This window comes from Monodon monoceros, unplaced genomic scaffold (assembly GCF_005190385.1).
Source record: "Monodon monoceros isolate NGI ecotype Baffin Bay Population unplaced genomic scaffold, NGI_Narwhal_1 Super_Scaffold_9, whole genome shotgun sequence".
NCBI lineage: Eukaryota > Metazoa > Chordata > Mammalia > Artiodactyla > Monodontidae > Monodon > Monodon monoceros.
The window spans coordinates 40,305,086-40,448,657 of record NW_021703786.1 but is presented as its reverse complement, the minus strand read 5'-3'; the positions used below and the strand labels follow the sequence as shown (position 1 = coordinate 40,448,657).

Here is a 143,572-nt window from a genome sequence, read left to right as displayed (position 1 = left end):
GCAGTGGTCGCCTGCCTCCGTGTGGTCACCTGGAAGGTCTGTTGAGACTCAGCTTGCCGGGTCCCACCCCAGAGTTTCTGATTCAGTAGATCTGGGGTGAGGCCCAAGAATTCACCTCTCCAACAAGCTCCTTTCAGCGGAAATAAGCCTATTTCTTTGGAAATAAGATGCTCTTTGGATGAACAGCAGAGAATTGCTGTCACCAGAAGCTGATGGGAATCAGCCCGTCTCCTCCACTCCAGTGACATGTCCATGTTTCTCTAAGGAATGTTCAACGTGTAAATTCCCACCTCACCTGAGACCCCAACTCTGGAAAATTCCCCACGATTCCAGGAGGACCCAGCACAGAGGAGTGTAATTGTGGGTGTCAGCTTGGGACCCATCTGAGAGCCAGGCTGGACTTCTCTGCTGCAGAGTCATCACGCCCCAGGTAGTCCCTCCCAAATGCCTCTCCCAGTATCCACTCTTCTCCATCCCCCCACGGCTCTGTCCCTGCCTGCAACCTGCCCAGCCAGGAATCCAGTGTCCTCTGGCCTCTCTGCACCCAAGCAAGCGCTTCATCTCCCTCACGATGGTCAGCAATGTCCCGTTGTCTCCAGGGTTCTCTGGCACGTACTGGGGAAAGCCCAGGACCAGGAGGCAGACGTGTCTCTCTGTGTCACAGCAGGACAGGAAAACACACACCCAAGTGTTCTGCGGCACAGACCCACGTTTCCTCCTGCCCACGAGCCAAAGCCTGGTTGCTGTCCTTCTCCAAAAGCCTTCCTCTATCCATCCTCTCTCCAGATCCTAGTTCTTCACGTCCCGTCCCTCTCCCTGGGCATCCTTCCCCCTGCTAGGACCCCGAGTCAGGGGGGCCTGCCTGTCACCTCTCCTTGGGCACCATGAAGGGCATTAATAAGAGATGGAGCCTGCAGGGCCTGGCTGTGCGGGCACACTGCAGGGTCTGCACGGGCAAGGAAGGAGATGAGCTCTGAGAAGCTCCACCCTCTCTCCCGGCGGGTCTACGGAGACGGTGGACACCTTCGTGTGCAAAGGCCGGGGGCAGCAGTAGGTTTGCAGTGCTGGGGGTAGCAGGTGACCACGGTTTCACAAGAACCTCCAAAGACACAACCCATAAAGCCTTCCACAGCTTGAAGTGGCTCTCTGAGCTCTTCACAGGCCTAGCGCTGCAGGTGACAGGGACCAGGGCCCAGCTGGGAGCCAGGTCCCTAGATCGACCAGTTAAAGAGCCTTCGGGGAGTGACATCAGCCCCGCCACCTGCCAGCTCACAGGGGAGGCCATGATGCTAACCACACCCGCGTCTATGTCGTTCATGGTGAGGCTCCAAATCTCACAAAGAAAATCCACGGCCCGAGTTATTTTCCTCCTACAGGCCTGCCGGGCCTTTGATTGTCAGCTTTGGAGAGGTGCATTTTTCCCTCCTCTGTGGGCAGCAAATTCCCCGAGAGTCAGCACGCTGTGGCTCTGGGCTCATCCCCCCACTGCTGTCACCTCAGAGAGACCAGCCAAGGCAGTGTGCTGGGCGAGCCCTGGGCCTCCCGGTGCCAACCAGCCCAGACGCCCCAGGGCTTCCAGGGTCCCTGGTGAACCCGACCGGCCTCAGCAGGTACTGAGCCCAGCCCTTCCCTTCACTGAGGGCACAATGAGTTAGGGCACCCGGGGGTCAGGAGCTGGCTTCGGGTCACCCGTGCACACCCCCCGTGCCAGGGACTGTCCTCAACTTCCCACACACTCACCGATCTGATGTTCAAAATCTCCACAGCCTAACAGGTAGGTTCCACTACTTTAACTTGACAAGTGAAGACACTGAGGCACAGAGACCGTGAGTGAGTTTTCCGTGGACACACGCTCTGTAAGTACGAGAACAGACTCCAGAACATACGCCACCGAGAAGGGGAAGCCCAGGCAACTACCTGCGTCAATTCATCGTGAGGTCCCACTCGAAATCCATGGGGGCACTGCCGGACCCCTAGCTCCCACCCCTCCTGCAGGCCCTCCTCTTTCCCTCCCCCTTCCCAAATCACTGGCTAAACAGACTCAGACACGCCTCTTTGGCACTCAGACTTTCTAAGAAAAATGAGAAGAAAATCAGTGCTTTGGGTCAGAAGTTGATCAAACCTCTCTCTGGGTCCTCAAGTTGCCTTCCAGGTGCTAAACACCAGCACACGTCACCCCTCCCTACGAGGGTCCCCCGTGGCCCTGCACCTCCACTTGAGTAAGTCAAAGATGAACAGACAATCCCAGCAGGTGGTCCACTGCCTGGCCTCTGACCTGTGGCCTGGCCTGGAACAAAGAGAGGACCTGGGCCAACCCAGTTGTCTCGGGAACGCCAAGAGGAGGGAAAGAGAGGCCTGGCACCGACAGCTGGAGCCCAGCTGGAAGGATGTCCTGAGGAGCACAAGGCCATGAGGGGTCATGGCAAACCCAAACAAGGCCTGGGGGCTGCAATTGGTCCATCCACCTCTTAAGTCTCTTTGATCGTACAGGTTTGTACAATAAAAACTTTGGTTCCTTGTGTGAAGAAGGAACTGGGCTTCCCACGGTCTGGACTGTGCTGATTGCATCCCCATGGTGTCCTTGAACTATGTGTTCCTCTCCCCCTATGAACTGGCTGTAAGATCGAGAGCCTTGACCAGGTCCAGTTTTGCTTTTCCAGAATCGCTGTTGTGTCAGCAGGCGTGTCGTCTACTCGGCCGTGTCTCCTTTTGTGATGTTAGCAGCTGTGGATGATCCATGACTAGAAAAGTTACTTCACGGGCAGTTTCAACGGGTAATATTCTAATTCTAGCATTCCTTCTTCATTTTTCATCCAGAGCTCTTCTATAAGGAGACATTTCTCGCCGACTCGTTGGCTACACTGAGACACAGTTCATGGGAAAAGCAGGACAAATCCTGGATTGTTTCCCCTTATCAGTTTTCTTTTCTTTTCTTTTTTGGCCATGCCACGAGGCTTGTGGGGCCTTAGTTCCCTGACCAGGGATCGAACCCGTGCCCCCTGCAATGAAAGCACCGAGTCCTAACCCACTGGGACTGCCAGGGAAGTCCCTATCAGTTTTCAAAATAATAACCTGGGTGCTTTGCATGACCCAAAAGTGACTAGGGTTATTGGGTTTTGTAATGAATTCATGGGCTTAAATATATTTGAATTGTTTCAATCCATTACAGCTCTTATTCTTAGGGATGTTCAAGTATCCCTCCTCTAGCCAGTCAGAACCTTTTCACGCTGGTTCCTGAGTCCTTTTGACATGACCCGCAAGGTCTTTGATAGCTTCCTTGCTATTTTTACAACAAGCTGCTCCGGGCTCATCTACAACATGAGATAAGCAATTTCCCTAAGGAGCCCTCTTCCTCTGGTGGGGGATTGGTTGTCAGAGGCTGCATGGAGACTCACTCCCACTGCTGTCTGTGGACCTGTCCACACCTCTCCAGATGTTCTATGCAGGACCTATGCAAAGCCCCGCCCAGGGACAGCCTGCAGACCCCATAACATAGTACCCCAAGGTAGATTTCCAGAGATCCAGTGCTGTGCTAAAAACCATGCTTATTTCACTTAAGCTCTTATGGGTCTGGAATTCAGGAAGGACTTGGCTGGTCAGTCCATCTCTGATCCACGTGGCATCAGCCAGGGCAGCAGGACTGGAGGATCCATTTCCAGGATGACTTCTTTATTACACGCTGGCATCTGATGCTCCTTGGTCTCTCTCTCTCCCCACCATGGTGCCCCATCCTCCAGGCCTCTCCATGTGGTCTGGGCCCCTCAGCAGCAGAGTGGCCTCGGGGTGGCCACATCTCTCACGTGGCGGAAGGAAGTGGAAACCTCAAGGCCAGTTAAGGGCTGCTACTGGAACCAGCAAGGCATCATTTCTTCCAGATTCTATTGGTCAAAGGGGTCACAGCACTTAGCCAGACTCAGCGGGGGGGTGGGGGGGGGCAAAACAAACCACATCTTCTGATGGAGTGACAAGAACAAGTTGCAGAAGAGCACGTGAGGTAGGGGTATTATTGTGACCGTCTTTAGAAAATAAAGTCTGCCAGAGTAACTACTTCACAACCCTAGGAATCACGCACACGTTCCCTTGACTCATTCACGCATCCATCCAACAAATAATCTCTGAGTGAGGCCAATAACTCTTGCTAAGGACTTTATACAGAATTTCTGAGAAAATGAAAAAGGTTTGGAAACCATTTCAATTTTTTAAATTGACTTTCCCCTTTAAGTCCCAGCTTTTTTCTCTTAAATCTCATAGAAAGAAAACCTTGCCTATCTTGGGCCAGCTCCATTGTCACCTCCTCTAGGAAGCCTTCCTTGATCTCCCTTCAGGCATACTGTTAGCCCTCAAGCACCCTGTTCACAAACCAGTGTGATGCTTATATCTGATCTGTATCTGAGTTCACATCCACCACAAATAAAGACTACATTTCCCAACCGCTTTTGCAAATAGATGGCCATAACACTACGTTCTGGCCCGAAAAATGTAAGTGGAAGTGGTATGTGCGACTTTCCAGAGAGGTCCCTAAAGAGAAGGACTGTACCTTTATCCTTTCTTTTCCTCCTTCCTGCTGCCTGGAATGCAGTCCTGATGGCTGGAGCTAGAGCAACCATTTTATACCATATGATGACTTTGGGAACAGAAGCCACATACAAAAGAACAAGATAAAGCGCTCAAGTTCTTGACACTGTGGAGGGCCACTCCCACGCTGGACTTCCTACACCCAGGTTTTTACATGAGACTGAAATGAACTACTATCTGGTTTAAGCCACTATTGGGATTTTCTGCCACTCACAGTTGAACCTGATCCTAGCTGATATGACACATCTCAAATGGGGGAAAAAGGCAAAAATGCCATGTGATGCCCTCTTCACTGAACTATGTGCTCCTTGAATTCAGGGTTTGTGTCCCTGTCGTGCTCACGTCTCCAGAGCCCATATGGGTGTACAGTAGGTGCTTGATAAACATTTTCTAAATTAAAGACAAGCACACAACATTTTAACACATCAAGACACATAGAAATGAATTATATGAGCTTCTAACAGACACAGACAGAACTTGCAGCTATTGGTGGGAAATACTAATTCTACTAACAGCCCAGGCAGGAGAACGAGTACCTCAAATAGTAACATAATGGCCTACAACAATGCATCTGGGGACATTGTTCATAATGTCAAGAGTCTGGAAACAACCTAAATGCTGATTGAGGGGGCGTGGATTAAAATATGGAACATCCCCATAATGGAAATTCTATGTCTCTATTTAAATGAATGAGGCAAATCTATATATACAATGATCACAGTAAGTATTTAAGTAAAAATGGGAAATACTACCACCCTAAGGGAAACCAAAGAAAGTAGGTTAAAAATGAAAAAGGTGGGCAAAAGTGGATAACTGCTGAAGCTGGGTGATGGGTATGTGAGGGGTCACTGTACTTGCCTCTCTAACTGAAGTGTACATTTGAGAAAATCCTGTAATAAAAGTGAAAACAGAAAAAAACCATATGGTTCTGAGCCTTGTTTTTGTTTTCACATTTGGTTAAAAATATTTTCAAAAGGCTGCCCTTGTGAAGAACTAAAGGGAAGAAGGGGGATGAATATACATTTAAGGGCTTAAGTATGCACAGAAGATTTGTCTCTGGCATGCCACAAAATTCCAGCTGCAACTGAAGGGGGGAAGATGGGAGACGGGAAACTTACTCTTCATTCTGTCGTTTGTTTCACCATTCGCCTGCGTAGCCCTGTCATCGTAGACAAACTCATTGTAAGAGGAAGCATGGGAAAGAGTGCCACTAATCACCGGTAGGGTTGTAGGCCTGGAGGCAAGGACATAAGAAATCCCCATCTCCCCACCGGTGCCCCTTTTGCTCCCTGTCTGGCTAATTCAGAAACAACCTTTAAGTTCCAGGTCAAAGGCCATCTCCCACGGTGGGGACCAGAACCTAGGGGCCTTGATGAACAGGCTGGAAACAGAAATGCCCCCCAAAAATGAGCTTAATTCACTAAGGAGTGATGGGGATGACGGCCTGCCTAAAGATGTTGAATTTGAAAATCGTTAAAACACAACAGCGGGGCTTCCCTGGGGGTGCAGTGGTTAAGAATTCGCCTGCCAATGCAGGGGACGTGGGTTTGAACCCTGGTCTGGGAAGATCCCACATGCTGCGGAGCAACTAAGCCCGTGAACCACAACTACTGAGCCTGTGCTCTAGAGCCCGCGAGCCACAACTACTGAGCCCGTGTGCCACAGCAAGAGAAGCCACCGCAATGAGAAGCCCGCACACCACAACAAAGAGTAGCCCCCGCTCGCTGTAACTAGAGAAAGCCCGTGCGCAGCAACGAAGACCCAATGCAGCCAAAAATAAATTAATTAATTAAAAAAAAAAACTCACAACAGCAACCCTAAAATATCTGTGTGTCGACCAGGTCTGGGCCTTGACTCCAGGCTGCCATCCTGCAAAATTGCCTCCCCTCCCCTTCTACCTGTCCCTTCCCCACCTAGAACTGACTGTTCCCTCCACTGGGCCCATGGCCCTTTGATCATACGTCTTTCGGGGAACTTACATTGTACTACAGGCGTTCACGTGCCTATCAGACTGTAGGTCTTTGAAAAATTAATGACAATTATTGTCAGCCTTTATTGAGGGCTTATCAGGGTCCAGGCAATGGGCCAAGAGCTTTACATCTATTTTCTCACTGGGTCCTCAAAGCCAGCCTAGAAAGTAGGCTTTTTCAGATGAGGAAACTTGAGTCTGAGAAAGGTTGAATAACCTGCGGTAGGTCACAGAATGACCATTTGGGTGGCGAGCAGAGCTAGGACTTGAACCCAGGCATTTTGGCTCCAGAATCAACTTGCTTAACCAACACTTTATTTTAGAAGAGAAGGCGTGTGTCTCAATCCTACTGGGAGATTGGGCGCCTAGCACCTTAGCTGAAATCCACCTAAATTAATACAATAACACTTTATGGGGCAACTACGACATGCAAAGTTTGCTCCCTACCCCGATAAAAGTCGTGACAGGGAATCATTTTCATCGTGTCTCACCTGACCCACAGGTTCTTCTCAAGAAAAAGAGCTGCTACGTGGATAAACCTTGAAAACGTTAGGCTAAGTGACAGTAGGCAGTCACAAAAGACACCATATGGTATTGAAACAGAGCAGGACGCTATGGTCCTTGTGCCCCCATGTCCTCAGCCTGCCTTTTGTCTGTGGAAAAGCTTTAGCCAAAGAATACGTTTAATCAGAGAAGTGAGAAAATGCAGAAACAAAGGAAAACAGTCAAAGGAGACCAAATAATAATAGTTTAGTCATTAAGCAAAGTCAAGGACATTTAGTTCCTTCTCAAGGGCTATAGGTAATATTCTGAGCCATGTCCTGGGAGCTGCCTTATAGACACTGAAACCCCATCAGGTGGAAGAAGTTAACCACATGATGACCAGGCTGTAGCCATGACATAAGCTGCCACAATTCTGAGAACTGGCCTCAAGGAAATGGAAACAAACTGACCCTGGAACTGAAGATTAACTGTACCTGCAACAATCAAGATGACGCTGGTCAGACCACCGATGACCAATTTCAAGGTGATTGTCAGAGCTGACTGCACTGTTTCTGCCTCTGTCTATAAAAGCTCTTGCCCCCTGATTGTCGGAGGGGGAGTCGGCCTTTGGACAGGCATCCGCCCTCCCCGCCGCCCCCCGGTTGCTGGCCTCCGAAATAAAGCAACCTTTCCTTACCTACCAACACTTGTCTCTCGAGAACTGGCTTCCGAGCATCGAGCAGCTGGACCTGGGTTCGGGAACAGATTTTGGCGCCCAAAGTGGGGCTGTGCTCTCACGGCATCTGGCTTCCCTGGGTCTCCCAGAGTAGAGCCACCAGCTACAGCAAACACGCCAGGGTAAGCCGCTACGAGCCAACTGCTTGTGGCTAGCCAGCCCCGAGAGGGGGATTTCAGGGGATGTGCACAGCAGCTGCCGAAAGCATTTGTTTCGGGGATCCTCCCTGTTTCTCCCCTGCTGGGCACTGGCTTCCGACTTTCGCTTTTGGTTGATGGAAATGAAACGTACGTTTGGGACGAGCTGATGAGCTCCAAGGCTGGGAAAGTCCACCCGCGTGCACCGGGGCAACCTTCCCATTTGTGAGCACTAAGTGCTATCTGGGCCCTTTTGCCAATTGGTTCTGATGTGTGTCTGATGTTGAGGACTGTTTGTGAGCACTGACTGCTCAGGGGTGGGGCAGTCAGCCTTTAGACAGGCGTTCGCCCTCCCCCCACTGGTGGCCGGCCTCTGAAATAAAGCAGACTTTCCTTTACACCGACGTGGCCTCTTAATTGGCTTTCGGGCGGCGAGCAGCCGGACTGGGGTTTGGTGACAGTATGATTCCATTTATATGAAACATCCAGAATAGATCAATCCATAGAGACAGAAAATAGGGCTTCCCTGGTCTGGGAAGATCCCACATGTCTCAGAGCAACTAAGCCCGTGCGCCACAACTGCTGAGCCTGCGCTCTAGGGCCCGCGAGCCACAACTACTGAGCCCGCGCGCCACAACTACTGAAGCCCGCACGCCTAGAGCCCGTGCTCCACACCAAGAGAAGCCACCACAATGAGAAGCCCACGCACCGCAACAAAGAGTACAGACCCCGCTCACTGCAACTAGAGAAAGCCTGCGTGCAGCAACGAAGACCCAACACAGCCAAAAATAAATAAATTTAAATCAACTGTACTTCAATAAAAATTAAAAAAGAGACAGCAAACAGCAGAGAGAGAGCCTTAGACACCTAGCTGTGTATACACAGCACATTCTGACCACTTCTGATGCCCCATGTCGTCTGGGTTGACCGTTACTCTGTGCATCACAACTCCCAGCTTGGAATGTGTTATCATGTCAGAGCACAAGACATATTCTACCCAGTCAGCCCTCACCTTTCAACTCAAGAAAGAATGCTGCGATACAGTGATCCAGACCCAGGCAAGCCCGCAGGAATTTCTTTTATCTCTGGAACACTTTATGTAATTTATTTCTCAAGACATCCAGATACCTAATTCCATCTTTCATTGGCGACTATCAATAGGAGTTCACGCTGCTCCCAGATGAAACTCTGGAGCTCCAGGGGGTGCTGGTGGAGGGGACGGGAGGAGACATGGGGAGAGAGCAGAGTCCGCATCAGGAGCCCTGCAGCCCTGAGAGGAAGGGACTCTGGCCAACCTGACCTCAGCTGTGGACCCTGACTGACCCATCAAATGCAGACACCTACCATCCAACAGCCCCCTGAACCAAGCAGGAGGAGAGATTCAAACGCCTCATAAGGGGTTGGGGGCATGAAACCAAAATCTTTTTTTTTTAATTTTTTTAATATATTTATTTATTTATTTGGCTGCATTGGGTCTTCACTGCTGTACGTGGGCTTTCTCTAGTAGCGGCGAGCAGGGGCTACTCTTCGTTGTGGTGCGCGGGCTTCTCATTGCGGTGGCTTCTCTTGTTGCGGAGCATGGGCTCTGGGCGCTCAGGCTTCAGTAGTTGTGGCACGTGGGCTTAGTAGTTGTGGCACACGGGCTTAGTTGCTCCGCGGCATGTGGGATCTTCCCGGACCAGGGCTCGAACCGGTGTCCCCTGCACTGGCAGGCGGATTCTTAACCACTGCACCACCAGGGAAGTCCCATGAAAGCAAGATCTTGCCCCGTAGGAACCAAACAGAACCTCTGGGGGACTTATTTCCCTCTGAGCCCAGTCAGTGGGGCCAGCGTGCAGCTCCGGAATGCTCCACATTCCCAGCTCCATCAGGCATGTTCACACTGTGCCCTCCACCTGGAAAGCCCTCTTTTTCTCAACTTTGCACAACTCTGTTCACGCTTCAAGGCTCACTTCACCTCTGTGAGGCCTCTGATCCCACCAGTCAAAGCCCCTCACTCCCACCTGGCGCTCCCCCAACACGCCACTCATACGTGTCTCACTGTAACAGCATCACTTCTTCACATGTGTGTTTACCCCAGTGGGTCAATGGCTTTTTTTGTTTTTGTTTTGGCCATTAGGTATTCATTGGTATATTTGGTCTTAGCAATTCCCTCCTAATAGTTTCAGAAGTGTGTAAATAAAAATAAATTACATAAAAACAAAAAAATCTAAAGGCATGAGAACAATATTGTAAATAGTGCCAAAGTGTTTACAACACGATAATATATATTATAGAGCTTAATTTTGTCTTTAGTTTTTTTTAATTAACTTTTATTGGAGTATAGCTGCTTTACAATGTTGCACAGGGAACTCTATTCAATGCTCTGTGGTGACCTAAATGGGAAGGAAATCCAAAAAAGAGGGGATATACGTATACATATAGCTGATTCACTTTGCTCTCCAGCAGAAACTATCAATGGCTTCTTAAGGGTAGCAATCGTGTTTCTAGTTACCATCCCATCTGAGGCATAAAGGGCTGGTGATGTGCCTGGCACACCTCCTGCCGTACATTACTGAGCTACTGTTTTTTAGAAATCCCATGATTAATTTAAGATACTACAACTGTACTGCACTGGGCTCTTAGTCTATTGAAAAGTATCATCTTTTTTAAGACTTTATTTTTTTAGAGCAGTTTCCAGTTTACACAGACCTGAGAGGGTGGTACAGATCGCCCATTTCCCCCTGCCTCCACACGTACACAGCTCCCCTATTATCAGTATCACTCCCCAGAGTGCTACATTTTCCGCTGAGGTGGAATCTACACTGGCACGGCATAAACCCCCAAAGTCCAGAGTTTACCTTAAGGCTCATTCTTGACGTTGTGCATTCCATGGGTTTGGACAAGTGTATAAATGACCTATGCCCATCATTATAGTACCATCCAGAGCATTTTCACTGCCCTAAAAATCCTCTGTGCTCTGCATACTCACCTCACTCTCCAAGCCCCTGGCAACCACTGATCTTTTTATTGTCGCCATAATTTTGCCTTTTCCAGAATGTCACGTAGTTGGAATCACACAGTGTGAAGCTTTCTCAGATTGGCTTCTTTCACTTAGTCATATGCTTTTAAAGTTCCTCCATGTATTTTCATGACTTGACAGCTCCTTTCTTTTTAGCACCGAATAGTATTCTATTGTCTGGATGGACCACAGTTTATCCGTTCATCTACTGAAGAACATCTTGGTAGCTTCCAAGTTTTAGCAATTATGGATAAAGGTGCTGTAAACACCTGTGTGCAGGTTTTTGTGTGGACTTAAGTTTCAGTTCATCTGGGTAAATACCAAGGAGCACAACTGCTGGATCATATAGTAAAAGTACGTTTCCTTCTGTAAGAAACTGCCCAAATGTCCTCCAAAGAGTCTGCACCGTTTTGCGTTCCCGCCAGCAGTGAAGGAGAGTTCCTGTTGCTCCACATCCTCTCCAGCATTTGATGTCATCTGTGTTCTGGACTTTGGCCATTCTAATAGGTGTGTCATGGTATCTCATTGTTGTTTTCATTTGCAATTCCCTGATGACATACGATGTGGAGCATAAAATTATTACTTTTTCAAATTAAGCATCAAAAATATCACAGTGAATTTAGAAACTTGTCTTCTCGTTTCTGCTTTTTACAGGTCCAGGAACTCTGAAGCGGCCTGTGGCTCTCTTGACCTCCAAGAGACCCTGTGCATACCTCAAAGTCCATACAGAAGGTATTCAGGAGATAACTGCTGATCAATTGCTACTTTATCGCAAACTTCCTTTGAGATGGACCAAAGCCGGAGACGGTAGTTTTTCCACAGGAAGACAAACGTGATACTTCTCGATTTGCTTTATGGAACTTGATTTGCTTCACGAAACTGAAACATTAAGCGTGTAAGGCTCTCAGCTGCAAGAGATGCACTCTGGGCTGAATTGCATCCCCCCAAAAAGATGTTGAAGTTCTAATCCCTAGGACCTGTATGTGTGACTTTATTTGCAAATAAGGTCTGTATAGAGGTAATCAAGTTAAAATTAGGTCATTAGGTTGGGCCCTAATCCAAAATGCCTGGATTTCTAAGCCATCCAGTTTGAGGTACTCTGTTATGACAGCTCTAGGAAACTTATAAAGATGGACACTAGCTGAAACAGAAAAAGCAATGTCATCAGAACTTGGTGTTTCTTGGTTTCTCTAAGCTCTGCTTTCCTCAGTCTGGGCTCCACTCCCAGGCAAGCTGTCACGACATGGTGGGCCCCAACAGCAACAGATATACAGTCTTCCGGCTTCAAGTCCTCTGCGGGGAGAGCTTCTTTGCTCAGGAAGTCCAACAGAAGACCTGGGATCCAGTCTTAGTGACTTGAATCTTGAGGGTGAGATTAGCCTCCTCCCACACCCCAAGGTCTGAGAGCGGGAGGAGGATTTTTCTTCATGGAAAACCAGGGTTCTCATCCCAAGAGTGGGGGAAATAGATGCTGAGTGTCAGGCAGGTAAAACATAGGAAGGTCTCTGGAACACAAAGGATTCATACATCCATATTCAGTCAGCAAGTCTTTCTTGAGTGCACGGCATTATTCTAGGTCACTGGTCCTGCGTCAGTGGGCAAAGTGGATAAAGATCCCAGCCCTCCTGGAGCTTACAGTCTCGTAGGAGAAAGAGTAAGTAGCTGAAGGCCGAGGAAAGCACTGTGGCAGATTCGGTGCCGGTCATCCTGTGGGCTCTGAGTGTTTACTGAACGAATAAATGAACAGCAGTGAGAACAAGTGGCTCTGCCGAGTGAATCCCCGCTGCGTCTGAAGCCCATAGAGACGGGTTATGGGATTCCCACACGCCACGTGGGATGGGACTTAGGTACAGAGAGAGACGGGTGGACCTCTGAACCCCAGGGAGGCGATAAGAAATAACTTCACCCAAACTGGAGAACCCAATGCCCGGTGATGTGACATTCTGTGACAGACACACGGGAAATGTGATCAAAGTGGACACACACACAGAAAAGCCTGTAACAATGGTCCTTTTATGGAGTGAAAACCGGATGTCACTGTAACACTGTTTTTCTGTTCTTTCAAGGAACGCTTGCTAGGCCGGCCCAGTGTGAAGAGAACTGTGCTTCTTCTAAGGGGAAAAAAGAAAAGCATGAAGCCGCTCCCTCCTGAATGAGCTCACGGACGGAGTGAGAATTTGCAGCTCAGTCGGTGAGCTTTCAGAAAAAGCAGAATTCTAAAATAACGGCCCCAACACATGCAGCTCCCTCTGAAATTCTGAATCATTCAAACAGGTTCTGCTCTCCGAGCGAAGGACATAGTCTCTTTGTTTGCTTTAAACCAAGGGCAAAGGTGGTGCCACTGGCAAAGGCTTTAGTGCAAATTCACCGCCTTCCAAATCATCAGTGGCATTTTACTCATTTATGTATTTGCCCATCAACAGATTTTTCTGAGCACTGTGTTCAAGCACGATCAGCAAAAACAGACTCAGTTCTACTCCGATGGAGCTTAGGGCCTATCCTAACATACAGTTTGTAAGAGCTTACAGACTTCCATCGATCCATCACAAGTAAACATACAATTTCAAGTTGCATGAGAGCATAAATGTGGAGATTTGACCCAATCAAAGGGGTCAGAGAAGACTTCTCTGAGGAACTGATAACTCAACTGAAATTTAAAGGATGGAGCAGAAGGTACATGATGACAAGAAAGGAGAAGCAATCATTCCAGGAAAAGGAACAAAATGTACAAAGGTTAGTAGTGAAAATGAGGGACCCTCAATCTGCCTGAGATACACACAGGGATGCAGTGGGAAATGAGCCTGGAAAAGCTGGGGGGAGCAGGTGTTGAAGAGAAGCCACACGAAGAAGCTTTGTCTTCATCCTAAGAGTGACGGGAAGGCATCCAGGAGCGAGTGATACGCTCAGATTTGTGATTTGAAGCTGTGGTGGACACAACATGGGAGAGAATGGAAGGGTCAGGGTGGAAGCAGGTAGAGCTTGCAGAGGATCCTGGAGTCACCCACGTGAGGTTGATGAACTGGGATGGCGGTGAAGGAGAGGAAGGGAAGAGGACGAATTCAGAATTGTTTATGAGCTCAAAGCAGCAGATCTTGCTGATTAGACTGGATGCAGAATTGAGTGTGAGAAGGTGTCAAGGTCAACTCCTGGATTTCTGGCTCACATAACTGGATGGTTGGTGGAGCCATTTACTGAGATAGGGCTGGAAGAGGAGCGGGGTTGAAGAAGTTAGTTGCCGAGTTTGTTGTTGTTATTGTTGTTGTTTTAATTAATAGACTTTACTTTTTACAGTAGTTTTAGTTTTACAGAAAAATTGAGAAGTACAGAGTTCCCATACAGTCCCTCACCCACTTTCCCATTACCAACACCCTGCACTAGTATCATGCATTTGTTACAACTGATGAATCAGTATTGAAACGTGATTATGAACTAAGGTCTGTAGTTTACATTCGGGTTCACTCTTTGCGTTGTATAGTTCTGTGGGTTTTGACAAACGTGTGATGTCATGCATCCACCACGGCAATACCACACAGAATAGCTTCGCTGCCCTAAAATTCCCCTGTGCTTCATCTGTTCATCCATCCCTCTCTCCTCGCACCCAAACTCCTGGCAACCAGTGATTTTTTTTTACTGTCTCCATAGTTTTGTCTTTGCTAGAATATTGTACAATTGGAATCATACAGAATATAACCTTTTCAGATTATCAATATGCATTTAAACTTCCTACTTGTCTTTTCCTGGCTTGATAGCTTATTTCCTTTTCACACTGAATAATATTCCACTGTGTGGATGTACCAGAGTTTATTTATCCATTCACCTACTGAAGGGTATGTTGGTTGCTTCCAAGTTTTGGCAATTATGAATGGAGCTGCTATGAACATTCTGATGTAGGATTTTGTGTGACATAAGTTTTAAACTCATTTGGGTAAATATCAGGAAACCCAATTCCTGATTCATATGGTAAGAGTATGATTAGTTGTGTAAGAAACTGCCAAACCGTCCTCCAAAGTGGCTGCACCATTTTGCATTCCCACCAGCACTGAATGAGAGTTCCTGTTGCTCCATATCCTTGTCAGCACTTGGTGTTGTCAGTGTTTTGGATTTTAGCCATCCTAATGGGAGCGTAGTGGTGACTCCTTGTTTTCACTTCCCCTTCCCTGATGACATACGATGTTGAGCATCCCTCCACGTGCATATTTGCCACCTGGATATTGTCTTCGGTGAAGTGTCTGTTCAGATCTTTTGCCCACTTTTTAACTGGCTTGTTTGTTTTCTTATTGTTGAGTTTTAAGAGGTCTTTGTATATTTTGGATACAAATGCTTTATCAGACATGACTTGTCGGTGGTTTGTCTTTTCTTTATCTTAACAGAGTCTCTTGCAGAACAGAGGTTGGTGAGTCGACTTTGAACTTGATAACCCTGAAGAGCCTTTGTGGGGTCAAGGTGGAAATGCCAAGTAAGCAGGGCAAAAGCCCTGGGACAGGAGAGAGCGTGGGAAGTTCCAGGAACCCAAAGAAGGGAGTGTGCTGAGCAGGGCGAACAAGCCCTGTGGGTTTGGGAAGAGGAGTTTGGTCTTCATCCCATTGAAGGGTTAATCCCGGAAATGCTGACGAGTCACCTCTGAAGCCAAGCCTTTCATGTTATTCTGATAGAGTTAACATCATAGCCAAATTCCCTTCTCAAAGGCAGTGGGAAATCACACCTCAGGGTTTAATGCAGTGCCTTGGGTTGCATATGTGTTTAATCAATATTTGTTGAGTAAATGAATTAAATGTCTGATTATGTTGTATGGTGGCGTTTATATAAATATCCACATGATAAATTATTTCATTCATTCAAAATATATTTCATGAGTGACTAACACATGCCAGGCATTACACTAGTTACTGTGAACCAAACAGGCTAAGATCACTGCAGCCCTGGAGCTTACATCCCAGCAGGAGGAAATGGTGAATAAAATACAAACATAGCAAGTAAATGAAACCGGACACGAAAGGGATTACCAAGCTCTGGGAGAAAAGCAAATGTAAAGCAAGATAGTGGAAGTGCCCAGTTTGTGACGTCCAGTGGAAGGCCATGGCATGCTTCACTGACACGTGACCTTTAAACAAAGGTTTGAGGGGGAGGGAACAGCTGTGTGGACACCACAGGGGGTGGGGTAAGAGCCGAGGTCCCAGGTGGCAGGAGGCAGGCCCCGTAAGGTCCTGTGTGTGAACCCAGGCTTTCTTTGCGTGAAACGAGGAACTGTTGTGGGGTTTTGCATGGAGGAGTGACGTGATCTGGGCTGCATTTATACAGTGTCCCCCTGTCTGTGGAGGAGGGTGGGAGGCCAACCAGCTCATGACTGCAGTGATTGGAGCAGGAGGCTGAGAGCGGCTTCACTCTAGATCAAAGCTGAGGACAGGTTTTCCCGACAGACTGGACATGGGATGACGAGAGAGTGGAAACCAGGATGACGTCAAGGGCTTTGACCTGAGCAACTGGAAGGATGGACCTGCCAGCAACTGAAATATGAAGCGGGAGCATACCTGGGGCAGGTGATCAGGAGCTCGATCTGGAGGCAAGGGCGGCAGGTGCCTGGAGGAGGGCTAAGGAGTACAGGTGTCAGGTGGGCAGCTGCAGGGAGTCTGCGCTGGATACGGGAGTTGGAGGGCGCGTAGAAGACACTTAACACCGTGACACCAAGTGAGGTCACACAGCGAGGAGAGACAGAGAGGACAGCCCACACGGAGCCTGGGTTCTCCAGCGCACCTCTCCTCACCACCTCCTCACTACCCCCTGGTCCACAACCCAGCATCACCTGCATCTCACAGCCTCCATTCGGCCCCCCTGGTTCCACACCTGCCCACCTTCAGCCCACGCTCTACGCCGTGGCCAGGGTGGGCCCGTTAACGCTCAGACCCTGCAGTGTTAGACAACCAGGATGTCTGTCAGCGGATGAACAGATAAAACAAACGTGGTGCATCCAGACGACGGAATAGAGTCAGAAACGTGAAGACTGAAGTGTGGATACACGCTACAATGTGGACGAAACTAGAAAACCTTATGCTTAGTGAAGAAAGCCAGTCACAAAGATCCCATATTACACGGCCCATCTACATGATACGGCCAGAACAGACAAAGCCATAGAGACAGAAAGTAGACTGATGGTGCCCACGGGTTGGAGGGAGGGAGGGAAGGGGAGTGACTGCCGACAGGGAAGGGGGCTCAAAACTTACATAGTGTTGATGGTGCATAACTCGGAATGCACTAAAAACCATTGAATGGCACAGTTTATTTTGTTAACTTATTTTTTATTGAAGTATAGTTGAATTACAATGTGTTAATTACCACCGTACAGCAAAGTGACTCAGTTATACATATATATACACTCCTTTTTAATATTCTTTTCCATTATGGTTTACCACAGGATACTGACTATAGTTCTCTGTGCTCTACAGTAGGACCTTGTCGTGTATCCATTCTATATATGACAGTTTGCATCTGCTAGTCCCAAACTCCCACTCCATCCCTCCCCCCCACCCCTTCCCCTTGGCAACCACAAGTCTGTTCTCTATGTCCATGATTCTGTTTCTGTTTCACAGATAGGTTCATTTTTGTCACATTTTAGATTCCACAGGTAAGTGACATCATATGGTATTTGTCTTTCTCTGTCAGACTCACTTCACTTAGTATGATAATCTCTAGGTCCATCCATGTTGCTGCAAATGGCATTATTCCATTCCTTTTTATGGCTGAGTAGTATTCCATTGTATATATGTACCACATCTTCTTTACCCAGCACGGTACAATTTAAATTGGTGAATTGCATGGTATGTAAATTACATCCCCGCACAGCTACTGAAAATGCCTGCAGGGCCCCCATGGACTGCAGACAGGAGCCTAGTCACTCAGGCCCCCACCAGCTCACACTGCTTGTCTGTCTGGACATGGGATGTGATCTCTACTCCTCTCCCCTCCCCCATCCTCCTGCCCAGGCTTGCTGTCCCGCAAACATGCACACTTGCTTTTCCTTCCTAGTGCACCACCTCGGGTCCTCATTCCAATGTCACCTTGTCACCTTGGCATCCCACACGTGCCTGTGGTGGCTGCGACTCCCCTTACCATTTTCTCACTTCATCCTCTTCTCACCACCTAGCCCACTGTGGACTCACCCATGGGCTTTACTGCCTGTGTCCCAGCTGGAAGGGATGCTCCCGGGAGGCGGGGAGTTGGCAAGGGTTGTGTCCACTGTTGAACCCACAGGACTTAGAACAGAGCTTGGCACCCAGAGGCAGTGAATAAATAAACAGGTCTTCACGAATAAATGGTTATCTCTGTGGGCTACCTTGTACGTACCTTCAGATTTCTTTTCTGACATAGTTGGTTTTTTTCCTGTAAGTTTTCTAGAATGAATATGCATTACTTATACAGTCAGAGGGAAAATGTCATATAAGGAAAAAAAAAAAATCCTGACACTGCTCCCCACTGCCCACAGGATGAAATCCTAAACTCCTTAGCATATCCCGGCTTAACTAGAAGACAAGCTCCCCAAAATGGTACAGATGAACCAGCCTGCAAGGCAGAAACAGAGACACAGATGTAGAGAACAAACGTGTGGACACCAAAGGGAGGGGGCGTGGTGGGATAAATTGGGAGATTAGGATTGACATGTACACACTGATATGTATACAACTAGTATGTATGCAACTAGTAAGAACCTGCTGTATAGCACAGGGAGCTCTACTTCACTTCGCTGTACAGCAGAAACTAACACAACATTGTAAAACAACTATACTCCAATAAAAAATAAATAAAAAGCAAAAGACAAGTTCCCCATCCCCTCCCTGCCCAAGGATGGGATGCATCCTACGTGGTTCTGGTTCCTCAAGTTAAAAGTAAATGTTTTCTGAAACAGAAAGGGGGGCTCCTTTGCTTACAAACAGTTAAACAGGTTGTGTCTCGTTTTGTTTGTTTTGCTAAGGACCTTCCATACAGGCAATGCTGCCTGACTTACTCGACCCGGGAGCCCCTTCGGGGCAGGTGGCTGGTGTCCAAGGAGGAGAGTTCCACGGAACAAGCCGAGGAGCACCACCCCCGGCAAGCAGGGCTCCCGGCAATCCTTCTAGAAGCACTTCATGGTCTCTCAAGAGACGTGGCTGGAATCCTCAACCCTTTTCCCCGCAGAGACGCTCCTCTTGCTTCAGAACCCAGTCCAACAAAGTCCCACCTGGGAGGACTTCCCCCACCTCCTAATCCAAGCTAATGCCTCACTCCCTTGCACTCCTATAGGACTCTGTTCATATGATTTGAGCTTGTGTCATAATCATTGCTTGAGCGCTAAGCGATTGTTTGAATGTGTCTCCAGCACCAGACCGTGAGCCCCCAGAGGGCAGCAGTGGTGCCTCTGCTCTTGGGTACCAGGGACCCAGCGAGGGGTGTTTGTGCTCCTGGACCAACTCCCTGGGGGCAGGTGGGTCCCCCAACCCATGTGGCCGGCAGCCGGAAGCAGGCTGGAGAGAATCCCATGTTCGCATTCTTTCCACTTGCCCTTCTCCAGGTCTCTGGCACCTTAGGGGTGAGCGAGCGTCCAGATATCTTTTTCTTAGCTGTTCTCTTTCTGCATCTTTGGAATTTCTCTGAAAGGCTGGGGGATATTCTCCAGTTTTACTGTGATATAACTGACAATATAACATTCTCCTCACTTCAGGTGTGCAACATAATGATTTGCTGTATGTCCACATTAAATCTAGTGATCACCACAGTAAGTCTAGTTAACACCCATCACCTTGCACAGTTATAATGTTTTTCTCTTGATGAGAATTAAGATCTACTGTCTTAGCAACTTTAAAATATATAAGTGTATGCAGTATTGTTAACGATCATCACCACGCCGTACATCACGTCCCCAGGACTTATTTATCATAGAACTGGAAGTGTGTACATTTTGTCCACCTTTACTCATTTCCCTCACCCTCTGTCCCCCGTCTCTGGCAACCACCAAACTGCTTTCTGTATTTATGAGTTCAGGTTTTCTAGATTCCATGTATAAGTGACATCATACAGTATCTGTCTCTGCCTGACTTACTTCACTTAGCATAATGTCCTGAATGTCCAGCCATGTTGTCACAAATGGCAGGATTTCCTTCTATTTTACGGCTGAATAATATTCCATTGTACACATATACCACGATTTCTTTATTCATTCATCCATCTATGGGCACCTAGGTTGTTTCCATAGCTTGGCTATTGTGAATAATGCTACAGTGAACATGGGGTGCATATATCTTTTCCTGTTACTGTTTTCGTTTTCTTCAGATAAACACCCAAGGGAGCAATTGCTGGTTCATATGGTATAGTTCTACTTTTAATTTTTTGAGCAGCCTCCAAGTTATTTTCCATGGTGGCTGCACCAATTTCCATTCCCACCCACAGTGGACAAGGGTTCCCTGTTCTCTATATCCTCGTCATCACATACCTCTTGTTTTTTTGATGACAGCCATCCTAACAGGCGTGAGCTGATCTCTCCTTGTGATTTTGCACTGCATTTCCCTGATGGTTAGTGACGTTGAACACTTTTTCATGTACCTGTTGGCCACTGGTATAAAAGGGCTGTTTTTAAATCAGAGGATCTGGGTTCTGTCATACTGAGCCTGTCATGCTGAGGCTGACATCTTCTACCAACTTATTAGTTGGCAAAGGAGCTGTTTAGAAAATAAAAACTGCCCACCCTGTGGAAGGAGGGCGGATCTGCTGGAAACTGCACTGGACTGTGAGTCAGGAAACTTACATCTGAGTCTGAGCAGTATCACTAATATCGTAGGGATCTGGGTCAATCACTTAGCTCTTCTGAGACTCTTATTTCCTCAGTTCGAAAATGAAAGGAGCTCAGAGATCCTTAACTCTTAACTTAGCTCCAAGACTAAAGCTCAGCTGAAAAGCAATAGCCCTCAGGGAACACATTTGCTGAGAACTTGCCCTTGAGACAGTCTGATGACCGTACAGAACCCTCTTGTGCAGGAAAGCTCCATGGTCTCCACCACCATCAACCAGAAAATTCAGATGGGATTTTTGCCCCCCTTGCTAGCCCCTTCCTAGACGGTCTTTGAGGAGGTGTGTGGTCATCTTCTATCTGGCAGAACATGGGTGGTCAGGTCAGAGAGAGCTTGGATGTGCCTGGCACTCACCCTACACCACCTCCCTCTGGGCAAACCATGTCCAGAGAACCCATCACGAGGCCGGTTTACAACACGTGCTCCTCACGCACCATCAGCACCCTCTCTCCATCCAGGCCTCTTGTCCTGATCTAGACTGGAAGCAAATGGTTGCTAGAGCGATGGCTCTGGCCCTCCTACAGGCGAGAAGCTCATGGGAGAATGAGTCAGCTCCTCCTGGACTTCCAGCAGCCTCGGGGCAGAGGCAGGAGGGCAGGGAAGCAGAAACAAACAGAAATCCTGGAGAGACAGTCACCAAGCCTTGCCGTTCCTGGGACCCTCCCTGCACAGTGGGGAAGGGCCATTGATCTGGCTGGGGGACGCGGTGATACCGTGCGGGCGGCGTCTCTGGCGAGGAAGGCACAGATGTCCGTGCTGGCTGAGATAAGAGGCTGCTCGGGAAGCCTGAGTCACCGTGGGCCAACTGTCTTTGGAAGCAGGGAGACCTCCAAGCAGTGCAGCCCAGAGGCAAGGCCGGGCTTCCTCCCAGCCTGCAGGCCCTGGGAGGCAGCATTTCCTGTTGGTGTCCTCTGACCTGGGTGGCCCCCACCCCTGGGAAGTTTCCGGCCACCCTCACCCAGGCCCTGTGAGCTTGCTGCTCCAAGGTCATTGTCTCTCTGCTCATCTTGCGTTTGTTTCCTCTGGAATGTTCCAGGCCCCCTGTAGTGCCCTGTGCCGTGAATCCGAACATTCCAGAGCGGGAGAGGCTTCACGGCACTCATTCCTCCTGGGGTTTCCCGATGAGGATCCAGAGAGCTGAACTCTGGTCCAGGTCTACAGAGTACTGGCGGTCACAGTCAAGGCCCCCTCTAAGCCTTAATTTCCTCATTTACCTAATTGAGGGTGAGAGGCAGGATGGAACAATTTGGGGAAAACAGACTTTCGGAAGTAGGGTGATACTAGCACCCTATGCCTCCTGCAAATGATTTGCTACCTGCTGGCCGACACCTGCCATTCCATCATTGGATGGAAAGGAAGTACTTCAAGCTGTCCTCACTCATGATTTCTCATGGAAGCAGAAATAACGGTAAATTCCACAAAGGCACTGGTTCCCTTCGGGGGTGCAGGAAGCCCTGGTGAAGATTGGGGAAGGAAGGAAGCACAGGTAGAAGATTCCACTTCACGCATTTCTTAGGTTGTGGCCCAAGTGAAGGGACTTTCAGAAATTAGGATGTAAGGGAATACGTGTGAGAGCAAATAAGTTATTGAAGGTCAACTAACCCACCCTAGATTTTCCAAGTAGGGAGACCATTACGTCAGTCTTATGAAAGTTCCCAAAGCCAGGAAGGGTGCCTGGAACCTCCGCTCAGCAAACTCACCACTCTGGGCAAACACACAATCTGTCGGGTCTCAGTTTCCTCAACTGTCAAATGGGGATGACAGCAGGATTATGAGGAACAAGTGAGACGCTACCCATCACGTCTGGCCAGTGGTCGCAGGCGGTAAATGTTAGAAGGGTAATAATAGCAAGAACAGTAATAATAGTAGATAAGCCGTCCAGCTCTCCAACAAGTTCTCCCCCAACAACCACAGCTAACCATCCTCCTAACCAGCACTCTTGACCTTTCGGTGAGACTTTTTTTAAATGGAGGCAACACAAAGTTGTTCTTAAATGAACCTAGCTTCAGTTTTTCACATCCCCATTTCCCCAGACCTCCCTGTGCTAAAGAGGCAAAACCAGCCATCACCATCTTGCCCCCGTGGGGGTCACTCTGGGGTCATTCAAAGGAATGGCGCTGCTGGAGGCCCCCCATCCCCCACCCACACCAGTGACCCCAAACTCCCAGAGAGAAATGGGCGTGGAGGTGCGATCACACAGCTACCAGGCTGAGGGAACCGGAGGTGAGCTTGTGTTCTCGGAGACCTTGCAAGTGAGGGAGCGGGCTCCCCAACCCAAGCCTCGTCCTGGCGCAAAGGCTGAAGGCTGTTGGAGAGGAAGACAGCCCGGTGCCTCCCGGGCCCGGGGAGCAGGACACAGGGACCAGAGCCCACCCTGGGTGGCAGCCAGAGCCGCTGCTGGGGCCGGCGTCCACTGCTGAGCTGTCCTGCGCCCCAGAGCGCCAGTCTTTGTCAAAAGAAGGGATTTGTGCGGTGCAAACCCCCAGGGCCCAGCTTTGTGGAGCTGTCCGTCTGCGTTTCAGCTCCGGGCTTCACCCTCTGGTGAAACTGATCCCTCAGTCACAGCGCATCCAGGGCAGAAACATCAGCCTCACCCTTTTCTGCTGAGAGCTTTGTGTGATCCGGGGCAGCGGAGGGACTCCTGGAACCGGACACCTGCCCCTGCCCACAGGGTCCTGCTGTCCTGCTGGGAGAAGGACCCCTGGGCGTCTGGAGTCACAGGAACAAAGTGCTGTCTTTCTCGGCTCTGGTGTCCTCGTCTGAAGGAACACTGCTGACTCAAGCTCCATCTTTCCTAAAAGGGGCTGAACACCACCTGTCCTCCTGGAGGCCTGACAGGAACCTGAAGGAGGCAATGCCGATGGTGCTATTCTGGGCAAACTGTGATGAAAGCGTCCTTCGCTGCATGTCACGCTTGTCAGGAGAGCCGGGTGGCATTATCACTGGCCGCCACCCATGGCGGGCTCTGGCTCCCGTGCCCTGCTCCCGGGGCCCCGGGAGGCACTGTGCTCTAGGGCCCACGAGCCACAACTACTGAAGCCCGTGCACAAAGAGCCCGTGCTCCGCAACAAGAGAAGCCACCGCAATGAGAAGCCCGCGCACCGCAACGAAGAGTAGCCCCCGCTCGCCACTAGAGAAAGCCTGTGCGCAGCAACGGAGACCCAACACAGCCAAAAATTAATGAATTTTTTTTTAAATCACTTCCAGGTAAATCAATTAATTTTTTGTAGAAAAAAATGCAAAATCATGTTTCCCAAGGAAAATAAACTTATTTTGTCACTGACGGTAGAGACCAAAACACAGAGACATTATTCTGAGTGAAACTAGAGTAGCAAAAACAGCTCACACTATTTCAAAGATGCTGGGGGTAAAAAGACTAAAAGATATGACAAATGTTGGGCTTAGAATAAAAGAATGCTTTTCTTTTAATTTATCAATAAATTCCTTTATCACATGATCCTACTGGATCCATCTGATATGACATCACTGACCATAATGTCAGTGATTATGTGTAAGAACGATTACTGCTGAATGTGACCGCAGACACTTTCATCTGTAATTTGTCTAAACTGGTGGTTCTCAACTGGGGGTCAGTTATGCATGCCTCCCCCTCCCCAAGGGACATGTGGCAATATCTAGAAATATTTTTGGTTGTTATAGCTGGAGCGGGGGGAGGGGGAGTGCTACTGGTGTCTGCGTGTAGAAACCAGGGATGCTGCTGAAACCCTACAATGCAAAGACTGTCCCCACAACAAAGAATTATCTGCCCAAAGGCCAGCAGTGCCGAAGTTGAGAAGCTATGGCCTAACCCACTAATGTGCAGACGCGTCAGCTATGTGGGCAGACGGAGAGACAGAAGGAGAGAGGAGACGATGGGGGGGTAGAAAGAGCACACAGATTCTTGCTTCTGCCTTTCCTTGGAAATCCACGCTCTAGGAGAAGAGGACGGGTTAAGGTGGCGATTCTGTTCTGAGCCTCTCTGCTTGATGAGCCGGCCCTCCCAGCCAGGACTCAGCGGTGAGGTAAATCATGACAACTGTGAATGTGGTCAACTTGTGGTCACCTTTTCAGCTCATCTTGTGAGGAAATGAGCCCAAGTTCAAGGTCCTCCTTTTCCACCCTGCAGGACGCAGGGACTCAGGGAGGAAGCACATTCTTGAGGTTTTGAAAAGAGTACTTGAGTTAAAACTTCCTGGATGAAAGTTATATCCGGAAAGGCCATTTTCAGGATTCCAGGTAGCTCACGGGGGAGGTGTACCTCACTGCTGTGTTGAGGATGAATTTTCAAGGCAAAAACGGCCTTTGCACAGGAGGGAACGGAGCGAGCTGCCCTCATGACTCTCTTGCGGGGTTTCCAAACCCGCCTGGGGCTCTCCCATCGTCCCCACCCCCGCTCTGGAGATAACTTGGGGGGGGCGGGGGGAGGGACCTTCTAAGGGAACTTAAGTCTGTCCTTCTCCTTCACCTGTCTCTCCTCCAGACCAAAGGGAGTGTCTAAGTTGCTCTCAGGCGAGAGTGTTTCCATTCCCCAGGGGAAGGTGGCCCCGGGAGAGTGGGACAGAGACCCCTACAGGGGGTCAGTCCAGACGGCTAAGCTCCTCAGAGAGTCCTGCACACCCTGGGGTCAGGGGAGCGGCCACTGCTTGAAGGGGAGCAGACAGGGACCTGAGAGCTAGCGCACCTGATGTCCGAGGGCCAGGACACACATGCGGTAGGGACCAAGCGACTTGAAACCCGGTAAGGATAAGGACACATCAGTGGGTATAGTGCTGATACAGCATCCCTGGGACTGAGGCCTCTCCACTGCCCCCGCCTGTGTTAGATGATGGGTGACAGGACTCAGACACCTTTCTGGAAAAACAAAGGCAATGTGAGAACCCTAGATCTGAATTTTAGCGGAAAACACAGAAAGTTCCTGACTTGACTCTGAATCAGCCAAGTTGTGTTTCCTACTCTCAGGTGGAACTGAACCTCAGAATCGAGAATCTAAGGATGCTAATAATGTTAATATCATGATTATAAGAAACAGAACTCCCTTTCTTGCAGAGCCGAGTGCGAAGTTTGAAAACGTGAGCCCCTGGCACTCGTGAACTTATTGGAAATGGAGAAGCTTGAGGCAGATGTGGCTTTCTATCCTATGGAGGGGGCAAGGCTCAAGAGAGGGAATACTAGCCCTTGAGGCTCCAACGTCAGAAGTTAAAAACCCAAACCTGGGGACAGCTGTTCCTGCCTTGGCTTCGATCCCAAGCACCACCCAAGCACATGCTCGATGCCTGCGCTGGGAGTGCTCTAGGCCCAGAGACATTTGAAGAACACTGAGAAGAAACATCCGTCATTTGCACTGCTTCCTTCGAACAGATTATTTGGGTGTTGGAGTCTTCCGAAACCTAGAATTTCCTTTACAGAAAGCAGGCTGAAGGCCGGGAACTGGGGAGAGGAGCTGGTGACGAGAAGGAGTCCAAGGAATGCGTGGATTCTGCTCAATAGAAGAACGCGGGCAGCTTCGTCCTGTAACTTCCAAACAGCTGCCAATCCCCCGGGAGCACAGGTTCCACCCTGTCCAGTGGCAACCACGGCCAAAGCCAGTCCTTCTCTCCCGGCCAGTGGCAGGGGGCGAAAGTGTACGATAACAATCGCTTCCAAAGCCATGCTTCGAAGCTCGCTCCAAAATCAAGCACACGCCCACATAAAACAGACCACAAAGCTCATCGAATGTTAGAGCCGAGAAGTGCTTCCAAAATTATCCAGTCTGGCGACCTCATTCTGCAGATGGGGACTCAGAGACAACATGCCCTAATCTTGTCACCAAGTTCGGGACCGGGAATAAAGCTGGGGGTAAAACTGGTTCTCCGGTTTCCAGAGCAGGCTGCTTTTATCCACGGCTAACACTTTTTGAAAACAAACAAAACAAATGTTGGGGTTTTTAATATATTTTTTTCAGTACTGACCTCCTCCAGGATGACAGCAGGACACAGCAAGGAAGTAAAACATGACAGTGTGACCCGGATGCTTCGCTCCCCGAGCTGGTTCCAGCTCCCCCTCCAAAGCGATCAGGGTCCGGTTGTGGCCCTGCCAGGGGGCGCGTCTGAGTGTCGCTTCGGCCACGACTGTGGGACATCAGGCAAACCTCTTCTCGGCTCTGTGCCTCAGTTTCCCTACAGTAAAACCAACTTAGAAACATGATGACTCGAAGCCCCAAGGAAATTCCTGAGCAGCTCTGTGTCTCTGCGCCTCCAAACCGGCGAGTCCCCTTCCAGAGAGGACGGATGGACCTTCCTCTGGGGACGTGTCAGGTGGTAATTAGCACAGAGAGACTCAGGCCTTCCCGGGGTCACAGAGCTTCCCTGCTGCAGTGGCCCTAACTCTCCCCCGGAAGGCTCTGCCGGTCAGAGCCCCCGTCTTGTTCCGGGACTATGGCCCCGGCTGCAGTAAAGGAGATTTATGTGGTTTCTCTGCCTCTGTTTTGATTTTTTTTTAATCGTCCTGCGTATCAACCCAGCAGGCTACAATTTGTTTTATCTAATTTGTATTGGATGGAATCCATTGGGAGACCTGACCATCCAGGCCATACAACGTATGACAATTATTATGCTGGATTCTTGATTACTTGACCTCTTTGAACTTGCAAAATTGTTTTTCATTCTGTGATTTATTCAATCATTCAATAAGAATTTGTTGAAAATTCATCGTGTGTGAAAATACCTTGTAAACTCTTAAGGATACATGCAATTATTAAATTTTAAGACGTGTGGGAGATACGACAGATGTAGAAGATACAATTTCTGACCTTAAGGAGCTTATAACTTGTTTAGCCTATCATGTGTATTTCCCCTAAACTTCTTAGACCAAGACTTGAGTGTCTCCTAATAACAGAGAGAAGGTGCCAGGTGCAGCTGGAGCCTTTCCATCGGAGTTTTCCCAGGGTCCCTCCCTAGTCATCTCTGTCCCATCCCAATGACCCATGTCAACTTGGGATTCACTATGATCACTAGATCCTTTTCTTTTGTCCTCTATTCCATTTGGAGTTCATTCTGACCACTTGGAGATTATTTAATTCCATAGACACAAAGCCTACCTCCCCAATCTCGAGCTGACTTTGGCGACCTATTAAAAATAGTTTCTATTTCATTCAATGTGTCACTGGGGAAAGAGGGGGACATCACATTTGTGGGACCGGCTGCAGCAGGCCCCCAATCCGAAGCCTTGTGACCTGCTACTAATGACATTTCCTCGGGGAGCCCCTGGGGAAGGGGGCCAGAGAAGAGCCTCACAAAAAGCCAGCCTGGCCCGGCCTGGAGCTCTGCTCACAGCTCTGAACACTCTTCCACACGCTTCGCCAAAACACAGCCTTCAGGAGCAGTGAGAGAACGATGAGTCTGTCCCCAGAGAGGCAGCCAGCCGCAGTGGTTGAAAACAACGTGGTTTAGGTGGGAAGGGTGAAACAACCAGATTCAGGGGGTGCCACCTGCCTGAAAGCAGGGGTAAACAACCCCTCAGCGGGCAGGGCTACAGGCAGAGCTCCCGTCCACCTTAGCCACGAAGGCATCTCTGGCCGCAAGAAGGGGAGGGAGAACTGGACCTCACTCCCTACCTGGAGAGGGTGCCTGGCTGGCCCTCTGCCCCCATGTCTGTCCCCCTCTGCCCCCTGTCCCCACCCAGAAAGATGCCTGGACCTCACTGGACAATGGATCACATAGCCTTTTAGGCACTAACCACTTTCCACCATCAAGGCCCAGAAAAATAATAAAAGGGGAAATCCAATGGGGGGAGGGGTGATTGAGTGACATAGCAAGTTTCTGGAATCGGACCCCTTCAGCCGTACCCATCAGTCACCCTCAGAAGCAAGGGTATGCATGCAGAGGAGGAAGGTGGATGGCCTCCGCCCTTCCCTCCTGGTCCCCGCCTAGGAGGGACCGCCATGACAGTATGAGGGGGGCTGGCAGGCCCTGCGCCCTGGGGACCCTGTCATGTCACCCTTTGTTTGGAACCTCTGGCTCACCGCTTCCTTCCTCCAGGCCGTGCGCCCCGTCCACCGGAGCGGACGTGCCAGGGGTGGGGCTGGAGGCGAGCGAGGGGCGGAGGCACAGCCTCCCCTCCAAGACGCCGGGCTGCTCTGCATCTGCTCGGCCCTTTTCCCCTCTCTTCCCCTCCCCGGTGTTTCAGGCTGTTTCTCTCTCTCCCCACGTCTCTTCCAAGGAGACGAAAGTCAGACCTGCGGGCGTCGCTAATGCGTTCCAGGCGCCTGAAGAAAGCCTGGCGCGGCCTGCCCCGCACCCCACCCCTGGCCCAAGCAGGCAGGTGGCGCCACCCGATGGCCGCGGCCTGAAGCTCAGCGGGAAGGAGGAGGCTTTTAGGGTGGGGCTGGAGGTTTCCGGCGACCAGCTCAATTCAGAAGCTCTGGGTGGAAGAATTCCATCAAAGGTCCTTGCGGCAAAAGTTCCATAAATGAGAACGCTTCAGTCCTTAGAAAGGAACGGTGACGAGCACTAAAGATTTGTGGGGCGTTCGGACAGCCCTCTTTGTCTCATTTTGCTACCTCCGTACTTCTATCAACCTTTTTTTTGCTGTTAATTGCAGTCTGGAGCCCAGCTGGGTTGTTTCCAACGTCCAGTCCTTTGAAGAGTGGAGATTTGTGCTTCCAACCTCGTGTTAAACAAAACAAACCAAGAGAAGACGCTGTGCAGATTCAATTACCTAGTCAGTGTGTGGCCTGGTGAAATCTAGAGGAGAAGGGGAACTTGCAGTAAACGAAGCAAGTGGAAATAAATGATGGTCCTGTCTTGTTAAAAAGCCTCTGGAAGGAATGGAGAGACACCACAGGCCACTGATGTCCACTCGGACCCCAGACACGTGGGCCAGGGGGGCTGTGTCCTGCTCAGGCCCTGCAGTTGCCCACGTGTCCTGCTCCAACCTGGCCAGGAGCTTCCTCAGACACCAGTCTCCAGCGTCCAGACTTCCAGCTGCTCTTCATGTTACCGAGTCCAAGCTTGCTCTGCTCGCTACATGACAGACCAATGAATGGGAGACGAGGTGTTGAGGCAAGGAAGACGGCTTTATTCGGAAAGCCGGCAGACCGAGAAGATGGCAGACTAGTGCCTCCGATAAACCGTCTTATCGGGGTCTGGATGCCAGTTTCTTTTATAGAATCAGAGAGGGCAGTGAGGAAGTAAAGTAAAAGGGCCATCAGTCTTGCAAAACATCGCCTGGAATGACCAGCCTAGGTGAGGGGATGTGTTAGTTTCTTTTTTCTTGCAGCCATTCACAGGTGGGCACGGTTCCCTGAGGCAGGTCATTATGTACAATTATAATGACAAAAGCAACGAAAAGCAAAGGTTAAAGTCAAAGAAGCAGATCCAACGTGGAGACCGATTTAGCTCTTCCCTGTTACTTTTCCACGGGGCTCACAGGCCCCCGGACCCCTCTGTTGCCAGTCCCCATGTCCTACCAACCTCCCAGAATCCTTCTCGCTGGAATCCATCTTGGCTGAGTGATGCGTGCGCCACCAGGAAGGACCCTGAGTCAGAATGATTGGCCAGAGACAACCCAGAAACTAACCCCATCACCATAAAACCCGAGACTGCGAGCCACGTGGCAGAGCAGTTCTCCTGGGTTCCCTGACCCTGCTGCTCTCCACCCGGGCGCCCCTTCCCAATAAAGTCTCTTGCTTCATCAGCAGGTGTGTCTCCTCGGATAATCCATTTCCGAGTGTTAGACAAGAGCCCACTCTCGGGCCCTGGAAGAGGTCCCCCTTCCTGCAACATCTCCCCGTGCCCCTCCCCATGGCGTCCCTATTGTTTCTCTCTGTGCACCCAAAGCTATAGGTTATAAGACACACCGTGCTTTCAGAGCTGTTGGAATGTGTTTTAAGTGCTACTTAGAATTAATGAAACACAGGCCCTGGTTTATAGCTGCCTCACCCCGTGTCTAGGACAGTGTTTTGCATGCAGTACATGTTCAGTAAATATTTCTGTGCTTTGCCAGAGGTTCTGGCATCAAATCCCAGGGGAGGGAGTGATGGAGCAGAGCACGGGTTTGAGGAAGATAAAAGCAGAAACGGACGAAGCAAGACAAGATGAAATCCGGGGAGCCCTCCTCATGGGTCGGGTATGTCCGCTCCCCGTGGTCCAGGGAAAGGGTTCGGGGCTGAGGGCCCAGTCACCCCAGAGTTCCAGCTCTCTGATGGCCTGGCTGTCACCAGAAAGCCACTTCATCCCTGTCATGCCCCACATTGAACAATGACAAGTTAGTAACAGCTAACCTTTACCAAGTCCTAACCACACACCTGAGATTTTACACGTATTAATGTACTTTCCTTAAAAATGGAGAACCAGAGTCACTGGCCCTTTTCATTTTAAGAAGGATAATGGGAGGGGCAGCTACCCACAGGTCATGTGACCTTGGACAAGCCACCACCCACGCTTCACAGCTAAGGAAACGGGATCACAAGAGTTAATCACAGATACCCTGTCTCCACTAGAGGTATTTTATAAGGACAAAATACAAGACTGAACATCAAAGAGCTTTGAAAACCTCAGAGCCAGACAACTGTGAGAGGTTATTATGGGCAAACAATGACATTACAGATTGGGAAGTGCTCACTGCCATCAAGGACAAGGGTCCTATTTCGCTCCAATGCATCACCATAAGAGAGACAGTCCCTGATCTCAAGGCATAAATTTGCCCCAATGAGGCCTTCAGAGACTGTCCAATCGTTAAGTCATTACTAGTATCAGAAAACAGAATATAGGGCAAAAAAAGCATTAAGATGATCTTATTGCAATTTCTAAAGACGTTATAATAGATGTGGACATTTATGTATTAAATAAAAGTGTGTTGTGTGTATACTTTTTTAAAGGTGAATTAATGGACAGTTCTGGGATTTTGTAACCAACTCAATTTATAAATATTAAATTTTATATGGGCTTCCCTGGCGGCGCAGTGGTTGGGAGTCCGCCTGCCGATGCAGGGGACACGGGTTCATGCCCCGGACCAGGAAGATCCCGCGTGCCACGGAGCGGCTGGGCCTGTAAGCCATGGCCGCTGAGCCTGCGTGTCCGGAGCCTGTGCTCCGCAACGGGAGAGGCCACAACAGTGAGAAGTCCGCGTACCGCAAAAAAAAAAAAAAAATTAAATTTTATACTTATATTTTATATGTTTTTCCTTTTCATCTTTCCAAGATTGAATCTTCTAATAAATAGTTCATTAATAAATCATAGCAGGAAAAAAAAAAGCATCCTAGATGTTTCTACAGATTCCAGGAACCCAAAGGAATTGATTTTAGGTCCTGAAGAATTAGAATCATATAAAGTACCAATAGAGATAATGGTAGTCCTACAAAGATGGAGGATAGAGGGGTTTTTAATTAGTCCCATTTTCCCTTGTCTCTTTGTTCTAATCAGAAAATCATTTCAGTCTCTATCTTCCTCCAGATCAGTATGGCCTTGAGTTTACAGGATGGGCTTCCCTTGCCTCCACCTGACGGCTCAGGAGCCACTGTAACACCGCTCATTTCCCCTCTTCAGTAGTGTCTGTGACTCTGTAAAAATAACTTACAACAGCTGATATGTAAAAGTTCGGCAATCTGATACCTTTAAATAAGGTCAACATCAGACTTAATTTATAGAAGGGCAAGGGAGACTCAAGGAGCTGGAAAGTACGGCTTCATCAGCAGTCATGCAGAGCAGTGATTCTCAGTGAGCATCAGGACCCCGGGACCACTTGCTAAACACAGATCCCAGGCCCCATCCTCAGAGGGCTGGGGTGGGATTCCAGAACCTGCATGTCTCATAACCTCCCAGGTTACAGTGGTGCTGCTGGTCTTGGGATCCCACTTTGAGAACTACTGACACAAACAATGGTTACTGGAAGAGCCAGCAAAGACAAACCACGGAAGCCTTCTCTTCCGTTCTCCTTGGGAGGTGGGTTGCTACGGGCAAAGGGGCTGGGATTAGGGAAAGACTAGGGAAGACACATTGGGCAGGGGGACGGGTCTCGTGTATAAAACCTTTTCCACAGTGCCTCTGAGTTGGGCTGTATATGCGCCCTGGCATTCTCCATCAGAGGGCTAGACATCATGGAGATCTAAGGTTTTTCTTTTGGGACCAGATCCTGTCTGCCTCCCTGGGATTCCAAAGGGGCTTTCCCTGAGGTGACTCAAAGAGGCCAAGGCTCCAGGGGGAATTCTCCAGCACCAGTAACCATGACAGAGCCCACACAACCCCTGCAATGCTCAGGGGCTCATAAAGAAGGGGAGTACATGGTCCCATCCGGTGGTACAATGGGAGCTTCCCATCTGGAAATGATCTGTGTTGCTACAATCCGAAACTACTGGGAGCATTCTGTCTCTGCTGTGCATATTGATTATTAGATAAACACTATAGATAGATAGATAGATAAACAGGAGAGAGAAGGGGGAGAAAGAGAGATAGAGAAATTTTAAGTAGCCCATAGATCACTGAGATATTTTGCATAATGCAACATTGTTCAGATTTGGAAATACTGGGTCACACTCCCTGTTTACCACCTCCTGAGGCATCCATGTGTGTCAAGCAAACCAATGCTACCACCATGACCAGACCTAACTGCACCAAAGGAAGGTGCCCGGATTAGGAGTTCCACTGAACCAAGAGGGAGCCGGCCCCCCACTCCCCCGCTCGGGTAGCTGAAGGAAGGGAAGCAAACGGGCACCATGAGGCCTCCGCAAGTGCCTGGCCCTCCCTGGGCTTTCATTTCTTCCTCAGCAACGTGAGGATGCTGGCTTCCACCAGCTCGGGGGCCCTTGCGGCTCTGACCGACATGAACACAGTAACCTTCTGTTCTTTCACACGCCACCACAGGTCCCCTCTTCTCTATGCTATGCCCGGAACTTGCTCTATCATCAGATTTGAGTTGGGGGGTGTTGGATGCTCAGAAAGGCTGAGAACAGCCCATAGGAAACCAGGGCCGACTTCGCACTGTACAGTCAGACTCAAATGGCAAGGACCTTAGACAATGTTACATTGTGGGGTTTAAAAACACTCATTTCTAAGAGCCTGGGCTTACTGAGTCAGCGATCTGGAACATTCTCAAGACACTAAAAATATCCTGAGAGTGGACTGAATTTTAAACTGTGCTTTAAGAAACTTTCTGTGCGAAAACAATTGGGCATTTCTTCTTTAAAACAGTTATGCATTTTCTTTATTTAGATTTTTCACTACTGGAAAGAATAAGAAATACAGAGGGTGTTCGAGCCTCAGAGGGGAACTGAACGTCAGGGCCCATAAGGCCATCCAGTCCTAAGATTCTATCCAAAGAGCCAAGATTCTACCCAGAGGACCACGATTTATAACCTTAAATCTCTCAATGTACATTTTCAAAGCAAAAAAGATAAAATGCTTTCTTTCCCTTCTGACTGACAGTTTGAGGGTTCCCGTTCCCGGCATCAACTTGCAGGACAAAGGGTTCTTTTCAGCCAGGAGTTGGCATCTGCTGAATGCTTAGTTCTTGGAATTGCCTGCCTGCTCCTAGCAAGACGTGAGCAAGATATCCGTAAACGGTCTGAAACAGGTAAAATGGACACCTGGGTCTCACCACCCTCCAGGCAACCTTTTCCTAATTCACACTAAAATACATTTGGGGACATAGGGAAGGCAAAAGTTCATGATACTGAAAACTGAACGTGGTAAACCACTGCCTGGATCCCAGCACAAAACAGAAGGAGCTGAAAGGAGAAAGTGGCTTCTCTGATGTTCTCAGATGGGCTCTGAATCCAGGGGCCGACAGTGAGAGAGGCAGAGAGACCCAGCGGCCGTCACTCGCCAGAAACCGCGGCATGGAGAAGCTGCCCAGAAGACGTTCCTTCCCATTCGGGGGGCTCGCCCAGGGCCTTCCCTTGGGCCTATGGATTCAGACTCCAAAGGTGAACGTGGACCATCGATCTGGCAGCAAACACACCCTTTAAAACTAAAATAATCTCCCCTCAGGTTGGAGCAGGCTCTTCATCCATCTGGTCTTAGCTCGGGCTGCCGGAACAAAACCCCATAGATGAGGCGGCTCAATCAACAGAAATGTATTTTCTCACAGTTCTAGAGACTGGAAGTCCAAGATGATGGTGCCAGTATGGTCAGTTTCCAGTGAGGGCCCTCTTCCTGGCTTGCAGGTGGTCACCTACTTGCTGTGTCCTCACAGAGAGCGAGCGAGCGAGCGAGCTCTGGTGCCTCTTCTTTATAAGGGCACAAATCCCATGGTGGGGGCCCTACCCTCATAACCTCATATAAAACCTAATCATCTCCGCAAAGCCCCGTCTCCAAATACTTTCCCACTGGGGGTCAGGGCTTTCACACATGAATCTCAGGAGAGACACAATTCAGTCCACAGCACGTCCACCTACTGACCACCTGTTATGTGTCAGACGTGCTGGTTGCAAGGGATGCAGACGTCAAAACACAGACCCTGGCCTTACGGAACTCCCAGTTGGGAGCTTTGCCCACAGCCCCAGGGACCCCTTCACTGTGCGGGGGCATCCTTTCCCTGGCTTCGGGAGGCTTTTTCCTTCCAACAGCCCACAGATGCAAGTCTTTTTTGGACAGCTGCCCTTGGGCTACTGGAGCGGCTCTTCCAGAACCAGCCAGAAATGGCGGGGAGCCTCCAACCCCCGCTGGGTGTGGCCCGTGGCCAGCGATTGATGGGTAGGAGCCCAGAGAGCCCGGCTCCCTTGCTCTTTGCTCCCAGAGACGCACTCAAAACTTTCAAAGGCCTAGCTGACACTCCAGGGTTCCCCTTCAGAAACAGGCTGAAGCTACCCCTCCGGGACTCAGCCTAAAACCACACCCTCTCCAGCCTGCTCCTCCCACTGCTGTGCGGACACCAGGAGCACAAGGCTTGCAGGAGAATCGTCATCTCGGTATCCCTCCTGGGGGCGCCTGACCCAGAACCAGCACCTGGGTGAATGGGGCACAGTGCCAGGCTCCGTGGAGGACTTGCCACCCAGAGCAGCAGCGTTTCTCCACTCGGGAGGCCTCCCTGGGGGGCTGGGCCTGAGCAGCGAGACACCGGCTACTACGCTGGATGTGACTTTTATGACGAAATGTTACCAGAGTCACTTGGGTTCAGAGGAGAGAAATCATGGAGTATTTTTTTAATCCTTTTTGCTTGTGGAGAACCAGAATCCAGAAAGGCCAGGTAATAGAAGACAGGCCTCTGAACAGCACACCAAGGGGTTGAGACTGTAATTATCCTAAATCCCATCTTTCATCAGTATCTCCCTTGCTCTGGAGTCTCTCGTCTCCAGGGCAGATTGCAGGTTCCAGACACAGTGAGGCTTGGGGCCGCCACAGCAGGGCGCCAGAGCGGAGGCGACAGCAGGAACAGAGAAGAAAGCCTGGCGGTGCTTGTGGAGGGAACCCCAGGGGTCTGGAAGCTGGTGTGAGAGGTGAGATGGAAAATGGTTAGTGTCGGAGTGGGCTCAGGCCCCTGTAACAAAGCACCACAGGCCGGGCAGCTCAGACAAGACACTGACTTCCTCACAGTCTGGAGGACTCTGAGATCAAGATGCCAGCAGGGCTGGTTTCTCCCGAGGCCTCACTCCTGGGCGCTTAGATGCCGCCTTCTGCCTGTGTCCTCACCTGGTCGTCCCTCTGCGTGTGTCTGCGTCCTAATCTCCTCTTCTTGTAAGGACACGAGTCTGGGCATAAAGCTTGGACTAGACGAGCCTGCGTGCCTGCCCACCTCGGGCCGCCTGGTGAGGTTGGCGCGCAGCATCTCACCCTAGGGGTGCAGGTTCAGAAACGCGGCAGGGTCCGATCGCCAAGTGCTGACCAAGCCCCGGTGAGTCAGTTCACACCCGGCAAACTCAGAACAGGCGGCTCCGTAAACTAGAGTGCCTATCTAATAATCTACCGGCAGAGATTTCTGGAAGATTACTGAGTGCCGGTCATTTCCATGGGACCCTCCTTTCCTGCCCTATCCCATCACCCCACACTGATTACAAGCTTTCCGTGGCCCCCAAACTGTGTCCTACTCGATTTCATGTCCCCGTTCACTCATTTCCAAATGTATCTTATTAATATTTGTCCACCCAGTACCGAACACAGCATCTCGCATGGAGCTGGTGGCCAACATATGCGTGTTGGTGGCCACGCTGGCGACACAGGGAGTGTCAGCTAAGGGCACAGGCTCTGGGTCAGAACGCTGTTTCTACCAAGTACCAGCTGTGTGACCCTGGGTAGAACCAACTGCTCTGAGCCTCAGTTCCCTCATCTTATCAAGTTAGGGTGATACTTAACAGAACCTCGCAGCGTTATTCTGAGCACTGACTGAATTAATCTATGCGCTCATTATACCCCACAGAGCAGCAAATGGCACACAGTGAACAGTATGTTTGTGCTGGTCATTTTTTTTTTTTTTAACATCCACTGTGTGCCTGACGCATTGCCTAGTTTCTCTCGTTAAATCTCCAAACAACTATCAGGCGATGTTGTCACCTCCTCCTCAAAGAGGTGGAAGCCAGGCTGCTCACCTGGTAGGTGGCAGAGAGGGGACGTGAGCTCAGAGCTGAGGCTCGCACCTGCCCTCTTTCTACTGCAGTGCAATTAGGCTGCAACCATCAGTGCTCACAGTCTGAAGCGGGGGCCAACATCGCCTCAGGCTCCACCCCAAAACTAAGGCGTTCAGAGATGTGATCAAGTCCCAACTCCTACCCTACGTGGTTACAACCCTGGATGCTATATCAATATCCCATCCAAGTGCCAAAGCCTTTGCATTCCATCAGCCCCAAGGCATTCCTAGCATTCAGTGCCCCCAAGATGTCCCCCTGGCTCTCAGCCAGACCACCAGCATGCCGGCTGTGCCCACGTACTGGAAAGCAGGTGACAGTTGGTGAAAAACATAGACTGTGACCAGGACAGGATAGGACCGTGCTTTTTGAATCTTAAGCATTCCTTCAGCCCCACGATGGCAGAGAGTTAGACACTGTCAGCACTAATTCTAATTAATTAGAAGCAACAGTCTAGAACCACGGCTGAGGCTGGGCTCAGTGGAAAAGAGCTCCATGCTTGACTAGCGATGTCCGCCGGGGGCACAGGAGGAAGGGCAGCACACAAGATGCACGTTTGCCAGCCCTTCCTCAGGCCAAGCCCCTATGCTCAGGTATTGAGAAAGCACCTGGTAACCATGGGGTTTATTCCCGGGAGGGGAGGGGAGGGGAGGGGGACATGAAAACATAGATGTGCCATGGTCCCTGCCTTCAAGAAGAAACACACGGAGGTGAGAAATCAAATAAAGATATAAATACAAATGATGCGTAGGGAAAACTGCTCTGTCTTTTTATGGGGTGGGGCTTTCAGGGACTTTCAGTTTTCTCATCAGGCTTTAAATGCAGTCAGTTGTCGCCTGCCTCTTACAGAAGCCAGGCTATCAAAACCAAACCATAATCAACCTCGGGACTGGGCCCTGCACAGCACTGAGCCCAGCCCCTGTCGCCCTGTGGCAACAACCTGGCACGCTGCCCAGTCCCTTCATCAGCCCAGCCGGGCACGGCAGCCGCTCCAACCCAATCAACCACGACTCCTAGAAAGTATTTCCTTGGGCTTGGCCCAAACCTCTTTTCCTAATTTCCATCCAACCGTCCTGATTCCGTCTTCCAGGGCCATACACAGCATGAAGAACACCACTCATCTGAGGTCGGCGCCTTTCCTGCTCCCAGTTAAGCAGTCCCAGGACTTGCCCTGTTTTCCAGGTGACCTGCTTTTCTCAGATCACCTAACTTACCCTGGGCTGGCTTCTTTGGATCTTCTTTGATCTCACAACTCAAGGCGGCTGCCTGCCTCTCTCTGGGCTCCTCCTCCCTGATCCTGGTGTCAAATTGCCTCCAGGCAGAAAGCTCAGGCGATTATAAGGCTCACTTCATTGTTATCCCTTTTCTCAGGCACCACAATTGTGCACCACCTGTTGTCCAATGCCTGGGAGAAAAAAGTTCTTTTATGTATTTTATGTATCCTGTTCAGCTTTCCAACTGTTCACAATGGGAGGTTAAGTCCAGGCCTTGTTATCACACCATGGAAGTCCCCACAACATACATTTGTGATTTTGAGAGCTATTTCTGAGCGTTTTTAGAGATCCATCCAGTTGAGAGTCCCATCAGAATGTCTGGTCCGGGAGCTCTCCAAAGGGTTTTTTATGTCTGAATCTATACAGGTGCTGGCATATATGTTATCACTTAATTCTCACAATTCTGTGAGGTGGGTATTATTACCTCCATTTATCAGATGAGGAACCAGGCTTGAAGGGATTAGCAAGGTGAAAAGTGATGGAGCTCCACACCCACAAGGAAAGAACCTGGACACTGACGGGGGTGGGACCAAGTTAGACACAGCCAGAGCTCCTCCCTCTAAGCCCCAGCCTCCCAAACACATACCTAAAATTAAAGTGTAAATGGGAAAATGTGTGCTTTCTAGTGCCTGCGACTCTACCTGACCAAGAGATCTTTCTAAAACTCCGGCCTGATCATGTTTTCACTCCCATGTTTCAAAACTGGGCAAAAGGGACAACTCTCTTAAAAATATATAAAGAACAGACAGACTCAAGAAAAGCAGCCTGAACAGACTAATAACAATAAAAGTAATCAAATTAGGAATTTAACACACACACACACACACACACACACACACAAAATCACCCTACCTAGAGTTTCAGAGGCAGTTTCTATTAACATTCAAGGAATGGATAATTCACATTTTGCACAAACTGTTCCAAAGGAAAGAAATATTCCCAAACTGATTTTATGAGGGTAATGTGACCTTGATGCCTTCCCACAAAGAAAACACAACGCTCAAGCTGTTCTTCCAATGTACCACCAACTATTAAGGAAACAATAATTCCAGTGTTAAAGAAGTGGATGATATAGGGAACAAGGGAATGCCTGCCAGCTCACTTTACAAGGCAGTCATACCCTTGATATCAAAACTCAACAGGACAATTTGAAAAAGAAAAATTTCAGATCAGTCTCACTCATGAACATGGATGAAAAATATTCTTTTTTTTTTTTTTTTTTGCGGTACGCAGGCCTCTCACTGCTGTGGCCTCTCCCATCGCGGAGCACAGGCTCCGGACGTGCAGGCTCAGCGGCCATGGCTCACGGGCCCAGCCGCTCCGCGGCATGCGGGATCTTCCCGGACCGGGGCACGAACCCGTGTCCCCTGCATCGGCAGGCGGACTCTCAACCAGTGCACCACCAGGGAAGCTCCGAAAAATATTCTTTTAAAATATAAAATCAACAACAACATGGTTGGACTTGGAGGAGATCATGCTAAGTGAAATAAGTCAGTCAGGCAAATACTGTATGATATCACTTACACATGGAATCTAAAAAATAAAACAAACTAGTGAACGTAACAAAAAAGAAACAGACTCACAGATATGGAAAACAAACTAGTGGTTACCAGTGGGGAGAGGGAAGTGGGGAGGGGCAAGATAGGGGTAGGGGATTAAGAGGTACAAACTACTACGTATGAAATAAATCATCTACAAGGATATACTGCACAGCACAGGGAATCTAGCCTCTATACTAACTATATAACTATAAATGTAATAACTATAAATGGAGTGTAACCTTTTTTACTGAAGTATAGCTGATGTACAAGATTATATAAGTTACATGTGTACAGTATACTGATTCACAACTTTTAAAGGTTACACTCCATTTATATAAACCTATACAATATTGTACATCAACTATACCTCAGTAAAATATTAAATTAAAAATAAAATAAGGACTTCCTCGATGGCGCAGTGGTTAAGAATCCTCCTGCCAGTGCAGGGGACATGGGTTTGAGCCTTGGTCCGGGAAGATCCCACATGCTGCAGAGCAACTAAGCCCATGCACCACAACGACTGAGCCTGCTCTCTAGAGCCCACAAGCCACAACTGCTGAGCCTGCGTTCCACAACTACTGAAGCTCGCACGCCTAGAGCCCGTGCTCCGCAAGAAGAGAAGCCCCCACTCACCGCAACTAGAGGAAGCCCACGTGCAGCAGTTAAGACCCAATGCAGCCAAAAATAAACAAATTCATTTTAAAATAAATTTTAAAAATAAATAAAATAAGTAAAATATAAAATCAAACCCAATTAAATATATTTAAAAATGGTAAAGTAAGTACTCAAATAGAGAATTGGAACTGAAAAGAGGTTCCAGAAGCAGGCCCACATGCGTGCAGAAATTTAATTTATGGCAGAATTGGTACTGGAGATCAATGTGGTAAGGATGGATATTTCAATAATTGGTTATCCATATTGAAAATAAAAATAAATTAAATCTAGTGTTAGTCAGCCATGTTGCTGCAATGATGCTGTATAACAAACATGCCCCAAGATCTCAGTGGCTTACAACAAACAGCATTTCTTTCTCACGCACATACAGGTCTGTACGCCAGCTGTGACATCTAACAGTTCAGAGTCAGGTCTGCTCCAGCTGTCTCTCATTCTCTGAGCCAGGCTGGAGGAGAAGAGGGGACCTGGGACACGCACTTCTCATGTTGCAGGTAAGGAACCCAAGAGGGTAAGCCAAACTACATAGCACACTTAAAGTCTCTTGTTGGCTGGGGCACACATTATATCTGCTCCCATTCCATTCACCAAAGCGAGTCACAAGGTTAAGTTCAAAGAAAGTCAGGAAGTGGAGTATATTCTGCCCACAGTGAGCCATAGCAAGGACACAGAGAAAAGGAAGAATTGTTTTTAAATAGTACAATTTACTACGGATCTCTATCTCATACCATACAAAAAAAGTTCATCTTAGAGGCTTAAACACATAAAGGTAAAAGACAAAGTTATGAAACTTTTAGGAGGATATCTTTATATCCTTAGGGTAAGAAAAAGATTCCCAAATATGATGCATAAAAAGAAACCATTAAAAATTGATAATTTCAACATTAAAAGTAAAAGCTTCTGTTGATCAGAATTTCAAAATGAGATGAAACATTTGCAACATTTATCAATGGTAAAGGATTAGTATCCAGAATATATAAAGCACCCTTCCAAATAAATAAGAAAAATAGACCTGTGCATATGGCAAACTTGATATTTGACATAAGCAGCATTAAAATCAGAGAGAAAAATCTGAACTGTTTTGTACAAGGTGCTGAGACAACTGACTGTCTATCTGGGGAAAGATAAAAAGAGATCCCTGCCTCACACTGTATACCAAAATACATTCTGGATTATTTAAAAAGCTGAATATGAAAAGCTACATTGTCATTTTAAAAGAAAATATAGAGTACCACTATGCACTACTTAAGGAACAAGTGTTTTAAATGAATACTGAAAAATCAAGTCACAAAAGGAAAGGCTGACAAATTGACTACATATTTTTTTAAAGCTGTTATGCCCAAAAACATCCTAAACCAAGTTAAAATTGAAGTTACAGAACACGTGTCATGGACAAGGGATAAATATCCAGAATATTTAAAAGATGTCTTGCTAAACAAAGCCTTGCACATCTGAAGAACAATGAGGAATCTCCCGTGGCTGGAGCACACAGTGGTGTGTGTGCGTGCGCGCGCATGCCCAAACGTCTGCATGCTAGGCTCCACGCTCCTGCACAAGGAATTCTTTTGACTTAGAAAGCCCTTTCCCTGTTTTCTTCTAGGAGTTGGAAGAGACCTCAGGGAAACTAGTCTTTCCTTCCTTGACGCTTCTCTGGCTCGTTTCACATCCTCTGAGACAAGCTTTAAAATGCTACAACTCATTATGATTAGTATTGCAGTGGCAGCTTGGGCTATCATAAGAAAATACCGTAGGTGAGGGGGCTTAAACAACAGAAATTCATTGCTCACAGTTCTGGAGGCTGGAAGTCCAAGATCGAAGTGCCAACGTATTCAGCTTCTGATGGCAGCTCTCTTCTGGGCTTGCAGATGGCCACTTTCTCTGTGTCCTCACATGGCCTTTCCTTGGCATGTGCACATGGAGAGATCTCTCTCTTCCTGTTCTTATAAGGCCACCAATCCTATTAGATTAGGACCCGCCCTTCTGACCTCATTTTACCTTAATTACCTCCAAAAAGCTCTACCTCCCAATAGTCACGGTGGTTAGGGCTTCGACATAGAACTGGGGGAGCCAGGGAGGGGACACAACTCAGTCCTGGCAGGTATTCTGCCTCCACCACCCGTTTTTTAAAAAGCTTTCTGAAATCTGTACAAGTCTTGAGCAGCATCTGCCACAGCCCACCTCTGTCCTAGGGCTTAGGGTATCAAGATGAGTTTGGTTGTCGTCAGGTTACTTCTGTAGATACGGCTAACGAAGGGATGCGCCCATGCTTCTAGGAGGGCAGCGTGACGAGATCCCAGAGAAGAGAGAGGAGAAGGTGAGCAAGTGTTCCAAGATGTGTTTAAATGCTCTTCAAGTAAGAGGTGATGCCATCCTCTCTGAAGTGGTGGGAGGTATGAAACCAGATGCCCAAGAAGGCTCCCCGAAGGACGGCATTTTTAGCCTAATTTTTGGTGGATGCTTCCACCATCTGGGTGGCACCCACTATGCTGTCTCCATATTTTATCAGAAGAGGCTGCCAGGCCTCAGAAGGACGCATGCAGGGCTGGTCTTTCAGTGACCATAGGCACTCATAGATCCACAGTCATCCACTCTTACCTAACCTCACAGGTTGTGCTACATTGTGCCTCCATCCCAACAAAGACAAGTAGCATCAGTGGCTGGAAACAGGTGCCAGCAGAAACCTAAAAACAGAGACAGCGGACACCCAGCGTTCTACAAGGACCCCCACCCAGCTCTTAGTGGTGGCAGCAGCCCTGCTCCCGGCCCCAGCTGGCGATGACCATTAGTTACTTCGTCTTCATTTCTTGCTGTTCAATCCAGGGGGCCCCGAAGGAAGTAACATGTGACTCAAGACACCGAAAATCTGTACCTCTCCAGGTCTACAGTTGAAAGTTCACTTCCGCCCAGGCTGTTGGAGCGTCAGTACACACTCAAATAAGGTTTGTTGGGTGCCGCTGGGTCCCTGGCATTGGTCAACAAGAAAGAGAGCCTCGTGCTGTCACAGCGTTTGCAGACCACTCGGAGAAGAGTGATGGTTAGTTTTAGGTGTCAAGTTGGCCAGGCTACAGAACCCAGGTCTTTAATCAAACGCTAATCCAGGTGTTGCTGTGACGGTATTTTGTAGATGTGGTCAACACCCACAATCCGCTGACTTTAAGTAAAAGAGATTTTACCCTTGAGAATGTGGATCGGCCCCATCCGATTAGTTAAAAGGCCTTAAGAGCAAAACTGAGTTTCCAGAGGAAGAAGGAAGTTGGCTCAAAACCAAAACATCAGCTCCTCACCAGGAGTCCCAGCCTGCTGTTCTACCATACTGACCAGCACTGGCCAGCTCCCACAGCTGCGTAAGCCAATTCCTTGAAATAAATGCGTATGTTTGTGTGTGTCTGTGTGTGTGTGTGTGTGTGTCTGTGTACATGCACTAGGTAGGTAGATATAGATATGGAGAGAGAGTTTATTTCAAGGAATATATCCATAAGATGTAAATACAGACATAGATCTATAGATATAATTTACATTTATATCTCCTACTGGTCTGTTCCTCTGACTGGTACAAGGAGGCTCACACATACACAAGGCATTTCTAGCCAGTGTCCTACGCGCTACGACTGGGGGAGCATCACATGCCGTACTTAACGGTGTGAGCCTAAGTCGGACTCTCCAGATCTGAATCTTAGAGCCATCGTGCACTAGATGCACCATGACCTTGGGTCAGTTCCTATGTTCTGCAAGCCTCGGTTTCCTCACCTGTAAAATGGAGATAGCATCTTGCTCCTGAGGTTAATGCAAGGGGTCAAAGAGGTCACCTGTCTCGCCCAAGAACACGCCGCTAGGAAGTGTGAAGCCAGGACTTCAACTCAGGACTGTCTGCCACCAGAGCTCGCCCCCCTAACCCTCTGCCGTCACCTTCTCCTTGGGGATTACACTTCAGCTGTTTCTTCTTTAACAGACGCTCTGCCCAAAACAGCCCACATATGTTGTTACAACTTCAACTCTGTTCTGCAGAGATGCCTCTTAACTTCATAGCTTCTGCCCAATCCTCAGGAAGAATTGCATGCTTCCATTGCATTCTGGTACTTGGATGTGACCACTGGCTTCAAACCCAGCATATCTTAAATTCAAACTCATCATCTTTCCCTGCCACTGACCAGTCCTGGCTTCATCTCTCTCTAGTTGTATGACCCTGGGAAAGCTACCGACCCTCTAAGCCTCAGAGTCCCCATCTGTTCAATGGAGGGAGGGGGGTGGTGATATGAGGAAAGCAGACACATATCCTGTATGTAGTACCTATCTTGGGGTCTGGTACATTGTAAGCACTAAATATGATTGTACTTAGTCATTCAGCATCTATTCATTCATCAGCACTGGTTTTAATTTATTCCACAGTAGGAAGCATGGATTTAGTCCTAACCCACTACTTGCAGGCTAATTTTCCAGGAAAACTATCATTTCCCACTAAATCGAGTAAGTAAGATGCTACAGTATGGCTGTTTCCTTTCCATTTTATGTTGGTGTATTGCCATCTAGTGGACAATGCACAAGTTACAAGCAAAAGAAGAAAAGGGCGTGCAGACAAAGGCGATAATCCTAAAAGAAATGTTTACCGTGAAGACTGGTCCATAGCATTGTTGGATTTCAACAACTATCTGAAAAACATAAATAACAAGATGTGCTCTGAATAGAAAATAAATTGTAAATGAACACTACAGTAAGTTACCAGCTTATAATATTACAATCTCTAACTTGTTCTAAGCAAAATAAAAAATAAAAGAATCAGCATTCTTTCCTGCAACTGACCACTTTTCTCCACTTGAATTCTCCATGCCGCATATTGGATGGGAATCTAAATCATAAGGAAGCCACTCAACCAGGAGTTAGACCTCCTGACTGCTCTACCTTTAACTAGCTAAGCAACTCTGTTTTCCTTTCTGAGTATGTTACCATTACGGAGTGCTTACCATATGCTTGGGACTATGCTGAATATTTTATATGGATTATCTCTTAATCATTAAATTATTAATAGTGAACCACTAGTAATAATGATTACTGAGTTTTTTATTTCTCTCTTCAATCCTCTGACCTTTTGCTTCAGGCATTTTGGACCTCTGTTGTCAAGTGCATATATGTTTATAATTGTTATGTCTTCCTGATGGATTGACCCTTTTATCAGTATGTAATGTCCTGTCGCTTGTAACAATTCTTTCTGTCTTAAAGTCTATTTTGAATGTGTCATCTGACCTCATGGTTTCTGATGAGAAGCAAGCTTTTAATCTTATTGAGCATCCTTTATATGTGATGGATTGTTTTCTCTTGCTGCTTTCAATATTCTGTCACTGGCTTTTGACAATTCAACTATGATGTGCTTAGATGTGGATCTCTTTTGAATTTATCCTTAGAATTTGTTGCACTTCTTGAAAGTGCAGGTTAATGTAGGGGTTTGTTTTTTTTTTCCAAGTCTTTCATGAAATTTGAGAAGTCTCCAGCCATTAATTCTTCAAATATTCTTTCTGCGTTTCTCTTGTCTCTTGGGACTCCCATAACATATATGTTGATATGTTTGATGGGCCCACAGGTCCCTTTGGCTATATTCACTCTTCATTCTCCTTTCTTTCTGCTCCTCAAACTGCATTATTTCAATTGTCCTATTTTCAATTGTTCTTTCATCTGTTGGACTTCTCTAGTGAATTGTTCATGTCAGTTACCATACTTTTCAGTTCCAAAGGTTTCTATTTGCTTCCTTTCTATAAATTTTTCATCTCTTTACTGATATTTGCATTTTGTTCACAGCTCATTTTCCTACTTTCTTTTAGTTCTTTGCCCAAAGTCTCTCTTAGATCTGTGAACATATATGACAGCTGATTTAAAATCTGGGCTTCCTCAGGGAAGGTTTCCGTTGAATATTTTTTTCCTGTGTACGAGCCACTGTCTTGTTTCTTTGCATGTCTTGTAATTTTTTGTTGTTGTTGAAAACTGGACTATTTCAGTAATATAAGGTGGCGACTCTGGAAACCAGATTTGTGGCCCCTTCCCTTTAATGCTTATTGTGGTGGTGGCTGCAGGCTTTTTAGTGACTTTCCAGAACTAATTCTGTAAATCCGTACTCTTTGTCACGTGTAGCCACTGAAATCTCTACTCAGTTAAGCTCCATCTTCAGCTAATAATCGGGCAGATATTTCCTTAAGCACCTGAAATAAGTCTTCTGCCTTTGGCTGAGGGGCTCATGTGTATTGGGGCACACCTTCAACACTCCGGAAGTTTACAACTCTACCTAAGCCTTTATTTCCTGTCTGTGCAGAGCCTCAAGACCATCTAGAGATGAGAGATGAGGGCCTTTTCGGGTCTTTCCTGGGCATGCAAATCCTGCACATGCACGAGACACATAGTCGGGTGCTCGCAAATATACATATAATTCCTGTATATGTGGCCACTACAAAGCAGACTAATGCAGCTGCAGTGGTTTTAACTTGCAATTCAAATGCCATGACCAACACTGACACGAAAACTGGTGACAGTTTTCAAACTGCTGAGACACTTTGTAAGGTACTGAAAGAGTACAACTTTCCTTCACTTGATAGTTGTGTTTTTGGATAAGTCAAGTGCTGCAAATCTGCAACAAAAAAGGACTTACAGTCTAAGCTCAGATAATTATTAATCAGTGTCAGGGCTCACCAGCTAGAGACCATGCGGAACAGAACTGTGGTTGAACCAAAGTGGGTTTATTAGCACTTTTCGCACAAGGGAGACCACACACCATGGGGTGTCTCAGTACAAGGGCGCTAGGACGGGCTTATCAGAGAATTTGGGCCTGTGTTAGGGGATTTCAAGCAGGGTTCCATGACCCCTAGTTTTACTCCAGATTGGGTGCTTTCGGAAGGCAAAGCAATTCTGAGTAGGTACCTTAGTAATTTTCATCTAGGTGGTAGGAAGAACAGAGTGGTCTAAGACCATACTCAGCAGAGCAGCAGCAGTCTCCACATAAGCCAGGAGAGGGGGTGTTTGTTCATGTTTTGTGGTTTGCACGGTATTCTTGTTTCTATGCTCCAACATGACTACAAAGCATCCTCATTTTTGTCTTGCTGCCTCATGGTCACAGAGCAGCCTTGTCAGATGTTGGTGTCGTAGAGAATTACTCATGTTCAAAGAGAACACCAGAGCCTAGCTGTAAGGGCCAGGTCAGCCTCCAGCTGACAGCTGTCAGGGGTTGCTTTTCCTTTCTCTTTATAGCAGGACTGTCATGTACATAACTTTCATGGGACACGTGGAAGCTATAGAGATGTAGGACAATTTGGGGTTGTACAGGACTGTCCTATGCGCTACAAGCTCCAGGCATCCCTAGCCTCCACCCACTAAAATAACCAATCATCCTGCTAACCAATGATTAACACATTTACAAAAACACCCTCCCTTGGGGGTGGCACCACCTCAAGAGAACTCTTGAGGGTGTAGCTCTAAATATCCTAAATCCAACCCCCAAATCACATTAAAGTAAGAATATATACATAAGAGTACAGCAGCCTACGCCCTCACAGAACTATTTCACCAAACAGTGCCTTAATGGCTTTGCATCAAAAGTTGGCTTTAAAAAGGCCGTCCAGATCCAAGGCTATTTATTTACTGTAGAAACGGTGCTGACAGCACCAGCCACAGCAGCAGCCGGTGCCCTCTACATAAAGCCCCCATGAGAAGTATGTGGTTGGCGCTGACAGTTTCCTACCCAATGTCCCTTTCTCCTTTCTCCCCTAACAAAACCTCACTTTTACTCCAGGCAGCCATGTGCCCACCTTCATAGCTGCTTTTCCAGACTTCCGTACACCTGGGTGGCACCACTTTGGCCAATGAGATGTAAGCAAGCAGAAGCAAAAGTCTACAGTGGTTTCTGAGAAAGCTTTTGCTTTTCTGCTAAAAGGGAACAGATAGGACGGGGACCTCCACTCTCCTTCCTTGCTTATAAACAGAGGAGTCATCTTCAGCTGTGACAGTCATCTTGTGACCCTGAGGCAATGAGCATGGGGACAAAAACCAGCTTTCTGAGGAACTGTTTAGTAACTGCATCAACACCAGCAGGTGCCCGCTTTTAGACTTCCTTTGTAGAGAAACACACAAACCCTTTTTTTGTTTAAGCCACTATTATTTGTGGAATTTCCTGTTACTTGCAGTTGAACAAATTACTAATAGAGAAAACAGTTAAACATCAGATAAGGAATAAGAAACGGAGGTTTATGTTAAGCCTTTAATGTTACAACCAAGTGGGGGAAAAAAAAGTGCTCAAACTATATGAGGGGGAGGGGTTTGAGTTAAATCTTCATTTTTCTTAGCAGGAAGCCAACAGCTATTATAGCAAGTTGATAAGTCAAGAAACACTGTACAAACAATAAGCATTTTATTTAGCATGGAAGTAAATACCCCAAACACAAAACCTGCGGCAGTTGCAGATGCTTGCTTCTGGGGAGCAGAACTGAGTGGGGTAAGACTTGCATTTCTTTGTAGCCCTTCGGTTTTCTGACCATGACTGCTTTAATTATTATTTTGTAATTCATTGTAGCGGGGAAAAGTGATATATAAGACTACATTTTTTCTTGGCACTAAATTTAACTTCTTCAGGAAGGAAGGATTGCTCTTTTCCTTTTAGAATAACAATATTAAAGTTTTAAGGAATGCTTCCTGCTTCTCACAAGAATTTGATATTATTTCAACTTTACTTTTAATTGAAAAATGTATGTGACATATGATTTGAGAACGTGTTCCTCAAAACCAGGCAGACTTTGGTTTCACCTTCCCAGCAGCGGTGTGCAGCAAACAGTGGCTCAGGGGCTCAGGGGCTCCTTGGAAAATGGTAGTTAGGGCTGAGCGGGTGATTCCAGAACCTCCAAACCTGTTTCCTCTAGAGCAGCTCTGTTTTGCTCATTACAGATATTCAGCTTTGACACAAGACTTAGAAGAAAGAGCTCTACTAGTTTGAACATCACTGCAATGCCACAAAAGTTAGCACAGCTGAACCTGACCTGCAAACATACTCAGTTTGACTTCACATATGTTTTTTTCTTTTAAAATTTAATTTACAAACATTAAAAGATCGGATTTCATATAAACATCCAGATTTTCCATTCCTCTTAAAAAACTGAAAACCCTAGCAACACAGGAACCACATTCCTGAGTGGCAACAAGTGGCTGGAAATGAGAAGCTCCTGTCCCTTTAGATGGAGGTGGACTCTCCTAGTTGAATTTTCACCTGGTCAACTTCACCTGTCTATTCTGATTAGAATTGGTGATGCTGCACTAAGGGACCAGATTCCAATTTCTTTCCTTGCAAAAGTAAACAGCATGGAACAGTGGAGAAATTACTGAATTAGGACTTAAAAGTTCTCTGACTATTACTTGTCAGGTGTGCACCTATATTCGTCAGAAGAGGCTATTACGTTGTGTTATGTTATGGAAACAAATTAACCAGGAAATCAAGTGACTTCACACACCAAAAGTTTATTGCTCACTTACGCCATTCGTCCAACAGGAGCAGGTGGGGGATTCTGCTCTACAAGCCACCCAGGGACCCAGCTGGCCGAGGCACCATCTCGAGCACCACTGGCTGCCACAGAAGGGAAGAAAGATTAGAGACTCTCACATCAGTTTCACCTTCCTCACCCAAAAGCGATGCAGGTCACCTTCACTCACATCACACAGGCCATAACTGATCTCATAGCTTCAGTTAATTAGGGAGCTGGTGGGAAGTACAGGAGAACAAAGGAAATACTGGGGGAGCATCACTGTCTCTACTACCTGCAATCGTCAGTAAATTATTTTACTTTTCTCTGTCTTAGCTATTCATCTGTAACATGAGGTTCATCTGTAACATGAGGTTGTTCACGTTAACCTCCTTCTAGAGGTTACGGGGGAAAATCAAATAAGGTAATAGACATAAAAGAACTCTGAATGAGCTCTGAAGAGTTTTACAAATTTAAAGGACCACAGTACTGACACCATGGTGGACTTACTGTGCCATCACCTCCACACAACCACACACACCCTTGCCTATGTTTCAGAGTTGTGGGCCAAACAACAGGCACACTGGGGGCTCCAGAATGCAATGTTACTTTCATTTTAATTGCACCATTCAGTCAGTTTACCTGTGCTCAAGGCTGACCAGGGAAGATAAAAAAGAAAGCAACACCTGCTACCCTCGGTCTCTTCAAGCAGTTTTCCCGTCTTGAAACGATTATGTGTGGCAGATTTTACTTTCCAAAGATGGCTGCTTTGTCCCCTCCCCATGAACTCAGGGGGACCTTAGTGGCTGCTTCAACCAGAGTATGGCAGAAGTGACACTATGTGAACCCCGAGACTAGTCATAAAAACGTCACACACTTCTCTGGCTCCCTGGGGAAGCCTGTCTTAGACCCCAGCTGCCAGGCTGTGAAGAAGCCCAGATGAGCCTCCACAGAGAGACGACCCAGAGGTCACAAATGTGGGTGTTCCAACCAGCAACCTGGCTGAGGTTCAGCTGACAGCCACCATCAATCTCCAGACCCGTGAAGATGCCCCCAGATGTTTCCTGCCTCCTGGCCAATGTGCAAAACCCAGCCTTCAAATCTCTCAGCCAAGCCCCAGACTGTGCAGCAGAGGGGAGCTGTCCCCACTGAGCTCCACCCAAATTCCTGACCCACAGCTTGTGTAAGCATAAGAAAATGACTGCTTTACACTGCTAAGTTTTGGGGTGAATTTTTACGCAGCAACAGCATCTGGAACAGCTGGACTTGTTAGAATCTATAATATTAGCTTAATTAACTCAAAGAGCAAATATGTATTTGATGAACTATTACATCTCAAATACTATACTAATGGAAACAATTGTGGGGGTTGCTGAAAATATACTGTATTGATAAGAATTCACTTAGGCTGTAGTAACAGAAAAACCAAAGCAATAACACTTAAACAAGACAGAAGTTTGTTTCTCGCTTAAAAATTCAGACAGGCAGTTCAGGGCTGCTGGCCCCATCAGAGGGAACTCAATCTCTACCTTATTTCTCTGCTGTTCTCAGAAATAAGGCTTCCACCCCATCGTCCATGACAGCTGTTCAAGCGCCATCTATTCTGTCTACATTTCAGCTAAGAGGGGTGAAAAGGGGAGGGGACGCACATGCCGACCTTCTAAGAATACTTCCTGGAAGCGTAGCCAAGGTGCAGCAAGAAAATCTGGGAAAAACTGTCTTTGTTGCCATGTCCTGGCTAATAAGCGGGAAATGAATAGAAGGGAAAAATGAATATTGGGGGATAAACAGTAGGTCTTGCCACGTACATATTCCAAAATTCAATTCATATTTGGTTTAGGATTGCAGCCTGAAATAACAATAGTTACCTCAAGAGCAACCCCCCCCCATGAGACTCTCAGCTCTACAGACTGACACCAGATCTTTCAGGTTAAATAAAAACATTTATGCAGCATCCACTTTCCTCACCAGACAAGTATAAATAAAATGGGAAACAAGCACTTACCAAATTAATGACTTAGTAAATTAATGATTCGTACGAAAGGAAAGGACATTTAGAGACAAATATTTCCTCTAAAATCAGTAATATGTCCTGATGGGTCTTCCTGTAATCAGTGTCTCCTTGGGCAAGTCAGTCAATAACCTGAAGTCCTGTTTCGTCACCTATAAACCGGCATCACACATAACAGGCTTGTCGTGAGGATCAAATGAGATTACGAGTGTCAAAGTGCTTTGTGAGCAGTAGAGTTTTATACAAATATAAAGTTATGCACCTTCAAAGCTATCACGCCAATAAGATACATTCAATTAAACAAAACATCTTCAAAAAATTTTTAACAATGTATAAATACAATCACAAAATAATCTATCTGCCAATTAAAAGAAAATTTACAGCGCCTACAACAGAGTTTACAGATGCCTGCAATAGTTTGCGGATTGTTACATACATTGTTTTAAGAAATACCATTAATACAAATACATGATTTACAATATCCCCATTATAGCAAGAAAAAAATAGATTCGTAAAATAAAACGTCTTTTAGGCATTTACAATGCCAAGTATTGAAATGATTATTCTCACTATGACATGAGAATAATACTCTTTTAGTGGTAAAAGATAGATTTCATTAGGCCAAGGACCAATGAAGAGCTTCTGGAAGGTTCCAAAGTAAAATCTGGCTATCTTTCCCCAAAAATAAATAGAACAGCAGCAATGCCTACGTATCCCACGAACATAAACTATGAAAATTCCTTTTATATTAACTGGGCCTTAAGTACGTGACTCATTACAAATAAAAATAAACAAAATTTTAGAAACTAGTTAACACCAATAGCCCAAATTTGGTTTTTACCTGCCTGTAAACGCCTAGGATAAGAAGTTTCATCATGAAGTATATATTAAGTGTAAAATTAACAATTATTTCTAACTCTATATATAAGCCAAAGTGCTCACTCTTACCATGGAAGCAAAACCTAAAATAATCTACAGAAATAGTATGTAAACACAGAGAGTTTTGAGATAGACTAGGAACATCCTTCTTGTTCTGTGGATCAAAATGCAAAGGTCTCCATTCCATATGGGCATGAACACAAACACTTTTGTTAATTTAAGACACATGGATCTTACACGACTATGTGCATACACATGTACACCATGAACCAAATGTTAACAATGTTTCTAGCTACACCACACCTTCAAGCCCCATATCCTAGAAAGTAAAAACTTAATATGAAAACTACTTTTCCTTTTTTTTTTTTAAAGTAAACTTTAAAATGGAAAAACAAACCCAACACTCCTCTTTGCAATAGGTACTGAGTTCTAAAGGTTCAGAGTCAAGATCCCCTTCAGTTGTTCCCAATGGAAACTCCCTCACTCTCTTCAGGAGGTCTGATCGTCTCCAGTGGTCTGCAAAAGAGAAACAACTCCTTAACACTAAAAGCTATTTTACTTGCAAAAGAGAAACAACTCCTTAACACTCAAAGCTATTTTACTTAACATACCAGATTTAAAGCACTAGGAAAACATTTTGTAATTGCCAGCACAGCCAGCTACTACATTACCTGGCACCCCATGGCCCAATTACATTAAAAATTACTGTCATGCTAGAGAAGTACAGCAATGGGTCCACCCAGATGTCCAGCAAGTCACTCGCATTTGAGCAGAGCATCACCAAGTGCCATGTAAGTCTACTGACCCTGTCCATGTATGTCAGCTCAAGGTTCAATTTCACCTGAATGCTGGTAATCGTAAGGGAAAAAAAACCTATTAAGCACACACTTGACAATTACCATGAGGTGGACCTTACCCCGCAAAGGTATACTGGGACTCTGCAAAAACCCTCAGGAGGAGAGTCATGTCCCTACCAGAATCCTCATTTTCCCTACTTCTTAACTTTTATATAAGAGAAACTGTACAGGAAACGGCACTGGATTTCAAGAGAGCTGGCTTAAGCCCTAGCTTTGCACCACTTTGTTTCTGTATGTTCCTGAGAAGTCACTTAGCCTCTCAGGGCTTTAGTCACAAATGTAATCCTTGAACCAGCAACATCAGTACCACCTGGGAACCTGCAAACGTGCGACCTATGAGACCCAGTCCCAGGGCAACTAAATAAGAAACTTTGGGGGTAGGACCCCACAATCTGTGCTCTAGCCCTCCAGGAGATTCTGATGCATGTCCAAGGTTGAGAACCCTAAGTGTCCTGTATAACGTTACCTGCCCAACCAACTGCATGAACACAAACACGAGACATCACTCATACAAAGACCTAATCAATTTCCCAAAGGTTTTACCAATTACTATTTACCTATGAATACCACTTACCCCATGGAAAACTACGATTTAAATCTTCATATCGGGGAACTATAGTAAAACCTATACATTCTTCAAAAACAAACTGAGTACTTTAAAACAATCTTTAACGATACGGTCTTATTATGTTTCTAACTTGTTCTTACTATAAAGCCTAAAACCATACAATATATTGATACATTCTTCAAAACTGTTCATTTAGAGCCACCGGAAGTAATGGAAAGCAACTGAACTTCACCTAATTAAAAAAAAGAAGTTATTATCAATGAACATTTATCCCTCTGGTTTTAAAATAATTTCAGGATATCGACAATACATTTCTGGAATGCCCTAAAAGCCTCCAAAGAGAAATTAAAATAACTTTAGCATCATCATGTCGTACTTAAATAAGTATGTCCCTTTAAAAAACCTTTTTTTAAAGTACTTCATAGAAATTAAACTCTGCAAGAGTTAGAAATCTTCATTGCATTAGTCACTGACCACATCCAAATTACCCTGACATCCAGAAAACACTTACTTGTCTTAAAAACTGCTTTCCAAGGTACGACGTAGCCATGCTGGTTAAATTCTTCCTGCTGCCCACTTTGCACCTGATGTAGCCATACAAGTTGGCCCCTTGCAGCACCACACCCATGATAACCACCGCCTGGGAGAGGGGAATAACCAACAGTTACGGGCTTGACACTGACTGACTGTCTCTCTGCCATAAACAAAACGCGGAGACTGTCTCGGGAAAGAGCAGGAAGTGGAAGCTCTGTGAAGGGGGGCTGTGGCCGTGAGACTCCCGTGCACCCTCCCTCCCAGAGCAGACCCGTCCAATATGCGCTCTGCACCACCCAACAAGCACCCATCAACACACATGCTCTGTGCCAGCTCTGGGGGTGCAGTAGGGGGATCATTCATTCTCTAATATTTTCCATGGTTCTGTGAGTAAAGATATAAAAAAAGTAAATGAGACTCAGAAGGGGCTCAAATGTTAACTGTTTCCTTAAGAATGGTCAAGAGATAGATCAAGTTCAACACACTGAAAGCACACAGAGCTGAGTCTCTGCTCTATGCTACTGTGTGGGCAACAACTGGCTTCTAAGAAAGCAAACCAGTGCCTCAAGCAACAGGGGTTTGCCTTCTGTGACAAGGAGATGGGGGAAGGGCGCAGAGGGGGACACAGCACTAGGAAGAAATGCACTTCAGCAGAGTTGTTTCTTCCTTGTGGCCACAATCCTATAGGTGACCCCACTAAGACCGCTAAGGATTGAGAAAAAGAAACGCAAGCCTACTATTTAAATATTATTAAAGAAAAGTTAATTAGAACAACATGAGGGGATCCCACGGTTAAATATTCTACAAAGCTTTTCTGTAAAGGGCCAGATAATAAATATTTTAGGCTCTGCAGGCCATATGGTCTCTTGCAAATACTCAACTCTGCCATTCTAGCCCCAGAGCAGCCACAGGCAATATGTAAACAAACAGGCAAGGCTGTGTTCCAACACAAATTTACAAAAACAGGCGTAAGGCCAGATTTGGCCTGCAGGCCAGTTTGCCAAGCCCTGTTCTAGAATAAGCAAATGGTCTGAGTAGGCAGGAGGACCAACGGTCATCAAGCCCATCACCACAGAGAACAGTGGGTGGGGAAGCTTGAGGGACATGATGCCCCCTTCCTGCCCTGTGGTCTTAAAACAGGAGCCCAAACCACCTTTCACCCCCCTCTCCCTGCTCTGCTTTAGGGAAGGGGAAACACTGCCAGAGAAAGACTGGGCTGCCTCCCCAGAGAGAGGTGAAGGCTCCAAGGGCTCACCAACGATCTAAAGCAGGAGGGCAAAGCACAACAGAGCAACAAGAACTCCACTATGTAAGGGAAGGAACCCGAGCAAGCCAGCCGAGGCAGCCGGCGGCAGGGCTGCGGTCCCCTCCTCACACCTGCGCCTTCAGGCGGCCAAACCGCAGCTCACAGCAGAGCCCAGATGTCTCAGACAACAAGGAAGGCAGGCAAGGAGAACTCACCCACACGAAACCAACATAAAGAGAAGGTCTGGACAGAGCCGCCACTGCGAACAGGAGCAAAATGGGGAGGGGAACAGGGAAAGGCAGCTACGCAGAACCACAGCAAAAAACAAAAAGAAGAAAGAAACACAGTATGCAAAAGGCAGACGAAGAATCGATTCTAAAAAGAAATAGAGTCCACCAAAATAAAAGCATTCCTGAAGCATACATCACCCTACAGAAGAACCTAAAGACAAGAATTCAAAGAGAATGAAGGTAAGACAAGACACCAGAAGGAGTTGAAAACGGAGCTGGCAGACCTCAGGAAACGCAGAGAAGCCCTTGCTAAAGCAGCCCACTCTGCTCTCCCTGGCACTCTCCACTCCGTTACCGCGTGTCACCTTTCTAACAACCCTTATTTACTGTCTGTCTACACTCTGCTCCACTAGAAAGTGGTGCTATCGGAGCAGTCATCTTGTTTATCAGGCCCTTAATCATATCCCCAGCGCCCAAGACAGCTCTGGTGCATGGCAGACTCTTTTAAAAAGATGTGCTGAGTGAAGAACCAGAAAGGAAAAGATGAGAGACGAAAGCATTTAAGATGGTAGATGAGAACAGATAAAAATGATCCAACACAGAGGTAACTGGTACCTCAGAATCAGAGACACCAAAAACACAGAACATAAATAAATGTAAAGACAACAGAAGATAATTTTCCTGATTCAAAGCAAAACCTGTGCCTGCATATTAGAGGGGCACAGTTTCCAGAAAAAGCAATACAGAAAGATAAACACAATCTGGTTCTGTATGCTATTTTAAAACTTCAAGAATGATTAACAAAAACTATTTGTCCAGGGAGAAAAATAATTCACTCCCTTACATGGAGGTTAAGTAAGCCAGGCCTCAGATTTCTCTACAATATTCAATATTAGAAAATGAGGAAGTAATGTCTTCTAAATGGTGAGAGAAAAAAGTTGTGACCCAAGAATATTAACTTAGCCAATTCTTTATTCAAGAATAAAGAATCTTTTTTCAAGAATGAAGAAATAAAGAATTTATTCAAGCATAAAGAGTTTATTCAGAAAGAAAAAAGAAAAGTTTATTCAAGAATAAAGTCAACAGGCTCATATTCTTAAACATGACAGAGCCAAAGGAAAATAACACCCACAAGTTTTTTGAAAAAAATCACCCAACAATGAAATTCAGCCAACCAAGAGGTAAAGGAGAAGCTGCAATAAAAGGACTGAATCAATTTATTTAAAAGTAGATCAAAGACTGAACAACCAGTAACAAATATCGTTTCGAAAGGTAATTGTTATAAACCTTGACAACAAAAATAATACTGGAACAAACAAAGCTCAGGCATAGAAAGGGAAGAAACAAAGGAGGGAATATAAGAGTGTTTATTTCATTCCCTTTCTAAACAGTCTCTAAGTCAATAAACAGGAGTAAGTATATTACTTAAAATAACTAAAGTAAGACTACAACCAACAAAAATCCAGAAGTGGAAGGAGGGAGGAAAGGTGGGAGAAGGCATGAATGTTAACTTTACATCTTTCACAGCAGGAAATCAAGACATTAAATACATTTCTTAATTCATGAAAGAGGGTATGATACATGAAATACATGAAAGAGGGTTATGTGATACAGATAACTACTAGAAAAACTAAAAACAGAAAATAAACCTTCCAAACCTCAAAAGGGAAAGTATTTATGTACGTGTATGCACAAAGGAAAAGAGAACCTATACAGCGAACTAGACAAGGAAATATTAAAAACAGGGGAAAAAAACACAATTAAGGCCAAAATACATCTGATACCAATATGTATTAAGTGAGATAAAATCAATTATTAAAAGAATAAGACACACAGTTTGGGCTAAGTGACAGATTATATTTTCCAAACATGGTGGCAATTGTATCTCCACATGCTCTTCTAGAATCTTCTTACTCCCCCATCAAGCTGTAGAGCCTAATTTCCATTCTCCTGAATGTGGACGGGTGCCAAAAGTGATGCTGTGACTTCTGAGGCTAGGTGGTTGTCATGGGCTGAACTTTGTTCCCCCAAAATGTATATGTTTAATGTATATAATCCCAGGACCCCAGAATGTGACTGTATTTGGAAGCAGGGTCTTTAAAGAATTAAGGAAAAATAAGGTCACTAGGGTGGGCCCTAATCCAATATGATAGGTGCCCTTATAAGTAGAGGAGATTAGGACACAGACATGTACAGAGGGAAGACCACATGAAGACACTGGGAGAAGACAGTCAACTAGCCAAAGAGACAGACCTCCAGAATTGGGAGAAAATAAATTTCTGTTGTTTAAGCCACCCAGTCCGTGATACTTTGTTATGGCAGCCCTAGAAAACTAATACAGTTGTACAAGGTAATACAGCTTGTGAGCTAAAATACTCTCAACTGGAGCTGTGACCCTCCAAGTAAGCTGTGACCCTCCAAGTCTAACTGCCATGAGGCCACCAGACTGTAATGAAGCCCCAACCAGCAATGTAGAAAGACCGTGTTGAGAGGCCATGGGACCCCATAAAGAGGAGAAGGCTCAGCAGCCCCCAGCCACTGTCTGACCACAAGTACAAAAGATCCCAAGCCAGAACTTTCCAGACAAGCCCTTCCCAAACTTCTGAACCAGTGAAACTGCGAGAGATCATAAAATGACTGTTGCAGTAGATAACCAGAACAGGTTACCAACCAGTATTTTCAGAAAAGACCACTCTGTTAGTTCCAAACCAAGCTAAGCACGTGTGGAGTATACTGACCATCCCCGACTGACAAGATTATGTGATACATGTGGTAATCACTGAACAAGATGGGCTAAATCAAATTCTGCTCAGCACTTGGAGAACTGGTGAGATGGAGTCTTTCACAGGACTCTGCTCTCTGTACTTAGAGAAGAGCAGAGTTGAGAAACCAAACTTGGGAAATACATGATGAAGCTGCCTATTCAAGGGGGGGGGGGTCCCTGATGTTAACACAGGTGCTGCTTATTATGACTGTCCACCAGCCACCTTAGCAGGTTACTGACAGCTCCACACTGATACTCACCAACCACTTCACTCTGAAGGAGAAGAGGGCACTAAAGGCAAATATCACCCACAGCACCGGACAGGCAATGAGTCCTAACCAGAAGATTCTTGATTCAGCCTCTGAAACAGTTTTACTGTCTTGAGGAGAGGCCTACAAAAGAACATGAAGTTAATAACCAATGTTCTGTGGTATTTATCAGCAAAAAGTTTAACATTTTTAATGAAAAACCCCTTACCCTCAAATTCAAATAAATTAATACAGACAACCCAAGTCCCAAGTTAGAACTCCTACCTCCCGCCCCACAATCTCCCTCAAGCAAAACAGTAGATCTACCACTACTGTAATTTTTGGAACTGGTCTTAACATACTTTGTTTTAAATCGAGAATGTTTCATTTTCAGGGCAGAGTGGACAGTTGTCATCACCCAAGACAGTAAGGGTGGCCTCTGATAGGCTTCTAGTCAATCCTTCTTGCACTTATACTGATTATTCATAAGCAAGCTTTGAAAGATGCCTTCTTAGGTGAGGATTCAGGAAATCAAGGCTATGGTCATCCTGGAGACTAAAAGGTCCATCAGGGTCCACAGGAAGAAATGCAGTCAAGGGATTCCAGACAATGACCAGAATGTCTCAGCAACACCCAGGAATTTAAAAGGGCGCTGAGTGGTTTCCAAGGTAGATTTTATAATATAAAGGACTATGGGCTCACTGAGCACAATGCTGCTTTCTGAGGAGTCCTAGTCAGGGGCCCTAACAAGCAGAGGCAAGCAATTTAATTGGTGCTGTCTCCAGGAGTTTTGTCCTCTGGCTCCCAAAACTGATTTCCACTACAGATAAGCAGGCTAACCCAAAACAGAGCAAGGTCCCCTAGGGCTTCTGAAGGCACAGCCTGAAGAACTGACTGCTCTCTGCTTAACTCAGATTTTCTATCCAGATGCAAACTTCCTCTTTCTTCCTCCTGAGTACGAATGGAGGAGGACCCCGGGGGCAAGGACAGAGGGAGCCACTGGAGGGAGCTACACTAGGCAAGGCACACAGGGACCCCAAACAGAGACCCTTCAGCAGCAGCCCCTGGGAGGCAGCTAAGCACACGGCATAAACCCTGAGCCCAAGCCCTCTCAGGGTTCTTTCCTGGACACGCCCTGTTTCCAGTCGGAACTAAAGAGAAACGCAAGGCAAGTTTAGAAGGTCATCTGGTTCTGTGCTATACCATGCCAAGCGACCTGGGGCGGTCCCTTATGTGTAGATGCATCTGAAGTGTTTAGGTAATTGACCCTTAAATACTCAAATGTATCTACACGTAATTTTTTTTTTTTTTTTTTTTTTCGGTACGCGGGCCTCTCACTGTTGTGGCCTCTCCCGTTGCGGAGCACGGGCTCCGGACGCGCAGGATCAGCGGCCATGGCTCATGGGCCCAGCCGCTCCGCGTCATGTGGGATCTTCCCGGACCAGGGCACGAACCCGTGTCCCCTGCATCGGCAGGCGACTCTCAACCACTGCACCACCAGGGAAGCCCTACACATAATTTTTTGAATGACACTCAAAAAAAACCACAAAAAACAAAACAAAGGCAGTTTACCTTCCTGGACTCAAACACCCAATGGCTTTTTCCATCTTCATCAATATGATTCCACCAGCGCAGGCCAACCATTAGTCTACCTGTGACATTCTGGTAAAGATTAATATATGCACACACATTTTAAAAACATTATTTACAGGTCTACCATAACATCGTATCTTAGTGTAACAGTTCACAAACAAGAAATCATCAGCTTTCCCACCATAATATCCAGTTAAAGACCACTACGTACCAGGCCTGGACAATGCCACGGCAGGCCCCACAGGGGCAGAGGTGACAGGGTCAGCACACCCATAAACATTACCCTTCTTTTCCCTAGCGAACTCTTGTCCTTTCTCCAGTTCCCTAATGTGTTTCTAAACCCCTTGATCTTTAGCTTCTGGGACCTACTTTTTCCTATATATCCTGACCACAGCTACATATACTTTATAACTATGTATCTCTAAAAAAGGTTATGGACTGAATACTGTGTCCCCCCCAAATCCATGGGTTGAAACTCTGCCCCCACCCCATCACCAAGTGATGGTATCAAGAGGGGGCCTCTGGGAGGTGATTAGGATTAGATGAGGCCATGGGGGCGGAGCCTTTGTGAATGGGATTAGTGTCCTCATAAGAGTCAAGAGACAGCTTTCACCCTCTCTCTGCTCTCAGTCATGTGAGGATACAACGAGACATCAGCAGTCTGGAACCCAAGGAGGGCCCTCACCAGAGGCCGACCATGCTGGCACCCTGACCTTGGATTTCCAGCCTCCAGGACTTGGAAAAACAAATTCCTATCGTTCGTAAGCCACCCAGTCTCTGGTATTCTGTACAGCAGCCCAAACGAAGACTATGGTTATAGGCACTGACCTTCATTCAGTACTTGAAATGCACCAAGCTCTTTCCCTCTTACCAATGTAACAAATTGCTTTGATAGCTTTCCTAACATGATGAAAGGAATACAGAAGAGAAGAAGAGGAGGAGCCTTAGAGACCAAACTTCGTTTTGTAGAAACGCTACCAATCAAAGGCTAAGCAAAAGAGAAGAGCTGGCAAAGAAGACCGAGAACAGCCAGAGGTCTATTTTAGTGGCCCTTTCAAATAACAGCTCTTCGAATAGTCTCAAACTCCTCCATTTTCCCATTTTCCAATTCTTTACTTTGTTTTTGTCATTTTAGTTTATTTTCCGAATTTCTCTCAAGCTTATTATTTTTGTTTTTGAAACTTCTAGACCTCTAATAAAAGCCTTTTGTCTATTGTTTTTCCTCTGAATTCAGCTTTAGACACATTTCAAAAGTTTGAATGTAGATGTTCATTATCATTAAGGTATAAATAATCTATATTTACAGTTTTTACTTCCTTTTTACGCCAAGATATTTAACAGAATGGCTCTTTTTAAAAATCCCAATTTTGACAACCATTTTTTTTTTTTATTAGTCTCCAGTTCTGTTGTACTGGACTAGAAAATGTAGCTGCTTTGGGCAATTTCTTTGGATTTTCTTCATAGTGATATTTAGTCAGCTTTTGTAAATGTTCCACAGGAACTGAACAAGAAGGTATTATGCCTCTACATACAGAGTTCCAAATACTGCTATGAAAGTGACCTTGTTATTTCATTCAGATCCTTCAAATCTTATGTATTTTTTGTTGCTCTGATCTGCAAAGACAATGGTTTGTTAGACTTCTATCACAACAGTGTTCCTCCATCTTCTCTAGTGTTTCTAGTAGTTTTTCACTATAGTTTGATGTGATGTCATTCTGTGAATGATCCTCACTGTGACTCATCAACTGACCTTTCTTGTTCCACTGAATGCTGTCTTACTCTCAATTTCTGCTTTGTCTGATAATAATATAACGTCAAGTTTCTTTTTGTTTGAATTGGTCTTATGTTATCTTTGCCTTCTTTTACTTTTTCTAATGTTACAATTATCGTTAGATCTTTTGCGTTGGACTTTGATTTTTGACCAAATCTAATTTTTATCTTTAAAAAGAGGGTTTAATTAAATTACATCTAAAGCTGTAACTAATGTGCTACTGCTCTCATCCCCTTGCACTCTGCCCTATGATATTTCAGGTTCCTGGACGCTTGCTTTGTTCTCCTTCTCTTGATGTTTTAGTTGCTCCTGTCTTCTCCAATGTTTTGGAAGACACACAATGTTTTAAATTTTACTAAAAGTTACCATAAAAATTTGAAAACAACTATTCTTTTTTTTACTATATTTCTCAAAATAAAGAATAAGACAAAAGCCCCATATAGGTTATAACATTTAAGTTCTTTTCATTTTTTAAATAACTTTATCTTATTTATCTCTTTTTTTTAATAATTATCTCTTCTTTTGACAACTGCCTTGAGATTTACAACTACGACACACTGCTGTTCTAACTACACTCAGAACCCTGCACACCCCCTTCCCCAAGTCCATTTAATAATTTCCCCATTCTTGACTTCTTAATTTCGTATCTCAATTGTCTGCATATCTGTAAGTAATTCTGCCACAGATGAAAGAGTATTTTTAAAGCCCTTGTTTTAAAAAAAAAAATGTTATCAGAAAATATACTTTCTGGCCACATTTTTTTTTTTTTTTTTTAATTTGGTCATGCTGCGGCTTGCATCCCGGTATCTCAGTTCCCTGACCAGGGACTGAACCCAGGCTATGGAGTGAAAGCCCGGAATCCTAACCATTAGGCCACCAGGGAACTCCCTCTGGCCACATTTTTTAAAACTCTAAACCCACAAGGATCTAATTATATAATTTTTGGAAATTAGCAGGAAGAACTGACTGAAGGTGGTGTTCTATTTGGCTAAGCAGAAATTACATGAACAACAAAAAGAAATGTTCCTCAAAACAAAACTGTGACCTGGATACAGTAAACACTTTAGAGCACAAAGCAACAGAAGAAATTCAAAGAAATACAAGGCAAAGAAGACTGTACAAAAGAAAAGACTACAGGAAACAGACCTTTGTAATCTTTACTCTCAGCATTTTGTGGCCTACGGAAACTGGCCACCACCAAGCCAACCACTTCTGATATCTGTAACAATCAAAAGATCTAAAAATGGCTGCGTTGGTGGACATGAGCAGACCTGTAACATCTTACTGGTTTTTGAATCAATATACATACCTCAAATTCCAAAAGTAGCTTTTGCCTTTTTCTTTTTTGCCTTCAATTTTTCCCCCTACCATTTTATTATGAAAATTTCCAAACACACAGAAAAGTCAAGTTTTACAGTGAATACTCATACACCTATCACCTAGTGTCTACATTTAATATTTTACCATAGTTACTTTATCACATGCCCCTCTATCTATATACCTATCTCTCCAACCATCCATCCCTCTACCTACCACCGCCTCTGAGTTTGAACCATTTCTTACACTCTTTTCTACCCCTACAACAGGATCCCTCAGCCTCAGCACTATCCACATTTTGGGCCGGGTGATTCCCTGATGTGGGGGGGCTGCCCCGTGTGTGCACCTTAAGATACTTAGCAGCATCCCTGGCCTCTACCCGTGTGACACCAATAGCACACTTCCCCCACCCCCAGTTGTGACAACCAAAGATGTCTTCAGATACTGACAAACTAACGTCCCCCTGGAGGGCAAAACTGGCCCTGGCTGAGAAACACTGCCCTCAAGCTCAAATAGGAGCCTTTGTAATGGTCGGTACTTGTAATGGTGGACAAACTACCCTGGGGTCTTATCTAGAAATCATACGCGGCATAGCCGGAGGTGACCCTGAAGCAAAACCAGTGGTGAGGATTAGAAGCAATATGTGTAGTCTGTAGCTGCTGGTCACTTTTTTATTTGTTTAACTTTAAAGCTGACATAGGTTAACGTAAAGCACAGACAAGTCAGTAAACCTACACGTGATCTGCCACAACTGGCACTTTGACACCGGTGAGGCCTAAGATAACAAAAAGATAAATTAACACCAATCGGAAATGCTAAGTGTCATTATTTTTTTTTTTTTTACTGTTTACACGTCATTCAATCTCATCATATAAATACGATTTTAAAATAAAAACAATCAAACCTACCTTGACTGCCCAAAAGTCACATGACAACAACAAGATAATTGTCACCATACAGGCAATAAAGCTGCTGCTGAACAATTCACAGAGAAGATAGACTATAATTGCACTGACTCGAAAGAATAAATGGAAAAATGATGCCACTGGGTGTCTGAAAACCAAAACATAATAAAAGATATGCAATTACATTTACAACAGGTACTGTAGATGTAGATGAAAATGTTTCAGCCAAAGCAGAACCATGCAGAGTCTTGCCAAAATAAAAGATGACTTGAGGAAGAAGCAAACCGCCTACCTCTCTTTTTTCATAAGTCCCATTATTTGACTAGGCCCTGCTGTCACAGAAAATACACTATGTAAACGTGACTTTAACACCTCATTGATTATATACTTTCACAAAATATATAACAAGAAACTTTACCAAGCTTAGAGGAATTAGGAAACTACACTCTTAGGACTGACTCCTATTTTCACATGTCTAAATGTCATGCCCTAAGAATTTCTAGGCCCTCAGAAATCACTTCAGGCGTTAAGACAAAGTGACCACCAGGCATAGTTGCCGTTTTATCAGCAGCTTCGTTGTGATATAATCCACACGCCACACAATTCCCCTATTTAAAGGGTATAATTCAGTGATTTTTGGTATATTCACAGAATTGTGCAATTATCACACAATCAATTTTAGAACTTTTTCATGACCCCAAACATAAAGCCTATACCCATGGGCAGTCACCCCCCCATTGACCCCAATCCCACCCCTCTCCAGTCCTAGGCAACCACTAATGTACTTCTTGTCCCTATAGATTTGCCTATTCTGGACATTTCACATAAACAAAATCATATAATACGTGGTCTTTTGTGACGGGCATCTCTCACTTAGAGATGTTCTCAAGGTTCAGGTAGAATTTGATTTCATCAAGTGAATTTCTTTAGCGATAACTAAGTTTGGAATAGAAAGATATTTGGCTTGATATTCTCACATTAGTTGATACAAAAGACACAATTCTGAAATTTGCATAATAAATCAAAATGTAATATATCTACAGAAACTATCTAAAGAAATGGTGCATTCTTGGTACAAAAGTCAGAATTAAAAACACCAGTGTTCAAAAAATTGGATTTGCAGATTTGAAAACTCAGTATTGAGTAAAATGCCATATGTCAATTATTCCCAGGGAAAACGTGAGATGTCACCTCATCTCAGACTAAAGAGCAAAGCAGCAATACACAATATTCACCAGCACATCACAACCACTCTGCCCCGAACCCCGTCGCTGGCACCAGGCGATGGACAGAACAGCACCAGACACTAACCCGAGTCTTGTAACTTATCGTCGTACCTGATTTTGGATTTTTTTGGTCTACTAGTTGTCTCCTCTTCTGCATCAAACAGTGAAACATCTTCAATGTCATCATTACTGTCCTGATAGGAAAAGCAAATATTCATGAAGCAGAATGAAACTCCGTATTGCATGCCTACTACACGCAAGGCAGCACACAAGTCAATATGAAAGATGACGGCAGGATGCCGTCACGGCCACCTGGAACTCACAGCCTAGGGAAGGGGCGAGGTCAGTTCCCTCCCCCAACCCTGATCACCTGGCCAAACCCCACGTGGCAACCCAAGCACCTGCTGTCTCCATCCCACCCAAGAAGCTGCCAAGCGCAAACTCAATGCAGCCACCCTCAGGCGGCTCTCAGAGAAGGCTGAGGCTGCCGAGATAAACTCACTGTCTCTGGCTCCTCCACAAAATCATCTGACTGCAGCCCTGTTTTCCTGACCCCTTCTCACAACTCTGTCCCTTTTTCTCCAAGGCTAAACCAGCTACTTGTAGTCAGAATCCCTTCTCTTCCTGCCCCCTTGGGGGCGTGTTCCATCACTCTTCCCCTTTATTTACAGTTTCCTGTATCTTCAGGTCTTTCTGGTGGATCTTTCTCATCAGCATACAAGCTTCTTCAGGTGTCCTTTACAGCGTGAAGAGATGTTTTAAAGTCCTGATGCTGAATCTCCCTTCTGTCCTCTACTTCCCTTCCCTCCTCAACCTCAGGTCTCTAAGTGGTTCGCACCTCAGCTCACTGCAACTCACCTGCAGCCTCAGTCATGCTTCACACCTTCACAGTGCCAGCCCCTCCCCACTCACCTGCCATCTCTGGTCTCACCCCCGCTCTACTCCAGCCCCTCATTACCCGGAGTATCTCCCTAAATGGAGAGCATACCATGTCACCCCCCTGCCCAAACTGTTCAGTGGTGCCCCTCCCTGTACAGGATAAGACTTAAATCCCTCAGGCACAGCAAACCAGAGCTTGCGGCAGCTCAGGACCTGATCCCGTGCCCACCTCCCGACAACGCCCCCTCCCACTGAGCACTGCAGCAACGCTGTTACTACCTGCTCTGGGAAAACACTTCGGGTCCTCCCACCTTTCTGCCCTTCATGTTTTCTCTACCCAGAAGCTCTTCCCTTCCCCATCCCCTATGAAGCGGACCATCAGGCAAACGCCAAATCATCTTTCAACTTTCAGCTCAAATACTGCAACGGCTGAGAAACTTGCCCTGAAATCCCCAGGCATCCCCCCTCCCACGTCCCCACAGCACCTGGGCAAATCTCCGCTTGAACAATTATCTCGGGATAGTCTTACTTTAAGTCTACTCCTCCTACCTCCTCCTAGACTCCAAGCTACTGGAGGGCAAGTTCCGTCCCTGCATTGTAATAAATCCTAGGGTCTAGCCGAGCACCAGGCCAGGTGCTACAGTATTTGTTGAAGGCATGAGCTAATAAACAAAGAAGCAATCACCTACGACACGTGGCAGACTGTGATCAGTGCCAGAAGTAACCTGAGCGCAAACAGGAGCAGAGGGAGGGACGGGCTGTGGGGAGGCTTCCAGGAGAGTTCACCCGCTGGGCCTCCCTCTGGCCCCTTGACTAGGTATCTGTTCACAGGCACAGAAGTGGGAACACACAGAGTATGTATGGAGAAAGCCCTCATAGTAAATGAAGGTGGAAGAGTGGAGGAACAGCTGAAGCTAGAAAATGTAAAATGGATTCACATCTATGAGACCAGTGGTCTCCACCTTGGTGACAGGCTAGAATTCTCTGGGGGTACTTTATTTAGGCAAGAGGGGATGGAAACCAGTGCACAAGGAGAGGGCTCGACTTTAGAAGGCAGCACCGGGACTTCCCTGGCTGTCCAGTGGTTACGACTTCGCCTTCCAGTGCAGGGGGTGTGGGTTCGATCCCTGGTCAGGGAGCTAAGATCCCACATGCCTCATGACCAAAAAACCAAAACATTAAAAAAAAAAAAGCAATACTGTTTTCGCACAAATTCGATAAAGGCTTTAAAAATGGCCCATATCAAAAAAAAAAACGCAGCACAGACAGTGCAGTTACATAAAACAAAGGCAGAGTGAACAGGAGATTACAAGGAAAGCTGGAGATGGCAGGCGGTGCGGACACCGATGTCTTCCACCTTCTCAGTGAAACGAGCAGCAAGGCTAGGGGCTGAGAGCAGATAAGGAAGAAACGCTGAAGGTCTGAGGGAGAAGCCCTGGAGAGCAGCCTAGGTGGGAGGGAGAGGGGGCTACGGAGGGGGCAGGGTGAGGACTGCCTGGCGGCCCTAAGGGCTCGCTTGAGGTGCCTGGCCACACGCTTAAGTGGGAACAGTCAGTGCCGTTGTGTTTTTCTCCAGCCTCGCTTAAGTGGGAACAGTCAGTGCCTTTGTGTTTTTCTCCAGCCTCCTTCAGCCGGGGCGCAGGTGCAGACCATCACCTGGTTTTCCCCACTCAGGTCACCTCCCCGGAGCGGTCCTTTCCGACACTAAATCCCGAGGGCGTCCTATTCGCAGACACCTGCTATCACATCACCCTGGTGACAGCCCTGTGAAAACTACCTTCAGTCTTTAACTTATCTTGCCTCCCCACCTCCGGTACCTTCCAATTCTCCCTCCGATTCAGGGCAGGAAATCGTCTGTGCGGTTCGCAGCCCTTCCCCGGGGCCTAGCACAGTGCTTGGGCCACAGTAACCCCTCAAGAGGAAAAGACGCCTACAAAATCTAACTAAAAGTGTAACTTTTTAAAAAATAGCAAGAAACTACGAAATGATTCTTACTAATCTCTGATCCTACACGTGAGGGCTGTAATTAGCTCGGAGGGGCAGATGCAGTCACGGGAGTGGACCAGCCACCTCCAACGCTGCTGTAACAGCACAAACTTGAACGCAAGGCCGGGTCGGGGGTCCCCTAATCCCACGTGCGGGGTGGCGGCCCCCCTCCCCTCGCCCGGCCACACACGGCGTCTCCGCAGCCGCCCGCCCACCCGGGCGCGACCCCGCGCCTCTCACACCCGCGCCGGCCCTCAGCGCAGCCCGGACCCCGGCCCCGCCCCCGGCCGCCCCGCTCGCCGCCCACCCGCTCCTCCTCGGGCTCCGGCAGCGGCCCCGGACGCTCAGCACGGGCCCCTCAGGCCCTGCAGGCCCGGCCCACCCGCCGCGGCCCTCTCTCCGCGCCCACAGCCCCTCACCTGCTGCAACATAGCGGCCCACGCCAGCCCCACTTCCGGGAGCCACGTCAGCGCCGCAGCCGCGGGCCGGGGACCAGAACAGACGAGGCGGGGTCACTACGGGCCTGGAGGAGCCGGAGTAACAGCGGCAACCCGACCCCACTTCCGCTTCCGGGCCCTCAGGGGAGGAGCAAGTGGGGGCGGGGCGATTCGGAGTGGGAGGATCCGGGCGGGGCTAGAGAGTGGGCGGGGCGGGGCGGGGCGGGGCGGGGCGGGGCGGGGCGAGAAGCCAGGACTCAGGCTGGGGCCCGGGCAGGTCCAAGCAGGAGAGGAAAGTAAAAGATGCTGCTTTAGGCACTTCATGGTTTGTTGCCTGGAGATGTTGCTGCCGCCTACAGTGTCATTCCTCTAGTGTGGATGTCCTGAAGGCAGGGGTGGGGGTCAGGGGCATGATTATTCCATAGTTTTCATTTCGTTTGAGTGTTTTACGGTGACGTGTAATTCCGTACAGGATTACTTTTGTACCTTAAACAGTGGAAGCAGTTGAAGAAATAAATGTCCTCCTGCGAAGGGGTAAATGTTATTAAGAAGAACTAGGCAGGAGGACCGTAAACATGGCGGGTCTTATTAAGGGAGGAAGGTAGACCTGGGAAAGAGTAAGGAGAGAGGCTGAGAGCGTGGGCCCCGGAGTCTGAGCCCCCTGGGTTTGAGCCCGTCTACTCCGCTTAACCAATTATCTAGCTAACATCTATGTGTCCTTCCCTTCCAGGGTCCATACCTACCTACTCAATAGATGTTATTCTTATCACGGTTTTAAGTTTAGCCGTGAATATTGTGATCTTGCCCCTTGAAGGAGCTGAAATTCAGGGACTTCATGTCATCTTTGAAACTGTGATTATAACAATATCCTATCTGCCCAGCCTGCTGTCAAACTGCTGTTGGAAGGCTCATGGAATAATGTGTAGAAGCACGTTTCCTTAATTGAAGGGATTCTTTCCATTCAAATCACAATTTTTACATGGCTATTTGCCAGTGCTACTTTAAACCTGATTTCCTAAGAATGGAGAAAAAATTCTCCAGGGAGAGAAAGCTTGGCAAATGATGGTATTCCTGCACCTGGAGGTGAAAGCGGAGGCTGGGAACAGGTGGCCTGTGCATCCAGCCTACCGATGCCAGGGTTTTGGTGGCCCACTCAGTGTGTGGGTTGCGGAGTTTTGTGGGGTTGGTGTCTTGTTGTTTTGTTCTGCATTCTGCTTCAATGGTTTCCATCCTACGCCAAGCTGAGCTACTGAGTAGGAGCTACCCCCTTCACATGGGGCTTGAGCTCTTTGACGGGCCACAGCACCTATGCTGGGCTGCTCACATCTAAATCACCTGCCTGGCCCCTGACACCAACCTCAGCAGGCTTAAGTAGCAACCTCAACACACATGATATTAATGTAGAAAGGATGAATGTGCCTAATTCTCTTCCATAGGAGTTAGCCCTGAGGAGGAAGAATGCAATTTGAGGGCTTCTCCTTTTAGATTCTTAATTGAACTCATTGAGCTTCATCAGGCTTCCATACGAAAATACCAGGGAACTCCAGTGCATTATTCTGATATAATCCCATCAGTTCATTTGCTAGAAGAAACGACAGCCCTAAATTGGTAGCCATGAGTGGTATTAAACTTCCAACATCTCCCATCAATGAAACAGGGCTTCCATGCCTCTCACTGAATGGTTTTCAGTGGAACTACAGATGCCAATCACCCCCAGCCTCTCTGTTTTCTTACTTTGATAAATATCAGTTCTTTGGCTTATAGGAAAATAATTAAAGAGTCCCCATGTTAATTGCCAGGGAACAGTTGAAAACAAACAAACAAAAAGAGGCCGAACACCAACATCCATTTGGTTTTTTGTTTATTATAAAACGCTGTAATTTCCCAAGGCTGGTTCAGATAAATACGTTTTGCCCAAGTTCAGGGGCTGCTGTTTTCCCTTGTTTCATGAAATTATCAATGGGCAGGCCTTTGATCTTCCTGACCCAGGCAGCTCTGCTGGCTTTTTCCAGATCAACCCCTCCAGCCGGCTTTATGGCCTGAAACTCCCTCATCTTGGCCTCCTCGTACTCCTTCTCCTCCTTCACAGTCAGCAGCATGAACTCCGTATTCACTCTGAAGGGGTCGAGGGCCGTGTAGAAGCGGGGCCAATCTCTCTTGGCAGCCTGGGCCGTCGTGCCCATCGGCGGAGCCAGCACGCAGTTTGGTTGGATGACCTGTGTGCTGGTTAAGGGGCTGAAGCTGCGCACTGCCCCATCAGTTGAACTGGTTGGCGGGTCTTCAGCCTTTAAGCTGCCAGACAACCTGGGGCAGATGAGCACCGGCTGGGGGATGGTAGACTGGACTCTGGGGCTGTGCACGGAGTTCTTCAGGTTAGGCTGAAGCTTCTGGATTTCAAGGGGAATACTGGTTTGTTTCACGTCTATGGGAGGGTTGCTCAATCTCAACCGATCGACGGCATGTTGGACCGATCGTCCCTTCAAACTCAGGACCTTCCTTGGGTATGAAATGGAAGGTCCCCAGGCATCGATGACCTGGGTTTGGGGCCTCCGGGGATAGGCAAGCTCCCCAGAATTATGGGCTTTCTGCAGGGCATTCACAGTCAGGAGGAACTGGTCAGGTGACATAGGGATGCACCAGGACTTCTTCTTTGAGCAACTGATCAAGTCCCCCAAAGTTCCCAGTTGTCCTTGTTTTGGTATTTCCTCCACATCACCTGCTTTAAAAAAAAAAAGAAAAGAAAGACAAACCAGTGTTCCGTGAAGACCATTAAGTACTTACGTATGAAAGTTAAATCCATTCCAACTGCTGTTCAGACTATGGTCTTTGTTACCCAGTGGACATGCTGCCATCATGTGAGCAAAAATCCTCTATGAGACGAGAAATTACAAAATATTTAACACACGTTTTTAACAAATATGCTAGTACTTGTGTACAAGTGTGTATGAACCTCTAGATACGCATATTTTGGAAGGAACATATGTAATGCCTGTGCTCCACACATTCCTGAAACTTCCCTGTGGGAAGGACCTTCACACCCCATTTATAGCCTTACAGAGTTTCAGTAACATACCTATATTTTTAAGTAAAACCTGGATGGCAAAGCTTGATTTCCACTTTATTCATCAAATTTGACTCCAAATGATCTTTGGATGTTTCTCAAAATCAAAACTGCCTTCAAAAAACATGTCACCTCTGCAAAACTGAAACTATCAAATGGCCAAAAGACAGTTCCTGAACAGGAGTTCCCTAAATGTTTTGAACATTTCGTAGGTCCAAAAGCCACTGACAAGGACAAGAGATTTATTCTGGCATGCTACTTTAGGGTCAAGGCCTCCAAGATGCCTAAGGCCCTTGAGTTAGCAACGATGTCTTCACAGGTGAGCAAATTTACTATGTCTCTCATTTGGGCTTTTGAATCTCTGCAATACCTCACAGACACACTGAAAACATTATCCTCCTTTTACAAAAGGCATAACTGAACCATGAAAAGGAGAAGGCATTTGTCTAGTCTGACCTAGCAAGTAAAATCTGCACCTCAAACTGCACCAATAAAACTAGCAAAGAAAATGCAACAGGGTATTGATTTCACAATTTTATAACAGTGTATAATTTTCCTTGACCAAGTAGGTCTTATCTAAATGAAATTAAGATGTCAAAGTCTTCCCCGTGCTTCGTGCAATTCCAGAATACCCCACTCTGTGTGTGTGTGTTGGGGGGGGTGTCTGTGTGTGTGTGAGAGAGACAAAACACAGTTTTTCTCCTATTAAAAGGAATTGTGATGGGCTCATTGTTCAGTAACTTGTCTTTTTTTCATATAATAATACATTATGGATCTCTTTCCAAGTCAAAAATGGGGCTCCATGGGCTTCCCTGGTGGCGCAGTGGTTGAGAGTCCGCCTGCCGATGCAGGGGATGCGGGTTTGTGCCCTGGTCTGGGAAGATCCCACATGCCGCGGAGCGGCTGGGTCCATGAGCCATGACCGCTGAGCCTGTGCGTCTGGAGCCTGTGCTCCGCAACGGGAGAGGCCACAACAGTGAAAGGCCCACGTACCTCAAAAAAAAAAAAAAAAAATGGGGCTCCTCATCCATTTTTAGCTGTTGTATAATATGCCTTTGTCATAGTATGGCTTTGTCATCACCTACTTAGTTACTGCCCACTGAGGGACATTTAGTTTGTGAGTGATCAACCTTAAAGAAATGCAAATAGCATCTTTACTTATCATATGAGCAAAATGATGGTGGACACCCAGTGTTGGCTTGGGAGCAGTGGGAGCTCTCAAGCATTGCTGGTGGGAGTGAAAAGTGACACAGCAGTTTTTAAAGACAACTATGGCGATCTCCTTCTAGCTTTTAAAAGGCAATCATCCTTGTGGCTCAGCGATGCCACGCCTAGGACTTTATCCCACAGGTATACCTATACAGGTACACAGAGACAGGTATATGCAAGGATGCCCACTGTTATTACAGACCTCACAAAACTCAATTGTTTTACCCTCACCTTGAAGCTAGTCTCTGCAGGGAGTTTGATTCAAAGAAACACTATTATATTAGCCAAAAATATTTGAAAGGCATTTTAAATCTTTACCAGAGTCTCTCAAAAACAACAAAGGGACACCTGATTCATGGTAACTCTTCTCCAAAGCCCCTCCCCGCCTATCTCCCTGATCCCCTTATCTCACATGTAGAGCACCCCCCAATCCAGCTCCTCCCCCATGAAACCCCCCTAAAACGCCTCTGCAATCAGCCCCACTGCCTCTTCTCCCTTCCGCTGAGCCCATTACTCAGATTGATGACACAACAGTCCAAGAAGTGATGAGGCTGACTGTGAGCCCAAAACCAGAGGCTCAGCTCTGAGAAAGGCGCTCGCTCTGTGTGGCCTCAAGTCAGAAAGGGGACGGTTAGGGAAAACCCACCACTCTTAGGAGAAGCTGGGCATTTTATCCATTCAGAATCCAAGCAAACTGATTGATGAACCTGCTGAAAAATTAGACTGAACAAAGAAAGAGAGAGAGAGAGAGAGAGAGAGAGAGAGAGAGAGAGAGAGATTGAATCTTGCCACATGAATTCAGAATAAAGGATCACCGTTCTTCTTATCTCCGGCGAGGGGTTTTGCTTCCAAATTCTCTTGCTCGGTGCCCGTGCCATTTGCTTCCCTAGAACTCGGTCTCTTCCTGCCATCTCTTCGGGGTGACTTTGGCGTTCCTTGACTTAGAGGGGCCTCCGTTAACACTCCTAAATTAAGATTGAGGAGGAAACTGTAGTAATTATGTGATTCAATTAGGTATGAATACTGGGGGCGTAGCCGATAATTCAACTGATTTTCACCCAAATGATCACTTTACTGTTTGTTGCTTCCTGTTGTCCCATGAAACTAGGCAATCACCTGGAGCCGAAGGTCCATCTAGATCACCTCCTGACGCCCCCCTCCTACCCCCGTTTCCTACTGATTATCCAGCTTTATGCATTATCTGAAATTCTCGGTCCTCTGTCCTAACTGACCGTTTGCGGTGTAATACTCTTGGAGGTGATCTATTGATCTAGTATTTTCCAGGTACGCATGTTATCAGTCAGAGGTCTACAGAGAATACATTCCACAGAGGACGTTTTTCTGCCGTACAATATATCTTGTCTGTGTCCTAAGGAAATAATCACGTACTATATGCTTGGATCAGGCGCAAGGGGGAGGATGTTGGTTGTCTGGTTTTTGTTTTAATGGCAAGTATGAAGGGCTAGTGTCATCTACTGCAGAAAGATTCTGTAAGTCTGAAAACTTAGGCCTTGAAAATCAGGAGATCCCCTTGAGCTGGCTAACAAATTGTCACATCAAAGAGAATGACATACAGGTTGGGATTTATATCATCAAGAAACCACTGACCAAATTATTCCACAGAGAAACTGGTCCTGGAAGCCCCTCACCTGCTCCACTGGGTACCACTGGGGCTGCCTAGGATTTGGTTCTTACCTGTAGGTAACCTGGATGCCCTCAGGAGAACTGGGGACCTGTGAGATTTGCTGAACAGGGACTCCTGGGCCGTGTGTTTGCTAGGTATGGATTCCTGAGGGCTGTAAGTCTGAGTGCTCGACTTGGAGAGAACTTCTGCGAGGCCGTTTTCTTCCCTGTCATACTCTTTGTCCTTCTTCTTTTGTTTGGCCCGTTCCAGGGAGTACTGCCACTTGATATTCTCGAACTGGAACATGAGGATGTTGCTCTCTGTGTTGATCACCATCCTGGAACCAAAGCAACAGGGTTGCCCACAAAAGGAGTGTGGAGGCTGCCACTGCCCGGCTTCCAAATATGCATTTGGACTACTGTCCCATCCGATCCTGAGGCCAAGGGATCAGTGCCCGGGAAATGACCGCACAGACAGGGTGGTGTAGGTTGTTGCAGGGTCTACGGGCGGAGAAAGGTGGCAGGCCGTGCAGCAGGGGTCGTTAGCTCTGTAGCCGTTTTCTTTAGAAATTAGATGTGAACAAGGCACACACGTCCTGATTACTTCGCTTCTCGGATTACAATATTTTTTAACGAATTTCCGTTTCTGGAGTGAGTGCCGAGAACCTGGGGTGCCCGAGTCAGAAGGCTTAGCTACTCTGCACACAGATGTCTTCAAGTTCACTCCTTTTTTCTTAAGCACAGCATCCAAATGCCATGGCTCTACTGCCGTGATGGGGTGAGGAAAACTCTAATGGGGGAGGCCTTCAAGCCCTCGCTGACCCTCCAGCCCCACCCCCTTCAAGCCATCGCTCTGGGTGTCTGTGCACGCTCTACGTTCAGACAGAACATTTGTACTTTGTAAAGCAGGAGGACATCTGTCTTCCCTAATCCCCACTCTCATGCCACTAGAGAAAAAAAGAGTTCTAAACCCAGGGTCCCCAACATCACCTCCTACCCACCCACTGTTCCTGGGGTTCACAGCGGTTACAGGGCGTTGCTTTTCTTCCCCCACCTCTGCTCCTAGGTCTCCCATAACCATAAACAAGAAATGGAAATGCTATGTGTGGGCTCCTTTCTGTGCCAAAAGCCTGCAATTTTAAGACTGTCACTGTTAGCGTAAACTCTCCATAAAAGTGACTCGTTACGGTTGGAAGCACTGGAATGGAACTTGGGGAATCGTTCCACTTAGGAATCTCTTTCAGACATATTTTGCTCAAGCTGACATCTCTCTTCGGATGTCATGATTAAGAAAAGGTCAAAGGTGACCTTTTTTTATAGGCTTCTGACTTCGTAACTGAAAACCATTAATTTATTGAGCCTTAGTATACTAGCACCCCCCCTGCTTTAAGCAAGGAGGACTAATCAGGAGGAAGGCAATGTGGTTCGAAGCGATTAAGCGATGTCTTAAGTGAGGCTGTGGTAGAATTTAAAAGTTAAGTCTAGTTGGGTATTTTCACATAATATCACCCTGAACCTAGCGTCTAACAACACCGTATTATATACAGCTAGTGTCGTCATGGTTCTGCTTTCTGTAAACTCATCTGCTCAGTTCTGCCCCACTGGACACTGGGCCGCCTGCCAATGCCACTCCCGCCCTCCTGCGCGTCACTCTGCATCAGAAGCGAGACACAGAGAGCTGGGAAGCTCTCAGGCTGGACGTGGGATCAGGGGCTGCAGGCTGGCAGAACCTCGGTCCCCACGGCAGAGCTGTATCGAGCCCATCGCGTGACTGGATCAGACACCCAGAACGAATGAAGAGTAGTGTGGTCCCTGATTGCTAAGTTCTGTGTGAAGTCCCATGAGTCCCCCATGAGCCTATCACTGCAGCCAAGACTGGAGCGGAGCACGGCCCACTCTCTCCTGCTGCCAGCAAATCCGGGGCCGGTGTCCCATAGGAGGAAAAATAATCATCCAAACAGAAATGCTCAGGGCTCTGACCTACCACCCACCTGTTGCCCTGAATAAAGAAGGACAGCACAGGATAACCTCTGCCATTGGCTTTCATCACCTTCAGACAGTTCCCGTTTAGGAAATTGTAAATGCGGATCTTGCCATCTGCACAGGCACTGATGACCCGGAGGAAGAGAAGGGCCACGTGGAGAACCTCCCTGGAAGGGAACAGAGCAATGGGCAGTACCCACCTTCTGGCAAACTGTGTGGGTGTGTCTGGAGTTGGGGCATTTCGGGTACTGTTGGGAGGCAGGGGTCGTGACTGTCCTTGAAACGATGTTTGCCATCATTTTATGATTCTGGATGTAAACCATTAACCCTCAAGACACAGATGGAATCTCCCCCCATATTCTGTTATTTTTCCTGCAATTTGGTCACAGTGCCACAAGGTGGCAAAACAAAAAAGCTTAAGTCACAGATTCTTTTTTGGTCTGATACAGAGATGACCATGCTTCTCTCTTACAATTTGATTTCTAGCTAATACTTCTCATGCTGAGAAGTATTTAACGTTTTGAATCTTTCTAAAAGTAGCATTGTTATATAAAGAAAAAACAAGGGAAAATAATCTTTATAATAAGCAAAAACCTGGTATTTGAGCAGTTTCTTTTGGTTCTTAAATTAGTGGCTTTAATTCTTTCAGTGAAACATCCTTAAGGAAAATTGTACCCAGGGGTGAGATTTTTGAGCTCCCTTTTGTGACAACCAGCAGGAAAAGAGAGGGGATCAGGAGAAGACTTAGGTAGATGCCTCCAACAAAATTCTCCCTACAACAGCTGGCTCCAACTTGGGCTCCAGGTAAGTTGGAGTATTCAATTCTGAGAAGTGTAATTACCCCATTGCTGTTAATGCTACTGAAAAATGGACCTTGAAGCCACCAATTTGTTAGATCTTATATGTAAAGCAGATCCATTGATCCCTGCCGTCCATCCATGGCCTCGCTCACGTGCTACCTTCTCCATAAAACCATCCCTTACCTTCATTCTCCTCTCATTCCACTCACATACACAAACTTCGGGTATATTGTCAGAACCTCTTGGGCACAGTCCACATCTTATCCATCTTTGCACACCCAGCACAGTGCCTAGCCCCATAGCAGGCCCTCAATAAATATTTGTTAGAAAAGTGAATGTCAACTCACATTTCAGTGTATGATTGTTGCTACAGTACGTTAAAAGAATGACATCCACCCCACACCATTTGGCCTTGGTCAGATCCCAGAGCCAATAATAAGACTTTTCAAGGCCCCAACAACTAACAAAACAGAAATAGCAAAGACCTTGAAAGACAGGAGATATTCAAAAAGCAGCAAAGACGCCAATGTGGTTCGAATCCCACCTCACATGATGAATGGATGGATAGATAGATAGATCAATCTAAGGTATAAAATAAGTATAAGAAAGTCCAACAAAGTTCCGGTTTTTTCTTAAGATGGAAATACAATAACTATATTGATGCACCTCGGTCCACCTGTGGGGGAATCCAGCACTAGGAGAGATGCCTCATGATAGAAGGGTTGCCTCTTTGTGTATCTCTTTGGATCTTGCTGAGCTAAGCCTACACTTCTCATGGGTTCCTGTGACATTTGGTGGTTCAACCTATACCATTATAGCCTGGTGATTAAAAACACAGGCTTTGGGATCAGAAGACCTGGGATCAAAACCTGATCCTACCTCTTATTGACTATATAACCTTGAGAAAATAACTTAACCTCTCAGTTTTCAGTTTTCTATTCCATGAAAAGGGGGAACTGCCTCAGAGGATTGCTGTCAGGATTAAATCAATCAAGGTATTTTAAAAACTTAGCCCATACCTGACACAAGAGCAGTTTTCATGGTCCTGGCATAACCCAGTCTCCTTTCAGGTTTATCTCTGTTCTAAAAATAAGTCATTTGTCTCCTTCTTTGTTCCTCTTTTATCAAAAGAGACTGCAGAGGGTGATGTCAGTGAAAATGGTGGAGGAAGGAACTCCAAAATTCCATCCTTCCATAAAAGCAACGAAGAAACTGGCAAAAGCTGTCAGAATCAACTATTTGGAACTCTGGAAAATAACCAAAGGCTTGCAGCAACCCAGGGAGCACTTAGACAAGAAAATGATCTTAGTCTCAGTAGGAACAGTGGACTTTGTGGCATGTTAACTTACCCTAGTCCAATCCCAACTCCCCAGCCCAGTGGCAGCCATGAAAATATCAATAACAGCCTGCATCCCTGGTACTGGAGGAAACAGAACAGAACTCATTCACAATGAATTATCTGACCTGTCTGGTGGCTTCCTGGGAGACTGGCTCAAAAAACTTGTCATTATTTCATCTCACCAGGAACTTACCCAGTGCTAAAACTACTACCTGGGGAGGGTAGAGGTGGGGGCAATGTTTTGTTAAAAACATAGGCAAATATTTTAGTCATGGTTGCCTAAGGCAATAGATATCTGCTGGGGCAAACAATACACTAACCAAGAAGCTTTGGAGGAAAAACTGGGGAATGAAATGTCTGTAAGGGCTGTGAAAAGCTCAGCTGTATTTCTGGGACTCTATCTGGCCACATACACGCCCAGGGCTGTGCACATGCTTGGGGGAGACTTGAAAAAGCCCTAAGCTCTCACTCTTGAATGACCTTGATGGTCTGCACAAGCAGGAAATGAGGGCTAAGGCAGAGTTGTAAACTGTCTGGCTGAGTGTTGAAGGCTTCCCTCAACAGGCACACAGAGCCCCTTGGCAAAGAATGGGGGGTATTTTGTTTCCAGGTGTTCCAATAATCTCTTTCCAGTCATGAGCACACCACCAAGGTAAAAAAAGAGACTTCGGTGGCCAAACAACACAAAGAATACAGACTCACTAAACAAACAAACAATAAAAACTACAACAAACAGCTAGAAAAAAAAAAAGAAAGAAAGAAGCCCTGGGCATGGGGGAGAATTTGATTTCCCGAGTTGTCATATTAAAATATTCAGAATGTACAGCTTTCAGCAAAAAAGTTGTAAAGTGTAAAAAGACACTAGAGGGTATGGCCCATAAACAGGGAAAAAAGTAATCGATAAAAACTGTGCATAAGGAAGCCCAATGGTTGCACTTTCTAGACAAAGACTTTAAATCATCTATTTTAAATGTGTTCAAAGAGCTAAGGAAAACCATGCCCACAAAACTAAAGGAAAGTATAAGAATGGTGTCTCACCAAATAAAGAATATCAATAAAGAATTAGAAATTATAAAAGAATCCAAACAGAAATTCTGGAGTTGAAAAACTGTACTAACTGAAATGAAAATTCACTAGAGGGGCTCAACAGCAGATTCAAGCAGGCAGAAGAAGGAAAGCATTTGAAGAGAGGTCAATTGAGACTATATAGTCTAAAGAACAGAAAGAAAGGAGAATGAAGAAAAATGAACAGAACCTCCGAAGTCTGTGTGACATCATCAAACATCAACATATGCATAACAGGATTCCCAGAAAAAGAGGAGAGAAAGGAGCAGAAAGAATATTTGAATAATGGCCAAAAACTTTCCAAACATGATGAAAAACATTAATCTACACATTCCAGAACCTCAACTCTAACTAGGATAGACTCAAAAAGATCCACACCTAGACATATTATAATCAAACTGTAAGCAGTAAGAGAAGGGCAGCTCATAACATAAAAAGGATCCTCAATAACATTAATAACTGACTTCTCATCAGAAACCATGGAAGCTAGAAGGCAATAGAATGACCTACTCAAAGCGCTGAAAGGGTAAAAAAATAACTGTAAACCCAGTATTCTATATCCATCAAAACCATTCTCAAAAATGGAGAAATTAAGAAATTCCGAAATAAACAAAAACTGAAAGTTCATCACTAGCAGACCTACCTAACAAGAAATGGTACATGGAGTCCTTCAGGTTGAACTGAAAGGACACTAGACAGTAATTCAAATCCACATGAAGAAATAAAGAGCATCAGTAAAGGTAACTATCAATACAACTACCTAGGAAAATATAAAACAGAGCATAAATGTATTTTTTAATTTATAACTCTTTTTTTCATCTCATTTAAAAGACAACTGCATAAAACAATAATTATAAGTCTATGATAATGGACACACAGGATATAAAGATTTAATTTGTTTACAAAAAGAGTATAAAAGAGGGGGGGAAAGGAGTTGTATAGGAGCAGTTTTTGTATACTATTGAAATTAAGTTGATATTAATGTGAACTAGATAAATGAAGACATTCATTGTAATCCCCTGGGCAACGACTAAGAAAATAATTCAAAAATATAGAGGAAAAAAATGACAAGGGAATTAAAATGGCACACTAGAAAATATCCAAATATTCACTTAATATCCAAAGAGACCATAATAGAAGACTTGAGAAACAAAAAAATACAAAAGACTATATAGAAAATAGCAAAATGGTAGAGTTAAGTCCATTCTACACTTAATGTAAATGGGCTAACTCTTCAATTAAAAGGCAGACATTGGAAAAAGGATTAAAAACGTGATCCAACTATATGCTGTCTACAAGAGACTCAATTGTAGATTCAAAGACACAAATAAAGGTGAAAGAATGGAAAAAGATACTCCATACCAAAGAAGCTCCAGAGTAGCTACACTAATATCATACAAAATAGACTTTTAGACAAAATTGCTAATGGAGACCAAAAAAGAACATTGTATAATGATAAAAGGGTGAACTTACCAAGCAGATATAACAATTATAAATGCATATTCACCTAAGAGCCCCCAAACTCACAGAATTAAAGGGAGAAATAGAAAACTCAATAATCATAGATGGAGACTTCAATGCAACACTTTAAAAAATGGATAGAACAGAAAATCAGCAAGAAAACACAAGCCATAAACAACATTATAAACTATATGTAGACCCAACACACATATACTGAGCATTCCACCAACAACAGCATACACATTCATACCAGTGCACATGAAGCATTCTCCAGGGTGGACCATACATTAGGCCATAAAATGTGTCAGTAAATTTTGAAAGATGGAAATTATATAAAGTATGTTCTCCAACTGCAATGAAATTAAATCAGAAATGAGTAACAGAAGGAAATTTGGGGAATTCATAAATATGTATGGAAATTAAACAACATGCTCTTAAATAACCACTGGGGGAAAGAAGAATTTAGAAAGGAAATTAGAAAATACTTTGAGATAAATTAAAATAAAAACACGACATATCAAAACTTATGGGATGCAGCCTATAGCAGTGTTCAGAGGGAAATTTATAGCAGTAAATACTCACATTTCTCCAATCAATAACCTAACCTTTCACCTTAAGAAACTAAAAAAAAGGGTCAAACTAAACCCAAAGCAAGCAGAAGGAAGGAAAATATAGAGCAGAAATCAATGAAAAGAGAATTGAAAAACAATAGAGAAAATTAATAAAACGAAAAGTTTGTTCTTTGAAAAGATCAACAAACCTTTAGCTAGAAATTGTCAAATCTTTGCTTAGACTGACCAATAAAATAAGAAATAAAAGTCAAATTACTAAAATCAGAAATGAAACAGAGGACATTACTACTGACTAATGGAAATATTCTGTAATTAGATAGTGGTAATGGTTGCACAACATTATGGATATACTAAAAACCACTGAAATTGTATGCTACAAAATGGTAAGTTTTATGTAATGTGAATTATATCTTAATTTTAAAATTGCAAAAAAATATATTAGTACAATACTAGCTATGGAAAAGACATTAAAGAATAAGGGTTTTTAAAAAAAAGACACTCCAGGGTACAGAAGCTTTTCTAAGGATCATCATTTTTGTCAGCCCTACTTTGCATCCTCTAATTTCATTCCTCATAACCATTCTCTCCTACGCTGTATACAGAATCTTAATTTTGGATAAAAAAAAATGTTGGACCAAGAGAACAGAAAGGAGCCCTCTTTCTCTGGTCCTTCTTCCATGAAGGACAGAGAGCAAATATATGTTTTTTCATCCATGTCATATTCTAAAGATGGGTATCAGTGCATCATTAGAACCCTCCAGGAAGGCAATCTGTCAAATTAGTCCTCATTATCAATCAGTTGGAAATATTTATTAAGCACTTACATATACACAGCACTACGACAGATGAGTGGGAGAAAGGGCCCTAAAAATGAGAACATTGACAATGTCCTCCAGGTGTACTGTAACTGTCTATGGATTTGCTGTAACTGTACAAGGCATCAAGAGCCAATGTGAATGGTATGTTGGGCTGTCATTCGACGGAAGTGGGAATGGTCTAAGAAGGTCTCATAGCTGAGGAAGAGTGGGAGGCTCATAGATTGATGAAATGTTGAACATACTGCTGAGTTTCCTGGGAACAATTATTTTCCAATAAGTAAACTAAATCTTACTGAATCATGCTTGGAAGGTTTTAAAAACGCAGAGTTACAATTTTCAGGTGACATCACAAAGTTTGAGTCCCTCCTTGAGGTCAAGTTTTGACAATCCAGATGATATGCTGAGAAGCTTACTGATAATCACCCAAGGGTTGGGTAAATCACTGAACACTGGCCTTTCCTGACACCCACCTGTCAACAATGCAGTCATACACGCCAGAGAGAGAACATACACATAAACGCCCATATCCCCCTCCACCGCCCACAAAGCCAGTCTGCCTGTTCAAGAGGTTCCTGTGAGGGTACAAGGAAATATAGGGCCATATTTCACTAAATAACTATTCCGTGATAGATCCTCCTGGAAGGCCCATTTACTCTTTCAATCGATTGGGACAGCACTTAGTTTCCTGGTATTTCTTATAATGCACTCAGGGGAAGAAGCATTATTCATGCAGTACAGAAGTGGCATACAGCAGCCTGTAAAACCCATGACTGTGGCAGAACCATTAACCGACCACAATACCCTTTCAAATAAGCTTAGATGTGACCTCAGAGTACTTCTTAACTGGCTCCAAGCAGCCACCATCACTAAACTGGGATTGGAAGTGTACAATGAAATCCATTTGCTGTCCTGGAATAGAATCAAGCCCGCAGGCTTTAAGGGAGCTCCTTCTTTAAGCCCTTGGTTATTTTTAAACCTTTGGCACTTGGATAATTTTAAGCTTTTATGAACACGCAATTCCAAGATTTTAAGCTTAGTGGAGCTGGCATTATTTGGGGGGCAGTTCTGCCAATATTCCTAAGTTTGGTAGGTAACAGATACAAATTTATCCCATGTGCCATAAGTGTAAAGTTTCAATAACCTCTCAAAATCCACATTTAGTATTATTTCTTAAGAGAAATAAGGGAGGACAGGAGAGGGGGTGTTCGTAGTGGACGACACGCAGAAGAAGAGGGAGCAGAGACGGACGAGGAGCAGAGGCAACAGAAGGTCAGCAGAGGGGACCGATCTGCTGAAGAGGGAAGTCTGGGCTCTGGCAGGAAACAGAGCGCGGCAGGAGCTGGGTCACAGTTTCCTTGGCACCTACTTTGGATGCTTGAAGGCCATGAGGCACCGCTCGTACTTTCCCACCATGCTCCAGGCCATCACCAGGCCGTCAGCGCTTCCCGACAGGAGATGCCACTGGTCGAAGCACAGACACTTCACAGCTCCCTCATGGCCGTTGAGAGTCTGCAAGAAAAGATGCCTCTGTTTTCAGCCCGTCTTCAACTCAGACTGTGACTCCTCAAAGGCCAGAGCTGGAGGCTTCTCGAGATGAATCCCAAAGCCACACTCCACCAATCCGTGGCCACCACCACTTAGCATTTATCTGAGCTGACCGCGCCTTTGCTCTGATGAGGCCAGCGGACTCCACGCCCCCTGCTCCCCGGAGCTCTCCGGAGTTAAGGAGGAAGGTGAGCAGGGCAAGGCCTTGCTCCCGGCGGGTCTGCGGCAGGGCCCACCTTCCTAGAGTGCCAGAGAGGGCCACGACTTACCTTCCTCTGCTGCCAGAAGGGCAAGGCTCAGGTGTTCCGTCCCCAGCTCCTTGCCAGGACCCGGAGGCAGCTGGGCTTCTCTGTGCCTGCAACTGCTGGGCAGACCACAGTGACGACACCACTGGTGGCAAGAGCCTGCCAGCCACGTCAGTGTTTCTCCCTGTGATCCTGTGTCCCGGCACAAATGACATCTCCCCACCACCCACTAGGGCCAGGGGGCTTCCAATCCAGCGAGAACGCTTTTTGTGTGTGAACAATCACTTTCTAGACAGCCAATGTTCTCTTCTCGTGAGAGGAAGGAGGAAAACAGTTGTGGCTTTGTTCATTCCTATACCCCACACCAGAATCAGGCTGGAATGTTCCAGAAGAGGAGAAGGCACTTTACTCGTGCTGCTGTTAAAAGACCCCGAGCCCACGTACCATGCGGAGTCAGAATGCAGCCTCCGCCACCGCCACCCACCCATGACGAGGCGGCTTACGCGGGCCTTGACCGTCTACTGGCTCAGAATGGCCCATTCTTGGGGGGCCTTCCCCTCCCCCTTTTCAGGACCACCCTCTTGAGGTGACTGCCACTCAACTGCTCTAGGGCAGTCTGGGGAGCTACCTGGAGGGGGACTGTCAGTGTCCTCCAGCCCCTCACCCCCAGTGCCCCGACCCCCCAGTCCCCACCCCTCACCTTTACCAGCTGGGCTGTGATGATGTGCCACACTTTGACCAGCCCTTTCTCACAGCTGCTCACGATGTACGTGTCATTGATCCTGGTGGCCAGGATGGGGTCTTTGTGTTTAAAGGTCTTCAGGCACTTTCCTGTCTCTATATCCCACTCTGAAAGGGAGGGCGAGAGAGGGGTAGGTGCACGGAGAGGGTGGCAGTGGGGCTCCACACCCCATCGCACAAGCTAAGACCAGCCGAGCCCATGGTGTCAGACCCTGCAAGGCTTCACCTGGCCCGGCAGCTCCAGAGGCTGACCCACACTCCATGTACCTGCAACCCAGCGCTCCCCGAACACAGCCCTTAGGAGAGCCAGCAGTGCATGGACCTTGGCTCTGACCCTGGAACTTAGCCTCAGGGTCCGAGAGTCGGACAGCTCATCCCTAATAAGCCTCCTCAGCTCTAATAAGCCTGAAAAATGCTTCCTAGGGAGTGGATTTCAGGAAAACCATGGCAGACGTTCATGTCCTCGTTCCTCCCGGATGCTGTCCTCCTGACCCACACCTTCTAGCCCCCAAAGGAAAGAAAGCTGTGTCTCCTCATTTACATTTTAAAATATTTCTGAATCTGACTTTTGGATTGATTTTACTTTTGCGAGACTGTCACAGCTCAGGGCAGGTCTACTGCTGCTGCTACACAGACAGCGTCAGAGCCGCTGTACCCCAAACTGTAAGTGTTTGGGGGGTATGTGTCCCTGGGTGGGTGGGAGAGCTGAGCTTAAAGGAAGAAGCTGAAAGCAGGCACCACAATTTCAGGGGGGCGAGGGCATTAAAGCCCCCGAAGAACCTTCCCCCTCGGGTAACAGAACACGTAAGCTAGGACCGGAGAGTAACCATAGCTGGCGTCCACGCTGCCGCTGCGCTAGCTGTGAGCCAGGCGCCACTCGAAGTGCCTGACAGGCATTAACTCATCTTCACAGGGCAGAGCGATTACTATTCCTCACTGTACAGGTGGGGAAACTGAGGCCCAGAGAGGTTCTGTAACCTGCTCAAGATCACACAGGCGGTGAGCAGATTGAGCTGCGATTCAAACCCAGGGAGTCTGGGTCCACAGGCCACGCTCCTAACCACTAACCAGAACTATGTGAATACACTTCTCTACACTTGTTTTTAAATATATATTGGCCCTTTTATCAAATTAGGAGTGGGAAAATTGAAAGATGAATTAAAGGAGTTATTGGTAAGGTGTCCTGACTTAAAGAAATTTTAAAGTGTGGGGGGGTACCCTTCAGGTCTCTAATTGTCTCCTTTTTGTTCTATTTTGGTAACCCAGGAAGGTGGGAAGAGCCCAAGCAAGCTGGCTGGTAGCTTGGGCCAGGATTAGGGTGGAGTGAGAGATCTTCAGATACTTTTTTCGTTGTGTATTTTGCACGTTAATTTTGACTTTTAAAATATTGCATTAAAATAAGCATCTTGATCACTGAGGTTTTTTTTCTGTCCCCTTAAATTTTGCACCAGAGGTGAGGGCCTAACTCCCCTTGCCCTATAGCCCTGCTGGTGGCCCACAGGACTCTCTCAGGTGAGTGGGAGGTCACGTCCACCCTTCCATCTTCAGAGTCTCATCCTTCATCCTTTCTGCTCCACCCCTCAAAGCAATCACGGCAATGAGACGCTCAGTCAGTTGGGGAGGGCAAAGAGGTAGGGAGTAAGGCTTCCCAGGCAGCTCTGAGCATCCGTGTGTGTCCCACCAGCCCACTGTCCCTTTCCCGTCATTTTCCTCCGCCCACACCTAACATGCTGTGGGTTCCTGAGGCCCTGGCTTCTCTTCTCTTTCACTCTTTCCTCCTGCTCTGCAAAGGAAATCTCACCCACACCCGGGGCTTCCACCTTTCACTGTACTTGGTAACCACCAAGCTGACCCATCTGGGGCTGCATCCACCTCCTGCTGCCCTCCCCCGGATGTCCGCGGTAATCCCACGCTCAATATGTTAGCTTCCTATTGCTGCTGTAACAGATTACCACCAGCTTCGTGTCTGAAAACAACAAATGGATTATCTTACAGACGTTCGGCACGACTTCGCAAGGCTAAAATCAAGGTGTCAGCAGGGCTGTGTGCGTTTATGCAGTCTCTGGGGGGTGGGCGGGAAGGAACCCATTTCCTGGCCTTTTCCACCTTCTAGGGTCACCCACATTCCGTGGCTCACGACCCCCTTCCTCCATCTCCAAAGCCAGCAACACTGTATCTCTCTGACCACTCTTCATAGTCATGACTCCCTTTGATCACAGGTAAGAAAATGTCTGTTTTTCTGGATCCAAGTGATCCAGACCCATGGGCCCACACCAACAACCCGGGAGCATCTCCCCATTTTAAGGTCCTTAACTTCAGTACATCTGCAAAGTCCCTTTTGCCATGCGAGGCACAAGATGACACAGACGCCGGTGTCCGGGATTAGAACGTGACCATCTCTGGTCGGCCGTCCTCCTGCCTGCCACACTCAACGTGTCCAAAATGGAAGCCTTCACCCCCTCCTGCTTCCCTCCCCCACCCGACTCTTCCTCTGAAGCCCCGTTTCCATCAGCGGTACTTCCAGATACCCAGAGGCCTGCGTTATAAAGTCTGGCCTCACCCTTTGCCCTCCTCTCTCACTTTTCATCTCCAGCTAGTGTTGAAGTCCCGCCAGTTCTCCTTCTAGAAGTCTCCCTTCTCTTTGTACCATCTCGTGTAAACTCGCATCCATCTGCTGTCTTCACACTTGCCTGTTCTCGGATATTCTGAAGACATCACAGGTTCTCTAGACTGCGTAAGTACCTTAACTTGCCCCCTGTCCCCCGGAGTCACCACCTCTCCAAATCCTTCTTCCACGATATCACCAGAGCAATCTTTCTCGAATACACATTTCATCGTGTCAATCCTCAGCTTAAAGCGCATCTACCGGCCCCCACGTCTTATAGAATAAAGTTCAATTTCCAACCACCGCGCAGAAGGCCCTTGACAATCTGGCCCCAGACAAACGTATCCGCCTGATCTCCAACACCACAGGCTGCAGCCCAGCTGTACAGAGCAAAGGGAAATTCCCCAAATTCTTCATGTTTTTTCAATATTCTGTGATTTGCCTGAGGTGTTCCTTCCGCTTGGAATGCTCTACACTCTCCCTCTGCGTGTAGAACTACTCCTCCTCAAGATCACACTCAAAGAGCACCCTGCCTGCAGTGCTTTCCCTTTTACTCTTATATCTACGGTCCCTTAGTACCCCACAAGCTCATTGGAGCACACGTTTTAGAGCCAGACAGCCCTGGGTTCAAATTCCCACCCGACAACTTAGCAGCTTTGATTTGGGGCAAGTCGGTTTTCTGAGTTGTGGATTCCTTATCTGCATCCATCCCATAGGATTCTTTTTTTTTTTCTCTCTCCCTCTTTTTTCTCTCTTCTTTTTAAAATTGATTGTAATTTAAAATTACAGTCACCCCATAGGATTCTTGTGAGAGTTAAATAAGATAATGTATGCAAAGCACCTATCACAGTGCCTGTCTCAAGGTTAGTACTCAATGAATGGCAACTGTTATCATTCACATATTTACTATAATCCCCCATTATATATTTCTACGTGTGTCTCCATTAGAAGACCATGAGACTCTTGGGGAAATAAAAAGCCACATCGGAAGGGCCATATCATAAGCGCTTTTTTCCTTGCCGTCTAGCACAGCACCTGGCATTCAATCAATAGTTGTTGAGTGAATGGGTCAGTGGATACATGGACAGTTGAAAGGATAAATGACCGCCCGTAGAAATGAGCAAAACAAGTCCTTTGGCAACCCATGGATTTGGGGAAACTTCTTAGAGAGGTGGAGGTGTTTCTTTCTCACCTTTTACCTGGCAATCTCTTGCTCCAGATGCGAGCTTGTTCTTCCACACATCCATGCAACTGATAGCCCCCTGGTGGCCATTGAAGATGCGTATGCAAGCCCCACTGTCCAGATCCCAGTATCTGCAGGAATCAGGCCAAAAATAATAAGTTTTTGAGGTTTTCTGAGGGCCCAAGGGATCAGACGGTATAGAGTTCAATAGGGAGTTGGAAGGCAGCGGTTTTATGACCAAGGCCTGCATCTGAATCCCAGTTGCAGGGCCTATTAGCTGTAACTTCGGGAAGGTTACTTAATTTCTGAGTAAGCTTCATTTCCCCATTGATAAAATGGAGATGATAATAATAGTAGTTACCTCACAGGGTTTTTGTGAAGAATTAAATACACTAATGTAGTGACTGTCAACCAGGGGTGATTTCTACCCCCAGGGGTGATTTCCATCCCCTGTGACAATGTCTGCAGGCATTTTGGGTTGTCACAAGTTGGTAGGGAGGTGCTATTGGTATCTAGCATGCAAGGTCCAAGGATGCTGCTAAACATCCTACAATTCACAGCATGACCCCCCCACAGGGAGAATTTATGTCAATGCTTCTGAGGTTGAGAAACTCTGCAATAATGCATGTAACACTAGAACAATGAGCAGTGTGTAGAAAATAATTGATAACTGTTAGCTCGTATTAGGTGGAAGGGTCCCTAGAATGGTCACCAGGCTCAGAATCCATGGCACCGATTCAGTGGTAGAGCTGACCTTCAAACAAGAACAACACAACAATTGACCCGAGCCACTAGAATATTTTATGTGCATTTCTAAAGCATATCTAAGAGATAACGTGGGAACGTGTATGAGTCACACTGTTTTTTTTGTTTGTTTGTTTTTGTCTGTTTTTTTGGCCACACAGCTTGTGGGATCTTAGTTCCCTGACCAGGGACTGAACCCGCGCCCTTGGCAGTGAAAGCATAGAGTCCTAATCCCTGGACCGACAGGTAATTCCCAGAGTCACACTGTTTTTTAATACGCAAACCTGCCTGAGGTCTCTCAACTATCATTAATACTGACTTCCACTTCAGCCAAATGCCTTTATGATAGTACAAAGTATCGATATAATGTCAAGATGGTGGGCTCCGGAGCCAGGCTGCCTGAGGTCCAATCCCAGGTCCATCACTTACTAGCTGTGTGATCTCGAATAAGTCACTGAATCACTCTGTACCTCAGTTTCGTCATCTGTAAATTGGGGATAATAATGGTACTTACCTCATAGTTATTATGAGACTTGGCACATAATAAATGATTAGTAAATGGGTTTTTTTTGTTCTGTTTTTCTTTAGATTTGTTAGGCTTTTCCTTCTAATATTCCTAAAGGTCCTATGGCTTTACCTGCTCGTCAGAGCCTGCTCCGCACCCACAGTGAGTTCAACAATGTCCCACTGGTCTGAAAAAAAAGCATGTTTTTTTAAAATTTATTTTTGGCTGCGTTGGGTCTTCGTTGCTGCGCATAGGCTTTCTCCAGTTACGGCGAGCGGGGGCTACTCTTCGTTGTGGTGCGCAGGCTTCTCATTGCAGTGGCTTCTCTTGTTGCAGAGCACGGGCTCTAGGCATGTGGGCTTCAGTAGTTGTGGCACATGGGCTCAGTAGTTGTGGCTCGCGGGCTGTAGAACGCAGGCTCAGTAGTTGTGGCGCATAGGCTTAGTTGCTCTGTGACATTTGTGATCTTCCTGGACCAGGGCTCGAACCTATGCCCCTGCATTGGCAGGCGGATTCTTAACCACTGTGCCACCAGGGAAGTGCCAAAAAGCATGTTTTGAACTTCTGTTTCTAGCAACATGGCCAACCACATGTCCAGGTTGTCTTCGTAATTTATGCAGAAAAGGTATTGATATTTGAGAAACACTTTCAGAAAAATAGGAATGGAAGGGACTTCCTTGCCTTAGCAAACTTATAAAAGAAAAAACAGATGTACTTCCTTCAAAAAGGGGAAAAAGATAAAGATGGCTTTCACAGCTACTGCTTAACTATAAGGCCAAGGCAAAGTTAGAATGAAAGAAAGAGAAAAAAGCATAAGTATCAGAAAAGAAGATAATATATAGCCATTATTTCCAGTTGATAAGATCATCTACATGGAAAAACCAAACCAACATACATACTTTGAGGTTAGCAAGAGAGGTTAGCAAGGTTGCTGGATACAAGATCCACCTATAAAAATCAATACCATTTCTCAATACCAGCAATAACCAACTTTAAAATATAAATGAAAATAAGATACCACTCAAAATAGCAATAAAATTATAAAGTTTACAAGTATTAAATAAGACTACACAAGACTTTTATAAAGAAAAAGTTTTAAGTTCTAAGAAAGAACAAAGAAATGAACGTGTTGCCCAAATTGTTTATAAATTCAATGCAACTCCAATTGAAAGTCTAGTTAGATTTTTCAAGTCGGTAAACTTACCCTAAAAACTCAAAAAATGTATACCATAGCTAAGTTATATAAAAAAAGGAAAGTGAAATGTAAAACTTGCCCCACCATCACATACGAAAACATCAGAAACAACAACAACAACTTTAAAAAAATCTTTAAAACAAAACAAAACAGGGTAGAGTCCCAATCAGAATCCTAGCAAGTTATTTTGTGGATATTGAAAACTCATTCTGAAGTTCATAGGAAGAGGCATGAGACCCAGAATTGCCAAAACAATATTGAAGGAGGGGAATAATGGTGGAGAACTGACACTACCTGACTTCAAGACTCACTACAAAGCTATAGTACTTAAGACAATGTGGTATTGGTGAAAGAATAGACAAATAGATCAATGGAACAGAACAGAGAACCCAGAAACAGACCCATGTAAGTACCGTCAACTGATTGCAAAGGTAATACAATGGAGCAAAGAGAGTCTATCCAACAAATGGTTCTGGAACAACTGGACGTCCACATGCAAAAAAAAAAAAAAGAATTTAGCCACAGACCTCACATCCTTCACAAAATTTAACTCAAAATGGATCACGGACTTAAACATAAAACACAAAACTATAATATTCTTAGATGATAACATAGAAGAAAACTACGACCTTGGGTATGGCAATGACTTTTAGATACAACACCAAAGGCATGACCCATGAAAGAAAGAATTGATAGACTGGACTCCATTAAAATTTAAAATAGCTACTCTGCAAAAGATAATGTCAAGAAAATTAGAAGACAAGGCACAGACTGGAAGAAAGTATTTGCAAAAGACACATGTGATAAAGGACTATTATCCAAAATACACAAAGAACTCTCAGAACTCAACAAAAAGAAAACAAACAACCAAAACAAAAACTGGGCAGAAGAGCTAAATAGACATTTCTCCAAAGAAGACATACAAATGGCCAACAGGCACATGAAAAGATGCTCAACATCGCTAGTTATTAGAGAAATGCAAATCAAAATCTCAATCAGGTATCACCTCACACCAGTCAGAATGGCCATCATCAAAAAGTCTACAAGTAATAAATGCTGGAGAGGGTGTGCAGGACAGGGAACCTGCCTATACTGCACTTTTCCACAGTGCAGCCACTGTGGAAAACAGTATGGAAGTTCCTTTTAAAAAGCTAAAAATAGAGCTACCATATGATCTAACAATCCCGCTCCTGGACATATATCTGGAAAAAATGAAAACTCTAATTCGAAAAGATACATGCACCCCAATGTTCATAGCAACACTATTTACAATTGCCAAGTCATGGAAACAGCCTAAGTGCCCATCAACAGATAACTGGCTTAAGATGATGTGGTATATATATATATATATATACACAATGGACTATTACCCAGCCATGAGAAAGAACAAAATATTGCCATTTGCAGCAACATGGATGGACCTAGAGAATATACTTAGTGAAGTAAGTCAGATGGAGAAAGACAAATATTATATGATATCACTTACATGTGGACTCTAAAAAATAATAAAAATGAATCTACATACAAAACAGAAAGAGACACACAGACATAGAAAACAAACTTATGGTTATCAAAGGGTAAAGGGAGGGTGGGAGGGATAATTTAGGAGGATGGGGCTAACAGATTCAAAGTACTATACATAAACTACATATACAACAAGGATTTACTGTATAGCACAGGGAACTATATTCAATATCTTGTAATAACCTATAATGGAAAATAATCTGAAATATATATATGTATGTATTTCAGCTTACCATACACCTGAAACTAACACAATATTGTAAATCAAATATACTTCAATTTTTTTTAATGGGCCAAAGATTTTAACGGACATCTCACCAAAGAAGACATCCCCAAAAGATACTCCACGTCTCAGGTCATAAGGGAAATGCAAAAAAAAATAACAAGACACCACTACACACCTATCTGAATGGCCAAAATCCAGCACACTGACAACACCAAATGCTGGTGAGGATGTGAAGGAACAGGAACTCTCATTGATTGTTGGTAGAAAAGCAAAATGATGCGGCCATGTTGGAAGACAGTTGGAGATTTCTTACAAAATTAAACATACTTTACCGTGTAATCTAGCAATTGTTCTCCTTGATATTTACCCTAAGAATCTGAAAACTTATGTCCACACAAAAAACTTGTAAATGGATATTTATAGTAGCTTTACTCATAACAGCCAAAACTTAGAAGCAACCAAGATGTCCTTCAGTAGATGAATGAATAAATAAACTGTGGTCCATCCGGAAAGTGGAATATTATTCAGCATAAGGAAGAAATGAGCTATCAAGCTATGAAAGGACCCAGAGGAGCCTTAAATGCATATGACTAAGTGAAAGAAGCCAATCTGAAAAAGCTACGTATTGTATAATTGCAACTATATGACATTTTGGAAAAGGGAAAATTACGGAGCCAGTAAAAAGATCTCTGGTTGTCAGGGGTTAGGGGGAAGCATGAATAGGCAGAGCATAGAGGATTTTTAGGGCACTGAAAATACTCTGTATGGTACTATAATGATGAATACACGTCACTATATATTTGTCCAAATTCATAGAATGTACACCACCAAGCATGAACCCTAAGGTATGTTATGGACTTTAGGTGATTATGATGTGTCAATGAAGGTTCATCAAATGTAACGAATGTACTACTCTGATGGGGTATCTTGAGAATGGGGCAAAGGGTATATGGGAAACCTTTGTACCTTCCTCTCAATTTTGCTGTGAATCTAAAACTGCTCTATAAAAACTATCTTTTTAAAAGAGGCGGTTTTGATGCAAGAACAGAAAAACAAGCCAACAATACTGTATTGTATGTTTGAAAGTTGCTGAGAGAGTAGGTCTTGAAAGTTCTCATCACAAGAAAAAACACTGTCACTATGTGTAGTGATGGATATAACTAAATTCACTGTGGTAATCATTTTGCAATATATGCATATATCAAATCATTATATCGTACACCTAAAACTAACACTTTATGTCAGTTATACCTCAATAAAAAATTAAAAAACTCATGCACATGGGTATCAGGAGACACATCCAGGAATGTCTGTGGCAGTTCTCTTTGAAAGAATAAAGAACTATAAACAATGCAAATATCCGCCAACAGAAGAGTACATAAACGAGCTATGATGTATTCATCTAATAAAATACTGTATCTCAGCGAAAATAAAGTAATTACTGCTACCTACATCCTACAAATGAACCTCAAAATCACAGTTCAGTGCAAGAATCAAGTACAGATGAACTTTTAAGATACAATTCCACTTATGTTAAGTTCAAGAATGGACAAAAGTAATTAATATATCGGCATATATATAAATAGGTAGCAAAACTATAAAGAAATACAAGGGAATAATTAGTATAAAATTCAGGATAACATTACCTCTGGTTGGGAGGAAGAAAGAAGGAATAAGAAAAAGGCACATAGGGGATTTAGGGAATGGTAACACCCTATTGCCTGGCCTGAGTAATGAGCACATGGGTGTTCATTAGATTGTTTAAAAATATACATATATATATATATATATATATATATATATATATTTAACACTATTTTGTTTCCATACCCACAAAAAACTACTTTCCCCTGAAGAAATCTATAAAAATATATATAAATTATGCCTTCACCTAATAATGCTAAAGAAAATACTTTTTGAGTCACAGCCTTCAGCTAGAAAATAGATCTGATAATTGCTATACATCTATCTCACACAAAGTTTAAACAATATACAAATTTTTGGTTTTTATCTTGCCAAAATAAAAGTGGGTTATTCTAAAAGTCAGTGTAATTTAGGATAACTTTTGCATAAATACAAAAAGGTAAAGGCATGCACGTTCTTTCCACAAGCTGCATTTAGGCCTCGGCAGGTTGGGGACCACAGCTTTCTTGGACCACTTACCTGATACTCAGGTCATAACTCCCGCTCAGGAGAAAGTTTTCCTCCTCACACAAGAAGAGGGTACGGATACTCCCAGTGTGGCCTCGGAACTTGATGGGTATCTGTTTTATCTGTATGATGTCCAGAAGCTGGATCTTCCGATTGGATGACACAGCTAACAAATCTCCCCCAGAATAGTGGATGACTCTGTTTCGGTCCCACCTGAGTTGCCAGAAAAAGGATGATCCATGGAAAGAAGAGTTAGTGTCCTTCCTAGAACTCACTTAGCACAGTGCCTTTCACCTGCAGCAATACTATAATGGAAAATACAGGGCCTTCCAACAAGGGATATAGCAGAAGGCAAGGCCTAATGTTAATGGTTCCTGATGGATCCCCACCTCACACCATAACAAAAATCCATTTCAAACAGATTTAAAACCTAAACACAAAAGGCAAAACTATTTTAATAATTTCTGCTAATGTATGATAAATCATCAAGACACAGAACAGAGTATGCAGCATTTCCCACCTTATTTGACCATGGAAACCTTTTTTTCATGGAAAACCTCAGAGGAACACACTTGGGAAGCCCTATACCCACTGCATGTCCCATTGTTGGTTTTTTGCTGTTCTTCTTTTTTCCCTTAACCAATATCCAGTGAGCATATATTAGGGGCAAAGTCCTGGGATAATTGGTGCTAACGGGAAATACAAAGATAGATGAATAAGATATGAATGGACCTTGCCCTCAATGAGCTTACAGTCTAACAAAACAGGGTGAGTTGAATTAATTTTCCAATCATAAGATTATTAGCAAATAGATAAAATATGAGCAGGATGACCAAATAATTTATTGTCCAAACTGAGTTTTTTTACTGTGAAAGGGGACACTATTGTTAATTATTGGAGGACCACAGAGTAAAATCGAATTGTTTCAGTAAACAGGAATATAAAGTCACTCTAAATATGAGGAGCAATTCCTGACGTTTTTGTCCTCATTCCATTTGTCCTATCTAGAGTTCAACCAGTCATCTTCTCTTCTAAAGAGCACGTATCACCATACTATCCATAAAATCTCAGCTCTGCCTTTTCCCATCTGCTCTGTCTTCCCCCTACTGGCTGGTCAAGAAGCAATTTGTTAGTAAGGTTCACAGACAAAAATAGAACAATGATGGTCTTCACAAAACTTTATGAATAAAGAGTGAAGTCCTAGGTCTAAAGTATGGAAGAAAGTTGCCTATTAAAGGGTCTTCTTACAGCATATTCAAACGATGCCACACTAGGTAGTTATCATAAATACCATTTTCATGTTTAACATGGAAAGACATCCACAGTACCTTGCCAGAGTGGGTTACAGAACTATGTATAGCATAGCCCCCTTTCTATTTAAAATATGTATTTATAGAGGCAAAGAAAAAGTTCTGGGGTAGACATCGATATTAATGGTAGTCATCTCTATGTGACAAGATTGTAGGAGAGCTTTCCTTTCCTCTATACACTTCCTGGCATTTTTTGGATTTTTTTTCCAGTAAGGATATATTACCTCTAAAATAAGAATTAAACAATAAAGATATTTTTTAAAAAGATTTCATGCCTGTGAATTGTGTAAAAGCTTGGTCAGTGTACACAAAATTTATAAGGGGAGAGCGACCTCCACCCAATGCCAAGAATGGTGCAAAAATCAAGCACCTATTCTCCAAATGGGATCTCATGTGGGTTTGAGGCTGGGGCTTGAGGTGAGGAAGGACTGCCTTTCCAAGTAAGCAAAGGTCATGGGAGTCCTCAGATGCCCGTGTGGGTAGTTCAGGGGTCCCTGGAGACCTGGACTCTGACCACAGTACCTACATGTCAGAGAGAATGCGGATGTTATAAGTGCCACAGAAGACATTCCTCTCCTCCATCTGCACCTGCTGAGTTTCCTGGTTCTGGTATGCGGTCCACAGGTTGTAGTCATTCTAACAAGGGAACACTTACAGTCAAAGGACGGCAGCAACCTGACCCCAGACACGCATCCCTATGACTCTCCCACGGCGAGGGTACAGGGGCCCAAGAGCTCCTTCTCTTCAGGCTGTGGCCACTGCTATGTGGTGATGGGGAGGGACCCGTGAGCAAAAGGAACCCCTGTGTGAGAAAATACTGAGTTGAAGGTCCTGACCCTTCTTCTACCTCTGGTTCTGTGAACTTCCGATGCTGCTGATAGCACAACTTTTCCAAAAATGAGCTCACGACCAGGATGCACACAAAATAAAGTCATCGGTGCCCATTTCACAGAAGCCGGGGTTTCGAGTTCCTGTTGTGTGTGCACGAGACAGTACAGAGCGTACTCGTGGGAACTCAAGTCACATGTGAAATTCCTGTTGCACGCTCTACGCACTTGTGTGTCAAAGTTTTCATACAGCTGCAACCTTCATTTCTCCTTACAGCTGCCTCACAAAGTACATCACTTGCCCCACAAAGTATTGCCACCATTTTACAGATGACGCGTCTGAGCCTGAGCGGGGAAATCAATTTTATCAAGTCTCAACAGGGGTGTTCCCCGTCCCTTTCCAACATTCCTTCCTTCCTTCCTTCCCTCCTTCCTTCCTTCCCTCCTTCCTTCCTCCCTCCTTCCCTTCCTTCCTTCCCTCACTTCCTTCCCTCCTTCCTTCCTCCTTCCCTCCCTCCTTCCTTCCCTCCTTCCTTCCTCCCTCCTTCCCTTCCTTCCTTCCTCCCTCCCTTCCCTCCTTGCTACCCTCCCTTCCTTCCCCCCTCCTTCTCTCCCTCCCTTCCTTCCTTCCCTGCATCCTTCCCTCCTTCCTTCCTTCCTCCTTCCTTCCCTCCTTCTGTCCTCCCTCCCTCCTTCCCTTCCCTCCTTCCTTCCTCCCTCCTTCCTTCCCTCCTTCCTTCTTCCCTCCTTCCTTCCTTCCTTCCTCCCTCCCCACTCCCTCCCTTCATCACACACTTTCTGAGTAGCTATGGCCCTCCAGGGATGCTAAACTCTGGTATAGATGACTCAACTGGAATTCCAGCTCCAGTCTTCTTCCCAGCCTCATTTTCTTCAACCTCAAAAAGCAGGAAATAGCAATCACGCTAACAGGAAACTGATAAGACAGGGTGAGTTTATGATGAAAGCAAAGAGGACAACAGCACGACGTCTGTGTCTGGGGACCTGTCTTCCTTCCCAACCTCAGCCTTCTCTTCCATGCCCGTCCACTCTTCCTCAGCCCATCCTCCTTCTCGATCTTTCACCAGGTCCTGACATCCACATAGAAGTCTCTCCCCAGAAGAATCCATCAGCCTGCTTCCCCTCGCGTGTTCAGGCAGCTCTGATATCCTGCCTTGAATTAAACGAGGCTTCCCTGGCTTCTCACAGCCCAGGCTGGAATTCCTTGGCTCTCACCTACCCACTGAGCTTTGAGAGCCTGGAGGCTACTCGGTAGAGTCGATGGGGTGGAAAAGATCTGGCTTCAAATCCCAGCTCTGCCATGACCAGCCAGGAGACCTTGGGCAAGTATTCTAACAGCACAGCCTCATTTCCACACCCACACACTGGGAGCAACGCTGTCCACCCGACCCGTTGTGAGGATCAAGTAGATCACGGAAATCAAGCACAGGCAGTACCCGCTGTAGCCACCACCCCTGGAAGCACTCACCACTCGTCTCCACCTCTTCCCAGCAGCCCGCTCTCTGCTGAGTCCCACTGCCTCCCTACCTGTCTCCATACCTTTACCTGTTTCTCTTTCTTTTCTTAAATTAATTATACATTTCTAAGCAGCAAACACTGTCCGGGTAGTCCTTGTTTGTCTGGCAATTACTAGCTATATCACCTAAGGAAGAAGGGTGCTGGCTGCGTTACACTTAACAGAGCGACGGGCTTGGAAAGAGCGGGTCAGCCTTGAACTTATGTCTCTTTCCCTCCAGTGGAGGCCTGACACTCTGTTTCTTCTTCTATAAAATGAGTGGAGGGGCCAACTCAAAGATTTCAAAAATTGCAGGCCCACAAATGTGCTTTCTTTGGCCCATGTAGTTTTGGGGTTTTTTTTAATGCTTTTAATTGGTTGCCAGCATTAAAGAAAAGCAAGAGTTGTCCCGTGATAATTCAGATTTCTCACTTCCCTTGAAAGCTCAGGCGGCCTGGGAAGCCGGGGTGCACAGTCTCCCGTGGCAATGCTCAGCTGGACCTGAGTAGGGACTGGACCCCCCAGAGTCACCACGGTCCCATCATCCTGCTGCCCTCCTCGCCTCCCTCCCTCCTTTGTGTGACCAGAACGGCCTCTACAGACATAAGAACTGGACCCTTCTCTTTCTCAACTTCTAATTGAAACTGCACAGTCTTCCTATGGAAAGCTACAGTCTGACCACCCTTGTTAAGTATACTTTTGGGGGCCATTGAATAGATTTCAAAATAGAAGGCCCTTGAGCAGAGAGGAGGGGGCAGGAGTCCACTGGTCTGGGGAACGACCACCACGGCTGAATGCGCAGAACCCAGAGCTCAGAGTCTCCCATCTGAGACACGGTACTTTTTTTTTATTACTGCCCGAGGTTTTGTAGAGAGGTCTGAGGCTAAGTAACGCTCTCCTTCCATCCCAGAACCAGAATGAACCTGGAAGTGAGAGGTTGGAAAGCTTAATTCATTCTGGACCCTGGACATTTGGGGACAGCTCTAGCCCTGCCCTCATGTCCTCAATCCCGAGCGACAGACCCCCCTGCAGCCTCTCAATGCAGGGACAGAGGTGGTGAGGAAAACCCCAGCGATCCTGACACTGCTCCTGGCTCTGAGCTCCCCACTAGATGGCAGATGCCATGGACACAGGACCTGACGTGGGAGCTGCAGTCAGGAAGAACCCTGAGAAGACAACCAAATCAGCCCCCTCATTTAACAGAAGAGGTAGTTAAGGCTTAAGGAGAGAAAGTCACTCCCTTAAGGACACACAGCACCCAACTGTGGTCTCCCTTAGGGAATGTTGCCTCCCATACCCTACATCCATATGCTCCATGCTACACCCTCCCATACCCTACATCCATATGCCCCATCCTACATCTCCCATATCCTACATCCATATGCTCTATCCCACACCCTCCCATACCTTACATCCATATGCTCTATCCTACATCCTCCCATATCCGACATCCGTATGTGAGGGCCGAGTCTGGACTTCAGCCTTCAATAGCCAGTAGGAAACGACGCCCACAGTCGCTTGCCCCAGGTGCCATCGGAACCCACCTTCGTTCTCAGTTTCCATTTCTGATTTTTCACACATAGGTGCTTCCCGTCATCTGCCATCTTAGGAACTGGGATAGTAACTTTGTTGGCATAATTAGGGTCTATTCCCCTGGTGTAGGACCCCTGGGGGAAAAGAACCAAAAATGGCTACTCTTAGTTCTTACACTCCAAGAGGAGGGGAAAAACTAGTGTTTGGCAAGATCTGAAAGATGGGTAAGTTCTGGGCAAGGAAGGCCTGGGCCTGGCCAGCTAGGCTAGTGGTGCGTGTAGACTGGCTGAAGGAGGGTAACGCCCACCAAACATCCGGAGAGGGACCAGCGAGGATGGTGGGCGGTTCCCAGCTTCCAGCATGTCCCCTGGCTCAAGGTCTCCTCTCCCTCTGCTGGGAAAAATCCAAGCTACCAGGAACCCATGATTTAGGGTCAGGCTTCTGGCAAGAAACAGAAGTATGAATACCAGAGATGGTTACTATCCAGGGAAAACTGCATTTTAACCTAAAAAAATACTCTGTGGCTCCGTGAACATCTGTGTACATGAGGCTTTCTTATATTGCACAAGCTGCAATATGGCTCCCTGGGGAAAGTTCCCTGCTCTGTGAGGCTCTGGAAAGGCTCTGCCTCTGTCTTCCCAAGAGGTTTCTATACGTGTCACCCCTGCTAGATGCACCAACAAGGGGAGAGTAAATGGGGATATCGGGAGTCCAGACAAAAAGGCAGCTGAGGAAGCAGCAGGAGGCCAGCTCAGGGTCTACCGCAGACGGAAAGGCTGGTGCAGACATGAGGCTGGTCTACAGCTGTCCCCTCCCAAAGAAAGTACCTGCAGTAAGGTGATCTGGTGCTGGATGAAAGAGTGCATGGACAGGTCGGTCCTGACCTGCTGTGCCAGCACTGCCCAGTGCTGGCTCACGAACACACACCTGTTCAGGCTGTTCTTATCCAGCATACCTGGAAGACAAGAGGTGGACATGGGGACCTCCCAACTGCGCTGCGATGGTGGCGGGCGGGGGGCGGGGGGCGAGTCTTGAGAAATCCCCCAACAGGCCCCGCGTACCGAGGATATACTTGGAGAGATGGACCGGCAGGTGACGGATGAAGTCGCGGTATGCGCTGACCCCAGAAGACAGCTCTCTGACGGCCTCCAGATCCACCAGCACATCGGCGGCGGGGGCCGAGCCTGCTTTGGACACGCTTGCTTTTTCAGAAGACAGCCTATTCATCTCGGAAATATACTGGAGTGAACTCTTCCACTGTCCTTCTAGAGGAAAGCCGGAGAAGGGGGCATGGTTGGGGCGTCTTTGGGGTGACTCCGGGCCGAGAGCAAGTCCTTGCCAAAAGCTTTCCCCAAAACAGAGCTCACCAGGGCCTACCCTGAGGCCACCGGGGTTTGGTCATTTCTTCCGCCAAAATGAAAACAGAGCTTCCCCAACCAAACGCACCAGCAGTTTTCAACGTTCCCAGCTCAAGTCGATGTCTGTGGCATCCAAACTGCCCTGCTGGTGAGATGGCATGGTGTCTGGAGTTTCCTCTAAATGAGCCCAACAAGAAAAAGTCTCAATTTCAAAAGAGGGGGTTGGAGGAAATAAGATTGGTAAGGCGGTGATAATTACTGAGGCTGGATGACGGTTATGTGGGTAATGATAACACTGTTCTACCTACTTCTGAAACTTGAAAATGTCTGTATAAAAAGCGTTTCTGAATCTATGTTTTGTGTTTCCCGTAATTTTTCCGTGTATATGTCTTGCTTCAAAACCCAAGTGAGGACGGCCCTAAGGTCAGGGCCCAATTCCCCACTGCTTTTGTTTCCACCTCAAGACTGAATCCAATGCCGCAAAAATAGCTCCTGGTGGGTTGGATTCTGGAGGTGCCCCTCCTCATATCCCCCCACACCAGAGGTCAGGGGCTAGACCGAGAGATTCCGGCCTGGGGCAAAAGGGGACTTAAGGTCACACTGACTGATTTTATTTTATCTTTTGGCCACGCCCCACAGCATGTGGGATCTTAGCTCCAGACCAGGGATCGAACCCGCAGCCCCTGCAGGGGAAGCGCAGAGTCTTAACCGCTGGACTGCAAGGGAAGTCCCACACTGACTGATTTTAATCCTTGTTTCTCTCCTTACCAGATGTGGGATTAAATGAGGGAATAAATATCACAGAGCCCACCCCACTTCGTAGGTGACAAGTGAATGTTAGTTGCCCAACTCTGTCCTCCCCAGATACGGCTGCCCTACCAGCCCCTCCATCTCCACGGGACTCCCTCCCCGTCGGCTTTCTTCCTACCAGCAGACTTACCAGTAGTGGCTGCTCCCCACGACACATTTTGCTCCCCACGACACAAGTGCAAGCTTGCTTTTCCTGTAGTTTTGGAGAACGGGAAGGATGTGTGCCCGGGTCTGGCTGCCCAGCAGACTTGTGAGGTCTTGCACGGGGGCGTGTGGCCTTTCTCAGGGACGAAAAACACATCCTTGGAGTCTGGGTCGTTCCCTGAAAAACAAAAGGCCAAGATGAGCAGCTCTTTAGTACAGGTGTGTGGAGAGGAAGTGGTAGAGAGAGATGGTGTTATTTCTACTGGCTTCTTTTTAATCGACACAAAACGGACCAGGCCAGTTATGTCTGTTTTTATTTGGGGCCTCTGAGTTTCTACATAAAAATCACAGAGAGCCTCTGTTAGCCTTTGCCAGCCCACCTGCACTGCAAACTTCATCAGGGCTCTATACACACGAGGACAGAGAGAGAATGAGAGGGAGAGAGGGAGGGAAAGAGGAAGAGAGCGAGCGAGGAGCTGGAAGAGGGACTGCTTTTCTGAAGCTTTTGCGTCATGTTCTTCAATGATATGAATAAATGCCCTTGAGTCAAATTAGAAATTTTAATTTTTTTTCTTTCTTTTTGGCCGCACCGCGCAGCATGCAGAACTTCCCCCAACAGGGATCGAACCCATGCCCCCTGCAGGAAAAGCAGAGTCTTAACCACTGGACGACCAGGGAAGTCCTAGAAAATTTAATTTTTAAGAGAGAAGCTCCCCTAGGAAAAGGGGAAGGTTGCCACAACCCGTAACTGGACTTACACAACTTTTAATACAAGGAGCTGATTCCTATGGTGGGTGAGGACCTGTGTGTACAGATGAGGCTACTCAAGCCTGCCGCCGCTGTCCGGGGGCCAGCATTGCCCATGGGAGATGATCAGGATGGGGGGCCTGGTTTTCAACCCCCCGACTGGGTGACCACGGCCAAATCACTCAGGTTCCCTGAACTTCGACTTCCTTACCTATACAATGAAGGAGCTGGACTGATCAATCTCTAATCTAACTTATGGGATCCTCTGATTTTCTCCACCACTTTTTCATTCCAGATGATTATTCTTTTACTTTGTGGACACACCAAAGAAATCAAGGGCATATAACGGGATCTAACTGCCCCCAAGGTCACGTAGCTTTAAACTTTCCCGGGATTCTATGAGTCTGCAAACAGGACCACAAACCAGGTCTCATGGACAGCAGGAATTCCCCGCCCTCAAGAGCTCAACCTCTGAATCCCTCCATCTGACGCCCTCTCCCAGCCTTGTCCCAGTCTGCAATCCTCTGCTTCTCGTACTGGACCCCCTGCAACCCCCAGTCCCTTACCTCCTTTCTGGTTGCTTTTGCTGCCCCAGTCCAGCTGGCCAAACATGTCCAAGACCTTGTCACCGACACCCTAGACCACCGGCTCTCAAAGTGAGGTCACCAGACCAGCAGCAGCATCCGCTGGGAACTTTTTAGAAATGCAGACTTGTGGCCCACATCGCACCTGCTGGGTCAGGACCTTTCGGGGAGGACCCGGCCACCTGGGTTTTAATAAGCCCTCCCAGTGATTCTGATACAAGCAACGATTGAGAACGCCTACCCCAGCCTTATTTGGCCCCTCCACTACCTCCAGCCTTGGATAAACTCCAAGTCGAGGTTGGATTTTATGTGCAAGCAAGGAATACAGTGGGATGAATGAAGGAAAGCCCTAGGTTCTGACCTCTTGGCCTAGTTTCCGTGCAGTGCAAACTGAAGGGCAAGACAACTCAGTAGCACCCCCCTTACCACCTCAAACCTGCTTCAACCCCTAACCCGCTAAAGCAGGAACCGCCCCAGCATTCAGCAGCAGAGGCGCAGACCCGCCACTTCTGGGCCTAAGGGAGGCAGAAATCCCTTTGAAAAGCCTGACAGTTGAAAGTTCCTTCTGCATTTGTCCTTTTAGAATTTTCTAGAAGGAAGTCACATTCAGCAGCTTCTCCTTCGGTCAACAGGATCAGGTGTCAGGACAAAGCGCTCTGTTCTGCAATCTGGAAGATCCCCATCTACCTAAGCTTGTCCACACCTCCCGTTCCTTGACGGGCTCCTGAAGTCTGGCCTCCTGGTCTCTGGGGACCCTTAGGTCTCTACCTGTGGCCTCGCTCACCTGAGGCATCGTTCCGCCCTCTCAGAAACAGGACTCTGATGACATCAACAGCAGTGAGCAGTAACTCGGGGTCGCACATCTGCAGCAGCAAGAGTGTGTAATTCGCCTTCGTCCGGCAGCTGCTGTTCCCAAACCAGTACAAAATCTCCCTCATCTTCTGTTCCACCATCTTGTCCAGCATTTGGTTCAAGGAGGACTTGATGATTTTCCCCTCCTTCTTGCTGAGGTTGACCCGGGACCTGTGGTAGACAAAATCCTTCCCCTGCGTGGTCTGAAGGATATTTTGAAAATAGTGTAACAAATACAAGCTATCCAGCTGCTGCAGGATGCTGACCAGAAACCTCCTCTGGGATATCCTGCCCACCCTTCGGAACCACTCTTTGGTGGAGAAGATCTTCCAGGCCAGGACACACGTCTCACACTTCTGGCACACGGGGACAGAATTGTTCCCCTTCTCACATCGAAAATAAGGGGCATTTTTGAGCCTCGATGCCATGTTTTCCATGGTCCCGAGATGACCAGCTCATTTTATCCTTGCCGGTTGTCAACTGCACCAAACCCCAGAGGAACAGGAGAGGCTGATAAATATCCCAGTTGAGCCTTTTCAAATGTGAACATCTCCCAAAGAAAAAGAAAACTGCTGCAACGGGCAGAAAGCTGCTCTCCCCAGAAACTGCCGTTGACTCTGGCTTTCCGTACTGACCTCCTAGGAAACATGCCTTTACCGTAAATCTCCTAAGCCTGGCGCTGCTCAGGCGGAGGCTGTTGCTGTATATTCTGAAAGAGCCGGTCATGTCATTTCTAGAACAACAGGAAGAGAGGTAGTCAAATTTAAGTAATGTACGGACCCCTTTCAAAGGGGGAAAAAAAACCATGGTGGAGCCTGGTGTTGAGCTTCCACTGTTGCTGTTCGCGAGTGACTTTTAAATATTTGTGAATATGAAATTAGATGGAAACGTCTGTGTACGGCTGTTTGGTTAGAACGATCTTGAATATGTTTATAGTCATCTTCTTAACTCATCATCAAAGTGAAAACACAAATGTTTAATATATATTTGTTACTTAACTGCTTCAGAAGCTTAACCAGAAACCTCTGCAGGGAAAACTCCCTAGTGGAAAAAAATGTCTGTGGGCCTGAGAATATATTTGGGGACTTCCAGCCTCAATCACACACCAACCCAGGTATCTGGGAGGAAGCACAGCTGAGCGGAGTGTGGGGTCTGGGGTCAAATTCCTGGGTTTGGACCCCAGCCCAGCTGCTCACTAGCTCTGTGAACACGGGCACATTACTTAACCCTTTATGCCTCAGTCTCCTCATCTGTAAAATGGAAACAACAGTAGTTCCTACTTCAGAGGCAGTGTGAGGATGAAATGGGGTATTATATGCAAAGCACTTAGAAGACCGCCTGGTACATATTCAGCCCCCAATAAATGCTAACTATCGTCCTACTGTCATCAGTATTATTGTCATTGGGATCATTATTCTGGGCAGCCACATAATCCATGTCCACTATGATGTTTATACATGCGTATGTACAGACATTGAGATGCATGGGAAGAAACAGTATGTGTGGAGCTTTTAAAAGAAAAATGACATGACAGTGACTTACCTGTTTCATGAGATCATTACCATTTAGCACTGGCTTGTGATCCACTCAGAAGTGGTGACTTGGGCCATTCCAGCCAAACACGTGAGCACACACGGCCCTCGGGGCCCCCGAAAGATGGTCAGTGATGACCCAGAAGGAGACCAGGGGCTCACTGAGATTTCCAAAACTTTTTAGTAACAAAAGCCTGTTTGCAAATTATATCTTCTGTAAAAACCCAACATGCAACATAGACATAGTGATAGTCTATTAGTATAAATTTATAAGTTCAAAAGTTGACTTGTTAGCAGGGCAGCTGTTGAGAGCCACGGGGCTATTCTGAAGACAAAACCTTTACACCTGAGGCCAAAGATGACAGACATTGTCTTACACCAGCTTCAGACTCCACAAAATTTAAATTAGCAGCAGCTCCAGAGAACCCAGAGTCCACAGAAAACAGCTTGAAAATCACTCCTAAATGCTGACATACTCAGAATGAAGTGTCTCCAAATAATTTTCAAAAGGTCTGAGAAAAATACGCGCACACACGCACACACACACACACACAACACACATATTCAGTGTGTATATGTGTATACACAGAGAGAAAGAGAGCACAAATGCAACAAACTGCTAATAACTGGTGAAGTGGGTGAAGAGCATATGAGTGTTCATCATTCTATTCTTTCAGCTTTTCACAGGTTTGAAATTTTTCAAAATAACTAATAAAGCTATACTGCTAAATTAGGAAAAATGACTGTAAAAGACCACTACGTAACCATAGCCCCTCAGCTCACCACCGCAGCCAAAATGCCCTTGCAAACGTAGGACAACCCAGAAAAGAGTTTTGAGGACACCCTGAGACAACTCTACTTCAGGTGGGACCAGGTTCACACACTGATTCTGGTACCACGGAGCTGGGTGATCATGAGCTCCCTGCCTGGCTTCTCTGAGCCTCAGTTTCTCCATCTTACGGATGATGAGGAAGGAGGAGATGAAGGCAGGTGATGGAAATTACGCTACCTTCTACCATCAGATCAAATGTGTGAGGCCAGTTGCCTCTGCTCTTGGTGTTGTTATTACTACCCCGGATTAAACCGAAAGGTTGGCAATACCGTGAGCATGTCTAGCGCCCGCGTCTGGCGACCGGGCACCGATAGAGAAAGGCGGCGTGAGTCATCGCTGGGTTGGCTGGCCGTGAAGGTCTTGTAAAGAGTGGGGGTGGGGACAGGAACCAGGCCGGGAAGGAGGTCAGTGCTAACAGCTCAAGCTCCCCTATCTGACAGATGCCTGGAGAAAAGGCCAGAGTGGGTTAGCATCTCACCCACCAGGAAGGCCAGACAGAGGAGGGAGGCCCAAAGCACCTGAGCGTATAAGGGGGCACATTACCCCCAGAAATGCTACAAGCTGAAAATACAATAGCTTGTTCCTAAAGGTCCAAATAAATGAGGATTTTCATCTGTGAAGCTGACATACTTCAAGGGAGCAGTTTTACAATCCAACTCAGCCTTGGAGTCAGAGATTGGCTGGAATCCTGCTGCTTTCTTACTAGGGCTGTGGCCTTGGGCAAGCCCCTCGGCCCCTCTGGGACCCCATCTCTCCTCCTCTATGGAAGATGTGTGATCACCAGTGCCCTGCAGGGTGAGGCTTACATTCGTTAGTGTAACTAAGTCTGGTGGTTACTTCTGCTGCCGCCGCATCCCGCATACACAGGTGTGAGCACGCACACACGTGCACACACGGCATGTCAGCCCGCTCAGGCAGGGACACTGGAGCCATTTGAGATCGGGTGTTAGAGTTTAGAATGTGACCTTGGCGGATGGCGGGATGCGACGGCCTGATGGGTAAGCCAGTGGTGGGGAAGTGGCGCCGGTGGTACCCAAAGAGGTAGGCGGGCAAACAGGTCTCGCTGGAGTAAGACCCAGGAGGGGAAAACACTTCTCAGAGGAAAGCTTTGGTGCTGAGACGTACATCTGGAGATTTCTCAAATATCCAGGCTACCAGCAGGCTGCAGGCTCCATGCAGTCCCCGAGCTGCCTTCTGCCCTTTGCATTCTGTTTTGTTCATGATTCTGATTAAAGCCTACACCGCCCCAAATCTTCACCTCCTCTGCCCGCCCCCTGCATGGCGTAGCGAGCCCCAGAAGGCATGGCTGCTGTACCCCCATCGGCTCCGCTGTCCTGCCCAACGACGTGCACCTGAGGTTCTGCTGGTTCCCACCCAGCACCTGACCTGGGTCAGACGGCGGGAAATCAGGGAAGGGCTCAGGATGCAGAGCAGGAGGGTCTCGGCTACGGAGCAGCAAACATACCTCCACCCCGCGACTCACTTGCCGCCCTCGGCTGCCCGCCTCTGTAGATGGAGATCGTGAGTCCACCTCGCTCACAGGCGGGTGATGTGTTTGCAAAGGCACTTGATCACGTGGGAAAAGCTGTACTAGGATCGTTCTCAAGAGGAAAGATGGGAAAACCATCGTGTTTGAGCCACCGCCTGCCAATCAGGTGGTGTCACACTTGTTGGCAAAGTTAACTGAGACAAGTCTCCATTCCTGAGAAATCGTGGAGTTTCCAGTTGCCATTTGCCCTTTGGTTTAAAGAGAAGCAGGTGGGGGGCTTCCCTGGTGGCGCAGTGGTTGAAAGTCCGTCTGCCGATGCGGGGGACACGGGTTCGTGCCCCGGTCCGGGAAGGTCCCACATGCCGCGGAGCGGCTGGGCCCGTGAGCCACGGCCGCCGAGCCTGCACGTCCGGAGCCTGTGCTCCGCAATAGGAGAGGCCACAACAGTGAGAGGCCCGCGTACCGCCAAAAAAAAAAAAAAGAGAAGCAGGTGGGGAACGAGGGCATTGGCTAGAAATGTCTCCCTCTCCGGGAGGGGGAGAAACACGAGAGCACAGAAAAGTTCTCACCTGGCTGACACGGCCAGGTCCTCAAGGAGATCGGGTGACTTCCTGCTTGTTCGGAAACTCGCGGCCACTTGCTATTGGTATGAAGGGTGGAACAGATTCAAGAGAGTAGATGGGGCAGACAGAAGTTCTCAAACCCAAGTCTGCATCAGAACCCCCAGAGGCCTTGTCAAAACACTGCCCCAGAGATTCTGATTCAGCGGGTCTGGCTGACGCCCGAGAATTTGCTTTTCTAATAGGTTCCCAGGTGGTGCCGATGCTGCTGGTCAGGAAGCCACACTCTGAGAACCACTGATGTTCATGTCTCAGAACCTGTGAACGTAACCTCGTTTTAGAAATAAACACAAACGTTTTTTTCAAAACGTCCTACTGAGCGTCCTTGACCAAGTTTTGCCTCTCTGAGCCGCCAACCTTTTCATTTTCATTCCATAGAACAGGAAAAATACTACCTGTCTCACAGGGCTGCAAAGATTAAACGAGGTAAGAAATGGGGAACGGTCCTCAAAATGCCAAAGCCCTCCCTACTCATCATTAACTTTAAAAACCTAAGCTTTAAAAATTTTTTTAATTTTTATTTTTTGCCGGCGTCGCAAGGCAGGCGAGATCCTAGCTCCCTGACCAGGGATCAAACCAGAGCCCCCTGACGCCGCAGTGGAAGCGTGGAGTCTGAACCACTGGACCGCCAGGGAAGTCCCCAAACCTAAGCTTTTTAGAGGAAACCCGAGGGCCTCAGCAAAACTTCAGTGAAGGAACGCGGCAGCCAGCGGTGGGTGTGAAGAGGAAAGAGGATTCAGAACCTCTGGAATGTCGGATCAGCTGCATCTGCTATTATACGTCCCTGTCTATGCTTAGGGAGTTGCCAAAGACCGTGGAGGCTTCTGTGGGACATACAGAAGAGTGGCACACACTGACACAGCTTGGGGAAGATGACAGAGGGCGTAAAATTGGCCTTTGTTATCTTTTTTAATTTTTTATTTTGTTTTAGGCGATTTTCAGTTTTTGGACCCAGGGGAAGAAAAAAGATATGCCCTCGCTTAAGGCAATGCTAATGCTCAATTTTGCTTTGATCTTCTATCTCGAGAAGAAAGGTCTTAAAACCAAAAATGAGTGGACAAAAAGAGGAACTGAAGTTCAAAACAGGTAAGGAGACACCCAAAGAGTTCCTTTTATGAATCTGAGTGTGGCCTAAACAAATTACATCTCACGACACTGACACAGTTTACCAACGTGACTGAAATCCAGGCAGTAAATTTTGAGAAATTAGGGAGAATGGTGGAGGATGAAGACAGGCAATGTTGTCTTGATTTTTTAAAAGAAAAAAAAGGTAGATTCTGGAAACAGCAGATGAGGTGTGAACTTACACCAGAATTCTAAAATGGTTTGTCAAATATCATGTGAGCATTTGGAGAAGAAAGTAAGGAGCAATCAACAACCCAGCCAAGCTGATCTCACTTTCCCCCTAGAGGGCATCATGAGAGAGGAAATGCTGACATAGTATATCCTGATCTCTGCCACTGAAAAGTCCTTCATGGTGTGCAGTGGATAAAGGGGCATAAGGTGGGCTACATTAGCAAACAATTCTACTGATGTATAACTTACTGAACAACTAAACCCAAAAGATATTGCCTGAGGACTGCAAGATTCCAATCAATATAGGTATCAACCTAATCAATATGTATATCAACAAGAGTAAGATTTAAGAAGAAAAGGTTACCAATTCTGTAGGTGACACCAGGCTAGGAAGGAGAGCTATTACACTGGGCATAGAGTCATGAATAAAACTGTTTCCGCAAGCAGCAATGATGTGATGACATTTAAAATGCAAATTTAAAAATTTCTAAGGATGCACAGTATAGCCCAGGGAGCTCTACTCAATACTCTGTAATGGCCTATATGGGAAAAGAATCTAAAAAAGAGGGGAGATATGTGTATGTATAACTGATTCACTTTGCCGTACAGCGGAAACTAATACAACATTGTAAATCAACTATACACCAATAAAAATTTTTAAAAATATTTTCAAGGTCAATAAAATTCAAAGCTTTTAAATTCAACTAAAAAATTCAAATCCTATACTATATAAATCCTAGAATTCAAATGTAGGGCAGGGTCTCTGGAAACGAGTCAAGTGACGCTGGAGTAAAGTACTCTTGACACAGGACCGTCAGACTGGCCAAAGAGGAAGGGACTTGACTTGACACAGGTCACGGAAAAGACCCAGAAGTTGTATTTCCAGGGAATCCCGAAAGGGGCCTCAGGTTATATCCTCAGAAACCCATTTAAATACAGTTTGTCATTGCGCTTAGGGAGCGCGTCTGAAGAAAGGAGGGGGATGTGATCAGAGGAGTAGAAGGTCCGGAAACCACAAAGGAAAGTGGGAGATAGAGCGAGAAGCCGAGAATAATTCCCGGGCGGGACAGTGTGAGAGCTGCCCCCAAACACGTGGAGAACTGCCCTTGAATGAGGAATCAGACGCATCCACACCGTCCGGGTGGCTCCAGGAGAGAGGAAGGAGCCCCGTCGCCTGAGGTCACAGGGACTATAGGACTCGGACCCCACTAAGACATTCCTGCAATCCTCACTGTCCCCAAGCCAGGTGAGCTTCCAGGTGAGGTAGTGAGCTCTCCATCACGGCAGAGCTGCTGCAAGGCCCGGTCAGACGTGCGGGTGCAAAGCGACGGAGGCCGTAAGACGCTCTACTCCTATGAACGCAGTTCATGATGTGGTTTATTCCCGTGCACACAACACCCACCGTCTAAGGAGCAAGGCAGCGTGGGGTCGGGGTTAGAAGTTCAACGTCAGCCCTCCCAGGTCTGAATCCCGGCTCGGCCACTCACTCACCACATGACCACGGTGACCCCGAGCAAGTTCACTGACCCCCGCCAGACCACAGCTTCCCCACCTGCAAAATGGGGACGGTGTGAGCAGCTACCCCACGGGGCTGCCATGAGAGCCACGAGGGCTGACGCACGGGAGGAGCTCAGGACAGTGCCGGGGACGCGGGGGAAGCGAGATAAAGTTAGCGATTTATTCTGATTCCTCTGCAGTCTTTCTGACGGTTCTGAGGATTCCTGGTGACCACCTCTGGGCACCGTGCACTGCTCACCCGAGCAGACAGGACATCACGAGAAGATGGCGAGGGGGACTTAGGGCCTGAGGATTATTGCAAACGTGGGGAACAGTGCTGCATGGAGCCCAAGGCGGCGGCCAGAGACCCTTCCCCTCATCCTGTGACCCACGTGATTTCTGAAGCCAGCAACCGCTGGCAGAGATTCTGCCCCCCAGTCAGCCTTAAAACGCAAGCTGCCGCCCCATCTGTGTGTTAGCACAGGTCTGGGCTCTGGACCCCGGCATCTAGGGAGCAGGCTCCACCGGGGTCGGTGCCGGCTTCTCGGGTTCCTCTCCCAGATCCGCAATCCGGATGGTGTTGTCCTTCTTGGAAAGCCAGAAGGCTGGGTAGACAGGCTCCAAAAACTTACAGTCGAAACGGTGCACCAGCGTCATGGCCTCCTGCTCAATGCCGTAGAAGGAGAGGACGCCTCCGGGGAAGTCCACATAGACTCCCAGCCTCCGACAAGGGCGGGCCCTGAGTGGGGTCTCCGTGTCACTGTGCCAGGCCCTGAACCCCTTGCCATCCCACTGGAGGCTCCAGGAGAAGTCGTTTCCGGAAATGCAACCATTGCGTTCCTCGCCCTTGCGGTCGATGCCCTGGCACGTCAGGCCCACGTAGATGCCCGCCCCGGAGAGCTCCACCTCGAAGTAGTACCTATGCAGGTAGAGGCTCTGCTGGGCCAGCACCTGCCGCCAGTGTGTGAACCTGCTGGGGAGGCCCGGGTACGGGTGCGCCCAGGGCGTGGTGTTGGTGACCTTGCGGTTGTCCTCCTGCAGCCGGAGGTACCTGTGTGCCGTGTCGGGATCGAAGGCAACGTCACAGCCATCTGAGGGGACACAGAAAGTCAGGGACCGACAGCTGATTCAGACCCAACACTTCAAACCTAGCGAGCCTCCAAAGGACGAAAAGACATCCGTCTCCCAGACCCCTGTTCCTTCCCAGAAAAGAGGTGGGTGAAAACCAGAAAACAGAACGCAAGTGTGATATTGTGATTTATAATAAATATATATTTGGTCTCTGGTTCCCGTTTGCCGGCACAAAGCTCCCTGTGATCTCCTGAGTGATAAGAGCACTAGGACCATCTGTTGTTCTAATATTTGGTCTTTGGCCCCTGTTCCCGACACAGAGCTACTGAAACCCTTGTAATTTCCCAGGTTATACATGTATCTTTTGTTCTGACGAGGCAACTCTGGGTGGGCTCCTGGAGGGGGCTGGCTGGTCACCAGAGAGACCAAGTCACGACTAGAAGCTTGGAACTTGCAGCCCTAACTCCTATTCTCATGAGAAGTGAGAGGGGCTGGAAATGGAGTTAGTGGGCCATCATGCCTGTGAGATGAAGCCTCCATAAAATCTCAATAGTGCAGGGTTCTGAGTGCTTCCAGGTTGGCAAACATCCACACCAGAAGGCGATGCACCCCATCTCCATGGGGACAGAAGCTTCTGAAATCGGGACCCTCCCCAGCCTTGCCCCGTGCCTCTCTCTCTCCATCTGGCTGCTCATCTGTGTCCTTTACCACATCCTTTAATAAACTGGTGAATATAAGTGTCTCCCTGACTTCTGTGAGCTGTTCTAGCAAATGCTCGAGTCCAAGGCTGGGGTGGGGGGTCCTGGGAACCTCTGATTTGTAGCCAAGTCGGACAGAAGTTGTCCGTCACCTGGGGACCCAATACTTGGCGACTGGCATCTGAAGTGGGAGCCATCCTGTGGGATCTGACGCCATCTCCAGGCAGTGCCAGAACCGAGCTAAACTGTGGGACGCCAGGGCAGTGTCACGGAGAACTGCTTGCGGGGGGGCACCTCGCCCATGCAGGTCGTAAGTGGTCCCAGACCCCTTTTGACAAGTCAACCCACCTCCTTCCTTCCTGAAGCTCAAATTGCTTGGAATTTACTGTATTATTTGCTGCACTGAATCAAGAAGTAAAACCTACGGATGGGCTCACGCTTTCATTCATTCAACAAATACGTCCTGAAATCCAGGCACTTTTCTACCCAGTGTCGGCAACGGTTTGGGGCAGACAGGCACTCATACACCCACATTTGATTCACTCATTTGTTAAAATATCTGGCCAATATTTAGCAGGGGAACCCTCAAGCAGTCCCCCACCCCACACATTCTCTTCCTGGTCCCAGAGAACAACACCTCCACGCACCCAGGTGCCCAAGTCACACTCCATTTCTTTTCCCTCATCCTCCCACATCTTGTCCCACCACACACACAGGCAGCCCTGAGTCCTCTCAGTGCCCTGCTTCACCCCCATCTAAGCCACCCCCAAATCTCCCCCAGAGCGTGCAGTAGCCCCATGCTGGTCGGGGTACTCTCTCCCGCCTCCCCCACCCAGACCTTCTCCCCGACAGGAGCTCGCTTCAGGGAGCCAGCTAAGGTGAATCGCGTCGCCCCAGCTTACAGCCCCTGATGGCGCCCCTGCCCTTAGGAAAAAGCGGTGACCTGCCTCCCTGGCCACCCAGCCCTGTGTGACTGGCGCCTGCCTGCGTCAGCAACCTCGTCTCCTGCCCTCTCCCCCTTGACCTCCACACTCCAGCACCCTGACCTCAGACCCACCCAACGCTGAACCCGCTCGGGCGGCTTCGGCACAGACCGTTCCCTCCGCGGTGGGGTCCTCGCCCTGACCTGAGTCGGGGAGACCCCGACTGATCCGTTCGGATTGCGGTTGTGAGTCTGTCCTCAAAGAGGTCTCCATGCCTGCCTGTCAATGTCTCTCGGAGAACCCTGGCTTTATAACTTCCTGGTACTCATCACAATGTGTAATTATTTATCAGTGTGTTTGTTTCATGAATGTTCTCCTTTTATTCTATCAGCTCCACATTTTATGCGGGGCTCTATCCTGGGGTTCTAGCTCTGAGAAGATGCTCGGTATACACGTGCCAAATGAACGAGTGCGTTAGTACTCTTCTCATCTAGGGCGACCCAGGGCTCCTTACAGGGTAGGTGATTCTATGCCTTGGGACAAGAAAACCAGAATGGGTCTGGAACATTCTGTTAGTGCCAGAAAGCAGCAATACTTTTTAGAATCTCAAGGGCAGAAGGTCAAGGCTTAAAGGTCACAGAGGCCAGCTTACAAGTGGCTCCCACTGGTCAGTCAAGTTGGCAATTTGACAGAACTTGGACAGGTGAAATGATGTGAGTCCATAAAAGGCTAAAAGTTCACAGCAATACTCTAGGAGCAAAAGTTAATATCATGCATGAAAAGAGACGACTTTCATGCAACAGAAAACAGACTATAATAGGATGTGGTTCACTTTTATTTTAATGTTAAGCACAAAAGGTGTTTGGCTTCTTGTATTAACTATATCTGTTAGTAAAACATACATGTGGGGCTTCCCTGGTGGCGCAGTGGTTAAGAATCCGCCTGCCAATGCAGGGGACACGGGTTCAAGCCCTGGTCCGGGAAGATCCCACATGCCGCGGAGCAACTAAGCCCGTGTGCCACAACTACTGAGCCTGAGCTCTAGAGCCCATGAGCCACAACTACTGAAGCCCATGTGCCACAACTACTGAGCCCACACGCCAAAACTACTGAAGCCGCACACCTAGAGCCCGCACTCTGCAACAAGAGAAGCCACCGCAACGAGAAGCCCGTGCACCACAACAAAGAGTAGCCCCTGCTAGCCGCAACTAGAGAAAGCCCGCGCACAGCAACGAAGACCCGACGCAGCCAAAAATAGATAATTAATAAATAAATAAATTTATTTTAAAGAAAAAACATAGACGTGCTGGTGTCAGGAAGCAGGAAAGAATAAATCAAGGAAACTGTGTGGAAACCGAGAGGTCCTGGGGAAAATGAGGAGCTGTGGAAAGAACAGGAGACAGTCATCGAACCCGAGGCTCCACGTCACGACCAGAGCAAAAGGGGTTCAGGAGTTGGTCAGCCAGCGCTCACCCCCAGAAAGCAAGCAGAAGCAGGGTTCAACAGCACGTTCCAAAGAGATGAAGCAGCTGCATGTCCTAAAAGTGAGCCTTGACTACCCAGATGCAGCCCTTCCTCTCCTGGGAGATGAAACCTCCCTGCCTTGTTAACCATAAGGAAGTATTAATTGGAAATAACGTGTTTGCAAAAATGCTGACAGCCCAGGACACTCCCACATCATGACGGGACAATGGGTTTTGCAGTTCTGGCCAAGTCAGACTTAACAGGGAGCCATTTGGGAACTAGCCAGGATCTTTGAAAGGGCCAAGGTCATGAAGGACACAGAAGGACAAAGGGACTGGACCCAGACTGGAGACAAAGAAACATCTGTGACCTTGGACCGGACTTGCAGCCAGAAAAAGGACACTGGGAGGAATACCTCGTGAAACCTGAATAAATTCCATAGATTAGTTAATAGACTTGCAGTAATTTCATTTTCCAGTTTGGATCAGTGGACCATTGTAATGTAAAGTGTTAATGTTTGGAAAAACCGGATGAAAGGTATACAAGAATTCTTGGTCCTCTTTTTGCAATGTTTTAGTAAGTTTGAAACTGTTTCAAAATGAAAAGTTCAAATTTTTTTTAAATTAAACTTTTTAAAATGTACCATTTGGGAATAGACCCTGATGTTGCAAGAACCTGAAACCTACGTGAGAGACGGCATCCTTGCTTCCAAAGCCTCACACGTACACCCACACCCAGGGAAAGGGAAGCTGTTCACGACTTACACAGGAGGAACTGCTGCCTGGTGCTGGGCTCCGGTTCTGAGGTCCAGTGTTTGTGTTCAGTGATGGCACACACCTGAGTTCCGATGTCATACTCCTCTAGAAAATCAGAGAATTGTGAATGCACACCTGTCCAGGTGGGCAGGAGAACCTAAGAAGCAGGAACCCCCAGCCCCTCTTCCCTGGGCTTCCTCGGGGAAGAAGGGCCCGGACACTAGTCACGTGTCAGAGACCCCTGCTCAATGGACCACACTAAAGTAAAACACGCCGAGGAGAGACCCCAGCCTGACTTGGATTTCCCTTGAAAGTACAGGCGTCAGCAACCTCAGAAGCTAGTCTCGGAGATGCTGGCCAAGGGCGTGATGTGACTGACTCCCATTCTCTGGTCTCAGTCATCAAGGTAAGTGTCCATCAGTAGCATGGCTAGCCAGAGGATGGCTCTGAAAATGAGAAGCTCCCCGGTTCTGCTCTCCCTCCCAACTCCCACCTCCCGCGTCAGCCCCTCCGAGACACTTCAAGCCACAGCTTCTCACCTTCCTTGGAGAACTCCTGGAGCTTCTCCTTGTAGTTCTGCAGCAACTGGATCAGGTGTGCGGTGGTGTCCGTGATGACCTTGCGGATGCCCGAGAGCTTGTCCTTGAGTCCAATGTAGACACTGGGGAAAGCATCGTCCTTCATGTTCTTGAACTTGCAGTACTCCTGCAGGAAAGGACACACGGCAGAACTTGCCCTGGCTTCTGTGCTTCTTAAACAGGGCTGTCCTCCTCAATACGGCACCTTCCTCATCTGTAAAATAGGCTGATGGTGACGTGCACTTCACAAAGAAAGTGTGTGTAATGGGTCCAGCTCAGTGTCTGATAATGTAGAAAGCATTCGTGTTTTTTAACTGGGAAAGTGGACTTTGAAAAATCAAGAGATACTAGGCACCCACGAGCAGATGCAATACACAGCCCAGACAGGGAATCGAAGAACAAATGTGTTACACCAACAGCGCAGATGGCGGTAACATTCCTGCAACCTTCATTCTATCAGTACTTTTTTTTTTTTTTTTTTAACTAATTTAAACACAAACCACGACAGGGATGGAGGAAGGGGTTTAGCACTTGGAAGATTCACAGACAAGTCCTCAGGCGGGAGTGCTTGCTGCTGCATTTTCCTAGTCGGTTCAATCCAATACACAGTGTTCTCTAATTCTTGTTCTGTGCTTTAGAGTTTGAAAAGTGTTTTCACATAGGTAATCACATTATCAAGCCTCTCGTGCTTCAAAACTCTGCAGTGATCAGGAAAGGTTGCTTTCAGGTGTAACACATTATCAAAACTCAAACGCAGTGGAAGCACTGGATTACAGGGTGGGTACGGCAGAAAACTTAGCGATGAAAACAGCTGTACCAGAAGGGTTAGATTAATAATGGAAGAGAAGAAAGAGGCCAAGCCAGAGAGTAGACAGGGAGAAAAATGAACATTTTAACACCATATGTAGAGTTAGTGCCATATATGATAAAAGTAACATTTTAGATCACTGGGGGGACTTCCCTGGCGGTCCAGTGGTTAAGACTCTATGCTTCCAAGGCAGGGGGCGAGAGTTGGATCCCTGGTTGGGGCACTAAGATCCCTCATACTGCACGGCACAGCGAAAAAATAAAAAATAAAATAAAATAAAATGGTCTATTTCTAAAAAAAAAGAATCACTGGGGAACAATACATGTCATTTCGATTGGCTAAAAATTTGTGGAAAAAGAAGTTATGTTTAACTAAAATAAGTTGGCCTATACTAAAATATATTTTATACATATTAAAGTTTTTATGTTAAAGTTACAAAAGGAGAAAAAAATAAAGAGATTTTATTTCTTTTTAAAAATTATTTATATGCTCTTTAGGAAACTCATGACATGGGAAGCCAAATCTTTCTTCATAGTTTCTTTGTTTTGATATTGAAAAGTAAAGGAACTGAAAGACATTCTTTGGTATGTCTGTCTGTCTCTGTCTGCTTCTCTTTCTCTCGCTCACTACAAGGCTAACGATGATTATCTTGGGTGATGGGAATGTGAATGATCGTGTTCCTTTGTATTTTTCCATATTTTCCAAGGCTTTTTTTCATAATAAACATTTATGTCTGCCATTAACTAGAAGGGAATCTTCCCAAAATGCAATAAAAGAATTATTTGTATGTAGGAATATTAGCACTGAAGGAGCCTTGGAAATCATTGACTCCGACCTGCTTGTTTATAAATGAGGAATTTGAGACCCAAAAAGGTCAAGTGACTTGCTAAAAACTACACAGCGCTCTAGTGACAGATCCAGGAGGATGCAATGTCTGATGGCAGGTGGCTTAACATACAATGAATGGTAATGAAAGGTCTCATCTTCTCTGCTGGGCTGTCTGTCCTCAGTCACCCCCAGCGCGTGCAGCCCTCTCCGAAAGGCAGCAGGACCCGGGTCTCACCCCGGCCCAGCAAGCATCCCTCCACTGTCGGAGCGGTTTATAAAGCACACTGAGGCCTGAGCTCATCACCCCTCAGCTGAAGTCCTCCCTGGGCTGCTGTGCCTTCACGATGAAGAGCAAGCTTCTACAGCCAGATGCCCACCTGGCCCCGCCAGCCTCGCCTCCCAGCACTCTGTACCCAGCATCCCACCCCCCACCCCTGTGAAAGCGCCTCAGTTCCCCAAATCAGCTGTGCTGTCTCAAACCTCTCTGCCTCGGCACATGCCGTTGCCGCTGCTGGCACCGGATGCGTCTTCCACGACCCGGTTCCAGCCTCTCTGCTCTGGAAAGCCCTCCCTCCTGTACCCCTGTACTCAGCTCCTCTCTGCCCTCACAGCTCCCTGCGCACCCGTTTATCAGCGGGCAGTCCCCCTCCCCCGTGCGACACAGGCCGAGCAGAGCGAAGGTCTCCCTGGCGTCAGCGGCACGGCAGCCCATACCTCCAGGAAAAGCACGGGGTTGCCGATGGCAGCGATTCTGTCCAGTTCCTGCCTGGTCTTCTCCATCTCCGCGCTCCTGTACTCCAGGTGGGTCTTGATGCCATTGGCCTGGCCCAGGGCAGCTTGTTCCTTCTCCTCCAAGAAAAGCATCATGTCAGCCTGGGCCTTCCTCATGGCAGCAAGGAGATTCCCAAACTGCTCCTTGGCCACTGCCTTTACCTCCGACACCGACACCTGGCGGGGGGAGGGGCGGGGGGGGTGAAGAACCTGTTAGTGAGGCGTCCAAGCTTCTCAAAGCTCAACACGCAGAAACGCAAACCCGAGAAACCCGCAAATCAGGGAGCGATTTCCTATTGTAAAAGCAAGCCTTTATTCTCATTTGAATCCTGGGTTCCCGGAAACAAGAAGGACTCTCCAGGGTATAAGTACTTATTTGCCAATCATTCCCTTAGTCTCTCATCCATCAGATGAGAGAGTGAATTATCTGATTTCTGAGTCCAGCTCTGACAGTCGGGCTGCTCTTCAAGTTTGTGACATCAGTCTACCAACCAGGACAGTGTGCGTATTCAGTATTCTTGATAGTCATGTTTCTTGCGGTAAAATAATAATTTGGCTTCTTTGTACAAATCAGTAGCATGGATTTGCTTTCTTAGCATTTCATTTATGTCCAGTTAAACTGCCCACCGGGTCCATCTGAGCCAAAAGCACATCTAACCCTATGGTGTCTGTGCCAGGCACAAAATGTTTAGGGTGTGTGCAGGTGTCCACAGCACCTAAGCATCACAGGACCAGCCTACCTATGCAGATGGAATGCCACGTTCAAAAATATATAAAACAAATTCCATGTGATGAATAGCAAGGATTTGCATGATGGCACTTGTGCATGTGGGATTCTATCCTTCCACATCCTTTACAAATGCCTTCAGTCAATGTCATATTTACAACTTCAATCCACGTTTTCAACGGTTTCCACTTCTCTTTGGTAGTTCTTAGGTCCTGGTGCTGACGGCTCCCTCTGACAATGCCCAACTCCAGATCGTTGCCCCAACACAAATTACCTGGTTAAACTTCATGTAACGTTCTTGGAAACACTTTCCTTTGCTCACCCTCCCTTCAATCTCCCCCATTGTCCCTCCATGACCATCCCATCTGAGAGCCCTCTGAGCAGCCCCTCCAGGTACTATTTTCTGTTCTTCTGGGGTCCTGCCGCCTGCCTGGTCACTTTTTAATTACACAACATAGTAATACAATACCGGCCACATTTAGTAAGTGCTTATCATGGGCCGGGCACTGTTCTGAGCACTGTATACACATTCTCTCATGGCAACCCTAGAAGGTAAATACAGATGTCCCTCCATATCTGCGGATTCCACATCCACGAATTCAACCAACCACAGAACGAAAATATTTGGGAAAATATTCCAGAAAGTTCCAAAAAGCAAAACTAGACTCTGCCAAGCTGGCCACTATTTACATAGCATTTACATTTTATCCGGTATTGTAAGTAATCTAGAGAAGATTTAAAGTATACGGGAGGATATGCGTAGGTTTACGTGCAAATACTAGGCCATTTTATACAAGGGACTTGAGCATCTGTGGATTTTGGTATCCATGGTGGGGGGATTGGGGGTTGTCCTAAAACCAATCCCCTGAGGTCACCAAGGCACGACTGTACTACTATAGTCCCCATTTCTTAGATAAAGAAACTAAAGCACCGCCATTTCAACAGACTGAGTAATTCTTAGGTCAAGGGAGCAACACTCGCAGGCTCTCCTGTCCCATCAATCTAGGGACCCTGGACGATTCTTGTTGTCTCTGTGTCCTCATGTACCTCCTACATGGTGGCCACTATGGTAACTACCTCACCTGGTTACCATGCAGTTAAGAGAAGAACTGAGTAGGGATCAAAGTGTCTGGAAAATAAAGAGCTGGAAAAAGGCAAGATGCTCCATGCGGTTCTCCAGATTACACTGAGCATGGAAATCAATAATCTCTGAAGGTTTCCAAGACTTTAAAAGTGATAATTATTGTTCTTCTTTTCATAAGACTATATGGGTAAGAAATAGGTATTCATTCTTCCACAGCCAGTTAGTTATAAACACCAAGAAGGAAGAAATTAAGTTGAAATGGTTACATGTATTAGATATGGATAGATGGATGGATGGACGGATGGATGGATGGATGGGTGAGTGGATGCGTAGGTGATGGATGGATGGATGGACGGACGGATGGGTGGATGGATGGATGGATGGATGGATAGATGGATGGGTGGATGGATGGATGGATAGGTGGGTGGATGGATGGATGGATGGATGGATGGATGGACGGGTGAGTGGATGGGTAGGTGATGGATGGATGGATGGATGGACAGATGGGTGGATGGATGGATGGATAGATGGATGGGTGGATGGATGGATGGATAGGTGGGTGGATGGATGGATGGGTGGATGGATGGATGGGTGGATGGATGGATAGTGGATACGTAGGTGGATGGATGGATGAATGGATAGAATCATTCTTGATATGCAAAGATGCTGCTGCTGACTGACTGCCATAGGGTAGTTGTTTTGCATTCTCCTCTGAGTTGTGGTTATTGGCTTGCCACTAATGAGAAACCTTTGTGGAACTGTTTGGGTCTACTTAGGGTTTATTATAGAAAGTGGTCATAAACCAGAGAGACTAAAACTAAGTAGCCTGGCACGCCACTGGCCTTGTCAAGTACCATCCACTAATCCAGCAGCTCTCACCTCTCTTTTCTGGCTGCCAGGATTTAGGACTGGTGAGAAGTGCATGCAGAACACCCTCCTATGATGGAAGAATCCACGATTATGCATAATTTCTGGAGCTCTGGCTAACCACCCCCCTTGACTCCCACATACACCCTTTTCTCCCGGTCAAAAAAGCATATACACATGTACAAATAAGGACACTGTCATTACAGGACTAGCTTGCTTCTACTCTATAACATTAAAAAGTAAATCACTTGCCAGTTCTGAATCTTGAACTAATTTCATAGCAAATCCCCATAACAAGTTGAAGCCACCCTGCAGTGTGGCCGACCTTATCTGTACCCACAGTTCTCACCCAATGATAAAACCCATGGGGCCCGTGCACATGGGGGCCGGGCCTGCACCCTGCATCCCACAACCCCGGGTGGGCCTGGCTGGGCATGCAGCAGCGCCAAAGCCCGGCAGGTGACCCCGGCCAGCCTTACCAGAACAGATTTATGGTTGTCTTGGAGCCTGGCGATGGCATTTTCATTCAACTTGAGTTTCCGCTCCAGGTCTAACTGGGTGATCCGAAGCTCAGCCTAAGAAGAGGAAAGGTCAGCGTCAAGGAGGAAGGAGCCCAGGGCACTCGGAAGGTCCCCAGGAGCAAGGGCACCGTCTGCCCTTCTTCCATGGAAAGGGGAGTCTGTCTCAGAAGCTGCTCTCAGAAGCCAGGCTGGAGCACCCACCCTCAGTGGAGGCACAGAGGGTCAGCTGTGTGCCGGCACTTCCTGGGGTGAACTGGCTAAAATGCAGGGAGAGCTTACGCTGCACTGGGCATCGCTTCAAGCATTTCTCTGTGTCACCTCTTATCATCCTGACCATGCCCATAGCAGGTAAACACATTATCTCCATTGTACAGGTGAGAAAATGGAGCCACCTATCCAAGGTCACACAGTTGTCAGTGGAGTTGAGTCCAGCCCATCCGGCCCAGAACGGCCTGACAAGGAGCACAGGGCGCTTGAAGTCGGGGGTGGGCATCCCAGGGTTTCTAGTTAGCAGATGAGGCTTCGGGAAAATCTACTTAACGCCTCCACACTTGCATTTCTTCACCTGTGAGGTGGGAGCAGCTAAAGTGCCCAATTCACAGGGCTCCCGCAAGGATGGGAGGCATGTCAGCAGGAACTCTGTACAGTAGCGGGCACGTTGCAGGCGCTCCATCCGTGTCAGTGGTGTCATTACCCTCATCGTTACTAGCACTACCTCGGCTGCTTTCCATCACGGACTCTTATTCTCTGCCGGATGCAGGCAGAGCGAACCCTCCCCGCTGAGGCAAGTGCCCGCCTGAGAACCCCGGGTTTGCCCACGTCGACGCCCCTGCCCAGCCCCACTCTCGCCTCCTGAAACTCCCCAAGCACTGTCTGCCGAGAACATGCCGAGGCATGAAACCAGAGCCTTTGCAAACTTCAGAGGCCCTGTCACTTTCTGCGTCCACAAGGGCACGAGACAGCAGCAACAGAAAGAAGAGCTTTCACTGATTTTCACAGCAGCGTGTCTGCACTCGCCCTAACAGAACTCGGGGTGCGGGGGCACCGTGACGCGTCTCCCCTTCCTCCCACTGAAGCCCACGGGAATCCCAGGCCCCAGTGGTGGCAGCCCAGGCAGGCAGGGGACTCGCCTCCCTCTGCAGAAGCCTGGCAACGTTTGCTCAGGCCCTGCGGCCCTGACTCAGAGCCGAGTGAGTCCAGGTGACCTCCCACCCCTGAGGCCTGAGACCTGATGCCCGGGAGTGGGGGAAGCAGGGAAGATGCGGGGTCCGGCCTATTTGGGGGCAACGTGGAATCTTGGTCTGTCTAGAAGGCTTATTACCCAGTGACCTGTTCCACGACGGGAGGGGACATGAGCTGCTTGTTGAAAGGTGGTGGGAGATACAACAGAACACACGTTAGCAACGAGTGCAGAGCGTATTAAAGCGGTCGGCCCCAGCACCATCCGGGGACACGGGAGACCCCCAGAGTGTCCAGGGAGGGGGCTTCTCCCCACTGTCTGCGGATTGCCATAAAAGGCGAAAGGGACTCCCAAGTGCCTAACGGGGACCTCTGAGTGAGTCACCCCACAAGCAGGCACTCCTGCTTATCACAAGAGGCGGGGCCGCTTCGGAGACCAGCATCTCCAGTTTTTCCTGTTCCCAGGAAATGACGGGGTGCCTTAGACCCTGGCTCCGGGTCGCAGGCCCAGGCAAGCCCCACACAAAAGCAGGACAGCAGTGCCAATGAGAGTAGACGGCCCCATGTCCAAGGGCACAGAGAGCCCTCCCTGCTTCAGCAGGGTGAGGGCAGATGCTGTGCAAAAGGCACCACATCTGGGGTACAAGACCTGCCTCTCTCAGGCTCTACGACCCTCATCAGATGGTTTAGCGTCTCCTCCGGTGCCTCAAGAATATGTTAACAAAATCGTTCTTGCTTCTGTCTCCAGGGCAAAGGTGGTACCCAGCTCAGTGGCCAGGGTCGGGGTAGAGATGCAAACTGGAACAGCAGGGGGAGGGAGAAGAGAGAAGGAGATTCCAGATGGTGCCAGTTGCTTTGTGTTTCCCTCTAGAGAGTCTGTGTCTGGGAACACTAGGGTCCCAGCTGGGCCCTGACTTCACCCCTTGGCCAGCTGATCAGAGCTCACTATGTGCCAGTCCAGTTATATAAGACACCGTCCCTGCTCCTGAAAGACGCACAGCCTGGTGGAATGTTCCGGATAAAACAAGTCGCATAACACTGAGTCCAAGGCACTCCTCGGAACTTCTAGAAGAAATTCTCCTGAACAGCCTCAAGCCATCCGCCTTTTGGCAGCAGACGGGCTGTGAACAATGCTGGTTAACAGCGCCCCCAAGAAGCGGGAACACTTGTGGCTCTCAGAACTCAGATCCTGCTCTAGCTGCAGGCTGTGTCCGAGACCCCCACCATATCCTGAGCTTTCTGGAACCAATGCTGAGATCGGATGCGGTGACCTGCCACTAATGGACCTGAAGGTCTAAGGCGGGGCCCAGCCGAGCCTTCCTTCCTCCAAGATACCTGCCCTGACCTCACTGCCAGGGGTCTTCCTCCTTGGAACACGCAGCAGGGCCTTTGTGCTGCCCCAGCCCTTTGGCAGACGTGGACCTGCCCTGGCTTCCTGACTACAGCCCACGCTCCCTGAGATAGTGTAGCACACTTAGCCCATAGAAAGTGCTTGATAATGTTTGATAAACTTGAAAAGGAACAGGAAAGCAGTCACAGAAAGAGTGCAAACTTCACAACTCACACACACGCATGCCACAGCTTCATTTCCCAGCAGCGAGCCTGAGTTCAGAGAAGGTGAGTGGAGTTAAGATCAGCTGCTCTTAAAAGCTAAGGGAAGGGTTTCCCTGGTGGTCCAGTGGTTAAGACTCTGCACTTCCACTGCAGGGGGCACAGTGGTCGGGGAAGTTCTGCATGCTGCAGGGTGTGGCCAAAAAGAAACAAAAAAGCTACGGGAGAGGGATGGTCTGGGAATTCGGGGTTGGTAGATGCAAACTATTACGTGTAGAATGGATAAACAACAAGATCCTACTGTAGAGCACAGGGAACTATATCCAATCTCCTGGGGCAAGCCATAATGGAAAAGAATATTTTAAAAAGAATGTCTATATGTGTAAAACGGAGTCAGTTTGCTGTACAGCAGAAATTAACACAACGTTGTAAATCAACTACACTTCCATTTAAAAAAAAAAAAAAAAAAAAAACTAAGAGGCTTTGGGACGCTGGCCTGGGCAAGGGGAAGAGCTGAGTCCCCACTGGGAAGAGCTGGGCTCTGGAAGCCCAGCGGCACAGAGCAAATAATCAGAGAACACCCAGAATTCCCAAATCCAGAGTTTTTGCCCACTGGCATAGCTAGAGACCGTGGGAGCCTCAGAAGGGGCTCTGTCGGTGAACTGAGAAATCCATCGCTGTGGACCCAATGCAGCTCCCGGCCGCTCTGTGTCCCTGTGGCTGGCCCTGCTGTTCACGGTTTCCCTTGCACAACATTCCTGAGTGACTAGCGCTTGATTCGATCCAAAGTGACCTTCAGCAAGCAGCTCCAGGGGGCTTGGGCTGGCTGGAGGAAAGATGGAGCTTCTGGAGCCTTACTGATGTCTAATAAGACTTTCAAAATAATCCTGGTGGTGGCTGAAGCCTCCTCCAGGTACTGTGTCTTCGGAGCTGGTCTCCTGGGCTCCTTGCAAGAAATCTTTTGGCTCCTGAGCCGTGGCAGGGCCACCCAAAAAGCGCTGACAGAGCACACACCCACTCTCAGAGTTGAAAGCAAGGATGCAGGGTGGAAAGGCAGGAACTCTGATAGGCACACCGGGGAGCAGCGGCTGGGAACTGGGCCCGCACCAAGGATCTGGGGTACGGGGCTGCTGCATTGCACCTGTAACCGGCCTGCTTTCAGCACCAAGAACCGCCCCAGTTGTCTGTATTTTACCTGACACAGCTCCCTCCTGGGATGTCTGAATTTGGGGTTCCACACAGGAGCAACACAACTCTCCCTGCTCAGAATGACAATTACCCTATGTCTCTGTAATGCACCAGCTTACATCACGTTAAAATTCATACTGTAGCTATGCTGCTACAGGCATAGAACTTCTGAAAAGAAACAGAAGAAAAGAGTAGATCGTGGTGTCTGCCTCTGAGGAGGGAGATGGGCAGATCCAGGCTGGGAGGGAGGGCTTTTCTGGGAAAATCTATCTCAGTATTTGGTGGAGATTGTTTCTGAACGGGGGCACACATCACTTTTCCAGTTAAACGTAACAGAATTCAGATATTATACCCTGAACAAGGGAAAAGCAGTACACTCTGCTTTAATCTCTCTACATGTGTGGCAGGGTTTTGGTGCAAAAAAAAATAAAGTAAGGTCATAATATTGTGACCTTGGGGTCCTTCCCTGTGTTCCTCCAGTGGGGTGGCTTTCCAGAAGCTTCCATTCCCACTCCATGGCTTAGTCATCTGTATGAGTCTGGACAAATTTGGTGAAGACGAAAAGAGTCACCACCTCAGTGAGTTATTCCAGGACTGGATGGGAAAATCCACGGAAAGCACATAGCACACGGCAAGGCTCCATGAAGACCATGTAGTCAGTTACATGGAGCTTTATCCTCTGACCTGTCTGCTGACGCAGAGCCTCCTCTGTGAACGTGGCTGTGAACGTGGGGAGTGGGTGGCAGTGACCTGCTCTCCTGAGTGGACATTTCCTGGCACTGGAGATGCTGGGAACTGTTGGCAAGTGGATTGTGGAGTTGATAACGGTAACTCACTGGCATCCGGAATGCAGAGCTTTCTGGAACAATTCGCACTAACGCTGGATAAAATCCACGCTTAAGGGAGGGTGTGGATAAGCGGGTCTTGCTCTAGGAAGCTCCTTGTCTGCTGCCCAGGAAGCCCGGGGCCAAGACGCAGCCACGGGCCGTGCTCAGCGCAGACAGGGAGCTGCCCGGAGTCTAGATACAAGAAATGTGGGACAAAAGAACTGCACTTCCCCACTGAGAACAAACGTGCTCGTGGAAAGTCCGAGTATGAGAAACGAAGCATATGAATCCATTCCCAGGAACTTCTCCAGGCTTTCAGCTTTCTCAGGGCAAAGAAAAGTCAGCTGTTCTAGAAACAGTTGCCCTACCTGATGGGAATAAAATTACAGGCTATGAGCACAGCATTTCTCAGTCTCTCCTGATACCTCTATCTGATGAGGAGATTTATTTTCCCTAAGGTAAGCAGTCCTTGACATTGTACCCAGAGGGAAGTTTCCAGTTCTCTGTTATCTCGGCACTATTCAAGCTCTTGGATTTCATACCCGGTATCTCCAAAGGGGCCCTTGCTACTGATCTCTTGTTTGGGGTAAAGGGAAAAAGAGAACTTCGGGCAAAGTTTAGGCTCTTTTCTCTTGAATTTCTGCTAAGCTTTACATTGCATTCATTGCCACTCAGATCCAGCCAGAGGGAAACACCTTCTGCACCCAACACCCACCCACGGATGAGTCACCAAAAGCTGAGTGAGAAATAGTGGGAAACTTGCCACAGGAGCGACAGACGCAGACAGAGAGTACAGGGACAGCAGGACCGAGATGGCGACAGAGTAACCAAAGCAAATGCAAGAGACAGGGCTGCTGGCTGCACGGCCAGGGGCCAAAGCTAAGAGCACAGGAGTGAAGCCGGCAGCCCCAGGAGCTGAGGCAGAGGCCAGGCCTCTCCCTGGCCCACGGCCTCCCCACCTCCTTTTCCGCACAGACCCCAGCACTTGCCTCCTTGTCCCTGTGGGCGGCATCGAGGGAGACAGAGGCATGGCCCCTGTGCTCGGCCCGGCCGCACTCCTGGCAGATGCACTGCCCATCGGGGCAGCAGAAGGCAACCAGGGGGCTGTGGTGTGCCGGGCACACGAGCAGGTCCCGGTCCTTCATGGGCTCTGTCAGCTGGTGGCCGTGCAGCCTGCTGTTCTCCTGGTGCGGCCGCAGGTGCTCCGGGCAGTAGTTCACCATGCAGGTCAGGCAGGACTTCACGGCCCTCACCCTGCTGGCCCCGAGGCAGAAGTCGCACAGGACCTCCGCCTCCGCCTCCGCCCCAGGACGCCCCTGCCAGGCAGAGCCACGGCTCTGTCCCCAGCTCTCCCCCGGGGAGCTCCCCGGGGCGGCTGCGTCCTCTTCCTCTGCTGGGCTGGCCGACCCACGGTCTGGGCTGAGAGTGGCCGGAGGGTGAGCGGGAACCCCGGGCAGCGGCCCTGGAGCCATCAGATCAAACTCAGCCATGTGGAAGTTCTGCACCAGAGCTGTGCTTCCTCCGCTCCTGGGCCCAGAATCCTGCGGCCCCAGTCAGATGGGAGAACCACGCCCAGCTGACTGCAGCTGCCTCAGGATTTTAACTGTTTCCTCCCCAGAGAGGAAGCTCAGTCGGTCGTCATCACTCTGCTCGGCTTAGAGGACGGCCAGCTGCAGTGGCCACAAGGCAGCCCGGGTCCCCAGGCTCAGGGAGACCCAGGCTGTCTCCCCACAGGCTCCGACCCGTCCTCCAGCCCAGACCCAAAACTGCTATTCTTCTGTGAATCATTCGCCCCCCATAATCTCAGCCAAGCTGGGGGATCGGTCTGGAAAGGACTGGAGATTCCTGAGCTCTGCAGTCAAAGCCGACGTTGCTTTACGTGGCTTGACAGGTTCGATTTTTTGTTTTCAGTTTTTCTCTATTTATTTTTTTTGGCTGCACTGCGTGGCATGGGGGACCTTAGTTCCCTGACCAGGGATCCAACCTGCGCCCCCTGCATTGGAAGCATGGAATCTTAACCAATGCACCACCAGGGAAGTCCCCTGTTTTCAATTTTTAAAGGGACCCAGAATGTAAGGACTTTAGCAATAGGGCAGCCCTCACCCCTTCCCACCTCGTAGAATTGGACGTGAAACAGCTGGGAAGAGGATCTGTGTCTCTGACCCTGACCTTTTCCATATGACCTTCTGGCACATTCCAGGAGATGGACTTCTCTCGGAGGGGGATTCAGTGGCGAGCAGGAGGCTCAGGAAGAACGTGCCTCCTTCCACATAAAGCTCTAAGCAGACAGCCCTCTCGGGCTGCACAACCTGCCCAGTGGCTCCTAGAGAGGGGTGGGCGCTTTATCTACTTACTAAGGTTTTCCTAGACGAGGTGTATGGGTTTGCTCCCAGTGCCATAACAAAGTACCACAGACTGGTTGGTTCAAACAACAGAAATTTATCTTCTCCCAGTTCTGGAGGCTGGAAGTCCAAGATCAAGGTGTCGGCAGGGTTGGTCTCTCTTGAGGGCTCTCTCCTTGGCGTGTAGACAGCCGTCTTCTCCTTGTATCTTTACATGCTCTCCCCTCTGTACACATGTGTCCTAATCTCCTCTTTCTCTAAGGACAGCAGTCAGATTTGGATTAGGGCCCAACCTCATGACCTCATCCTACCTTAATGGCCTCTTGAAAAGCCCAGTCTCGAAATACAGTCACATTCTGAGGTATTGGGGGTTATGAAACCGAACGGGGCCCCGTGGGGCTCCCAGACATGGAGGGCTTTTCCTTTTGTCCCGTATTTATTGTAGGCAAGACTCCAGCCTCCATGACCTTCCCTGAGATCCAAAGGGCAGATTCCCTTTGAACAGTTGCTCATCACGGGAGAAGCAGTCAAAAAACCACCTCAGGCAAGATTCAAGGGACCAGAGAAGCTCATCAAGATTAGGAGATCCAGGCTTCCCTGGTGGCGCAGTGGTTGAGAGTCTGCCTGCCCATGCAGGGGACATGGGTTCGTGCCCCGGTCCAGGAAGATCCCACATGCCGCTGAGCGGCTGGGCCCGTGAGCCATGGCCGCCGAGCCTGCGCGTCCGGAGCCCGTGCTCCGCAACGGAAGAGGCCACAACAGTGAGAGGCCTGCGTACCGCAAAAAAAAAAAAATTAGGAGACCCACCTGAGACCCGGCACACACCCTAATCTTGTCAGAGATCTCACCTCTGAACCACTGTTATAAAACCCCTCATCAGATCCTCCTGAGTTGGGACACATAGTTCTTTGAGGCAGGCACTGGCTGTGGCCCCTTTTGCCTGGCAAAGCAATAAAGCTATTCTTTTCTTTCTACTTCACCCAAAACTCCGAGATTCAATTCGGCACCAGTACAGGGAAGCTGAGCTTTCGGCATCAGTTAGGACTTCAACATACGATGCGGGGTTTTGGCGGGGGGCAGGTAGTTCACAATTCAGCCCATAACAGATGCCAGGGGATAAGGTGGGAAGCATCTAGCTCCTCAGAAGAAAGGTGCTCCTGGGCATCACCACTGGGTGGGGATGCCAGGTGGGCACCAAGGAACCCAGGACTATTCCAGGGTACCTGGCCCCCAACATTTGTACCCTAGAGCAGCAGTCCCCAACCTTTTCAGCACCAGGGACTGGTTTCACGGAAGACAATTTTTCCATGGACCGGGGTCGGGGGGAATGTTTCGGGATGAGTCAAGCGCATTACCTTTACTGTGCACTTTATTTCTATTATCATTACATTGTAATGTATAATGAAACAATTATACAACCCACCACAATACTGACAGGAGGCGGAGCTCAGGCAGTAATGCGAGCGATGGGGAGCGGCTGTAAATACAAGTGAAGCTTCGCTCTCTCTCCCCCCACTCACCTCCTGCTGTGCAGCCTGGCTCCTAACAGGCCACTGACCACTACTGGTCCGTGGCCTAGGGGTTGGGGACCCCTGTCCTGGACAGGTTCTACAGCTCCCCCGCAGGATTTCTTCATATACACTCAAGTGGATTTGGAAAACTAATGGAACAGAGAGAGAATGGGGTGGGGGCCGGTCCAGCTCGCCCCTGAGATTAGGGTTGGGGTGGGTCCAAGCCATCGCACTCCCCCATGGCTCTCCACCCCGTGTGATTTGGTAGGATCTGGATTAAAGAACATAAACCAAGGGGCAGTTCTTGTCACTGACCGAGAATTCCTGCTTGGTGTTGGAGGGCGTGGAAGACAGTAAAAATCTATGTCAGATGCAGCTCTGTTGATTGTCAACATGCACAGAGCATGCATGTCATGATGGCCTAGATGCGGCCCTTTTCAGCAGTACGAAGGTTCCTGAGTATCCCTGACCTGACTGTCCTCTTCCACTACTGAAGACACCCCAGAAGAGGTTCCCCTGCATTTCATTTCATGGTTTTAAATCTCTGGCCAGGAGGGAAAGGAGCGGGCTTCTCGCAGCCCAGAACATTCCCGGAGTTTTCTCCAACATTAACAAATAGGGCTGCTTTCTTTTCTGTCCCTTTCTCTGAATGACTTGGTTCTGGAAGCTGAACTGGTCCACCCCACATGCCACAGAGCCTCTGATATTTCTGGGGGGGGGGGGGGGCGGTGGCCGCCCATTCTGACCTGTTCCACAACCTCAGGCGCCAATCAGGGGGCACTGAGCCAGGCTCTCTCTTATCTCCCCCGCCCCTTCTCTCCTGCTGACCCCGGAGGGCAGCCCACAGCTTTGCTCAGCCCGTCCTGGTGCCCCACCGGAGCTCCAAGCCACCAGACATTCTGCAGCAGCTTGGAAAACAGGAAACCTGAGTTTTCAGTCCCAGCCTGAACTGGGAAAATCATTTGTCCTCTCTCGACCCCAGCTTCCTCATCTATGAAGTGAGCAGGCTGGCCGAAGCCAGGGCCGGGAAACAGATTCCCGGTGCGGCTCTCGGGGAAACTGCGCTGTGTCTGAGATTCACCTGAGCTTGTGGGGAAAGGGCGCCGTGGCTAAGCTGTGACATCTGCCCGGACTTGGGCCTGAGAGCACTGACCCTGTGGCGGCCTCTGGCCCTCCCAGGACCACAGAATCCACCCCAATTTCTAAATCCCCTCCCCGGCCCGGCCTGACACAGCACCTTCTGGACGGCCTCCAGGAGCTGCAGGGCACCTCACCACACCCAGGCCTCCTGGGTCAACACTCCCGCACCAGAAGGCAGGGCTAATGCCCACGTATCTCCTAGACCCTAATTCCCTATCGACCCGGCGCTCACAGTCACCACCCCACCCCCGCTGCACCCTGAGCACCCCAACATCCTCAGCCTCTTGTTAGACAGCCCCCTGCCTCCTTGCCTTAACCGAAGCTCCGCTTTCGCCAAAGACGCTGTTTCTCCTGCCGCCTCTCAGCTGGTGCTATCCTTCTCCCCACCACCGCCCCCCGCCAACGTACCTCAGAGCTGAGGTGGGGGTCCTCCTGACCCCCCGTCACAATGTCCAGACCACCTCCCGGCCCTCTCATCACACCTGCTCCCCGGACGTCAGATGGCCCTGCAATTCCACCCTCTCCTGTCCTCCAGGCCAGCCTCCGATCACTCAACCTCACATGAAATGAGTGTCTCTCTCTCTTCGGCACAAAACAAGTTTTGTCATTACAAATTTTGTAATTTCCTTCTTTCCTGAATCAAACCTGCCACCAGGGATGTTAGGGCCAACATCCTATGTGTTGTGGCTTGGTATTCCTTCCCAGAATTGAGGAAGGTTTCCCTGCTCAGAATTTTGAAACTCAAACTCTACCAAGCCATGTGGTAGGAAATCGGTCGGCAGGTAGGTCATCATTAATCTCTCATCCGGTTGACTCTGTGATGAATAATCCCACAAACTGACAAACTCCCTTGGAGTCACATGAACGATGGCCGCCAACAGATGCCCTCTCAGTTTACGGGTTTAAGGCCATCACCCTGAGGGGTCTGGAAGAATTCAAGAAGAGCATTCTCAACCCAAAGACTCTATTGGGCAGTTTCAGACTAAGGAAGCCCCGCAGCCTCTCTCCTAAGGAAACAGCTTCAAAAATCTCTCTGGATACTTTTCATCTGTGTCTACCGAGCTGTGATTCACAAACCTAGCTAATATTTGTCCGTCAGAAACTAAGAAAAAGCAGGCAATCAGACTGAGAAAAATAAGAATAACATAATAAACTAGTCACAGATCTGACTCTGACTGATTTCAAGGGATGACACTTGATTAAGAGTATGTCCTTCCCCCTTCTCTGGAATTGAAAGTCTTATCTTTTATGAAACGATGGTGATAACAGTGAGGTGGAGTTACCTGGAAGAGTTACATTTAAATCAGTCCTCCAAATTCGCTGTGCAGTTTTTCTGGTAAAATCCCCAAATCAGAGAACCACAGAGCTGGAAGCTGCATCATCGCTCTTCCAGAAACCAGCCCAGACTTTTCCTGATTCACCTGGGGGGTGGGCCCAATAGACTTTCTGGCCTGGGGTTGCCATCAGCAAACTGGTCCCCAGCCCTGCTTTTCTCCTAAAATGAGAAGCCAGCCTCTTAGATCGTTTTTGGTAATTAACAACTGCAAAACAAGAGAACAAACTGCAGGAGAGGAGAACAGACTCAAAGGATCTTTGCTCCTAGTCTCAGAGCACAACAGTTGTGACCACCTAAGCCCCTTCTCAGGTGCTCCCCCAAGCCTCCTGTCTCTTTGTCAGGTAGCGACTGGCCCACTAAGGAAGGCAGGGCTGTCCCAGGGTGTTCCATATGCCTGCTCTTCACAAAGACAGGGGCACACATGTTGGTTCAGCAAACAAGATTGTGAGCCTGCATAGGGTCTGCCTTGCCCGTGAGCACCAAACACAATGCCTGCAGGACTCCTGATGATGGGTGGAGAAAACTGGCCTACAGACCACCTGCAACTAAGGAAGCACACGGGGTCATTTCCTGCCAAGGCCACAGAAGGTCTGGCCCGGGGCTGTTCCCAGCTCACTCTTGTTTGCCGACAAGGTGTGGCCATGGTGCACCCTTGAGCAGCAATCCTCCAGCCACCCAGGCTCTCAGGGCCAGAATTAGCAGCTGGACCTCCCAGGAACCCCCGCAGGAGCATTCAATGTCCTAGAAATGAAGAGCCCAGAACCCGGACCACACTCTGCAATCATTCCTCGTAAATTCCAGACCCAAAGACATGACGCTTTATGTAGCACATGGTTAGCACATTCCTCGAACTCTGAGAGCTGTGTATGAGAAAACCCAAAGTAACTACACAAAGTAAACTCTAGTCACCTATACGGCTTAGGCTTAAAATGGCAAAACAACCTATTCCGACCAAATGAGCAAATCTTTTAAAATGCACAACAAATGCTCTCTTTCCCTGGGGATGGAAGATGGGTTCCAAGTCTAGCTCACCCCAGAGATCCTAGGACAGCTGTTGCTTTGGTACCACTGTTGTCTGGCCAGTTTTCTGGACCTGGGACAGCTGCACACCCCCAACCAGTCAGAATGGGCACCTCAGATGGAAAGATGCAGAAAATGACCCCAAAGCCCCTGTATTTCCCTGTGCTGTACAATATATCCTTGTTGCTTATCTATTTTATACATAGTAGTTTGTACGTCTTAATCTTCTACCCCTGTCTTGCCTATTCCCCCTCCCCTCTCCCCACTGGTAACCACTAGTCTGTTCTCTACATCTGTGAGTCTGTTTCTGTTTTGTTATACTCATTCCTTTGTTTCATTTTTTAGATTCCACATATAAGTAATAACATAGAATATTTGTCTTTGTCTGATTTATTTCGCTTAGCATAATACTCTCTAGATCCATCCATGTTGCTGCAAATGACAAAATTTCATTCTTTTTTATGGCTGAGTAGTATTCCATTGTATATATGTACCATATCTTCCTTATCTATTCATCTGTTGAAAGGCACTTGGGTTGCTTCCATTATCTTGGCTATTGTAAATAATGCTGCTATGAACATTGGGTGCATATATCTTTTCAAATTAGTGTTTTCACTTTCTTTGGATATATACCTAGGAGTGGAATTGCTGGATCATATGGTAGTTCTATTTTTAGTTCTTTGAGAACACTCCATACTGTTTTCCACAATGACTGTACCACTTTACATTCCCACCAACATTGTACAAGGGTTCTGTTTTCTTCACACCCTCTCCAACATTTGTTATTTGTGTTATTTTTGATGATGGCCATTCTGACAGGTGTGAGGTGATGTCTCACTGTGGTTTTGATTTATATTTCCCTGATGATTAGTGGCATTAAGCACCTTTTCATGTGCCTGTTGCCCATCTGCACGTCCTCTTTGGAAAAATGTCTATTCAGGTCTTCTGTCCATTTTTTTATTGGGTTGTTTGGGCTTTTTTGCTGTTGAGTTCTATGAGCTGTTTATATATTTTGGTTATTAACCCCTTATCGGTTATATCATTTGCAAGTATTTTCTCCCATTCTGTAGGTTGTCTCTGCATGTTGTCAATGGTTTCCTTTGCTATACAGAAGCTTTAAAGCTTAATTAGGTACCATTTATTTTGTTTGTTTGTTTGTTTGTTTTGGGGGTTTTTTTGGTACCATTTATTTTTGTTTTTATTTCTTTTGCCTTAGGAGACATATCCAAAAATATACTGTTACAATTTATGTCAAAGAGTGTTCTGCCTAGCAACAAGGGACATGATGGACCCAGGGCAAGCAGCAAGCACCCTGGCATCAAGGGACAAATATTTTCACCATCAATATTTTCTGTCAAAATACTTGCAATCAAAAGAGGAAAATGACAGAGGAAATGTTCACATAGTGAAGTATGGGGAAGTCTTTCTGGTTTACACATGACTTAACTTAAACTTTACGCTACCCAGAACAGTCTGCTTTGTGGCCTGTCACGCATACACTGCACATCTGTTTTAGCCATGGAAGGAAAGAATGTATTTAAAAAATCAAAATGCAGTAACTGTGGTTCAGGCATCTCTACATGTGGAGTTAGATGAAGCCCAGCGGAGCGTGCTGGTGATAGCACCAACACCAGTATAAATGCTGAGGGCCCTCATGTACCAACTGGGTGAGTCACACAACAGCCCTGAGACAGCGGCCGTTACTATTCCTATTTAGCAGATGAGGAAACTAAGTTTTCTGGGGTTAGATAACCTGCCCAAAGACCCCTGGTTCTGAACCAGCTGGATTTGAACCCAAGAGGCTGATTCAGAGCCCATGACACTGCAGGGGAGCAAAAGTAGACCCTAAAATGTGTCTCTTAGGCATGAGGGCTAATTTAGGCTGATTATTTTTAAGAAACAGAAGACTCAAGAAGTCTTTCTGTTTACCTCCCCTGAGCAGCCTAAAAGAATGTAGAGCAAGGAGCCATTCCAGTAAGTGAGCTATCCCCATAGATATATATAGTATGAACTGAGTGGCAGACAGGGAGGAACCCAGCCAAGTCTGTTTGTTAAAATTCTTCTCCGAGTCCCACTGTCTTGCTGGCCCAGCAAACACTCGTTTTCCAAACATTCGCTTTTCCATCTTCATGTGAATTGCATTCCTCCCCTTTGACATCCCAAACCACTACCCCCAACATCCTCTTTTGTCTTTAGCTGAAGATGGTATTTAAGGTGAGAGTTTCAGCCATTTTGGTGAGTTACTCATTTTTCCTGGGTCTTTCCCAGGTACACGTTATTAAACTTTCATTTAATTTCCTCCTGTTGATCTGCTTCATGTCACTTTAATTCTTAGACCAGCCAGAAGAACCTAGAAGGGTAGAGGGAAATGTCTTCCTCCCCAACAATGCTAAGGAGGACATGTCCACAGTTTCTATTACAATGTGCATTACCACACTGCATTGTGCTAACTCTCCTCCAGCAATCTTGGAATGGGCTCCTCTTAGTTATTTACTTATTTTTTAATAATAAAAAAGGACTAGTGACCTAGATCCCTGAACAAAGAGAGGAAAAACCATAGACCTTCCCCACCTCCCACCCCAGGGATTGTCTGTGGCTGGGTCTGAAGACAAAAGGTCTGTACACATAACATACTCTCTTCCTCACCAAAGCCCCCTCCCTGCAGGAAGATGCTGTGTCTCAGGAGCTATAGAAGCTGCATCCTTACTTGTACTTTCCCACAGCCCACACACACTTGCTCAAATGGTTTCAATTTCCACCTCACTGTTGCAAACCAGAAGTTGAAGAACGCTCTGAATTTCTGTACCCCTGACTGGGTGGAGGAAACATAACATCTGTATCTGGATTTCCAGGGATGAGGGGGGTCGCCCTGATCCAAAGCCTGGTGCACAGACTCAGGAACTAAATAAAACACCAAGAGTAGGAGCTATTACCTCCATGGGAATGAAATAACTGCTGTCTTGCCACGAATATTTTAGTAGGAAAGAAACAAGCTTATTAAACAGGAGATGTGCCTGTATATGTTGGGGGAATCCAAATATAGTCAGAAAGAGAACCTGGATTAGAAGCATTAGGTGGTCAGAGCCCTGATCCTAGCACCTGCCAGCTGTGTGATCTTGGTAAGTAGCTTAAGCTCTCTGAACCTCCATTTCTTCATCCAACAAATGGGGATGCAATATCTACTCCAACTAATTTATAGTGTGGTTTGTGAAAAAATGGAAGTGAAGCCATCATATAATGCAAGTGAATCTGTACACTAATGATATTATGGTCACAAACACACCAGGATTTAATGAGCAGAAGGCTCCTTCAAATGAATTCTCTTAAGCTGTGAGACAAGGAACAGGCCAAGGATGACCCTCTTCTCTCTAAAAGTTATGAAACCCTAATTTCCCCTGGTCACAGAAGCCTGTGAATATGAAGAGGGTCACATTTATAGTCACCATTCATGTTTCCTTGCTCCTTCCCCTGCAGACTAAGGCCAGGGTCCCAGACCCATACAACCCCTCCTCCCAGTGTTTCTGGGGGTCCCTGGGGGCACCACTGTCCACTGGGTACCTTCTTCTCCCACCATTGCTGCCTCTGATGCTCTAGAGTCCAAAGGGGCCCAGGGTTGCCCAGGGATTTGTAACATGTTTGTTTGTTTGCTGGTTTTGGCTGTACCGGGTCTTAGTTGCGGCACACGAGATTTTTAGTTGTGGCATGTGGACTTCTTAGTTGTGGCATGCATGTGGTATCTAGTTCCCCAACCAGGGATCGAACCCAGGCCCCCTGCACTGGGAGCGCTCACCAGACCACCAGGGATGGAACCCGGGCCCCCTGCATTGGCAGCGCCCGCTGGACCACCAGGGATGGAACCCGGGCCCCCTGCATTGGCAGCGCCCACTGGACCACCAGGGATGGAACCCGGGCCCCTTGCACTGGGAGCGCCCGCTGGACCACCAGGGAGGTCCCGTAACATGTTTTGTCAGAGGCGTCCCAAACCCAGGGTCCCTCCCATCTTCCTGAAACTGCTCATTCTCTCTTTGCTCAGAGCCCCTTTTCTCCCTGAAACTCCATGATCCCACAGAGGCTAGCTGTGGACATATTCTGCCCGCCTCAGGACCACCTTCCGCTCTGACCCTGAAGCTGTGCACAGCCAAACCCACCATAGTCGACCCCTTCCCTTGGGACAGGCGCTCTGCTGGGACCCTCCTTGGCCTCTCGTGCGGAGACCCCTTGGAGGGCTGCCCCACGAGTTCACCAGAGAGGCCCAGACTTTCTGAATCCCACATTCTAGCTTCACTCTAAATCACCAGAACATGGCTTTTTATTTTTTTTCTTCTGCAGCTTGGAAAACAGGACTCCCCAGCACCCAGGGGGCTCCAGGGATAGACTCTGTTCATCTGCGCCGGGCCTGGTCATTCCATCCCATTGGCCTATGCTGACTGCTCCAGGGATGGGGATGTCCATGCAAATTTAGGCCAAAGATATCTGAGAAGTTTGCTGGGGTTTTCCTGGCTCCTAAGAGATACTTGGGAAACTGGCCTCTTTCCCTCTGGAAATGGCCTAAGAAGCGTTGTTCCTGGCAACCATCCTAGGTACGAAGGGACCAGCTTGGGATGGTACCCTCACTGCACACAGCAAAGCAGAGGGACTAAGAGGACCTCGTCCTTGGCACCACCGAGCTGCAGAATCAAACTGATCCACTCTCTAAGCATTTCGTTATGATTTTTAAATGTTTGGATTGGTCGGCAAATAGCCTGAAACATCTGACCTGACGGAGGAATACTTTCAAAAGCATGTGCCCTGAAACCGGCTTGAATTCTTTTTTTTTTTTTTGCGGTACGCGGGCCTCTCACTGTTGTGGCCTCTCCCGTTGCGGAGCACAGGCTCCGGACGCGCAGGCTCAGCGGCCATGGCTCACGGGCCCAGCCGCTCCGCGGCACATGGGACCTTCCCGGACCGGGGCACGAACCCGTGTCCCCTGCATCGGCAGGCGGACTCTCAACCACTGCGCCACAAGGGAAGCCCCCGGCTTGAATTCTTTCGCCGCGAGAACTTTAAGTCAAGTGTACCTCCAGGTGCTACTGGCCTTTTCTCAGGAAGGAATGGACATTGCCAGGAAACCTCAACCACAAAGCTCATCACAACACCCTTGGAGCTACGTGAGATGGTATCCTCAGCACGCAGGAGCCCTTTCACTTCACAGGCATAATTTCTACGGGTGGCAGTCACCGGACGCTGCTCCCCACCCCCTGTCGCAGCATGGCATTTGACGCTTCCTGCTTTCCCCGCCCATCCTTAACTCCTGGTACTCCTTTCGGGGTATAATGGCGGGCTCAGGCTGCCTGAGCTTTGGAAACGCGGCCCACTCCGCATTTGCCTCCTGCACCCTCGTCTTGGCCGGGAAACTGGCAACTCCTGCAGCTCTGCAGTGCGTGCCCTGGAATCAGGTCATCTGGGTTCAAACCTTCAGGGGTGACCTTGGACACGTCCTTACCTCCTCCAAGTTTACCCAGATGGAAATGATAACCGCACTCAGCCTCCAGGATGCTGAGAGCATTAGATTATACGGTGCATGTCTCGTACAGCCTCCCTTTTCAACAGGCCAGCGTCCTCAGGGGTCATTCCTACGTGGGGATTTAGCAGAAGGTGAATGGTGGCTGAGCATGCTCCCACCAGCCTTTGAGCCGCTCAGAGGCCACTTCTCCCTCCTCCAGACCTGGTCCTGCCCTCTCAGCCCCACACTCTCTCCTCTGGCTTCTTCTCTGACAGGCTCTTAAAGAAACTCTGAGTCCTAGATTTGAGCTAAGGGATCATTTCTGCCTCAAGATCCCACCCACTTCCCTCCAAACATCACTCCCCAAGTACCAGCTCAGGTTCTGCCCCCTTCATAAATAAATATTGGTTTTTCCATTTCCTCACTGCCCCTAGAGCTTATCATCTATTCCAAAAATACAGCATTTGGCAAATTACGTAACACATACAGTAGGTGCCTAATAAATACCTGTTAAAGTGAATCCTCCTGAGACCTGGCTGTGAGAGGCCAGGCCCAGAGTCAGCTGTGAGCTCAGATACGGCTGCCCCAAAACCAGGTCTCTATTTGTACTGATTCCGGCCCAGTTTTCATAAGCGTCCCAGATTCCGTACCATGACCTTGTTGGGGTTTCCTTGAACTTCCTGGTTCAGACTCACCTATGTCTCGTCCACTATTTACAGACATTGCATACATGCTGCTTTGAATCCTTCGGTTTCTGGTCCTCCAATTTCATCTTTCACACAATCAGGCCCTCAGACCACTTCCACGTGACCCCCAATCACAGAGCATTTCCAAGACAAGGCTGTGTTCTTCCTGAGCTCGGCAGCAGGACTGTCTCTGAAATCCCAGCCACTGCCACCACCAGCACCATCACCACAGCTGACTGCTCATGTGCTGAGTGGCGGATACATGTTATAACATCTCTGTGAGAGCGGGTTTATACATGAGATTGGGTAGCCACACATCTCACATATGATGGAGTTGGGATTTAAATGCACATTGGTCACTCCAAAGCCAGGAGAAGCCCCAGGTGGACTGCAGGGAGGCTGGTCCTCGGGAGGGGCAGAGTTGCTCTGAGGTACCTTTCATCTCCGCGGACAGGGAGGTGGTCCCTTACCAGCAGATTTGGGGAAGCTTCTTCTGACTTGGCTGGTAGTGGAGAAGTGGGCTGCCCATGCTCGGGCTCTGTCTGTTCTTCAGCTGAATCTTCTCAGGAGGCCCTCCTCCCCAAGAGAGGAGAAAACGGGCACATTCTCTCCTGAAACATCTTTACCTCATTTCAATTCTTTCCCAAACACCAAAGTGCCCTCCAGTGAAAAGGGTCTCCATGTGTCTGCCCCACAGTCAGGGCTGGCCCAAGAGATGACCCAGAAAAGGTCTCCTCGTGCCTGTGTCTCCCCCACCCCAGGATGGGTTCATTCATCCATCTATATCCAGGCTGCACCCATCACACGCTTGTTGTGAGATCCTGTGCAGGTCACAAAACATATACAGGCTACGACACAGGCCCTGCCCACAAAGGGCACAGTTGGCCAGTCCTACCTTCACAAAATCTCCGGAATTCCACCTTGACTTGGCTGAGAGCTCTGCTTTTCGTGCCGCGGCAGCCACCTTGCAGTCGTGAGGACCAAGGCAAGGGCCAAGCCAGTAGTTGAGGAAGAT

The 143,572-nt window shown here is 47.3% G+C and overlaps 3 protein-coding genes across 9 annotated transcripts; all 3 read right to left on the bottom strand.

Moving 5' to 3' along the window:
• Nucleotides 1-36,050: 36,050 nt before the first annotated feature.
• Nucleotides 36,051-69,793, bottom strand: LOC114889274 (Golgi apparatus membrane protein TVP23 homolog B). 7 transcript variants are annotated; one of them, XR_003791996.1, is made up of 9 exons: nt 66,471-67,393; nt 65,137-65,281; nt 61,120-61,209; nt 59,560-59,691; nt 55,037-55,165; nt 50,224-53,616; nt 45,336-45,377; nt 38,459-38,649; nt 36,051-36,110 (listed from the first exon to the last, which is right to left on the bottom strand). XR_003791996.1 is itself a non-coding variant. In XM_029212386.1 (7 exons), exons 1-7 carry the CDS (start codon nt 69,653-69,655, stop codon nt 53,590-53,592), a joined length of 618 nt encoding a protein of 205 aa, XP_029068219.1. In that variant the 5' UTR covers nt 69,656-69,793; the 3' UTR covers nt 49,090-53,589. The 7 variants fall into 7 exon arrangements, 4 of the variants coding, with proteins under 4 accessions (XP_029068219.1, XP_029068222.1, XP_029068221.1 ...); XR_003791998.1 differs by lacking the exons at nt 36,051-36,110; nt 38,459-38,649 and having other exon boundaries at nt 45,198-45,373; XR_003791997.1 differs by lacking the exons at nt 36,051-36,110; nt 38,459-38,649; nt 45,336-45,377 and having other exon boundaries at nt 49,090-52,373; nt 53,498-53,616.
• A 1,718-nt stretch (nt 69,794-71,511) lies between these two features.
• Nucleotides 71,512-106,371, bottom strand: CDRT1 (CMT1A duplicated region transcript 1). Its single transcript, XM_029213367.1, has 14 exons — nt 105,867-106,371; nt 103,738-103,929; nt 102,501-102,704; nt 102,267-102,394; nt 101,451-101,573; nt 98,093-98,202; nt 96,269-96,469; nt 89,921-90,042; nt 86,083-86,231; nt 84,959-85,101; nt 77,546-77,704; nt 75,627-75,892; nt 74,747-74,896; nt 71,512-72,380 (listed from the first exon to the last, which is right to left on the bottom strand). Exons 1-14 carry the CDS (start codon nt 106,369-106,371, stop codon nt 71,557-71,559), a joined length of 3,276 nt encoding a protein of 1,091 aa, XP_029069200.1. The 3' UTR covers nt 71,512-71,556.
• Nucleotides 106,372-113,068: 6,697 nt separating this feature from the next.
• On the bottom strand, nt 113,069-130,592 carry TRIM16 (tripartite motif containing 16). Its single transcript, XM_029213368.1, has 6 exons — nt 130,030-130,592; nt 124,254-124,349; nt 121,040-121,273; nt 118,651-118,816; nt 118,121-118,216; nt 113,069-114,291 (listed from the first exon to the last, which is right to left on the bottom strand). The coding sequence occupies exons 1-6, from the start codon at nt 130,528-130,530 to the stop codon at nt 113,708-113,710; spliced, it is 1,677 nt and encodes a 558-aa protein (XP_029069201.1). The 5' UTR covers nt 130,531-130,592; the 3' UTR covers nt 113,069-113,707.
• Nucleotides 130,593-143,572: the final 12,980 nt, after the last annotated feature.

What these genes read in the sequence shown, in the direction of transcription:
- CDRT1 (XM_029213367.1), bottom strand. Translation starts at nt 106,371, where the DNA reads ATGGAAAACATGGCATCGAGGCTCAAAAATGCCCCTTATTTTCGATGT. An exon ending in AGGGCGGAACGATGCCTCAG is followed by an intron (nt 103,930 to 105,866) that starts GTGAGCGAGGCC and finishes TTTGTTTTTCAG; the next exon opens with GGAACGACCCAGACTCCAAG. An exon ending in TCACAGCCCAGCTGGTAAAG is followed by an intron (nt 85,102 to 86,082) that starts GTGAGGGGTGGG and finishes CTTTTCTTGCAG; the next exon opens with ACTCTCAACGGCCATGAGGG.
- LOC114889274 (XM_029212385.1), bottom strand. Translation starts at nt 66,604, where the DNA reads ATGCAATACGGAGTTTCATTCTGCTTCATGAATATTTGCTTTTCCTAT. An exon ending in CCAAAAAAATCCAAAATCAG is followed by an intron (nt 65,282 to 66,470) that starts GTACGACGATAA and finishes TTTGGTTTTCAG; the next exon opens with ACACCCAGTGGCATCATTTT. An exon ending in GTGACTTTTGGGCAGTCAAG is followed by an intron (nt 61,210 to 65,136) that starts GTAGGTTTGATT and finishes AATCTTTACCAG; the next exon opens with AATGTCACAGGTAGACTAAT.
- TRIM16 (XM_029213368.1), bottom strand. Translation starts at nt 130,530, where the DNA reads ATGGCTGAGTTTGATCTGATGGCTCCAGGGCCGCTGCCCGGGGTTCCC. An exon ending in CCGCCCACAGGGACAAGGAG is followed by an intron (nt 124,350 to 130,029) that starts GCAAGTGCTGGG and finishes TCCTCTTCTTAG; the next exon opens with GCTGAGCTTCGGATCACCCA. An exon ending in ACAACCATAAATCTGTTCTG is followed by an intron (nt 121,274 to 124,253) that starts GTAAGGCTGGCC and finishes TCCCCCCGCCAG; the next exon opens with GTGTCGGTGTCGGAGGTAAA.